Source organism: Mesoplodon mirus, assembly GCF_964341445.2.
Source record: "Mesoplodon mirus genome assembly, chromosome: 8".
Taxonomy (NCBI): Eukaryota; Metazoa; Chordata; class Mammalia; order Artiodactyla; family Ziphiidae; genus Mesoplodon; species Mesoplodon mirus.
Genome location: NC_138984.1, coordinates 30,529,508 through 30,673,686, shown reverse-complemented (window position 1 = coordinate 30,673,686; position 144,179 = coordinate 30,529,508). Strand labels below are relative to the sequence as shown.

Genomic DNA, 144,179 nt, shown 5'->3' with positions numbered 1-144,179 from the left:
TGGCGGTATTCCATGTGCTTCCCTGAGCCTTTTGGGAACTTTGCCAAAGTTGCAGTCTAGAGGGAGTCACACTGTTGAGCCTTGACAACCAGGGCCCCTGACCATCTCCGTGACACAATGAGTGGGAAACCTGCTCCTCTGTCTGGATAGATTCCACTTGGATGGGGTGGAGTCTCAAACCTTCACAAGGTCTTCCCTGGACCCACTAAGGTGCCCAAGGAAGGATAAGGCTCCAGGCGCCCCCTGGTGGAGAATCATTGTATGTACGAATGATATTAGTGATGGAGACTTGCTTCGTGAACATAGTGAAAGCAGAAAAAGGAATCACTGATAAGGGTCTGCTTGGCAAACTCTTACCCTCATGACTTGAACTTGGTTTTTCCCTTCCCAAACTCATGAGTCCAGTTCTATACTAGCTCCTTCTCCAAAGAAAGTAGAACAAGGGCTAGCAGTGGGATCCCTGACCTGGGGATTGACACACCCCTGTTGTGGTCCCAGTTTTGCCTTGAACATATAACCTCAGGCAGATTGTGTGACATCTGGAGGCTCAGTTTCCAAATCTGCAAAAAAAGAAGTTTTGACACGATGATTTCTAAAGTGGTTTCCAGCATTATGTTCTAGGACTCTACATTGTAAATATTAAAAATGAACTATAAAGATGCGCTGCTCATACCATGCAAAAACAAGGCTCATGGCTCAGGTAAGCCCAGAAGAGGTTTCCCAACAGGGCAAGATTGGTCCCTCCCCCCTTGTGTGGACTCCCCTTCTGACCATCAGCCGTCATCCAAGAGAAAGCTGGTCAGAAAAAAAAGGATTGCCCGTGTTTTGTCATGGAAGCATTTTCTCACTTGGTTTCTTATCGCCGGTAGGAAGACGTAATAAATACTAATTAACATAACCTGATGCAGCATCTTTCATCTTGACAAATAGCTCCTCCCCCATCTTTACATAAACAAATTAGAAAAACCAAATGAGGGTATATGGATCTAGGGAGAGCAAAAGAACAGGAGTTACACCCTGCATGGAGGAGACGTCACCTGTGATCGCAGCTATTTCAAATGTAATTACCTCAGTCACCTCCCACTGGGCAGGGACTCTGAAGGTCTGCTCAGCTTCTAGTGCATGACTTGTACTCAATAAATGACAAATGCAATTATGATAATTAATAATTCATATATTAATAATGCAATCCCTTTCCCCACGCTCAGTAATTGCCCGCCAACATGCCATGCATACACAGGAACAGGGGCTGCCAGGCGCCCCGGAATTTCTCTACACTTCCATAAAGCTGTGTCCAAAGGTCACCTTGAAGAGGTGATCACAGCCTCCCGTTAGTCTAACAAAGATGGATGGCTGACCTGCTTCATTTTCTCTCTCTCTCCTCCCCATGGCAAATATTGGAACTGTCTTTGAGAACCAGCCCCGAGAAATAAATGCCATGAAGACACAGCTGACATCTGTCTAGAACCCTCACTGTGCTTCTCAGAGGCCCAGCAGTCAGGATACCTCACTCATCCCTGGCACCTCCTTCCTTATCCAAAATCTGCAAAGAGCTTAAGCAACTGAAATGTCCATCCAGACCCTCCCCCGGCAGGGCCCACCCTGGCAGCAGAGAGCCTTTGAGTCTTGTGGAGCAGCTTATTTGGGGTGAATTCGTGAAGTCGGTTAGGCAAATCCTCATCCCACAGTGAACAGATTGTTCATTTCGGAGGCAGTCATGAAAATCAAAAGCTCAAGCAGGTTATTAATATCCTAGCAAGGCTCCCCAGAAGAGGGCTAATGTTGATCTCTTTATCTCATCTGTGTTTTCTTTTTTCCTGGCATTCTTTGATTTTTCACAATGCAGGTAATTCTACTCTGTTTGATCAGAGCTCACTCAAGTTGTCTAATGAATTTCAATTGCCAGTTTATTTAGGTTTCCAACTGGCCTCTCCTCCCCGGACATTCCAAGCGATTTCCAAACTGGGATTAAAACTCTGTGCTTCAACCTCCCACTCCTCCCCCACTCACCGCCTCCCACCCCCTCTGCCGGCTGTTCCCCACCTCAACCGCCACCGTCCCATTTGCTGTAATATTAAGGCCGTGGTCAGCGGGCAACACAGAGACTGATGTCATCAGACAACTCTCTAATCCTTCTGGAGTCCAGAAATGACTGACCTTTTGTTATAGATAAAATCCACTCCTACACCCTAACTCTGAGGGACCAGAAGGCAAAAGAGTCCTTTAAACTGTTCATCTTGCTTCTTACAAATTGCTTTCTCACATTGTTTTTTTTAGCTTTACTTTTCTTCAGGCTCCAAGTAAAACCAACTAAAATAAAGCTTTTGGTTTCACCTTCAGAGGATAAAGTATACACAGAACTAACTTTCAGAATTAATTTTCTGTGTGTTGATTAGATCACTTTCATCAAGATAATGTTTGATTGGAGAGCTCTGCCAAGCATACCATTGGCAACGCACCACCCTAAATACCTACTTCAAATAAGACCACGATCCCAGTTTCCACATCGCAGGGATGTCGTCTCCCTACTGTCTCCAGTCCTCCTGGCGGAAGTGCTCTGTGTGTGTGTTTGGTACACTTTATGCCTCATAGGGGGCTGAGAATGAAACCCTTGAAAGATCAGGTTTTCTCTCTCCCATGCTTCTGGTTCAGAACCAGTGTCAAAAGTATGTGTATTCATGTTAACACCCTCCCTCCAGGCTGTTAAAAAAAAAAATCTGTGCCTTCAGTTCAGTTCTTTGTTTTTCTGAATTCCAGATTTCTCATTAAATAAAAACATTGTTCATCTGTAGATATACCCATAAAAGAAGTCCAATATCACAAACCCATTATCTTTTGCTATAAATCTGGTCTTCCTCTCATAGTCTTTATACTAACTCAAAGACACCGCCATTGCCTAGTCCAAGGGCTAGGAAACTCTGTAAAGGGCCAGATAATAAATCTTTTAGGCTTTGGAGCCATATGGTCTCTGTCACAACTACTCAATTCCACTGTTGTAGTGTGAAAGCAGCCACAGATAATACAGCAATGAATGGTGTGGCAGTGTTCCAATTAAACTTTATTTACAAAAACAGGTAGTTGTCCAGGTGGGGTCCTAGGGTCATAATTTGTCCACCCTTTTGTCCAGAAACTTGGGAATCACCATCTTTCCTTCTCTCTTTAACCCCATACATCCAATCAATAGATGAGTCTGTCAATTTTACCTCTTAAATATCTCTGAAATCCGCTCTTCTTCACCATCTTTAAGTTCTTACTCCACTTTAAAGATATTGCAACTGAAAATTACAGAAGATGCAAGAAAGACAATGGGGTACAACTGATGTTCAGAGAAAATTGCCCACATATCAAGATTGGAGGATAAATTTATGCTTACTGTGTTTCATCAAATCTAAGATCCCATTGACTGTAAGATGTACATTATTTTATGCATGCCTCTAAGAAAGAAAAAATACAGCCAAAACCATAATCAAAACTTTCTTATCGCTCAGAATTTTTGTATTACACTTCTTGAAAAAATCATTTTAGACATAGAAGACATTGTTCTTCATCAGTTTTGTGCGTGCATTAAATATACATATATATGCAAAATAAATTGGCTAATGCATTCCTAAATTCTGACATGAAGAGTCTGATTTATACATCATTTTCCTTCTAGAGTCATGAAAGTCTGTATCTTTTAGCTCAATAGACCATCAGGGTGATGGTAACACAGCATTTCTTAAAAGAGCGCTCTGTAATTGTTTCCAAGAATTCTCCCCATCCCCTGACACACATTCAACAAATTTTCATGCTGTCCCTTTTTTGATCTTACTAAAAGGTGTCATGGGAATGCTTGCCCACAACAGCCAGTTCTCATGTTCCCTCTTCAAGGAGTCCCTTAGATGCTCTGTGGCTTAAAACATGGAGGATCTGCAGTTGTCTAGTTGTGCCATCAGGAGCAGCAAACTAATATGCTCGTGCTAGCAATGACAGCTACATCCTGAATTTTGCCTGGCAGACAGTGATTAGAAAACAATCCCAATTTCAGAGACGTTAATGTAAAAAAAAAAAGTGCATCCATGAAATATGGTATACGTTTTAAGTTAGAACAAATGTTTATGGCATGTATGTAACATTTTTTATGATTCCCCCGCTTGAACCAGTTTTTTTGATTAACTAGCCAACTACCAGTCATTGTTACTTATAAAATAATGAGTGCTTTTGCTGTACATGCCAAACAGGAATTCAACAAGCTCAGTCTTTGTCGGAGGTGAGAGTTGGAGCTTAAAACGCCTCTTTTTAGATGAGTATATGTCACAAGCAGCGAGGCTGTCTCACTGGCACTAGCTTTGACAATTAGAAAAAAGAAGAAACTAGTTTTTTCCCCAAAATTTCTCCCAAAGGACTTGAATGGTGCTTATTCCCCTACTGACTTGGCTTGAAAAGACTCAACCATAGTGGCAGAAGGAGCACTGAGATTTTTAGAACCAGTTCTTCTAGTCCAAGGATCATACCATGACCTCAAACAAGTGAAGTCTTGTGGGACCCACAAGATACAAAAGGAAAGAGTTGAATTTCACAAGGAAAGCCTTCTGAACCTGAGAGGTTAGAACATTCTTCCAAATTTACCCCAGGAGGGCACATGTGCCCACAGAGGAAAAGCCTCTGGGACCCTCAAGCTTCTATAGGCTAGCTCCCCATCAGACCCTGGGGCTGGCTCCAGCTTCCTCCTAGAATGAGTTGCTAGTTCAGCTACCGTTTACAGCAAGAGTGCCACCTATATAATATTAGAGCAGGGGAGACCTCAGAAAGCCAACCTCATAAAGCTCCAGCTGGGAAGACTGGAGAAAGTGGGCTGGCCCATGGGACCACTCCAGGTCAAGGGCAGAGTGTCTAGATTCGTAAACCAGTGTTTTGCTCCCCACACCTTGGAGCCCTTGGTAGCAAAATCCCTATATTCTTCAGAGAAGCTACCCTGTGAGACCATTTTTTTAGTCATTAAAATAAAATGCTACCCACTTCAAACTCTAGAATAGGAAGTCATCTTTCCCCCATCCTCCTTGAAATGTGGCTGAGAACGGTGCTGGCTAAAATTCCATAAGACCTCTTCTTTTAAGCTTTAAATGGAACTCATTAAAGCACTCGGGGGAAAAGACTACTGTTTATTTTCTTGTGTTTCTAAAATACATTGCTGGGACTTCCCTGGTGGCGCAGTGGTTAAGAATCCGCCTGCCAATGCAGGGGACACAGGTTTGAGCCCTGGGCCGGGAAGATCCCACATGCCGCGGAGCAACTAAGCCGGTGAGCCACAACTACTGAGCCTGCGCTCTAGAGCCCGAGAGCCACAACCACTGAGCCTGCATGCCTAGGGCCCGTGCTCCGCAACAAGAGAAGCCACCGCAATGAGAAGCCTGCGCACCGCAACAAAGACTAACCCCTGTTTGCCGCAACTAGAGAAAGTCCGCGTGCAGCAACAAAGACCGAGCACAGCCATAAATAAATAAATAAATAAACTTTAAAAATAAAATAAAACAAAATACATTGCTGAGGTTTTCAAGAGAAAGACAGCATTGCTGGGAGAAGGAGGCCAGGAGATGGCTGGATAAAGCCACGGAGCTTCCAACTCCATCCCTCAGCGTCAGATGACTCCTGAGAAAACAAACAAAGTGAAGCATGAGCCCATATGATCCTTTTCCTATGTGCCTATGTAATCCTGAGCTGACCCACTGTTGTGTGCCAGGAGAACCCAGAGGTGGAAAGTGATGGGGAAGCCATAGGCATGAGGTAGGCGGGTCACTTTGCTCTGTCTTACTTCAGCTGTAAATTTTCTGGGCTATACGAGCATGACAATTGATTTATTTTTCATTTAATACAGATTTATCCTGTGACGCTTTGAACACTCACTGACTCAGAATGGAGAATTTTCCGTTTAGTAAAGCAAACGCTCAGTAAATATTATTGGATATGAACTTTGTTAATCCACACGTCCCTTGTTTGGAGATAACCATATTTTCTGCTACCCCATTAGACAGATCTCCAACTTCCAGCATTTCAACGTTAATCTGAAACGATAAGTTATGAAGGCTCAGAACCTATTTTCTTTTCAGACAAGACTGACATTATTTTTTTAAAAAATCACATTCTTAAAGTCACCCCAAAGAACAAGTCAGGAATCCCCAGGGAATCTAATCAGACCTATTAGGCTAACTATAAAGACACTACTGCCCCAAGCCCTCAAGAAAAGATCTTAAGGAAGAAGAAATTAAATTGCCACGTCTAATGGATTCCCTGTGTGACTAAATCATTGTATTATTTCTCATGTTTGAGGAGATACACAAATTGCATGGACAGGCCCACTCCCAGCTTCGATACCCCTGCTTTAACAGCTGTTGCCTTGCCCCTGTGTCTAAGGTCAGGTTCATCAGTGATGGAGCCCAGCGGTTCTTACTCAAGTGGGCTGAATGCATGAAAGAGTTTTCTGTTGACATTATTCCAATGCTTTCAGGAGACCCCTCCCCATCGGGTCCCAGAGAAGATTCCGCCTGGCCTCTTCATGATGGGAGGTGGAGACGATTAAAGCCATGGGATAGATGAAAGCTTTTTCATCCGAGAGTCTGAATAGCATAGGATGGTTCGGGTCACTCAGCTGAATTAAATAGGCTCTCCCCCCCTCACAGCTTCCAACCTTCACCTTTATGTTCAACTATTTGCTTCTTCTGGTTCCCCATTTCTTATGCAAACTCCAGAGAGAAAACTAAATTAACCATCTGAAATCCTTTTGGGGAAAGGGTGGCATAAACACAGTCCCTAAAGCATAATAACAAAATAGTGACCTTCCCCTTTTCTTTCCTTGAACTCTCACATTGATCATCCTCATCTTCCAACTGCAACCTCAGTAGCATAATCTAAAGTAGCCCCAAGGCTACGGGTATAATGTTTAGTTCTTTACTCCCAACTCCACTTACTACCTTTTAATATGGTTTATGTGTATATAGATATATTCTTGCTTAGAAATAATTATTTAAAATATATTGAATTATGAAACAAATATAATCATCATACAGTTGCATAATAGTACATATTATGTTCATATGCATAATCTGAATAGTACAGTGCAGAATTTCATTTTTGTTCAAGTGGGTTATAAACAGGGTTAATATATTTTTTAGCTCTATAGTGGGCCTCTTTATCTGAACTCAGACAGGGGCCATTTCCTCTCCTTCTTTATATGAATTCTTTGCCTAGTGAACACTGAAAATAATGCAATGCCTAAAGTTTAAAGTTAGCCCCTCAGGGAGTCCTTTACTCTGATCATTTTTATCAGTTGCTAACAAATTATTTCCATCTCCAACATCAGTTTTAGTTATGGGTTGTTATTTTATTTTGATTTTTTAAGGATTCAGTTTTTTTAAACTTTTTATTGGCGTATAGTTGATTTACAATGTTGTGTTAGTTTCCAGTGTAAAGCAAAGTGAATCAGTTGCACATATACATATATCCACTCTTTTTAAGATTCTTTTCCCACATAGGTCTTTACAGAGTATTGAGTAGAGTTCCCTGTGCTATACAGTAGGTCCTTATTAGTTACCTATTTTATACATAGTAGTGTGTATGTGTCAATCCCAATCTCTCAATTTATCCCTCCCCCACCTTTCCCCTCTGGTGACCATAAGTTTGTTTTCTACATCTGTGACTCTATTTCTGTTTTGTAAGTAAGTTCATTTGCACCATTCTTTTTTAGTTTCTACATATAAGTGATATCGTATGATATTTGTCTTTCTCTTTCTGACTTACCTCGTTCAGTATGACAATCTCGAGGTCCATCTAGGTATGTTTAAATAGGAGCTTCCCCCCAAAACTGTATCTACCTGCTAGAGAAAGAAATCAGAAAACACTACGATTATATTTCAAACTCTTTTTCTATCAAGTTGTCATTTGAAATGCGCAAAGGAAAAAAAAAATGGATGGTTCTGAGTTGAAAGATCAGGAGGTAGGAAGCCCCTCCTCAGCAGAGCAGGGAGGTCTGGCCCGTGTACAGATGCCCGGCTGGTGTGCACGGGCCCTGACCTCAGCCCAGAGCCCACGAACAAGGAGCAGGCACTAAACGCAGAACTTGGAAGGAGAAGGGAAGAGAGAACTTCCAAACTCTCACACATGCACCCGCTCATAAAAAGGAGCCTTAAATAGGATACAAGTGAACTTATTTACAAAACAGAAACAGACTCACAAACGTAGAAAACAAACTTACGGTTACCAAAGGGGAAAGGGGGTGGGGGAGGGATAAATTAGGAGTTTGGGATTAGCAGACACAGACTACTATGTATAAAATAGATGAACAATAAGGTCTTACTGTATAGTACAGGGAACTATATTCAATATCCTGTAATAAACCATAATGGAAAAGAATATAAAAAAGAGTATATATATATAAATATATATATAAAAAACTGAATCACTGCTGTACACCAGAAACTAACACAATATTGTAAATCAACTATATTTCAATTAAAAAAAAAAAGGATTAGAGGGTGGGCAGGAAAAGCTACAGATTCACGTAAGTTAACGAGGACCCAGGCCTCACTCTGACACTGCATGAGCGCTCTGTTCCTACCTGCCTCAATCCGCTCCGGCTGCTGTAACAAAACACCCCAGGCTGGGTAGCTTAAACAACAGACATTTATTTCTTCCCAGTTCTGAAGGCTGGAAGTCCAGGATCAGAGCGCCAGCCCGGCCAGCTGCTGGTGAGAACTGTCTTCCTGGCTTGTGGACGGCCACCTTCTCCCTGTGTCCTCGCGTGGCCTTTCCTCAGCGTGTGAGGGGGAGGGAGGGAGGCTCTCTGGTATCTCTTCTATAAGGGCACGAATCCCACCAGACCAGGGCACCACTCTGAAGGTGTCACACTCATCTAACCCTAAGCACCTCCCAAATGCCATTAATATGTGCTATATTTAGCTGTTTAATACATGTAATTAAATAAATACCATCACACTGGGGGGTTATGGCTTCGACACGGGAATCACGGTGGAGGACACAAACATTCAGTCCAGTCCATTATACAACGACACACCATAAAACAACAAGCCACAGAGCCTCATGCCATTCAATAACAGCCTATTTCTCAAAATCTATGCGGTTCATTGATTTCATCTGGACTCTGTGAATTTGGGATCCGACTGGGGGTCAGCTGACCTGGACTGGATCCCCTGGGGCAGCTCTGTGGCCCACGCTTCTCTCCTCCAGCAGGCTGGCCCGGCCGCGTGCTCGTGGGGCTGGCAGAGGGGTGAGTGAGACAGCAAGCCTTTTCCATCGTCTGGTTGTGTCACATTTGTTACCATCCCATTGACCAAAGCCAGTTCACAGGTCTGAGCCAAGGCAGCCTGGAGGGCACCATAAAGTTACATCCTCAGTGGGGCATAGAAGGGGCAGCCCTGGGGCCAGCCTTTAATCCCCACGCAATAGTTGCGCAGATATCTTACCTCTCTGCAGACATTTCCCTTTCTTCTTCTGAGGAGCATCAGAAAATGTATGTAAGACCCTTTCCAGCATTGTGATTCTGTGACGATCGCCTTAATATAATATTGCATGTATAACTTCATCCTACTGATGAAATAGTTAAGGAGTATATTAACCCCAGTTAAATGGTATTTTAAGCAGTATTTTGACGTATTGGGGGGCAGGGGTGATTTTAAACTTATAGTGTTCAATTACACCAAGACCTCTTGAAAGATTTAGCCAGAGAGTGAGACTGCTCGGGTCCTGTCCCTCTGCTCTTCCATCCCCTGCTAGTCTTTTTCTCTGAAGGGAACTGGAGTTGGTTTAGGTAAAGTGAAGTATCCAATGGGATCTATTTGTAGCAAATTCCAGTTTATGTGAGAAAGATAACACCCCATCCTGAAAAGTTACAAGGTGCAGGGGGAAAAAAAAGGCAAAAAAGCTATTATACAGACATCCTGACAAATTTTTTTTTTTTTTTTTTCAGTACGCAGGCCTCTCACCGTTGTGGCCTCTCCCGTTGCAGAGCACAGGCTCCGGACGCGCAGGCTCAGCAGCCATGGCTCACGGGCCCAGCCGCTCCGCGGCATGTGGGATCCTCCCGGACTGGGGCACGAACCCGTGTCCCCTGCATCAGCAGGCGGACTCTCAACCACTGTGCCACCAGGGAAGCCCCCTGACGAATTTTTTTAAAAAAAGAAAGAAAAAGAAAACCTAGATAGAGATTTAAGCAGAAAATCTAGTACTATGAGCTTGTGAGCTGTCAGGATAATTGAGGACAGGCAACCTCCTAAGTGATAACGAACTAATGTAGAAGAAACATGTTTTTTCAGCACTGGAAACAGGCTGTGGCGAAATATCAAATTTAGGAAGCTCCAGAGGGACAGCGTGAGACACGTGTTCTGGGGGTGATGAAGGCACACCCACCCGACAAAGCCAAGCGCGCTCCTGCCTTCACGTGGCTGCAGTGCCCACCTCCCCAGGGAAGTGGAAGCCTGCAGCAGATTCCAGCTGTGTCACCAGCCCTCCCCTTCTGCAGGGGGGCAGAGTCAGCCCAGAAGGGGCCGCGGGGGCATAAAGCAGGCAAACTCTTGCCCAAGAGCAGCCAAGGGTGTGGAGCGTTGTCTCTGGGGAAGATGTACTTCCCTGCTCCTGCCTGAGTCCCCTGAGGTGACTCCGCTAGACCCTAGGACCTCCACTTCTCCGTCTGCGGGACAGAGCCATTCAACTCAGGCCGGCTGAGGACAGGCTGTTTGGACCAGAAATCACTGCCTGGACATGTCCCCCAGCACCACCCCCGTGTCGGGCGCCGTGCTAGCCCCTCCACACCCACCAGCTGTCAGGATCACATGTCACATTCTGTGAGCACCAGCTCCCTAAGTGCAGACAAACCAGCCCTGCAGGACTCACAGGGCAGAAGCTGAGCCACAGCAAAGAAGATGAAATGTGATCAGCAGACACAGTGTTGGGTGCTTTGTGGGAGGAACTGGTGTCCTGCTGAGTCCTGGTTGCCCCGTCCCCTCCCAACCCTCCTCTGTCAGGACAAGGCGCATGGCCCTGCCATTGACGTATGTGGATGTGGAACTCCACGCTCAGCCCACAGAGTGACTCAGAGACGCCCATGAGCAGAAGCTGTCACACTCATCACCAGCACTCAGTGATCTGGTGAAACCCCTCCCGGAGCTAGTGGTGACCGTGGCTATGCCAACAGAGTAAAGTGCTTAAAAAGAGGGCAGTGAGACACTCAGGAAAGTCTGGGGCGAGGAGGTAAAGCAACCGCTGGAAAATCTCTTTCCACTGAGCTAGGACGTGAAAAACTTGATCAGCTAATGTGTATTCACAATTTGATTCCACACCTGGATTTCTGAGTAAAACTATGAGGAAATGAATGTTTTATCCAAAAGGAACCAAACAAACTGCTTTGATGGTATGTCCCTTCTGTGCCTTTTTTTCTCTTTTTTTGGTCATTTATTTGATTAATAAACAGAGGTGATTCAAAACAATTTTTTTTTTTTTTTTTTTTTTGCGGTATGCGGGCCTCTCACTGTTGTGGCCTCTCCCGTTGCCGAGCACAGGCTCCGGACGCGTAGGCTCAGCGGGCCTAGCCGCTCCGCGGCATGTGGTATCTTCCCGGACCGGGGCACGAACACGCGTCCCCTGCATTGGCACGCGGACTCTCAACCACTGCGCCACCAGGGAAGCCCTCAAAACAATTTTTTAAGTGAAACTTAGAAGGCACCCTTAAGCCATGTCAGAAAATCACCCAACCCTATAGAAAAATACAAACACAGAAAGGAAACAAAATGGAAAAGGAGAGATGCAGGAGCGGCCCTGGCCCAGAAGGTAGCGATGTCTCTGTCTCCCCCAGGGCTGCATCCTCTCCCTTATCTGCCTTCCTCCTCTCAGATCTCACTCAGTCTATCTGCAGACAGACGTGGGACTGGATGCTACAAAATAGGCTACTTTTATACTAAAAGGAATTCAATACAAGTGAAATACGTCAAAGCTGGGGCTTATATATTTTTAGTATGATTCTCTTCAGCCAGGCTTTTAAAAATTCTCTATGTTGGGAGAAGTGTAACCAGTGTATCTTGCAGAAAGAGACAGAAGAAACAAAGCTGGTGTGTGTACACAAAGACAATCCCCGCCCACAATAAAAACCTCACCTTTCACAGGAACCCAAGCTCAAGCTCCACCCTCCTCATCCCCGTGTGCTTTGAGACAACTTGCTTTATGCCGGTTCTCTGGATGGTTTTAGGTGCCAAGGAGGTGGTCCCCACAAACTGCATCTTTCTATGAATCTTTCATAAAAGCACTTTTTTCCCCTTAAGCAGTGGTAATCTGATGTTCATAGAGATTGATGTGAGCCCTGGGTGTCAGCAGAGAATCAGACAGATGGTAATTGTGACAATAAATAATCGTAATGCTTTTCACTCTCTTGACCTCAACAATTCAAGAGTCTCAAAACACAGCAGAAACTTAGAATTATAGGGCAGGAAGAGACCTTGGGAAAGGGCACCTCATTCATCCTTCCAGCTTCTCACCCAGAGCTCAGACTAAACGAGACGCTCTCATTGGCACTTGGCCTCTGACTGCAGTCGGGCGGCTGTGTTCCTGGTGAGAACACCGGTGCAGCCCATGAGTTATGGGACATGCCTCCTCCTTGCCCCAGGGGGGAATCGAAGCTTCCAGACTCAAGGGCAGAGAATGCAATAGCTCCAGAGCCCTCCCAGTGAGATGGGGAAGCTGAAGAGAAGCTGGTGCCCAGGGCTGGCCAAGAGCACCATCCTGGCAAGAAATGGCCGCTCTGGCCACCAGGAAGGAGTGGATGCTGGGGAACTTGGCTATGCCACAAACGATGTTAACACAGACCTACCACACCATGGATGCACATTCTAAATGACTCGCCTCTCGGAGCCCAGGCCAGGACTTTTTATGTGTGGATTCCTCTTCATTTGCTGTTAATCAGAGGCTAAGAGGGACCTTGGCATGAGCTGATAAATAGCCACTCACCTCACCTCTCAACTCCCAGCCGCCATGACAGGGCGCTTAGTGAATGGCAGTGTGTTTGTATTTCCAGATGGGGGTGGAGACAGACAGAGGACTGCAGTTCCCAAATCTTGGTGTCAGGCAGAAAGGATGCAGGGCAAGTGAGGGGAGGAAATGAAACTTTGCTTTCAGTTACCCTCGTCCTCCCATTTCCCATCTTCAAGAACCAGTTTGAGGTGAATGTCTGGCAAATTGGTTGTAAATATCCTTATATTTAATTTTTCCTCATGTCATAGGATTCAAGGCCTCTTGAGAACTCCATCCCCCTTCATGGGTTCCATAATCATAAGTATTCCAGCCAAACCACTCGGAGTTCTCTTGTTTTCTGTCCCGGGATCTCTTCCTTTCCTCAGCGGCCCCATCTCTCCTGAATCTTATGTGTTTCAATTCTCATCTCCCCTGAAAAAGGTCATCTTTGACTAGAAAAGCAGAAACTCTCCTGTACCCATGAAGATCTTTAATCACACCCTTGTTGTTGAGATGCAAATAAAAGAAGTAGTGGTGTTTTCAAGCCCTTCAAGCCTTCTTTGCCGTGTCTAAAAGGAGCAACCTGAATTGAAGGAATTGTAAAACTTGAAAATTTTCTTAATTTTTCCAGTTAAAAAAATATAGTTGTTACGTTATCAGAAAACTCATCTTGAAGCAACAAATGCCCACAAGTAAACAGTGCAGGTGACAAATCATTAAGAAAAAATGAAGCCCTTTTTGTGAGTCTTATTTATGGCTCAGTTATCCTGTCCCAAGTATCCACATAGACATAAATTCAAGCATCACTAAAACAACATAGAATCTAATGTTCAAAATGTTTTAGAAATAAACTCTTCCTCAAAGGCACACATACAGCTACTCTTCTCCCAGCCAGAAGCACAGACCTTCCCGAGAAAATCCAAGCATCATAGCACGACAGTGCTCTGCCATCTGGTGGCCAAAAGTGAAATGACCCTCAATACTCAACCAAAAGACTGAAGATAGTCATGTTCATATAAATCATGAACAACACAGTTTTCTCAAGTCCTCTACCAATGAGCAGAGAAATGGCATTATGAAAAAACAAACCCAGTATTGAAGAATCTTCTCTAAGCCACACAAGCTCTTAACGTTGCTTGTTTGGATGAGCCTTACTGGTCACCACACATGTACAGAAAAACAGCAGTAATTTAAGTCTGCAAACCTCTTTGCTCAGATGTCTACAATGACCAACCATTGTGCCATGCACATGTCTATTGGTAGCCAAGTGGAGGAAACAAGTAGCTCATTCTGATAATACAATTACAAGACGGGGACCTGGTACATTCTGAGAGCCACTCGTGAATGTATATACAGAGCTCTGGTCTGCATGAGCATTTCCCAGAGTCAGGTCTATGAAACACCAGTTCCGGAGACAACTTACAAAACTGGTCAGAGGGCTTCCCTGATGGTGCAGTGGTTAAGAATCCACCTGCCAATGCAGGGGACACAGGTTCGAGCCCTGGTCCGGGAAGATCCCACATGCTGCGGAGCAACTAAGCCCGTGCGCCACAACTACTGAGCCCGCATGCCACAGCTACTGAAGCCCGCGTGCCTAGAGCCCATGCTCTGCAACAAGAGAAGCCACCACAATGAGAAGCCCGTGCACTGCAGCAAAGAGTAGCCCCCAGCTCGCCGCAAACAGAGAAAGCCCGTGTGCAGAAACAAAGACCCAACACAGCAAAAAAAAAAAAAGTAATCAATAAATATCTGATGAATAAGTAAATGAATAAATTATTTAAAAAGGAAGGGGGGTGAAATCAATGTAAGGAACAAAATAAAACTTCAAAGAGGTATTAATTAATATTTTCAGAGAGGAGTATAGTGTCCACCCAACAAGAGTTGGAAGCTATTAGGATAGTGGGGCTGACAAAAATAACCAGGGAGTAAGAAAGAACTTTACAAAGTAAATATGTGGTAGCTGAAATTTAAAAAATTCAATAGAAGGCTTATTAAATTAAGCTGACAAAACCTTCTAAAAAGCTAAACCAAAAGAAAATAAGATGGAAAATGGCAGAGGGGAGGGGGGGGAAAGGAGTGGGCAGGGAGGAAATTAGGGGATAGATCAAGGCAATCTCACATCTAATACAAGTTCCAGAAAATAAGAACAGAGAAAATGGAACACAGCTGAGCAGTAAAGGGAAATCACAGGAAGTCACGTGTGCACCAAGCCAGAGAACCCCAACCAACTGGAGCAGACCACAGAGGGCGGGGACTCTAGGAAACACAGGACTGATGGATTGTGTGATTTGTCTGAGCATTTGGAGAAAGCATTATAAAGTACTTTGTTGGAAAGGTCTGTTGAAGTATTTAGGGAAAAAGTTTATGTAGTGGTAGATCCACAGAAAACTGCAAAACTGAAAAATTAAGATAATGATTGACTCCAGGAAAAGCAAAACATTATACAATGTGTCAACAAAAAATTAATCAGTCGATGCAAGAAAGAAATGGAAAATGTTTTTTTGAATTTTATTTTATTTTTCTGTACAGCATGTTCTTATTAGTTATCCATTTAATACATATTAGTGTATATATGTCATTCCCAATCTCCCAATTCATCACACCACCACCACCCCCGCTCTGCCACTTTCCCCCCTTGGTGTCCATACATTTGTTCTCTACATCTGTGTCTCAATCCTGCCCTGCAAACTGGTTCATCTGTATCATTTTTCTAGGTTCCACATATATGCATTAATATACGATATTTGTTTTTCTCTTTCTGACTTACTTCACTCTGTATGACACTCTCTAGATCCATCCACGTCTCTACAAATGACTCAATTTCGTTCCTTTTTATGGCTGAGTAATATTCCATTGTATATATGGACCACATCTTCTCTATCCATTCATCTCTCTTTCTTTTTTAACATCTTTATTGGAGTATAATTGCTTTACAATGGTGTGCTAGTTTCTGCTTTATAGCAAAGTGAATCAGTTATACATAACTGATTGCATCTCCCTCCCTCCCACCCTCCCTATCCCACCCCTCCAGGCGGTCACAAAGCACCGAGCTGATCTCCCTGTGCTATGCGGCTGCTTCCCACTAGCTATCTACCTTACCTGTGGTAGTGTATATATGTCCATGCCGCTCTTTCACTTTGTCACAGCTTACCCTTCCCCCTCCCCATATCCTCAAGTCCATTCTCAAGTAGGTCTGTGTCTGTATTCCTGTCTTACCCCTATGTTCTTCATGACATTTTTTTTTCTTAAATTCCATATATATGTGTCAGCATACAGTATTTGTCTTTCTCTTTCTGACTTACTTCACTCTGTATGACAGACTCTAGGTCCATCCACCTCATTACAAATAGCTCAATTTCATTTCTTTTTATGGCTGAGTAATATTCCATTGTATATATGTGCCACATCTTCTTTACCCATTCATCCGATGATGGACACTTAGGTTGTTTCCATCTCCGGGCTATTGTAAATAGGGCTGCTATGAACATTTTGGTACATGTCTCTTTTTGAATTATGGTTTTCTCAGGGTATATGCCCAGTAGTGAGATTGCTGGGTCATATGGTAGTTCTATTTTTAGTTTTTTAAGGAACCTCCATACTGTTCTCCATAGTGGCTGCATCAATTTACATTCCTATCAACAGCCCAAGAAGGTTCCCTTTTCTCCACACCCTCCCCAGCATTTGTTGTTTGTACATTTTCTGGTGACGTTCATTCTAACTGGTGTGAGGTGATATACCTCATTGTAGCTTTGATTTGCATTTCTCTAATAATTAGTGATTTTGAGCAGCTTTTCACGTGCTTCTTGGCCATCTGTATGTCTTCTTTGGAGAAATGTCTATTTAGGTCTTCTGCCCATTTTTGGATTGTGTTGTTTGCTTTTTTAATATTGAGCTACATGAGCTGTTTATATATTTTGGAGATTAATCCTTTGTCCATTGATTTGTTTGCAAATATTTTCTCCCATTCTGAGGGTTGTCTTTTCATCTTGTTTGTAGTTTCCTTTGCTTCGCAAAAGCTTTCAAGTTTCATTAGGTCCCATTTATTTATTTTTGTTTTTATTTCCATTACTCTAGGAGGTGGATCAAAAAAATCTTGCTGAGATTTATGTCAAAGAGTGTTCTTCCTATGTTTTCCTCTAAGAGTTTTATAGTGTCCAGTCTTACATTTAGGCCTCTAATCTATTTTGAGTTTATTTTTGTGTATGGTGTTAGGGAGTGTTTTAATTTCATTCTTTTACATGTAGCTGTCCAGTTTTCCCAGCACCACTTATTGAAGAGGCTGTCTTTTCTCCATTGTATATCCTTGCCTCCTTTGTCATAGATGAGTTGACCATAGGTGCATGGGTTTATCTCTGGGCTTTCTATCCTGTTCCATTGATCTATATTTCTGTTTTTGTGCCAGTACCATACTGTCTTGATTACTGTAGCTTTGTAATACAGTCTGAAGTCAGGGAATCTGATTCCTCCAGCTCCGTTTTTGTCCCTCAAGACTGCTTTGGGGGCTTCCCTGGTGGCGCAGTGGTTAAGAATCCACCTGCCAATGCAGGGGACATGTGTTCGAGCCCTGGTCTGGGAAGATCCCACATGCAACGGAGCAACTAAGCCTGTGCACCACAACTACTGAGCCTGCGCTCTAGAGCCTGCGCGCCACAACTACTGAGCCCTCATGCTGCAACTACTGAAGCCCACACGCCTAGAGCCTGTGCTCCACAACAAGAGAAGCCACCGCAATGAGAAGCCTGCGCACCGCAGTGAAGAGTAGCTCCCACTCACCACAACTAGAGAAAGCCCACACGCAGCAATGAAGACTCAATGCAGCCAAAAATAAATAAATTAATTAATTAATAAAAACAAAAAGACTGCTTTGGCTATTCGGGGTCTTTTTTGTCCCCATACAAATTTTAAGATCTTTTTTTCTAGTTCTGTAAAAAATGTCATTGGTAATTTGATAGGGATTGCATTGAATCTAGAGATTGCTTTGAGTAGTATAGTCATTTTCACAATATTGATTCTTCCAATCCAAGAATATGGTCTATCTCTCCATTTGTTTGTATCATCTTTAATTTCTTTCATCAGTATCTTATAGTTTTCTGCATGCAGGTCTTTTATCTCCCTAGGTAGGTTTATTCCTAGATATTTTATTCCTTTTATTGAGTGGTAAATAGGAGTGTTTCCTTAATTTCTCTTTCAGATTTTTCATCATTAGTGTATAGGAATGCAAGAGAGTCCTGTGCATTAATTTTGTATCCTGCAACTTTACCAAATTCGTTGATTAGCTGTAGTAGTTTTCTGGTGGCATCTTTAGGATTCTCTATGTATAGTGTCATATCATGTGCAAACAGTGACAGCTTTACTTCTTCTTTTCCAATTTGGATTCCTTTTATTTCTTTTTCTTCTCTGATTGCCATGGCTAAGACTTCCAAAACTTTGTTGAATAATAGTGGTGAGAGCAGACATCCTTGTCTTGTTCCTGATGTTAAAGGAAATGCTTTCAGTTTTTCACCATTGAGAATGATGTTTGCTGTGGGTTTGTTGTATATGGCCTTTTTTATATTGAGGTAGTTTCCCTCTATGCCCACTTTCTGGAGAGTTTTTTTCATAAATAGGTGTTGGATTTTGTCAAAAGGCTTTTCTTCATCTATTGAGATGATCATATGGTTTTTCTTCTTCAGTTTGTTAATATGGTTTATCACATTCATTGATTTGCATCTATTGAAGAATCCTTGCATCCCTGGGTTAAATCTCACGTGATCATGGTGTCTGATCCTTTTAATATGTTGTTGGATTCTGTTTGCTAGTATTTTGTTGAGGATTTTTGCATCTATATTCATCAGTGCTATTGGTCTGTAGTTTTCTTTTTTTGTAGTATCTTTGTCTGGTTTCGGTAGCAGGGTGATGGTGGCCTCGTAGTATGAGTTTGGGAGTGTTCCTTCCTCTGCAATTTTTTGGAAGAGTTTGAGAAAGATGGATGTTAGCTCTTCTCTAAATGTTTGATAACATTCACCTGTGAAGCCATCTGGTCCTGGACTTTTGTTTTTTGGAAGATTTTTAATCACAGTTTCAAATTCATTACTTGTGATTGTTCTGTTCATATTTTCTATTTCTTCCTGGTTCAGTCTTGGAAGGTTATACCTTGCTAAGATTTTGTCCATTTCTTCCATGTTGTCCATTTTATTGGCATAGAGTTGCTTGTAGTAGTCTCTTAGGATGCTTTGTATTTCTGCAGTGTCTGTTGTAACTTCTTTTTCATTTCTAATTTTATTGAATTGAGTCCTCTCCCTCTTTTTCTTTATGAGTCTGGTTAATGGTTTATCAATTTTGTTTACCTTCTCAAAGAACCAGATTTTAGTTTTATTGATCTTTGCTATTGTTTTCTTTCATTTATTTCTGCTCTGATCTTTATGATTTCTTTCCTTCTGCTAACTTTGGGTTTTGTTTGTTCTTCTTTCTCTAGTTCCTTTAGGTATAAGTTTGGATTGTTTACTTGATATCTTTATTGTTTCTTGAGGTAGGCTTGTATTGCTATAAACTTCCCTCTTAGAACTGCTTTTGCTGCATGCCATAGGTTTTGGATCGCCATGTTTTCGTTGTCATTTGTCTCTAGGTATTTTTTTATTTCCTCTTTGATTTCTCCAGTGATCTCTTGGTTATTTAGTAACGTATTGTTTAGCCTCCATGTGTTTGTGTTTTTTATGTTTTTTTCCCTGTAATTGATTTCAAATCTCATGGCATTGTGGTCAGAAAAGATGCTTGATATGATTTCAATTTTCTTAAATTTACTGAGGCTTGATTTGTGACCCGAGGTGTGATCTATCCTGGAGAATTTTCTGTGTGCACTTGAGAAGAAAGTGTAATCTGCTGTTTTTGGATGGAATGTCCTATCAATATCAATTAAATCTATCTGGTCTATTGTGTCATTTAAAGCTTGTGTTTCCTTATTAATTTTCTGTTTGGATGATCTGTCCATTGGTGTAATTGAGGTGTTAAAGTCCCTCACTATTATTGTGTTACTGTCGGTTTCCTCTTTTAGAGCTGTTAGCAGTTGCTTTATGTATTGAGGTGCTCCTATGTTGGTGCATATATATTTATAATTGTTATATCTTCTTCTTGGATTGGTCCCTTGATCATTATGTAGTGTCCTTCCTTGTCTCTTGTAACATTCTTTATTTTAAAGTCTATCTTATCTGATATGAGTATTGCTACTCCGGATTTCTTTTGATTTCCATTTGTGTGGAATATCTTTTTCCGTCCCCTCCCTTTCAGTCTGTATGTGTCCCTAGGTCTGAAGTGGGTCTCTTGTAGACAGCATATATATGGGTCTTGTTTTTGTATACATTCAGCGAGCCTGTGTCTTTTGGTTGGAGCATTTAATCCATTCACGTTTAAGGTAATTATCGATATGTATGTTCCTATTACATATTTTCTTTATTGTTATGGGTTTGTTTTTGTAGGTCCTTTTCTTCTCTTTGTTTCCCACTTAGAGAAGTTCCTTTAACATTTGTTGTAGAGCTGGTTTCGTTGTTCTGAGTTCTCTTAGCGTTTGCTTGTCTGTAAAGCTTTTGATTTCTTTGTCAATTCTGAATGAGATCCTTGCCAGACAGAGTAATCTTGGTGTTAGGTTCTTCCCTTTCATCACTTTAAATATGTCATGCTACTCCTTTCTGGCTTGTAGAGTTTCTGCTGAGAAATCAGTGTTAGCCTTATGGGAGTTCCCTTGTATGTTATTTGTCATTTTTCCCTTGTTGCTTTCAATAATTTTTCTTTGTCTTTAATTTTTGTCTATTTGATTACTATGTGTCTTGGCATGTTTCTCCTTGGGTTTATCCTGCCTGGCACTCTCTGCACTTCCTGGACTTGGGTAGCTATTTCCTTTCCCATGTTAGGGAAGTTTTCAACTATAATCTCTTCAAATATTTTCTCAGGTCTTTTCTCTCTCTTCTCCTTCTGGGACACCTGTAATGAGAATATTGTTGCATTCAATGTTGTTCCAGAGGTCTCTTAGGCTGCTTTCATTTCTTTTCATTCTTTTTTCTTTATTCTGTTCCGCAGCAGTGGATTCCACCATTCTGTCTTCCAGATGACTTATCCATTCTTCTGCCTCAGTTATTCTGCTATTGATTCCTTCTAGTGTATTTTTCATTTCAGTTATTGTACTGTTCATCTCTATTTGTTCTTTAATTCTTCTTGGTGTTTGTTCTTTAATTCTTCTAGGTCTTTGGTAAACATTTCTTGCATCTTCTCGATCTTTGACTCCATTCTTTTTCCGAGGTCCTGGATCATCTTCATTATCATTAATCTGAATTCTTTTTCTGTAAGGTTGCCTATCTCCACTTCATTTAGTTGTTTTTCTGGGTTTTTTTCTTGTTCCTTCATGTGTACATAGCTCTCTGCCTTTTCATCTTGTCTATCTTTCTCTGAATGTGGTTTTTGTTCCACAGGCTGCAAGATTGTAGTTCTTCTTGCTTCTGCTGTCTGCCCTCTGGAGGATGAGACTATCTAAGAGGTTTGTCAAGAAATGGAAAATTTTATCCGAGCCAAATTATAACCCAGGAAGAGCATCTCAGAATACTCTGAGAATTGTTCCACCCATTAGAAGTCAAGGCATGGGTATATAAGTTTTTTGAGACAGAGAGCTGTGCATCAAATGGTGTATTATTGACAGTTTACACAATCCAGATCTAAGCATCACTGTGGCCCCTTACAAGGTCAAGAAGAAATGTTATCTTTTAAGGAGTTGTCTTGTTGATGCTGGAAGCATGTTGCTCTTTTTGGTTGAGGATGTATTTCTGCCAGTGTAGGAGGTTTGGTCGACGCATAATGCAGAAACACAATGCACAGTGGGGGGAGAGATGGGAGGTCGAAGGGCAGAGAAAAAATGTTTTATGTTTAAATTTTTCCTGTTTTGCCATAAACTATGAATTTTATTTCACACAGGTAACCTAGCAGTAAAGAGACAGGACTGTTAATTTATCCCCCAATGCTGATATCACCATTTTGGAAGAATGGGAGAAAGAAAGGCAGAGTGGAGGGAAGAGTGTGTAAGGAGCTAACTAACTCCTCAACTACCAGGAAGCCAAGAGATGTGTCCAAAATGGATAAGTTCTACACATATTATTTATCCATATGGAGTAAATACAATGGGGGCCTATGGAGAGTGGAGAGAAATGGAGCAGTAAATGAATGTTTTTCTTTATAAGCCTTTTGATACCCACTGACTTTTCAGCTATGTGTCCATATGTCTTTGATTAAATAAAAGAAAAGGAAATAGACTAGAATGAAGGAGATGCATGGGAAGGTATGGCAGATAGTAAGATTTGGGGCCCGGTTTTGCCTTCCTTCTCCTTTCTGATATTTCCAAATTTTCTGTAATAAAAGTGTAATGTGTTTATAATTGAAACATTCCAACAAACACTTTTTAAAAAACATACTTACAAAATTTATGCCAAAGTCATAGTCCCAAAATGTTGATATGCATAGACATTACCTGGGGAGTTACTTAAAATGCAGAAGCCCAGGCTTTACCCTCTGAGATTCTGGACCATTATGGATGTCCTAAATAGACCAGAAGTGCCACATATAGTTCAAAATATAAAGCAGTACCAAGCCAGGAAACTTTTCTTTAATTTCCTAAATTACCCAATCCATAATACATATAGAATGGATAGGAAGTTTAAATAGTGTTTTTCTAGACTGGACGATTTTCTAATCTATGTGTGTTCCTGCAAATGCCTCTGCTTTGCTAGTGCGCTCAGCAGCTGCCAGCTGGGGTACAGAAATTTGCATTTGCAACACTCTCCCCGGTTACGTAAGAAACACTGCTCCGGGACCCCATTCCACATGGGGGCGCTCTCCCAGTTTGGTCCCTGTACCTCAGAGTCCATACGAGATCCAGTTCTTCCTTCCACTCCCAACCTCTAGGACCACTCCATAACCACAGGGGCAAGAGACACACTTGGAGCTTTCCTGGAAAGTACAATTTGTTTGAGAGCAGCAGCAGTAAATTCAACTGAAAAAAAAATTAGCATAGTGAAGCAAGTTCCCTCAGGCAATGGGAGTCCCAGCCTCCACTGGAAGTGTTCAAGCATCACTCATTCTGCTCTACCACCCCCAACCCCTCCTCAGGGGATGACATAGAGAGCTTCCCACAGCCAGGAAATGGCTGGATTTCAAGGTCCCTCATAACCCAAGAGTGGTAGTTACCTACAGTAATTTTGCCTTCCCCCGTACCACCCCCCAAACCCCCACCCCCACCCACCCCCAGGGACACTTAACAATGTTTAGAAACATTTTTCTTTGTTAGAACTGGGGACTGGGGGTGGGGTGCCACTGGCTTCTACTGGGTAGAAGCCAGGACTGCTGTTAAAAATCCTACAATGCACAGGACAGCTCCCTCCACACTCGCCAATAAAGTATTATCTCACCCAAAATGTAAACAGAGCCTAGATTGACAAACCATGTGCTAGAAACTGTGATACAATTATTCAAATGAGGTTAACAGATAAGCTGTCCTCTTCTTTTACCACAATAAAGTTCTATTATCTATTAATACTTGGCTTGATAAAATGTGCTCTATGTGCAGAAATTAGAACCATTTACAGACAGGTGCATCAGTCAACTATTCCCAAATAGGATCCAAACACACACTATTGCCATCTCTCCTTAGCAGGCACAGCTGTAATCTCATAAAAGATGCTTTGCATGATATGCTTTTTTTAAAGTCTTATTTCACAACAGAAGCTGGAGATGGTAAAAAATAAAATCTGTATACAAAGCTAGTGAGAAAAACAATTTGACGAGTGATGTCCAATGCTAAAAATAAAGTAAGAGGTGTTAGTTTACTAGTATTGAGGAGAATATAAGATGCTATAAAGTAAGTTCAAGAATATAAGATGCTATAAAGCATCCGACATTTGTCAGAATGGATGGTACAATTGCGACATCATACCAGAAATAAAGGATCTGGCAATGTCCTAGGGTAAGGTGTTCTGTTATGTTTTATTATCATGTAGATGTGGTTAGGCCAACAGATTAGGAGACAACTGATTGCCACTGAAAAGAATATTTGTTACTCATAGTTCTCAAGAGGAGAGGGAATGGCGTGCCACACAGGGCCACACGAGGAAGCACCAGGGTCAGTTAGGAGGCAGAAGAGGGAAGCATCAACAAGAGTATTGCAGTTTTCATGGAAAGGAATGGGTGAAACAGGGTAAGCAGTCTAGTTTGAATAATTTCATCAGGCTGGGCACAAAGGGTGTCTCTAGCTGTCTGGTACCTGGCCCCAGGTGAATAGGGCAGGTGGATAGTGGTCCAGAGTGTGACAGCCTCAGTGAAGGAGGTGATTGGGGTGTGGGCTCTGGATCAGTTTCTTTCCTCTTGACAAGCACACTGGAGGGCAAGCTGTTTACTATCTCTAGGAATTGGTTAACCCTGGGAGGGGGCAGTCCCTTCAGAGTCATCAAGGCCCCAAATAACAAAGCATCAGAATACAGAAAATAAAAGACATGGTTAATACACAAAGGGAATGTCAGAATGAATAACGAAATATGCAAAACAGTAAGCTTTTACTTGTTAAGTGTGCATGGGTCCATGGGAAGGAGATATATGTCCAAGAAAGGTGAATGAAGCATGAGAGAGAGGTTTCTCTCTCCTCTGTACATCAGGTTTAATTCAAATGGCTAGGTCATATAATGGGTGAACAAAACCAGACATACACCCAAACGCACATCAACTGATGAATGTATAAATAAAATGTGGCATAGTCATACAGTGGAATATTATTCACCAATAAAAGGGAATGAAGTACTGATACATGCTACATCACAGATGAACCTTGAAAATGTCATGCTCCGTTAAAGAAGCCAGACACAAAGGGCCACATATTGTATGACTCTATGTATATGAAATGTCCAGAACAGCCGTTGTAGAGAAAGATTATAGAGACAGAACGTAGATTAGTGGTTGCCAGTGCCTGAGGGGAAGGGGGAAAGAGAAATGATTGCTAATAGGTACAAAGTTTCTTTTGGGGGTGATGAAAAAGTTCTTAAATTAGACAGCAGTAACGGTTGTATGTCTATGAATATACTAAAAAAATTAAACCGTACACTTTAAAAGGGTGAAATTTATGGTATATTAATTATATCCAAATAAAGTTGTTATTAAAATAAATAAATAAACAGACTGTGCAAGTTTCCTCCTAAGACACAGTGATGAATTTATAGTGACTGAGCAAGAAGGCAGGGCTCGGGGCTGGCTGTCAGCCCAGGGGAAGGGCCTGCCCCCAAATCCCTTCCCGACTGCCTGGTGTGGGTAATTGTATTCCACACGTAGCTATTTATAACTTTGAGACTTGAAGGCTTTTGATAGTTGAGAGCCTCCTATTAACATGCAAATAATCCTGGGAGAGTTGTAAAATAGCCATCACTCCCCAAAGTGGAATGCAGTCTTGCAAAAGAAGCTGCTGGCCACCTGCATTCACATGTGTTCGTGTAGGTATTGCAAAAACTGCTGTGAGCTGAGGCTCAGCAGGTGACAGCAGGTAAAAGGACGGAGGGTGTCTCAACCTGGGACAGACAGCGAAGGAGGTGGAGCCTGGGAACATCCCGGGCTTCACAGGGAGGCATGGAGATGAAGGCAGAGAGTGGCAGAGACAAGTCCACACACCCCACGCTGAGAAGACTCTCTTCATTCTCCCTGAGTTGACAGTACGGCCACCCACATCAGGATGGGACTAGGGTACAGACTGGAAAAGACCTCAAGTAGGCTCGGGTGAAAATGGAGCAGGACAGGATGTGAAAGAAATCAGCAGGCACAGCATCACAGGCCAAGAGGCAGGGCAGGGCTCAGCTGGCCTCAGCCAGGTAGGAGAGGATGCTGAGGACCAGGGACGGGACCTTAAGGCAGCAGCACCAGGACAAGTACAATGAGCTTGAATCTCTCCCCATATCAGGCTCTGATTGTGGTTCTCACCTGTTTTCTCAGGTCATCTGAGCAGACGGGTCATGAGAAGAAACATACACAAGTCTACAAGGAAAGGTCCAGCGCCACACAAGCTGGCTAGGGAGAAACAGAGGGAGAGATTCCACTGAAAAACACAAGTAGTGGAATAATAACAGCAGCTAACATGGATTTATTGTGCCCTTAGCCTGTGAGGAGGACACTCTAAGTGCTCTATGATTTATCTCATTTAAACCACAGGACAAGTACAATGAGCTTGAATCTCTCCCCATATCAGGTTCTGACTGTGGTTCGGTTCTGTACAAAGTGAACACCAATGACAGAAGTACCAGGCCAGCCCTCACCAGCCTCAGTAGAAGGATGTGCTCTAAGAAATAGGTTGGTGATTGATAGATTACCTTGACTTCCCTGGGTCAGTAAACATTACTGAAGTTCTACCTGACACAGGCCCTGCAGCACGTGGAGAGATTGACACTTCGTCCCAAAACGGAGTGGGGAGCTAGTTACACCCAGAGTTGGAAAGAAGGCAGAAGATGCGCCTCCTGTGGCCCCTGGCAGAGAAAGGCACCCTCCTTTTAGACTCTGGAGCAGCGTCACTTCAGACAAGAGGGTTGGGGGCGGTGGCATAAACCGTGTCACTGCCTCCTATTTTGTGAGCAGATATTATCTGACAGCCTGGAGAAAAGGTACTTAAGAAGGGGAAGGGAGAAGGCACACACGGAGATGCTGCTGTACCCAGAAGCAGGAAAGCCATCCTGCATCCTGGTCTCAAACTTGAGTGAGCATCAGAATCACCTGGAACAGAAAGGCTCATGCCTTCGTTAAGTCCGGGGTGGAGCCTAACGATCCCCAGACGACACTGATGCAGATGCTGTCCATCCCACAGCCAGATATTATGAACCAGCGCCCTGGATAAACTATCTCACCTGTTTTCTCAGGTCATCTGAGCAGACGGGTCATGAGAAGAAACACACACAAGTCTACAAGGAAAGGTCCAGCGCCACACAAGCTGGCTAGGGAGAAACAGAGGGAGAGATTCCACTGAAAAACACAAGAAGTGGAATAATAACAGCAGCTAACATGGATTTATTGTGCCCTTAGCCTGTGAGGAGGACACTCTAAGTGCTCTATGATTTATCTCATTTAAACCACAGGACAAGCCTACAACGGTGGTGCTATTTGTATCCCCGTATCCCCTGTTTACTTGGAAAGGGAAACCCAAGAACAAGGGTGATAAGCGGATGGCCGGTGCCAAGATTCAGGTCCAGGTCAAGTGGACCCACATCCTTAACCACTGTGCCCTGCTGTTGGCAGAGGAAACAGAAATGACACTGGAAACAGAGATGCTAGAATCTTCTTTCCCTCACGAATCCTCCTGCTAGGCCTTCAGGAAGGCACCTCAACTTTGCAAGCTAGTCTCTTTTGGGAGAGAAGGAGGTGAAAAGGGAAGTGTATTCATTTGGTTGGGATGCCCAGCCAAAGTACCACAAACTGAGTGCCTTAAACAACAGAAACGTACTGTTTCCCAGTTCTGGAGGCTGACAGTCCAAGAGAAAGGTGCCGGCAGGTTTCAATTCTTCTGCTGGCTGCAAGGGAGAATCTGGTCCACGCCTCTTGCTTAGTTTCTGGTGGTTTGCCAGCCATCTTTGGCATTCCTCGGTGGATGGACATATCACCCCATCTTTGCCTTCATGTTCTCACGATGTGTGTGTCTGTCTCCAAATTTCCCGTTTTTGTAAGGACACATTCATACAGGATTAGGGACCTCACCACGTAACTAATTACACCTGCAATGACCTAAATTCCAAATAAGGCCATACTCTGAGGTGCTAAGGGTTAGGACTTCAACATTGAATTTGAGGGGGACATAATTCAACCCATAACAGGAAGCAAAAATCTTCCTGGTATGAACTCCAAATGCCTAGATCCTAAAGATATCAAAAATACTTTGGGAATTCCCTGGCAGTCCAGTGGTTAGGACTCTGTGCTTTCACTGCCGAGGGCCTGGGTTCAATCCCTGGTCGGGGAACTAAGATCCCACAAGCCACAGAGCACGGCCAAAACAAAACTACTTCCCTGGGCAGGGCCAACTCACCATATGTATACACTAAATAAGAAGCCCCACTTTTATCCAAGACTTTAGAAATCATCACCTACAATGTAGAACCAAGTAGGAAAAAAAGAGGAGTCCATTAAGGGAATTTTATAATGAGAATTCTTTTTTTCCTAACACTTGTCTTCAACCTTAATGCTTCTCTTTCAGGTCTATCTACCATCCAATTATAAAGTAGGAATGCAGCAAGTCAGGTGAAAATGGTCTTTGGTACCTGCCACTAACCACTGTGTGAACCTCTCCTCTTTGAACAGCATCTGAATAAAAGCTGTGCTCATTTGAGGACAGCAAGGTTGAATCAGAGAAGATGGATGTGAAGATCTCTCGGAACAAAGGTCTAAGAAGTAAAGCAAAGAGAACTGATGTTCTGTATCAAACTGCCTGGGAAAGACAGCAATCTAGTGATTTCATTATCTGACATTTTCCCACTTCCTTCCACCATGCAGGGTGGGGTGTGCCAGAGGTAGGAAAACGCAGTGTCTGAATCTCACAAGGAGTTCCTGTGACCAGGGATGGTCAGAGCAACTTTTCTTTGGGGACAGAATTCAGCATCCTAACTAATTGGAGAAAGAACAGCAAGGGCATTCTTGAGAATGCCAACTTACATCCAACATCGAATCCAATGTGCCTTCATGTATATCATGATTGTTTAGAGAGGGGATGATGAAGAGACTTGGGGTCCAGCCTTTGCTATAAATACCTCATTCACTCTCTCCTTTATTCACTGTTTGTTGGACTCCGATGATGTGCCAGGTGTTGTGAAAACAGTGAGTTAGAAAGTGAGATTGAACCAGCACCTCCTCTCGTGGCGCTCTTCGACCTTCAACAGTACTTTTCTTCATGTGTTAGTTCCTCAGTCCGACATCTGAAAATTGAGTTTCCCTAAAGAATTCAACTCGGGCTTCCCTGGTGGCGCAGTGGTTGGGAGTCCGCCTGCCGATGCAGGGGACACAGGTTTGTGCCCCGGTCCGGGAAGATCCCACATGCCGCGGAGCAGCTGGGCCCGTGAGCCATGGCCGCCGAGCCTGCGCGTCCGGAGCGTGTGCTCCGCAACGGGAGAGGCCACAACAGTGAGAGGCCCGCGTACCGCAAAAAAAAAAAAAAATTCAACTCAATTCAACAAACATCTACCCAGCACTTAACTTAGCGCCAGATAGTGTATTCAGGGCCAGAAGGTTAGAGAGCAAGGAAAGGAGATGGGATCTAGGGTGAGTTAGGTGGGACCCCGCCTTAAAGAAACGGAAATAAGGCGGGGAAGGCAGACCCAGAAAGGACAGATCAGGGCTCAAATGAGGCACAGGCACCAAGCAAAGGAGGACCAACTCTGAATGCTGAGGGAGAGCAGGAGAAGGCCCCAATGGAGCCATGTGTGTCCTTCACGCTGGGCCTTGAAGGAGGAGACGCCTTCTCTGGTAAAGAACTGGGAGACGACAGCCCAGGCTGAAGGTACAGCATGAGCGAAAGTCCTGGCATGAAAACGCGACGCTGGTGAGAAAGGCACTTAACACACGCAGCACTCCTCGGTCATGTGACTCCCGTCTGCCGCCCTTTCCTCTCGTTCCTGGGGATTCACAAATGCAGTTCAGAAGGGGAGTCAGGAAACAGCTGGGCTCCAAGAGCCAGCAGAGCAAATCAGGTAAGTCAGTACTGGAAACCGAAATACTGACATGCGGCAGGGTGGTGACAGAGAGCTTGTCATCTAAAGGAGACAGCCACTGCTCAGCTGAGCCCAGGAGGAGGAAAGTTAGAGCAGTCAGATCTGGGGACGTTTCAGGGCAGCTAGACATATATATATAGAGACACACATCTCTATGAAAAATATAAGGTATACGTATAAAATGTGTGTATACACTCACACATATATACATGTGTGTATACATATACACACACATATGTACATATATTCTACATATTTATATTTTTCCCCTTAATGTTAAATATCCTTAACAAATGCAGGGCAAATAAAACACATGTGCATCTGTGGGCCAAATTCGGACCCACGGTCCACCTTGCTATAAGTAGAGAGGAAACAGAAGTTCTGAGAGGATAAGAAACTTACAGGGACCAAGACTAGTAGGTGCAGCGACTGGGGTTCAAATCGGGCTGTTGGACCCCAAAGCTGAGCTTGAGGGAGTCCTGGGCAAGGACCAGGCAATCACTCCCATTATGGAGCTGAATGTTCTGGAAGGAAGAAGAAAGGAGGCTGTGAAGGCACACACTGGGAACAGGGTTGGTGATCTAGGAATGCGACAATCTAGCAGAAGAAGTATTTTTTATTTTTTTTATTTTGTTTTCAGAGGAAGATTATCTTTACTATTTTATTATTATTTTTTGTCGTTTTCTTTATTGGAGTATAGTTGCTTTACAATACTGTGTTAGTTTATACTGTACAGCAAAGTGAATCAGCTATACGTATACATATACGATCTCTTTTATGGATTTCCTTCTCATTTAGGTCAGCACAGAGCTTTGATAGAGTTCCCTGTGTTATACAGTAGGTACTCATTAGTTATCTATTTTATACATAGTATCAGTGGTATATATAGGTCAATCCCAATCTCCCAATTCATCTCACACACACCCTTTCCCCCTTGGTATCCATACGTTTGTTCTCTACATCTGTGTCTCTATTTAGCAGAAGAAGTATGTTTTAGATGATTAGGAAAATCAAAACACACATGCACTCACACGTGAATAGTAGTGAGAGGAACTGGCCAGACTGAAAAAGCTTTGGTAGCAAAAGAGAGAGACCAAGGACCAGCAAAAGGAGAAAATACTGGGAGTCATCACAGCTGCTCATATTAGATTCTAACGAGTTAGTATTCAACAGTGGCTTCAAACACTACAGTGAAAACGTATTACCAATTAAAGGAAAACACCAACCTGTCCAAAATCAACCCAAAAATAGAATCGGAATCCTGCACCCTCCATCCCCAGCCCTTCCTTCAAGCCTCAATCTCGTTTGATCAATAATTGTAATAGCATCTTCCAGGCATATTAAAGACCACAGAAGTGAGCTCTGCCCTGCAGGGAGACACAGGTGAATATTTGCATATGTCAGAGTAAAGAGCATTTCCAACAGCCTCCCCTGTTCTCCAGAGACAACCCTGGGACCTCGCAAGTATTGGCAGAATTTTAGCAGACGGTGAAATGACACACACATGTACACTCCCACTGCATGTGTGTGTGTGGTGGATGTGTGTGTGTGTGTGTGTACACGTGAACACACATATCTATGATCTGTTGGGTTGATGATGCTGGCAGTGAAGCAAGGTGGGGAGGAGAGGAAAAAAAAAGTGTGGAGAGAGAGGAAAATGGAGAGATATTTAATCTAAATGTAACCTTTCAATGACATTTCTTCCTGCTGTAGCCATCCAGCTAGTGAATGATGCAGCTATTCTTGGGTTAACACCTTAGGAGAATTTTTTGATTGAAAATGTGGATTCTTTTCAAGAAAATAGGGAAAGCTACATATTTAGATGCATGGTATCAAGCCATTCAGGCCGAAGGCACAGCAGGATAGGCCTTATTGGGTATGAATGTGCCAATGACAGCCTTGTCCTGTCAAGCCTCTGCTGTAATTAATTATACACGCCCTTCGAGATTTCAACAGAAATGAATCTCTGAGGGGCTCTTGGGGAAGATCCACAAAAGCCACAGAGCAGATCTCTTTGACACAGACTGAAAACATTAGGTAGCAAGGGGTTCCCTCGGCTTGATTCATGGGAAATAAAAGGAAAAATAACTTAATTTTGGTATTTGTGACAGGCAAGGTCTAAAAATCTGCAAAGGCTCCACAGGCAACAATCTGGTTTCCTCCTTTTCCATGAATGATGCGCTGGGAAGGCCGAGCCGGAAGAAATAAAAAAACAACAGCCCTTCATTCAAAGTAGTTCCTTGGAAGAGCAAGGTCAGAGGGGTGAGAAGGATGGGAACATGTGACCCAGAGGACACACAAAAGCCAGGGAGGGAGCAGGGTGGGAGGGCAGTCACTGCCCCCCCCCAGCTCTCCCCACCAAAGCCAGGGTCACAGTGTCAAGTTCTCCCCTAAGGTCTCCTTTTGCTCTCAGGAAAAAAAATTTTTTTTCTACTTGACGTCTATTTTTAAAGCTTTTTCCCCCTATAGTGTACATGCTCAGGTCAAAAAGTTCACTCAGGGACTTCCCTGGCAGTCCAGTGGTTGAGATTTCACCTTCCAATGCAGGGGGTGCAGGTTCAATCCCCGGTCAGGGAGCTAAGATCCCACATGGCTCGGGGCCAAAAATCCAAAACATAAAACAGAAGCAATATTGTAACAAATTCAATGAAGACTTTAAAAATGGTCCACATCAAAAAAAAAAATCTTAAAAAAATAAAAGTTCACTCAGTCCACTTTCAAAATGCCTCTGTGGTGCTCCTGTCTGAGCAGCTGACACAGGGGCTGAGGGCAGGGCTTCGAACCTGCCCAAACTTACTTTGCAATAGTACAGAGTAAGAAAGGGCCAAGCGAGGGCCGGGGCCGGGGAGGGAAAAGCACTGACTCCCAGGCAGAGAGAGGCGGGAGTGTCCGAGGCCAGCTGCTACCTCAAGCATTTCAGCATCAAAAGCTGATCCAGCTGGAGTCACGGGAGCTCCATGTAACTAACTTGCATTTTCTCTTTTCTTCCTGGCTAATGGCGTGTGTGTGTGTGTGTGTGTGTGTGTGTGTGTGTGTGTGTGTGAGAGAGAGAGAGAGAGAGAGAGAGAGAGTGAGAGAGAGAGAGAGAGAGAGATCCACTCAAAGTCCTGTCAAGAAACAACCGAGGGACTTCCCTAGTGGTCCAGTGGTTAGGACTCCGTGCTTCCACTACAGGGGGCACAGACAGGTTAACTGAGGGGTGAAACAAAACATTTTCTAGCCAAGAGGAGAATACACATAGATGTGTGTGTGTGTGTGTGTGTGTGTGTGTGTGTGTATGAAATGGATAGTTGTATCCCTCAAACATGTATTTCTCAATTATTTTGTGAAGAAATTGAGAGTAGGAGATAAAACAGAGTGTTAATATTCACTTCTCATTTTTAGCCCGAGGAGCTCATTGGGCCTGAGCAGGCCTCAGTCTATTACTTAGATTGGGCTTGTTATTCGTTTCTCCATTTTTATCTCTAGGTTTTATTGCATATATATTTATTTTCTTTATGAAAATCATCATTTCTATGTACAGCAGAATATCCACGTTTAGTTCTCCCTCAGTTCTCCTCATTCTTTTTTCTGAATATTGAAAAATCTCCTTTTCAGAAAAAAGTTGATTAGACTTGTTTCCTGGGTGAAAAAAATCCATTCTCCAAGTGTAAAATGAATTAGTAGGAAAGGAGCTTTTTGGAAAAAATAGAAGTATTGAATCTAGATTGGCATAACATATATTATACTGCAGTTTACTCTGAAGAGAGAGATGAGATATGGATGACATCATTCTAACAGAAAATCTCTCTGGAAAAATACTTTCCTGCTTCTAAAGAATTTTAACAAACAGTATTTTAGATGTAAGAGTGAATCACATTGTAGGTCAAAAACAATTAAATATCCACAATTTCAATGACTGATTCGAATACAAGAGGACTGAGAAAAGTGTCATTATTTTTTTACTTAAATACAATAAAAGTTCTGCTGGAATTGTACATTAAAAATGGGTGAATCTTATGGCATATAAATTACATGTCAATGTTGTAAATTAAATGTTCGTGTACCCCCCCAAATTCATGTCGAAACCCTATGCTTCTGTGTGGCCTTGGGGAGATAATTAGGATTAGACGAGGCCATGAGGATGAAGTCTTCATGAGTGGGATTAGTGCCCTAATAAGAGTGGGGAGTGAGCTTGCTTCACTCTCTGCTCCCTGCCATGTGAAAATACAAGAAGGTAGCTATCACAACCCAGAAGAATTCAACCACGCTGGCACCCTGATCTCGGAGTTTCAACCTGGGAGAAATAAATCTCTATGGTTTACAGGACATCCCGTTTATGGTACTTTGTTATATAGCAGCCCAAACGGACTAAGACATGCAATAAAGCTGTTACAAATACTATTGAGTTATTTATTCATAACTATTTGCAAAGCACTAACCCATTATTTATAGGTAGGAGACTACCGAGGGTCCACGAAGCTCTATGAGTTATCTAACTTATCCAGAGAAGGGGAGAAAAACAAGCTACAATGAAAAGCCCAGACCTTACTCCTCTTGGCTCAGTCCCCTACCTCACAAGACTTGAGTGTAAAAGGGCCCAATCTATTGCCAGCATTTGCAGTTCTCCAGGACAGGAGGATAATTAAGCCAAGGCCACAGAAGTTTGTAGAAAAAGAGCCAGAAACTAAAGTCCACGGTCTCAACTGCTTCTTTCTCCATGGTAAGTTAACCATTAACTTGAGACCAAACAAGGACTTCGTCTTTTTCTCTGAGGCTTCCCTCTTCTACTGTGACACACCTGCTTCTCCCCACCCCACCTCCTAGCCCACCCTGGAAAGTTTTATCAGACAACAGCCTCCCTGCGGAAGTTCACCTTAACCCAAAGGGTCCATGCTGGGAGATAGGAAAAGAAACAGAATTGGCAGTAACACTCTGAAAGTCTCTTAGGTGCTGTTCAGCATGCCACCATGCTAGCATGCTTTCCTGGTAGCAGATGGATCCACTAAACCTATAGGAAGCCCTCTGAGAGGTGCTTCTCAAACTTGAATCCCCAGCGGATCTAAAATGCAGATTCTGATTCTTTAGGTCTGGGCTGAGCTCTGAGAGTCTGTATTTCTCACAAGATCTCGGGAAATGCTGATGCTGCTTGAGCAGGTACCACACTAAGCAGTGAGTTTTTGAACAGCACTGTTCAAAAGAAACGTAAGGCAAGGCAAAAACGTGAGCCCCACACATAATTTTAAATTTTCTGGTAGCTACATTAAAAAAATAAAAAGAGGGACTTCCCTGGCAGTCCAGTGGTTAAGACTCCATGCTTCCACTGCAGGGGGCCCGGGTTCAATCCCTGGTTGGGGAACTAAGATCTCACATGCCAACGCGGTGCAACCAAAAGAAAAAAAAAAGTAAAAAGAAGCAGATGAAATTAATTTTAATACTACATTTTTTCTTTTTCTTTTCTTTTCTTTTTTTTTTTTTTTTTCGGTACACGGGCCTCTCACTGCTGTGGCCTGTCCTGTTGCAGAGCACAGGCTCTGGACGTGCAGGCTCAGCGGCCATGGCCCACGGGCCTAGCCACTCTGCAGCATGTGGGATCCTCCCGGACTGGGGCACGAACCCATGTCCCCTGCATCAGCAGGCGGACTCTCAACCACTGCGCCACCAGGGAAGCCCAATACTACATTTTTAATACATTTAATACAAATGAACTTATTTACAAAAGAGAAACAGACTCACAGACTTAGAGAACGAACTTATGGTTACCGGGGGAAGGGTTGGGGGGATAGTTAGGGAGTGTGGGATCGACATGTACACACTGCTCTATTTAAAATGGATAACCATAAAGCAGAAACTAATAAAAAAAATTAAAAAAATAAAATGGATAACCAACAAGGACCTACTGCATAGCACAGGGATCTCTGCTCAATGAAACGACCTAAATGGGAAACAATCTAAATGGGAAAAGAATTTGAAAAAGAATAGGTATATGAATATGTATAACTGAATCACTTTGCCGTACACCTGAAACTAACACAACATTGTTAATCAACTGTATTCCAATATAAAATAAAAAGTTAAAAAAATTTTTAATACTACCTTTTTATTTAACCCAATAGTTCAGAATGTCATCATAACTAATATAAGAATTTATTTTTGAGGTGTTTTACATTCTTTTTTTCATATTAAGTATTTGAAATCTGGTATGTATTGTACACTTACAGCACATCTCAATTCCAACAAGCTGTTTTAAGGGCTCAGTAGCCCCATATGACCAGTGGCCACTGTTACAGGACAGCTCTAGGGACCTCCTCACGTGGCCCTGTAATGCCTGGCCAGGCACCCAACAAGCAGCAAATGCTAAGGGGAATTATTCCCATTCTACTCTCTTCTTTCCTGGTGAGAGGTCTGCTAAGAGTTCCTGGCGAATCAGAAAAGGAGACAAGAAATGTCTTGTCTTTTAGGGAGGGGCATGATTCCAAGAGAGGAAGGAAGACATTTGCATTTGGGAGCCTAGCAAGGACGATAGGAAGTTCAGGGTGGCCAGGTGTGGTGGGTGAGAGACAAGGAAGAGGCCCCAGAGCTCCTGAGCTGCTCGCCGGTCCCTGACTCTTGCCCACCCATCACTGACCTGGTGCTGCTTGGGTCCCTGCCCCAGACTCTGAGGTCACAGCCAAACTCACCAACCCTATGACTTGAATTTAGTGCCAAAATCGAAGAGGGCAAGAAAGAAATTAAAGGAGTATAAAATAAAGAGAAAAAGGGAAGTGAGACAAGTGGGAGATAAAAGAATCCCAAGGAAAAGAAAAACTCCTCTAAACACGTAACCTCTATTTACTTTCTCACTTCCTCACTCTTAGTTCCCAGACTACCCACAAAAAGATAAATTTTGGAGACTTTTTTTCCTGCCTTAGCCTAGAAACAGGAGGAGGCTTGAAGCTACAGCATTTAGCTTTTACAAAAGCAGCGTGAGAGTATCCCTCGTGACTTCTACAGAATTGGCTTCTGGAAGTCATAGAACTAGAGGACCATTGACTTCAAACTCCCTTCAAGGCAGGCATTCTTTCAGAAACAAGGACAGCCAGCCAGCCCTTCCATGAGAACTTCCAGAAAGAGTTCACTACCTCCATAAGACATCCTTTTCCATTTTTAAGAAATGTTACAAAATTGTTTCTAGCAAGTGGAAATTTACCTCCATTTAAGGTTCATCCACTCATCCAGGTCCTATTTTCTGGAACTAAGCAAAATGTATGTCATCCTTATCCTTTAAATAATTGAAGACAGATGTTCTGGCGTGCTTGTCCTAGATCTCTTCCTGTTCAAGTCTGCCAACACTTTTATATCAATCTGAGACCAATATATATAATATTATAATTGTCCAGAAAGAGGATTAGTTAAGTAAATTGTAGTCCTTCCATACAATGGATTATTATGCAGCCATTTAAAAATGATGATGGAGATGTAGATTTATTGACATTGAAAGATTTTTACCATATGTTAAATGATTAAAAGGCAGGCTAGAAAACCATATGTATAGTAGGATCCCATTTTAAAAATACATATATAAGTATAGATAAACAGAGAGAAAAGTGTAGGAGAATACACACTAAAATATCACAGAGATTATTTATGGGTGAAGGCGTTATAGTTATTTTCATCTTTTTGCTTAACAGCATTTTCTCATTCTTTTACAGGAACATGTGGTACGTGTATAGTATAGTTAAATAATGTTTTCTGTAAATAAATTGTAACCAGTCTTCATAGCAGATAAGGATCAATGACAAATCATTCATCATTCATTTATTCATTCAATGAATGAATGTCTACTATATGTCAGACACTGTTCTAAGTGCTGGGAGACAACAGTGAACAAGACAGTCAGAAATCCCTGTACTTCTGGAACCTACATTCTAATGAAGAAGACAGATATCAAAAAAGAAATAAGAAAAATATATAGCATATTAGTAGTGACAAGTGGTCTGGAGAAAAAATAAAGCGGGCAAAGCGTAGCAAGTGTACGGGAGGTTGAAATTTTAGGTAAGATTGTCAGGGAAAGCCTCACAGAGAAGGTGTTAATTGAGTGAAGACCAGAAGTAGGTACAAGGATGTGCCAGGTTTAGGTGTGTGTGGAAAGAGAGTCAAGGGAGATTAAGTACAAAGACCCTGAGGCAGGAGCATGGCCCACATTCAGAAACTATCAAAGAGCCCAGCAGGGCTGGAGTGGAGGGAGCTGGGGAGAAGAAGACAAGGTCAGAGAGGAAACAAAGGCCAGATCAGCAGGGCTTCACATGACTCTAAGATGGGCAGCCCACGGAGGTTTCTGAGCACAGGGCTCACATGATCTGACTTATGTTTTATCAGAATCACTCTGGCTGCTGCTGTTGAGAATAGACTGAAGTGGGCAAGACCAAAAGCAGGGTGACCAGGTGGCCACTGGAATCATCCAAGCGAGAGATGACAGTGGCTTGGACCACCATGGTAACCGGGTGGTTACTCAGATTAACCAATTGTTAGTGACCAGAGTATATTTTGAGAATAGAAGCCTCAGGATTTGCTGATGGGCTAGACGTGGGGTACAAAAGACAGAAAGGAGCGCGGAGGATTTGAGGAGGAGCGATTGCAGTGATTGTATTCGAGATGGGGAAGACTGGGGAAGGGGGAGGGGCAGACAGGGTTAGAAGTTAGGAGCTCAGCTTTGAACATTCAATCTGAAAACCTCTTGGACAACCAAGTGGAGGTATCAAGAAGATAAATTTTCTGGAGACAAAAGGAAAGACACTAGATAGAGATATGTTAACAAAACAATTCAACTGAGAAAAAAAAATTCAACTGAGGACATTTTAAAGATCTTACTGGCTTTAGGCACTGATTCATGAATCAGGCAGCATCTAGTCTAGCAGATAGAGAGGAACCCCAAGGAGCTGTGCAAAATGAAAAGCTTTTATAGGCAGAAGGGTGCAAGAACAAGAAAGTTATAATAGGCAAAAATCGGTTCGATTATCACAAGGTTACTTTACCTATTGGCAGGAGCATATCAGGTAGATTATCTAACTGGTGTTGATCAGGGGATTCCCGATTGACTGGTTCAAGGTTCCATTTCTGGGAAAATCAAAACCGTAATTAAGCTAAATCTCGGTTTTGGTAACATGGGGCTTCGCATAAGCAACTCCCTTTGGGGTCTGTTGTTCTTAATAGACGTAAATCAGGAGTTGTCAACAGATGGGACTTAAAGGTATGAGACTGCAGGAGATGACAAGACTGTCAGTGTAGGGAGAAGAGCTGCAAGGTCTAAGCCCTGGTGCACCCGACGTTGTAAGGTCAGGGAGAAGAGGAAGATCCAGAGAGAGACTGAGAAGCAGCTGAGTGGAGAAGGAAAAAAGACGAGAAACTCTAGCATCCGAAAAGCTAACTGAAAGAAGAGATTTAAGATGGAGGCAGTGGTCAACTGTGTCAAGGGCTGCTGCTAGGATAAGTGAAGGGAGGAACGAGGGTGACCTTGGGATTTAGCAACACAGAGGTGTAAGTGACCTTGGCCAGAGCAGTTCTGGTGGGGCAGTCAGGGCAGGAAGCAGTGGTGAAAATCTCATAGGAGTAGGATCAAGAGAGGCTGGGAGGAGAGAAACTGGAGACAGCTTTCTGGGAGCTTTGCTCTAAAGTGAAGAAAAATAGAATCATAACTAGAGATGAGGAATCCAGAGAGGGTTTTTTGTTTTGTTTTTTCTGAGATGTGAAACATAACAGCATGTTTGTCTGTAAGTGGAAATGATCCAGGAGAAACAATACGGAAGAGAAGGGAAAATTACCCGTGCAGGGTTTTGGGTAGATGAATAGGTATGGGATCCAAGCACCAGTGGAAAGCGAAGCCCTTGCTAGAGGCACAGGCTCATCCTCCACGGTACCAAGACAAAAGGAGGAAATGGGAACAGATGCATCTATCAATAAGTAGATAATATTGTAGGAGCGTGTAGGGCTGGCCTCTGATTGATTTAATTTTCTTAGTGAAACAGGAGGCAAAGGATATCTGCTCAAGGTGAGGATGAGGTGTGAGGTGAGGTTGGAGGAAAGAGGAGAAAGTGTGAACCTATCATCTAGGAGAGGGAGAAGAGTAAAGGGATTACGGTACTTGTTTGCTAAGCAGCATTAAAGGTAGGCACACTTGAGTTCAGTGACCATAACATCATGTTTGAGGCCTCCGATTTATAATTCCTTTTTTTTTTTTTTTTTTGCGGTACGCGGGCCTCCCACTGCCGTGGCCCCTCCCATTGCGGAGCACAGGCTCCGGACGCGCAGGCTCAGCGGCCATGGCTCACGGGCCCAGCCACTCCGCGGCATGTGGGATCTTCCAGGACCGGTGCACGAACCCGTGTCCCCTGCATCGGCAGGCAGACTCCCAACCACTGCGCCACCAGGGAAGCCCCTGTATTTCCTTTTTAAAGAATAACTAGGAATCAGTCAATGGAAATATTGACTTCACTACTAAAATCACAGAGCCCTAGACTTTTTGAATGGGAGGCTACTTTAAATACTGTCATTCAACTTCTTTCTTTCATAGAGAAAAACATAGGAGACCAGGGAAGTTAAGATGTTTACTAAACGAGGTCCTTAAACAAGTTAGTGGCAGAACTCAGATCCTTATGGAGGGGAAGAGAATAAATAATTGCGTGGTGTGTCCCCCAAATACAGACTACACATTAATAGCTGAAACGTATATAACACTTTCTTGCTAGAGATGTACAATAATGACACGGGCTACCTGAGAGGGAGTGAAGGTTAAAAGACATCTTTTAAGTATTGTGAAGGATGGTTCATGCATTACAGAGTTCGTCTAAATTACCCTCCCAATTCCAATGTTCTACCCTTCAGATGAAGTGTTCAAGGGTACTGTGCATGAGAAGAAGCATACCAGGGGCAGCGTTAGGACTACTAGGGTAACTAAGGCCCTCAGCTCACTTAACAAGCCTCCTCCCCTAACGTCTTCAATTACAACTTTTGAAATGGCAGAACTGACTGAAGTTCCTGATTTCCCCTGCCTGTGCTATGGTACCTGTGCTTATCCAGCAGGAACTGTCTATAAAACAAGTAGCCAGAGGAAGAGGTAGGAGACCTAAGATGCTTGAATATTAACAGGACAGGTAATTAGTCCTTGAATAATTGATGCACTTAGGCTCCAAGGCTATTATTCTGACAAACATTCCTAATGGTGCTAAAACTAATCCAAAGATTTCCCAGTGCCAAGCAATGAATGGACCACAAGTTTGCTCCAGAGGAAGTGTACAGAAATGATGATTATGTTGCTATTCTAATAAATAGGAATTGCCACAGGAGAGAAGTTGCCTTTAAACAAAATCTGGGGAAGTTTCCTTCAATCTAGTTTGTTCCCTAGCATGTCTGTAGTTTTTAAAATTTTCCACAGCATATTGGAAAAGAATTGGGGGAATGATAAAGACAGTTATAACATGTCCACTGATAATTGCTGCGTGTCAAGCGGGGCTGGCAGATTCGGCCAGAGCCCTGTTAGATTCAGTTTATTATTTATAGCAAAAGAGCAAGGAGCAAAGGTGCCAGCTCCTGTGTCCTCTGTCCCACAGAGGGGGCCAGGTGACTACAACATGGGCGATAGGAAGCTCTATTGCAGAGGAGCCATCACCAAGCCCAGCTAAAGAGTTTAAAGCCTGCAGTTGCACGCTCACAGTAAGGACAAGCCCTCAAACCTCATCAGAGGCTGGGAAGCAGTGAGGCACTGTCTCATGTTGGCTTCCCAGGGAGACTGGGAGGCAAGTGGGAAATGCCTGATAGCATCTTCTCACAAGCCTCTCATGTTCTGAGACAATCACAGGGCCTGCGTGGAGACATGCACAGATCGCCACGGTGCCAGGGCAGAGCCGTCCCCTATACCATGGTGGGCTTAGAGTCTCTTGGGAAGGCTGGTGAAAGAGAGGGAGGAATGACATGCAGAAATCAGTAAAAATAGTCAAAAGAGCTCTGATTAGGAAGCTGAGTCACTGACTAGTCAGCAAGAGAAAGAGGACCTACAGGCAGCATTGGCTCATTGAGGGGGGACCCACTAGGGGCAAGGAGCTGACACACAGCCCATTGGACACAACATAACGGGAGAGTCCAGGGCATCCCCAGCACATGGATCTGAAAACACTACTTCACATCAACAAAATCAAAAGCTATTCAGAACAAAGAATTTTTAAAGGCTAAAGAACTGTTCTGAGAAACATATTATGTTATGTTATATGAATATGCATTTGAAGAGTTTCTGTCATAGATGGTGCTCCCTAATTATTGTGCTCAACAGATTTTGCTAGAATCTGGATCTTCCTAATCCTTCAGACCCTACACAGCTACAACCTGGTGGAATAAGCAGGGAAAAAGTATAATTTAAAAAGAGAGAGAGGGCTTCCCTGGTGGCGCAGTGGTTGGGAGTCCACCCGCCGATGCAGGGGACACGGGTTCGTGCCCCGGTCTGGGAAGATCCCACATGCCGCGGAGCACCTGGGCCCGTGAGCCATGGCCGCTGAGCCTGCGTGTCCGGAGCCTGTGCTCCACAACGGGAGAGGCCACAATAGTGAGAGGCCCGCGTACCTCAAAAAAAAAAAAAAGAGAGTGAGAGATCCAAAACAGTTGTTTGCTTAGCACTCTATACTTCAGAGTAAAGACACTATTTTCAAAACTAAAATGACAGTTGTTAGAATTTTAGTTTTGGGAGGAATCTTTGAGATGATATAATCCGAAGATTTCCAAACATTTAAAACTTTTAGCTCCAGAAGTCACTTTTCAAACAAAAGCCCATGAAAAGGGAAGCGGGCCAGTCCATCTCACTCCACCGTCTTCTAATCCCACCCACTGCTCTGAGGGACCTTGAGGACACTCCCAGAGCAAAGTTGAGAAACCACTAATTTAGCTGAATTCTCCTGGTTTACAGCTAAGAAAACTAAGGTCCAGAAGGGTGAGGTTATTTTTCCGATGTTAAACTTCTAATTTAGAGAAACAGCTTGCACATCTGAGCATTTCTTCACATACAGTGCTGTTTCTAGTCAACTACTCATTTCTAAATTGCTACATAGTTTGATTTACTAATACAAAATTGCACTAGTAAGGATGTGTTCCAAAGCAAAACTGACTTTTAGAATTCTATTGTTCTGAGACTGAAATTATGCTTTTAAAAATCACTTTTGGGAGGGCTTCCCTGGTGGCGCAGTGGTTGAGAGTCCGCCTGCCGATGCAGGGGACATGGGTTCGTGCCTCGGTCTGGGAAGATCCCACATGCCGCGGGGCGGCTGGGCCCGTGAGCCATGGCCGCTGAACCTGTGAGTCCGGAGCCTGTGCTCCGCAACGGGAGAAGCCACAGAGGTGAGAGACCCGCGTACCACAAAAAAAAAAAAAAACACTTTTGGGGCTTCCCTGTTGGTGCAGTGGTTAAGAATCTGCCTGCCAATGCAGGGGACACGGGTTCGAGCCCTGGTCTGGGAAGATCCCACATGCCGCGGAGCAACTAAGCCCGTGCACCACAACTACCTGAGCCTGCGCTCTAGAGTCCGCGAGCCACAACTACTGAGCCCACGTGCCATAACTACTGAAACCCGCGCGCCTAGAGCCCATGCTCCACAAGAGAAGACACCGCAATGAGAAGTCCGCGCACTGCAACGAAGAGTAGCCCCCGCCCGCCGCAACTAGAGAAAGCCTGCGCACAGCAACAAAGACCCAGTGCAGCCAAAAATAAATAAATTAAATAAATAAATTTTTAAAAAAATAAAAAATAATAAAATTACCTTTAAAAAAAAATCACTTTTGTTCCCCTACTGGACTAGTTCCATGGCATCAAGAATAGCTTCCATTCTTAGTAATTTAAGCATTATTTTATCAGAAATTTAAGAATATGTGACTTTAATGTTTCATTGCATTATCTACCAATATTTTAATTTACTCTTAGACCCAAAACACTTTCCAAAGGAGAGCATCTCCAATCTGGTAATTTATGTCAACAAGAAAATATGATGAATTAATATAAATCAGATTTACTGCCAACTTTTCATGAATAAATTTATTTTGTTAAGTAGCTTATTAATTAAATAGGAGTATGATAAGATAAATGATAATAATACAAATAAATTATAGCCCCAAGTTTCTTGTTATTTTCAGAGAGAAATGTTGTAGGTTATAGCCATGAACAGGAAAACATGTTATACTTTCAATACCAAAATTCAAAAATAATTTTGGCATAGCTGCTCCATCAGTATATGAAAATTAAATAAATAAAAAAGATGCTGGAACACATTCTTTTTTAAATTTATTTATTTATCTTATTTATTTATTTTTGGCTGCATTGGGTCTTTGTTGCTGCGCACGGGCTTTCTCAAATTGCGGCGAGCGGGGGCTACTCTTCGTTGTGGAGCAGGGGCTCTAGGCACACAGGCTTCAGTAGTTGTGGCACACAGGCTCAGATATCCTTGATTGTGGTGCATGGGCTTAGTTGCTCCATGGCATGTGGGATCTTCCCGGACCAGGGCTCGAACCAGTGTCCCCTGCATTGGCAGGCGGATTCTTAACCACTGCACCACCAGGGAAGCCCCTGGCACACATTCTTAATGATTAATATTCTGCACATATTTTGAGTGAGACAAGACATGAATCAATGAATGCTGACAATCTAGCATATGCTGTGACAAATGAGTGTCATAGACAAGATCAGCAACTTTGAATATCAAGATATATTGGAAGATTCCTTGTCTCCTCTCTACCCAAAGAAACCAGATGTATTATTTGGCTTCTGCTAAGCATCACAATGAACAACAGTTTATTGAGGTGCTGCTGTATGCACTGGGCCACCATCCCAAAACAATAAGGATTTTTAAAAGACAGCTATCCTAATGTAGCTTGTTCTTCTTGAGCAGACATAGGACATAGAAAGATAAATAAGTCAAGGAAACATATTTGCATCAAACTATTACTACAGGTAATGAGTGTTGCCGAGGAAAAGTAACTAAGGATTTCTCTGGAGGGGGAAGTCTTCTTGAGGGTAGGATGGCTTGAAGGAAGGTAGCTCTTAGATAAGCAAAGGGCAGGTCTTCACAGTATGCACTACCACAGGTCTAGACAGGACTATGAGTATATGCACTCAAGTGTGTATAGATAAGTTTGGCTGGAAGAGAGGAGCTGTGAAGGGAAGCACATATGTTGTTGATGATCACGCAATGAAATGTGGTTCATACAGGTTAGAAGAGACAAGAGGTGGAGCCTTGAAAACCAAACTATGTTGGGACCTTCCAACAGGGGAATGGAAGGAGATTGAATGAAGGACGTTCCCACTGGAAATCATAAATTGCTCTTGGCCAATTTGGGAGTGTCGTGGGAAGGTCAGTCTGGCAGGAGCGTATGTAAAGGATGGGTTTGAGGAAGGAGAGATTAGCAGCAAGGATACCAGTCAGAAAACTAATGTGCTGGTTCAGTCACCAAGTGATGAAAAGCTGGGAGGCTGGGAGAAATCAAGATGACTGAAGATTCTAGTGTGGGTGACTAGGAGTCTTTATACTTGCTGAATGAATGATTGAACAAGGGAGCAAGGGCAGAAACTCAGAGTGAAAGCTGGTTTAAAAGGGATAGATGGTAAGTTTGGATTTAGACAAACCAAATTTATGGTGATGACTGAATACGGAGGTGGAGGTCCTCAGGAAGCAGCAGGAGATGTGAGACTAATCAGAGCGATCAGAGCTGTAGACATAGGTTTGGAATTAATCTCCAGGGAGGTCAACGTTTAAGCCATGGCAGTAGAAGGATCCTACACTGGGAGCTCATGTACAGAGAAGAACAACAGAGAAGGCTGAAGAATGAGGTTGAGACATGTTCAAACTTAGGGAGAAGAAAGAGGAGTTGGAAGTAACAAAGAACCCAGAAAAGACATAATCTGAGAATTAAATGGAGAAACAGGACAATGAAACGTCGTCAATGCTGACTGGATCAGAGAGGTTAAGGAGAAGGACAGCAAAGATCATCCATAGCCTTGGAAAGAATAGCTTCAGGAAAATAACAAGGTGAAAGCTAAATTGCAATGGATTAAGGAGTAAAGGTGGCAAAAGCAAGTGTGATGCTTAGCAGTAGAAAGAAATGACAGCCGTTGAAGGGAAAAGAAAGTAAGGGAAAGATCTTAGTCTTAAAGAAATACCTGTGGTACAGAGCATAAGTACTGCAGGGCACCATGCTTGACCTCTATGGACTGCGGAGGTGATATATGGTTTGGCTCTTTAAATTTGATTTCTACTTTTTAGTTTGGCAGTTGACATGCACATCTTTTGATAAAGGATCCTCTACTAATTCTTTATACTTGTAATTTATTTTCTTAAATACTTTTTAACCCAATGTATATTCTACAAGTAAGGATACAATGATATATTTTGTTCCATTACATGACGCTTTGTACTATATAAGGTTAAATGTAGAATTTATAAAAGTTATAAAGCAAAAGACAAATATATTTTAGTTTACAGGGTTTCAGTAACTGAATACATGCTAGAATATTTTGGAACTTGAGTAAAAGTAACTCTATTTGTTGGTTAACCATGTCCTCTTGTATTACAAAAATCAGCACTCCTTTATCAGACCCTTTATCTTCAGACACTTCTTACCCAAGCTTCGTGCCTACCTTCATCCTACTTCTCCACAGCTAACTTTTGTTCTTTTGCTCATTTTCTTTCCACTTTCCCCTAGACACCTATGTTGATTGTATCTTCAGTCTTTTCCTCTAGTCATAAAATGAGCATAACTAAAATAACAAAGTGCTTACTTATTAGTATGTGCCAGGGACTACTGTACATGCTCTCCATGGGTTGTATCATGTAATCCTCCCAATGCATTTTACGGATGACGAAACTGAAGCAGGGAGAGGTTAAATGACTTACCCAAGATCACATAGTTTGTAAAAAAAAACGAAGCCAAGATTAGAAAACAAAGGAAGTCTTACTCCAAAGTCCATAGCCTTAACCAATTGCTACATTGTTTCTCACCAGATCCTGTCTCTTCAAATCTGCATTCCTTCCAGTCATGAACTTCTTCAGAGTACTAACTTCATTCAGTAATATTTTCCTGTGATTATGGGCAACCCACATCGTGCCAGGGGCTGGGGGTTCAGGCGCTAAGAGCATGGACGCTGGAGCGCCCTGTCCAGGTGAGGTGAACAAAAAGTCATTAGAATGGAGTGTGAGGGGTGAATGCACGTTCACAGGCCCTCACAGGCCAGCGGCAGGGGAGGGGCTGATTTTCCTCAACACCATCACCCCTAGGCAAGTCAGCCTAGCCTTTACTAGATAAGAGACTGGAAAAATTATTGAAGCTCTTTTCAGGTCTGTAAGTAAAATATAACAGATTACGTAGTGTTCTCCAAAATCTGTCCTTATCTTTCTTCTTCATCACTTATAGCTGGCTTCAACAATCAACTGTATGTCCATAGCTTCTGCATCTGCAACTTCAGCTTGGGCCTCTCTTCTGAGCCCTAACTATAATCAGTTGTCCATGCCAATGGGATGCCCCTGCTTCCAACTCAAACCTTAAGTATTTAAAACCCATTGAGAACCAAACCAAACCAACCCACTGACTCTCTGAAACCGTTGCGTGTTGAGAGTGGTGCTGTCCACACCTGCCACCAGCACCACCATTCTTCCAGAAATCCAGGGAAGAAGCCTCTTTTTATTCTTCCTCCTCCTCCTCCCTTGGTCCTGACATCTAGTCAGTATGTTTCCAAGTTTTTTTCAATTCCTCCTTCCTTTGCATTTTTTTTTTTACTGCCACACCAGTTTCAACTTCACTAGCAAGCCTAACCATTGCAGTAGCAGCATCCTAACTCACCTCTCTACCATGAACCCCTGTCTCTTAAATGAGGCCAGATTAGTCTTCCTGAATCACAGCTGACCATCTCTCCCTGTCCCACTGCCTAGTCTGTCCTTCCATGCTCATTATGCTCTCACCCCCATTAACTTCTCCTCACCCCTCTCCTTCATACATCTTATACATGTCAAGTTAAACCGCTCCCTATTTTCAAACAAACCATGAGGCATCCTGACTGTGTATGCAGCTTCCTCCATCTGGAATACTTTATTTTTGGATGTCCAAATACTGCTCATCCTTGAATGCTCTGATCAGATGTAAAATTTTCTCCTCCCTTTGGTTGGAAATGATCTCTTTCTGACATGAACTTACACAGCATTCTATCGCACTTCTAAGCACTTGACGATTTATACCTTGTTTGTGTAGTTGTGCATCTTCTCTCTTCTACGTGGCAGTCTTGGAGTGCAGAATCCCGTTGTGATTCATTCTTATACGAATATATACTGTTCTTAACACAAAGTGCTAAAAAATATAAACAAGTGAATTTAAAAAAAATGAATGGAAGGGCAAAAAAGACAAAAGATGGAATGACAGAAGATTGGAAAGATGGAAGAATAGAGGCAGTAATACAGCATACTACCATGGGCTAGAATGACATTTCAGAATTCTAAGCAGTAGGCATCTTTCCATCACAGGGATTTAAAGTAGGAAAAATAACTGACTATAGTCACATGTTAGAGAAGAATTTTCCAAGAAGCCAGTTATGTGAAACAAAGTAGTACCACCTTAATGTTCAGATGCACACATTGCTGAAAGCTAGAAATTAATGCAAATAAGTAGGTTTTTTTAACAATACAGCGTTTTTTTTTAAGAATTGTTGTTTTGGGGCTTCCCTGGTGGCGCAGTGGTTGACAGTCCGCCTGCCGATGCAGGGGACATGGATTCATGCCCCGGTCTGGGAAGATCCCACATGCCGCGGAGCAGCTAGGCCCGTGAGCCATGGCCGCTGAGCCTGCGCGTCCGGAGCCTGTGCTCCGCAACGGGAGAGGCCACAACAGTGAGAGGCCCACGTACCACAAAAAAAAAAAAAAAAAAAAAAAAAAAGAATTGTTGTTTTTGGGGGGGGGGTTTAAATTAATTTTTATTGGAGTATAGTTGCTTTACAATGTTGTGTTAGTTTCTGCTGTAGAGCAAAGTCAATCGGTTATACATATACATATATCCCCTTTTTTGGATTTCCTTCCCATTAGGCCACCAAAGAGCGCTGAGTTCCCCGTGCTGTACAGTAGGTTCCCATTAGTTATCTATTTTATACATATTAGTGTATATATGTCAATCCCAATCTCTCAATTCATCCCACCCCTCCTTCCCCCCTTGGTATCCTTATGTTTGTTCTCTACGTCTGTGTCTCTATTTCTGCTTTGCAAATAAGTTCATCTGTATCATTTTTCTAGATTCCACATATAAGCAATATTATACGATATTTGTTTTTCTCTTTCTGATGTACTTCACTCTGTATGAGTCTCTAGGTCCATCCACATCTCTGCAGATGGCACAATTTCGTTCCTTTTTATGGCTGAGTAATATTCCATTGTATATATGTACATCTTCTTTACCCATTCCTCTGTTGATGGACATTCAGGTTGCTTCCATGTCCTGGCTATTGTAAATAGTGCTGCAATGAACATTGGGGTGCATGTATCTTTTTTTTTTTTTTTTTTTTTTTTTTTTTGCTGTACGCAGGCCTCTCACTGCTGTGGCCTCTCCCGTCGCGGAGCACAGGCTCCGGACACACAGGCTCCGCGGCCATGGCTCGCGGGCCCAGCCGCTCCGCGGCATGTGGGATCCTCTGGGATCGGGGCACGAACCCGCGTCCCCTGCATCGGCAGGCGGACTCTCAACCACTGCGCCACCAGGGAAGCCCCATGTATCTTTTTGAATTATGGTTTTCTCCAGGTATATGCCCAGCAGTGGGATTGCTGGGTCATATGGTGGTTCTATTTTTAGTTTTTTAAGGAACCTCCATACTGTTCTCCATAGTGGCTGTATCAATTTACATTCCCACCAACAGTGCAAGAGGGTTCCCTTTTCTCCACACCCTCTCCCGCATTGATTGTTTGCAGATTTTTTGATGATGGCCATTCTGACTGGTGTGAGGTGATACCTCATTGTAGTTAATAAGGGAGATGAAAGAGCAAGGAGCTAGAGATACACTAATGAAGGAGTTAAGAAAACATATTCTCTTCTAAACTTGAATTTTTGCTTGTACCTGGCAATCCACAGGCTCTCAGCACCACCCCTTTAAACACTGCCTAACTCAAACATTTCACTAATAAGCTTATCTCCTTAAGGCTATTTTAAAAAAAATCATATCAAGAACTCAGCACAATCTCAAAAGTTTCTGCATTTACACAGATATTTAGAAAAGCATCCTTAAAGAAAAGGAGTTTTAAATCAACTACTACATAACTGAAGAAATGGACAGATCAATTTCAAGCATTATTCTTCATACCCTGTCAATTTCAAAGGCAGAGAAACGGATGAATGAAGTTCTGTCAGTGCTGGCCATTTCACTAGCACTGTGGTCATCTGCTTCTAGCTGCAGAACGTTAATTTCTTTTAGAGAAGCAAAGTACAATTTTGGAATGTATCTTAAACATGCCTGGATTAGACAGAAATCAAGGAAAAAGTCCAAATGTCCCACAAAAATTAAAAATCATAAATCTCTACACGAGGAATGTGTGATTAGAAGATTACTAATTTTTCTTTGTGAATTTTTTCCTAGCCTCTATTTGTACCACAAAATCCCTCAGCACAGGAAATGAAAAGTTCCAATCCACATATTAAAAAAAATTCAATTCCAAGGAAATACAAGGCACTTGGCAATGCCTTAAGCAGCGGTCCCCAACCTTTTTGGCACCAGGGACCTGTACCCGTCTGTGGCCCAGGGGTTGGGGACCCTTGCCTTAAAGGAAGAGTGTTTCTTCCAGTTTTTTCTTTGTTCTTATGAACAAACAAAATTCATGAAAATGAATAGAGAAAGGGCTCCTGATTAAATGAAATAGAAATTGGCTTGTAAGACCTCCATTATAGCATATAACAATTTCCAATGCAACTTCTAGTTGGATTTCAAGGTTGGATACCACATTAAAGTCATCTTGAGTAGCATTTAATTGATCCATGGTTATTACACAAATATTAATCATTGTTAGTCTAACCATTGTTAGTCTAACCATGAAGTACCATGAATATAGCCCCCTGGGGCTCTTGACAAAATATAAGGTATATATTAAAAAAAAAAAAAAAAAATATATATATATATATACTCTATTTAAATAACAAAGGGGAAAAATACCTACCCTGGATTAGCAGCTTCCATCAATATCCAAGCAAAAGAAATTAAACCAAAAGCAAGGCTACTTCACAGCAAGATTTATTAATACATCCAAAAGAAAGAAAGAAAAATCATTTTGTCACACTATATACAGATAATACATACAGTGTTTTATACACATATTACATCAGTTTTTACACAAGAAAAATATACATAAAAATGTAAACTTTTGTATACAAAAACCCTTAAACAAATTAAACAAGGACCAGATAACAAAAGGAGACCAATCCATTATTATTTCATCAAATTTTTAAAACGGTAATACAGTACATTCATTGAGATATATATGGAAAACGTGAGCCATCTCTTCTTGTTTAAAGGGAAATTACAAACCGAAAGCCCATCATCTCCCAAAATGTGGTCTCCCCCAGCAACAGCACACCCAATGCTGTAGATATGCCTTTGCTCAGGCCTGGGGCCTCTTCCCAAAATCTGCCAGTCTCCTCATCTAGCTCCTATAGTCTGTGCAGAAACAAGTGGCTCCTAGCTTTTGTGCATATAACTAAGCTTCCAGCCACTATTTACACAAATACAGAGAAGATTCTCAGTTTGTAAGTTCCCTTTAAGCAGCTTTTTTTTTTTTGTATATATTTTTAATGTATGGCCTTAAAACATACTTGTGTGCCAAGGTGAAGGAGAACACTGAAAAAGAAGGGCTTTGAGAACGGCTAGTCCTTGCTACCGTGCAGTTACTTTGTTAGAAGAGATTTCAAAACTGTGCAACCTGTCATTTTACTGGTTTCCAATAAGCTACCTCACCTTTGATTTCCCACTGCAACTTGGTTTCAATCTGTACTTCAGTACTCTGGTTAGTACCATACAATTGCCAAGAGGCTTGTTAAAGGCTGCTTCTGATATCAAGTTTCAGCTAAGCTACTCTGTGAAATCCCTCAAACCCCAACCTCTACTTGAGTCTTCAGGGGTACTCTTACTCCACCTGTTTTTTGTTAACATCTTAAGATTTAGGATTGTCCATCTACAAACTCCTCTCTCTGTAAGGTCTTGAAATGGAGTCTGCTGCCAACTCCTCACAAAATAAAATATGTAACAGTTTTCTCTTAATATTCTTTCGTTCAGTGTATCAAATTGATATACTAATGAAAAATACCTGAAGCTGTGGGGAGTAGGAATTAAATCTAGGTCAAGTGCATGCAGACTTGGAGTTCTTTAAAAAAAAAAAAAAAAAGTCTGGGAAGACCTCTAACTAAATAAATGCAAAACCTACTTAAGACAACTGCATGAGAGAGCTGCCTTCTCTCAAAGCTGAATTTTGAACAAGGCTGAATAACTATTAGGTGATATATTTCCCTGCAGCTAGAGAGTAGTTAACTTCCCCCAGGCAAAATGATCTTAATGATCGTTATTTATTAATGAAAGGAAGAGGCAAATTGGTGAATTAAGTTGATCTAGGAGATGGTGGATGACATACAGTAATGGAAATGTTAGGATTGCTTTATAACTGAAATAAACAGGCTAGTTTGTGGTACATCTCCATTTCAGAGAGAGGAAAATGCATAAGGTTCCCCAGGTGAATCTCCAGCTCTCTTCCTCTCACATGACAGATGGCATTTTTAAAATGACAGTCTCCCTTTCAGTTAAAAAAAATAAAAATAACAATAAAAGGAAAAGGAAGATAAATAAATAATGTGTGGACGTCTTTAGATGAGACTTTTAAATGCTCTTTAAATAACTTTTGATAATGTATTTTAAATCATTACATACAACTGCCACTGCAGTGACAATATTCCAGTAGGGGCAGCATTTTGCTAAATGTAAAAGATTGCCATTTAAAACTCATACATATACATATGTATATACAGTATATCAACACTATTTATATACATATATATCTAGAGAGCAACATTTCATTGCCTTTGAACATCTATATATCCACTCCCACAATATATACTAGAGACATACTGTGTGAGTATATATGAAAGTATATGTACACATGCTCCAACATGTATATATACACTTTTGTCTGTGTGTGCATAAAAGCTTTAAAGGCACAATATATAGGGATGCAAGTTTTCTAGAGAGCTGCAGCAAAGTTAAAACAGAATGTCATCAATGTGAGAAAAGTCAAAAGGAAATATAGCAGAGCTCATTACACAAGAATTCATTAAAGCAGTTTCACCATGAATAAAATGAATTATAGAATTTAAGAGGCTTAGGTTATAGAATTCAAGAGGCTTTCCATTAAAATGAAAATGATAAATTTATGATTAAAACACAAAGTAAACCAAACTTTTGAAAGGACAAATTAATGACAATAAATGACAAAATAAACCTAACACTAATGTCAATCATAAAATCATAATTATGTTCTTTTCCAATTTAAGTAAAACGTCCCAAAATTATCTACGTAAAACTTTCAAAGTAGTCTTGTTTGAATGTTGGTTTTTGGGTTTATTGGTTGTTTCTTTTGAGACAAAGATGATGCCCAATTCTCAAAATTACTATAAAAAGTTATTATATACAAAATTTGTATCTTCTGGGAAATTTCAGAGACAAAGATATTTAAAAGAAACGAGTGAAATATTAATGAAATATGGCTAAGCCAAATGATTCTGGCTAGAAAGGACATTAATAAAGGGAAAAAAACACAACGAAGTGTGATTTTTAAATGGTGAGAGATTGACTTAGAAGGTAATGAAGATGAAGAATAGTGAGGCTGGCAAGTAAGTACTGTTCTAAGAGGAACTCATAAACAAGACTATAATCCTAAGGACTTCCATCTTTGTATGCTCTGACGATTACCCTAGACTGTCACCTCTTCTTGCTTATAGAATAATCCAGAATTTTCCATAGACGTATAATCTTGCTTAACAAAGGCTGTTTATCTATTATACACACACTTTTTTTTAGGGAAATATATGTATATATATATTTATCTATACACACACATATACATACGTGTATATATAGATTTATACAAATGTATAAATAAACATAATACTTCTCAATCTTTCCACTGACAAGGCAAGTTCACATTCAGCAAAGTGCCACCACATCCCATATACACATCTCTGTACAGATATACACAAAAGGGTCTATTTTCACCCTTCAATCAGGGGGAATTTATTCTAGCAAATCCCATAGTAACTGAAGGGAGAAATGGCACCAATACAACCTCCCTTCTTTCATTTGCATGCATATGTACAAGAAATATGCAGATTTTAAAAACCTATAAAGCAAGAGTGAATGAAACTGGGAGATGCTGCAAAAAATACAACTGTAAAAAGAACAACATACAAAGCTTTCCCAGGTCTTGAGTTATCTAAGATGAATGAGGCTTCAAAGGTAACTACAAATTCAGATGGATTATTAGAAGTTGTTTTGACATGTTTCAAAGTATATGATTTTTTAATATTAAAAATAAATGTGATTGGAGCATTTAATAACAACTCTAGCTTTGACTATTTTAGACCACCAGATACTTCAGTAATGAATGTATAGCAAAAAGACAAAACTCAAAATATAGGAATGTATTTTTTTTAAATTCCAGATAAATCAGGTAAAAAGTCAAGGGTAGCATAACTTTTCATATAGCCAAAATATGGGGGTTGGGGGGCATGCTAACTTCATAAATAACAACACAACTGAGTAACATTTTTTTTTTTAATTTTGGAAATAACTGAAATCAACCCAGCTTTTTGAAATGTGCATGGTGAAATGATCCCACCAACTCTTTAAACAAAGCAGCCCCTTAAAAAATGGCATTCTTGGGCTTCCCTGGTGGCGCAGTGGTTGAGAGTCCGCCTGCCGATGCAGGGGACACGGGTTCGTGCCCCGGTCCGGGAAGATCCCACATGCCGCAGAGCGGCTGGGCCCGTGAGCCACAACTACTGAGCCTGCGCTCCGCAACGGGAGAGGCCGCAGCAGTGAGAGGCCCGCGTACCGCAAAAAAAAAAAAAAAAAAAAAAAGGCATTCTTTATAAAAGGCCTATACTTTTCTTAATTTCACCAAGAAAAGGTGATCAATAATATCTTATAACTCAGAAGATGAAGAAATCTATTATTAACATAAAAAAGGTTCAGCTGATCTCTGGTCCCATCACCCCAATAGATAAACACAGCTCATGTCCAGGTCTGTTTCTCTCTTATTTTTACTCTCAAAAGTGAGAGGCTGGTCTTTAGAACCTGCTGTTTCTTGAGTCATTTTAAAAACATAGCATAAGTTAATCAAAAGGTTAAAATAAAATGCACATGATATCAGAGCTAGCCTTTTAACATAACATAATCAAGAATTTGGTGTATTTATACAACAGAGACGATGAGAAAGTAACTCCAATACCCTCAACTAAATAAACCATATTTCTACCATACATTGTTACCTTTTTCTCTTTTTACCTAAGCACACATTCATCTCTCTCACACACGTGCCCCCAATGTATATTTTTGCATGTGTGTAAAAGCACAGACATGTACATGCACACAAGTACTTTAATTCTATTTTTAAGTCACAGTGGGAATTCCTTAGTGAGGAGGGATAAAAAGTTCCTGAATAAGACACTGAGAACATCTAGATTTATTATTTTCTCTATTTTACTTCCCAACTTAACTGTAATTAAAGAATAAATCCATAGGAAATAAAAGAGGTTTTAAAAACTTAGTTTACAAATTCCAGCTACAGTAGTTGGGAGCTTTACTTGATCTATGTATTTCTATTTACCCTGTAACTAAGCTTCTAGCCATCGTAAGTGTAAACCACAGATCATTTACTAAAGAGACATCATTCTCAACAGTTCTATGAGCAGAAATAAATGGTCTAAAGGTGTTCTATGTTTTGAGGCCCCAGGATATCCTTTTATTTTATATATCTGCAAGGTAGCAAAGGATAGCTATACACCTTGACACGGCAGAGATCCAGTGTAAAAAGGTGCTTCACTAGTTTGTTTTGTAAAAAAAAAAAAAAAAAAAAAAAAAAAGCTCATATATAATTTTTTAGCTATTAAACACATAGGCAACATAATTCATTACACTCAATACAGCTTTAGTATAAAACTTATAATTTATGAGGTGATGTTAATAGTATAAATTAATATACCTTTTCTCTTAAAATCTACAATAAGTATTCTGAAAGCTCATTGGGGAAGGAAATTTTTAAATAAAAGTTTTAAAGCTGTGCGTGGTGGGAAAGGATTCTGTATGCTGAGGCTGAGATGAGAGCCTGAAGGAGAAGGAAAAGCGTCCCATGCAAGACACCGTGGGCTACGAACCAAATGTTTTCTCTTTCTTGCGCTCTCTTCAATGATGAGTCACCTTTAGCTTCTTTTAAAACTATTTTCTTATTTTAAAAACTGCCCTAATTTCCACAAGGAATCCCTGAGACATACTCAACACTATACAGTGAAAAGAACTATCACTGTTGAGAGGAACTGATTCAACCCTTCAGAGCAGATGAAGACACCGTCACAAGCACCAAACCTCCCATCCCTTCCACACTCCTCGGCTTGAGCCAACTGTACCTCAACAACGCAGGGTGGAGTCATTTCAGGGCAAATCAGTCTATTCCCCAAGTAAAAGCAAGGGTGGCATTTAGCTGCATTAGAGCCTTCTGCACGGCATGTTGAAAATTTTTCCAAGGGTAACTTTGGGTGCATATAGAGCTTACTTCAGTGGTCCCCAGCTTAAAAAACAAACAAAAACAAAAACCAAGTGAAAGAAGAGGATTCTATTACTCTTAGGCCAGGAGCAGTACAGAGAGAGAGAGAGAGAGAGAGAGAGGTGTGTGTGTGTGTGTGTGTGTGTGTGTGTGTGTGTGTGTGTGTGTGTGTGTGTGTGTGTGTGTGTGTGTGTGTGTGTGTGTGTGTGTGTGTGTTCGTGTTCGGTGCCGGGGGTGGGCTGTGCAATCAGGCAGAAGGGGAAACAGAAGGAAAGCTGTGCTGCCCTCCATTGCTAAGAGTGAGACAGGTTTTCTCTAATAAGACTGTTTTTGGACTGAACTTCAGATCACCAAAACCCTGCCACTCAAAAGTAGCCAAACATCCCCAAGATTTGGGAACCTGGGGTAAAAAAGAGTCATTCCAAGTTTGCTCTCTCTTTTTCTCTCCGAAATGCCATGTTTCTTTTTATTTGCTCTGTATCACAGTGCAGAGAGGAAAGCTAACAAAAAATCAGAGCTGGAGTGAAAAGAGAATTTTTCCTATTTAGAAATAAGGTTAAGTTTGACCCACAATTTTCGCATTAATGACACCGGTCATTAGGAGAGACATAATTATTCATTTACGTTTTATGTTTTCTTTCCTAACTCACTGGTTAGGAAAGAAGAAAATGCTGAACGGAGATCCAACTATGCCCTTCACTGATACCTTATTACACATCTTTTGAAAGGTGGCATTTAAAAAATGCTGCTTTAATCTACTGAACATGGATTTTGGGTCACTCCAGAATATGATATTGGAAAGCTTTATAAAGTTCAGAATATTAAGAAGTCATTACATTGTTTTACTTTTCTATAGAATGCCCATGAAAAGTCAGTTGTTTTCAATGTATTGAGAGGAAAAAAAAAAAATCTATGTTCTATTACATATATATTCCCACACCCCCACACCCCATCCTCAAGAAATATATTTCTTGTCAGGAAAAAATCCTTGGAGCGATGTAGGTGTCTGTGATGAAAGATCTGGTATGACTACATTTTCTTCCAGGGAATCCTTTAAATTGCCTCATTAAACTGCGGAGTTCTGTTGACCATTTAAAAGACCACTGTATTATTCTATATATACCAGATTAAAAACAGAATTTAATAGAATGTTAAAAGAAGGCTAAAAAGAAAAAGGATGAAGAAACTGGAAATGAGAAACCTAAACAAAATTTAAAGGAATTTCTAACCCTATAAAACTTGAACTGGTTCGCTTGGTGGTGTTAACATCCTCGTCTTCTTGAAATACCATCCACAGCAATCTTTTGAACTAACGGGAAGAAAAGGCAACGTGCCCCACACAAGCACTGCCGATGAAGCTACCACCCATCACCACCACTCCCACCATGCAGGCGCACAGGAAGGACTGCAGGCAGGTATCAGTGAATTCACAGGATGGGCGTGACCTACATAGGCTCAAATTCTAGTGCCCAATGATAAAAGCCCAATGGTAAAGGTCAATAGAAATATAAATCTCTTCATGTAAGAAGCAAATTGTACAGCTAGGGCATCTGCATGTATCACGGACACTGTTTCCTTCCAAATCAAAGAACTGTCTTTGCCTCTGTGGATTATGGTCACTGACTGAGAATGAGCTCTGATAAGGAAAAGCTTTAGTGTTAGTCACAGAAAGTCATGATTCTTAACTTGCGGTTGAGAGGTTGGGCTTATTTAAGAAATAAATCTTATAAATAACTATTTGGCAAAGATAAAGTATTAGCTTTCGTTAGCCTTAAACCGCTCAAGACAATAACTACAATTTTAAGGAAAAGAAAAAAAATTTTTTCCAACTTTATCTCCATACCTACTATTTGCTTCTCATTAAATTATACTCTTTTCATGGAAGGACACTAGACACGCCATACTGCCCGCCAACATGAAATTGCTCAGGAAGTCATTTATGAAGCAGTTCTATCTCACATGGTAGGTTACTAGAGAAAATAATCCTTTGCCATATAAGCTATGCGACGATAATTAGAAAATTTTTCCATTGCATAGTCTGTCACTTGGTGGGTTAAATGTAATTGCTATTTACTATTGCGAATTGTTAACTACATAACCTACCCAGATGTGCAAATTGCTAAGCCATTTGTACAGAAGAAAAACAATGTCTTAAGTACTTTAATTAAAATAATACTAACAATTACGCAGAGGGTGTAAAGGAGAAAAACACATCTTTCCTTCGGATGCTACAGATCACAGCCAGTGAATAGTATACATTAGAATGGAATTCAGATTCTCAGAGCACAGAATGTATCCATTAACTGCAGCAACTCTGTAAATTAAATCACATTAACACAATCTAACTGGCCTGTATAAATGGTCCCAAAGTACTGCAGAAATAGAGTGAACCTTCTTTGCCACTATTCCTCATGAGTTTAACACTAGAATGAAAGCTAGTGTCCACCTAATTAGATAGAACCTTATATAAAATTTGTTTTTGATTCCAGTATTGCCTTATTACAGAATAAGTGCTATTTTAAAAGACACTGATTTTCATATTTCTGGAGTAAAAGACACTTCATTCCTTTCTTTACATATGAATAGCGAACCTACTACTAATAGACTAGAATTGCTCCATTAGCTAAAAGAACAACATAACAGATATCTCTGGGTTCACAGATGTTCTTCTCTCTTCCAAAAAGGGACTCACAAGAAACAGCTAGAGCAAACAAATCGCAAGCTCGGATATTTGTTTTGAAGTAGACGAAACGAGAAGAAAAATTTGTTTTTTTGCTAACTCCTCAAACCTACACTGGTACTTTCTACGGGTGCCCTTTCTTCAGCTATCATCGTGGGCATCTACACAAAAATGAATTTACTCAAAGTTTTTGGTGTGAAGCTGTAACTGGCAACATTCCTGATCATTTCATGCCTCCTTAGCAGAAAGCAGAAAAGGGCTTAAAAATGCACAGAAAACAGAAAATTGCAAACAATAAAATGTGCAACTTACTGCAAACTCAGTTTTGATAACTGAAGAATTTTAAGCAGCTACCACAAGGGACAAATAGCCAGAAAAATTCAGATCAACGTCCCATGACTTGCCCTTCACTGTCAAAGAAAGGCTGATGAGAAAGTCAATGCGTATGTACCACTTTAACCTCAATAAAAAAGAAAGTCAATGGGCTGCTCTGCTACAACCTTTAATTAGTACACAATGGAGACGGAATCGAATCACTGGGAATGGACAGTTATCTCGCGATAATTATAATGGGATGTGAAGAGTTTAGCAAACTAAATGACACTTTTGAGCAGAGGTAACTACTCATAATCATTTCATTACAGTACATTAAAATTAAAAAGCTTACTAACATAGGTTCACAGGTGAAAAATATTCAAATTATCTCTTCTCACCCTTCAGAATAGAAATTTACGGTGCTACCAAATATAATTTTGCTTTGTGACATAATTTTATAATTTAGAAATTTCTCAATCTGCAAAAAAGGCAAAGCTATTAAAAAATAAATCTTCCAATCAATTATCATGATTAAAAAAAAAACTAAATATATTACAAACATATTTTTGGCCCACAAAAAGAAACTTCAATAAATACAAAATAGGGCATATAATGATTTCATACAGTCATGTGACATTTCCCCTCCATAATCTCAGGCACGTTTTATCTGCATAATGCCTGCTGATTACCATCATTCCTTTAAAAAGCAGAGAAAGAAAAGCTTTCAAAAGAAGGGACTGGTTAGAATTAGCATGGCATAAAGAGAATACATATAGGAAGTAGGAAAATACATCCAAATCTTTACCTATTGAAAAGGAATTAAGATCAAATATTCCCTGACAAATGAATTATTATATCACATCATTAATAGATATGTTCTCTCTACTCATCTTAAAATATATATATGTAAATTAGACTAGACTCAGGTATAAATAGCCAATGGTATCTCAAGGGACAGTGAAACTTCTCAGCAAAAGCAGAGTACAGATGCCTTTAAAATCTAGTTCCACCCTTGGGCGAGGGGATCGGGGGTCGGGGAGAAGGCAGGTAAAAAGAAACCTCACATATTCATTTCATAGTCACCAACTTACTAAACTATCCAATATGATTTTTAACCCTAAAGTTCTGGTACTTAAAAAAAAAAATTTCCCCAAACTTAAACCTAAATACTTAAATTATTTTAAAAGTACCAAAGGGTGGGTAAAATTTATGTCTAATTTCCATATTCTGCTTTGAAAGAAACTTTAAAATGTGTATCCTTCAGATATTACACATCACTTCACAACTGGTACATTGATTCTACAAGTGTCTTCAACATTTTACAAATCTTACCAAAGAATCACTACTGTAAACATGAAAAATTCAAAAGCAAAAGATGGATCAAGGAGTTCACAGATCCCATCTTTCCAAACCTATCTGACCTATCCTGCTTTTCACATCAAAATATTTTAATTACATCTTGCGAATATATTCCATGGAAGAGGGATTTAGAAACAAATGCATGTCTAAAAAGGCAATATAACCAACCACCAGACCTCAGAATCGCAGCAACCCTGCAGTCCCTCCAGGCAAGCTTTTCACGACATCTGCAGGGCACTGACATGAATTCAGCTTTTTGTGTTCTGGGCTAACTTAGCAGAAAAGGGTTGTGCTATTCACGCCACCAGACCACCACCCTTCTCCATTCAGGAAAGTCAGTTAACTCAGTGGGAAAGAATGACCAACCTTATCAGGGTTGTGAGATGTGGGAAAGGAGAAGAGCCTTCTACTCATTAGGAAAGAAAAAAAATAATAATAACAATGGGACAGCTGCTTCCTGCCCTGCACAAAAACACACGCGTGGGTGCACACATACACACAGGCAGTTAAAAGACTAATTTTTTTCTTTTTAATTAAACATGATCACAATTAGGAATGGAATCCTGGCCTCATGTGATGTTTAGCAGTTGGTGCTAAGTCAGAGCCTTGATCTGCCTCTACACACCACTTGCCGTCTCTTACACAGGAACTCAATGAATAGGCTCATTCCATTTAGAACCGCCTATGTAAAGACCTGGTATTAGAATGGAAAGCATTGATCTGAATACTAGGAAATAGTAAAGGGCACTGGTAATCTGAGGTATCTTTCACTTCTAGGACTTGCTGCTAAAAGTCGATTCTATCCAGTCACTGTGCTGAGCCACTAAGGAAACCATGGGGGGAGAGTGGACCTGCCAGGAGGGAATGAGCACCAGTGCGAAGGAGCACATGTGAACACTGAAGCGAGGTCCACCGTGGGGTAACTTGCTTAACTGGAAAAGGGAGTTCTCCTCTAGTCCCCATCTGTTATTTTTAAAATCTTCTTTAGGAAAAGGGGAGAGGGGTGATAAAGAGGAAAACAAGATAGAAAACACCAGGTTCCCCACCTGCCTGCAAGCACACAGATACGCTCAGTTAGGGGAGGTAAAGGGGGAAGATGCATTATTGGTACTTGTAGCTGTGGCACCTGTCACTGTGAAGCCTGTGGGAGGCGCTATTGAGCTGTGGCTGGGCTGCAGGTCCTTGGGGATGCCACTGTGAGAACTCAGCTGGTGGCCGAAGGCTGCGCTGAACTGAGGGAGTTGCTGCTTGGGAGAGGTGGAGGCCAGCAGCTCAGCAGAAGGCCCCATGCCACTGAAGCTGGTCTGCGGTAACCCCGGAAGCACGCTGGAGCTGCTGGGGGTCACGGTGGCGAAGGCAGGCTGTGTGGTCTCTGAGTTCGAAGTGGTGGGTGGCGTGGAGAGGGAAGTGGAAAGAAGATGTCCATCTGCGCCGAGAAGGTTGCTAAATGGAGAGGGATCTCCGAGGCTGACGGGGAGATTGCCCCAGTGAGTTCTGGGGTTGACGACTCCTCCAAGTGGCACCTCGAGCTGGGCTGGGAGCAAGTGCTGCGCCATGATGGGCATCTCTGCTGAAAAGGTAGCTGCCATATTATCACCAGAGTAGGATGTCGTGTGGGGAGAGGTGATATGGTCGCTGTAGGGAGACGGCACGTGCTCACTATCATAATGGCTTCCGTGGGGGGAGGAGTGTGAATGATCACTGCTGTATTGCTGTCGTGAGGTGATTAGGTCATCTGCCTTGCTCAGCAGCTGGGCAGGATGTGGCCTCTGGGAGGCATGGCTGCCGTCATGAAGTCCATGAAACTGTCCTGGGAAGGCTCTCTCCCCAAGTGCACTCTGGCTGATCAGAGTGGCAGAAGTAAGGCCAACGCTGGCTGGGGCAGAGAACTGCCCCTGGATCTGCCCTGCCAGGGGTGTAGGTGGGTTAGACAAGGTAGCAGAACGGAGCAGGTTCTCATCCAGCTCGAGACTAGAAAAATTGTCGTGTACTATACGCCCATTCAGCAGCTCCCCCAGGTCCGTGTTTACCTCTCGGCCCAAGGACTGAATTCCTGAAGCTCCAGTCCCTGTGGAGAACACCCCTATTCCTCTGTCTGACAACTCCTGGACGGGCACACCATCTGACTGGGTGAGCACCCCAATGGTACTCAGGCACTCAAGAGAAGTCACGGCCTGCAAGGCCCGCTCAAGCTCCTCGGCCTCTTCGGTGGTGGGGAGGAGGTCCCCGTTCTTGCCTGAGTAAACGAGAGCCATTAACAGTCAGCAGAGCTTTCACCGCCCCAGACCCCAAAAATCACACAGCGGAACTATTTGTAACAATATTCTATTAAGGATCAGATGGAAAGGAAGAAGTGAAATATTCAGCTGCAGGACAGGTGTGAGGGGTCGAGCTGTCCCGGAACCTGAATCACATCTTCAGTTCGTTTACAGCACTATCAAAAACCATCTGAGCGAAGTGTTTGGTGCTTAGGAGTCTAAGCATTACCAATTTAAAACCCGTGGTGACTATCTGCTTTCACGTATGTTTTTACCCGAAGTTATATCAATGTCATTAAAACGGAAAACATATCGATCACTTCAGATCTGAGACAAAAGGTTGGGCGGGAAGAGCCGCCTTTGTTCCTCGACTCTTGGGCTCTTCCAGCTGGAAGGGCGGCTGTGAAGCCTAGAACACAGAACTCACGTGCATGTCTCAGTGCAACACCAAGCACTCAGCTCACTTCACAGGTCACCTTTTGAAATGCTTCTGCGTTACTCTCTACCCTTCCCCTCTCATCCTTCTCCCATTTCTAAGTGATTTTCACAAAATGGAAGTCACGGGCCTCACTGATTTCATTTCCAATATAAAAAATCCATTGTTAGGAACTTGACTAATCACCCCCCAAATATCCAGTTTTTAAGGGTGAAAGAAACCTTCTAAGAGTATAAAAGATTTCCCCTGAAAGCACTAGAGAATTGGCGGTATTAAGTCAACTTTGTTCTGGGAAAGTGCACTTCAACTGAAGTACATGGTGGGGTATTAAAATGAGGACAAGTTCTGAAAGGTTTCAATAAACTCAAATATAAAATGTCTTTGTTCAAAAATAAACAAAGGTAGGTGCCTTCTCTGGCGGTCCAGTGGTCAGGGCTTAGGGCTTTCACTGCCGTGGGCCCACGTTCAATCCCTGGTCGGGGAACTAAGATCCCTGCGCGCTGCGCGGTGAGGCCAAAGATAATAAATAAGTAAAGGAACAAAGTTATAAACCTAGCTCTCAAACCTATTGATCCACTAAGGCTAGGGTATCAGTTTAAAAACTGTACATGCCTCACCTTCTAAAAAGAGTAAAACAGCTTTAGTGCTTTACCTTTCCTGTCTCTGGTGAAAGACGTTACACGTGAGGAGGGATACTCCAAACATATCTCAAAAAAGTTACCTCCCCCTTTAAAAAACTCATTTTAAAAACCAGTTTTCTCCAATCAAAACATTGACCATACCTTCAAAAAAATCAAAATCTTGTAAGTCATCAGGTAGCCGCGGCAGGACGTCTGAAAAGTCCTCCTGGTTCAATTCCAAGTCATGTGGAATGTCAGTGATCTCATTGGCAATGTCATCCGGCAGCTCATCAGCACTCAGCTCTGGCGTGGACGGGCTCCTGGGGAAGACGACACGATTGGCCCCGCCCCCCCCACTTGACCTCCACATCAGTGTCCCCAAGACAAGTCTGTCGATGCAAAAACGGAAAATCCTAACTCAAAATTTCTCCCTTCCTACTTTAAGAGAAGGAAATCGGAAACCAAAACGACAAAACTCGCCGTATGCAGTTACACACTTCTGCAACGCTTACCCATGTATTAAGAGAAGACAACCATTTGGAGATACTATTTTTACTGCAAATTAGAATGAATGACAATTTGGTGCACTAGTAAAATGAATTACAATTAGGTATATCAAGTGTGTCTTAGTACTTTATAGTAGAATTTAAAATCTGGTCAAAATAATAATTAAAAAAAAAAAAAAAAAGAAACAGGGCTTCCCTGGTGGAGTGCTGGTTAAAAACCCGCCTGTGCCAATGCAGGGGACACGCGCTCGAGCCCTGGTCCAGGAAGATGCCACACGCCGCAGGGCAACTAAGCCTAGGCGCCACAGCTACTGAGCCTGCGCTCTAGAGCCCGTGCTCCGCAACAAGAGAAGCCACCGCAATAAGAAGCCCGTGAACCGCGACAAAGAGTAGCCCCCACTCGCCACAACTAGAGAAAGCCCGCGTGCAGCAACAAAGACCCAACGCAGCCAAAATAAATAAATAAATAAATGAATGAATGAATGAATAAATAAATAAATTTAAAAAAATGAAACAGGTAAAACTGGGATGTTTAGCTGAAACAGAAGCCTCATTCATCTGGTCAAAATGCTTATTACCCCTGACAAAATTAATAATGCATCAGATTTCTGATGGAATATTTCTGTTGGAGCATATATGGAATTTCTGTTGAAATAGAAAAATCTGAGAGTAGTCAAGTAAATTCCCAGTATCAGCATTTGCTCTCTTGGTTATCAAAAGCTTTACTTCAGATCTAACCCCATCAGATATTTTGTAAAAAATCATATTGAAAACTACAAAGTCTAGGCTTATATACCAAATGGTTCCTTCAGCCTACTTCCAACACTAGAAAAGTAAATGAAGCCAGATGTTCTGAGAACAATCAGCACACGTAAAGCAGATGTAAACTCTGGCGCCATCACTGACCGGATGTGAGAGGCCTCCACTGGCAGTGAGACGCTGGTGGGCATGCTGAGGTTCCCCTGAGGAACTGCAGGGGGAATGGGTTTTTGGGGTCGACGAGGTCCACGCCTTCTCTTCTTCTTGTGTTTTTTGGTAAGTGCAGGAGGCTTGGTTTTTTTCCTGGGTTTCCTCTGCTGCTGGTGCTGAACTTTACGGGAGCTATCTCCTCTCAAGAAATTATCCTTTGGAATGAACAAATGGGTATTTTTAAACTGAGATTATTTGGGAAAAACCAAACAGCTATCTGAAAAAAATACTTATTATCTCTTAAAATTCTATATAGTGCCTGAAACTATGTATAACGATAATTAAATGAATAAGAAATTCATCTTAAAATGTAATTCAAATCAATTCAATATATACATAGAGCTCATCCCACACTTACAGGCATTGTCATAGGTGCTGTAGTATAAAAAATTGAATAAAATTTGATTTGTGCTCTCAAAGAACTTAGTCTCCCATGGGAAAAACATGACTACAGGATACATAAATACAGTAGAAAAAATTGGGCAATAATGATATAAACACCTTCTAAGGGTACACAAAAGGAAAATCCTTTATTTGTAGCTATGTGAGATTAAAGAATAAACAGGATTTTAAGTTGTTGGGATAAGGGGGAAGATCATTCTAAGCTAAAGGAAATGGCACAAACGGACAAAAAGGACAGCAAATACTTGGGTATGACTATCGCTCGGGAAATGATGGAGGACAAAGTATAAAAGTAACGTGTAAAGAAGTCTGGAACCAGATCCTGTATGACTCTGAATACTGTTAAGGGTTTTAAACTTTATTTTATAGGCAACGGGGAATGATTTTTGATGACAGGAGTACATGTTTTAAAAGGATTAACTATCCTGGTAGCAACGTAAAGGGATAAAGAGAAGAGGCAAGTGAGTGGAGGAAATGGTTCCAATCAGAGGGCTATTTCAACAAGTATTACAAGACTGATCAATAGCTCAGGGCAAAGTGAGCCGGACAGGAAAAGCGAGGGTCTGTTGAGAGGGAATTCTCAAGATGTGACCGATCCTTGGATGTGGTGAGGATGAGGGGAATATAAAATTCTTAAACGTGTCCAGGATTCCTAGTTGAGGTGATTGTTAGGGGGTAATGCCGTTAGTTGGGATACAGAACACAGCAGAATAAACAGCATCAGGAAAAAAGTTAAGGAATTCAGCTGGGCTCAGATAGAGTTTGAGATGTGAAGACGTCCAGGGAGGCAGGAGAAAACCGTATCTGGTGCACAGGAAGGAAGACAGGGATGGAGATGGAGACCTGGAAATCGTGACACAGTAAAAGTCCTTCAAATAATTTATAGGGACCAGGGAGACATGGTAAAGAGAGAAGACAATGGGCACATAGCTTTATAAAACTGTTGCAATTAAGTGAGGAGGCAAAGGAAGAAGAACCAGGAAGGAATAAGAAACCTGCACTACAACTAGCTTTCTTCAGCTAGTGCCCTTAAATCTGAAGACCCAGATGCACACTGCACTCTCTCTACAATCGGAAAGCATTTTACAATGACGGCATATTATTCCTGCCGTCAGCCAGGTGATGGTCATTACAGTTGGTGCTGCCTACATGTTCAAAGTTGGTCGTAGCTCTTTGTACTGTCATTGTTTGGATGAAGGTATGTGCACTGTTGGTTTTACATGCCGAGGAAAAACTGCTGTGTATGCAGAAAGGCACAAAAAGCGGCACTGGGTAAACCTGTTACTGGTGAAGCAAATATTCATTATTGAAGAACTGACCACAATCCCCCCCACCCACCTTTTTATTGCAAAGCAACAACCAAAGGAAAAAGGAAAATAATCCACAAAGTGGACAAAGCTGTGTTATAGTAGATGTATGTAGAAAATACTGCCTTTCACACACCAAGGATTAGCTGAAACCAGGAGTGCTATAGAAGATAAAAATATCTATGTCTATCTAAGACTAAAAAAGCTATTTTGGTAAGTATAAAATAAAAATTTTAAGTGATAAGGAATGCACTGTGCAACATTTTTTCCTTCTTGGTGGTATATAAAAGAATCGTGGTTTTTACGATTGATGTCACCTTTGAGTTGATGAACTCAGTAATAACTCTTATAATCAAATACATAAAAAGATCTGAAGACTAATAATTATCACTAGCATCAAACAAACTCAAAGCAAGAAAGAATAAAATTAAGCATAAATTCAGGAAATCTAAAAGATGTTTAATCCCAGACAAATACTTGAATCCAAACACCATTACAGACTCAAAATTCACAAATTTAGAAAGCAACAAAGAAGAGGCTGCTTCCCAGCCTCTGTAATTCCTTTTGGTTCAACACTTGATGTCTACTTTTTTTTATGCCCACTATGTAACTGAATAAATAGTGAATAAGCAGCTACCAGGACCCACCAGGTGCTGGTATCCATTCCAGGATTTCCCTCTAGGACCAGTGTGAATCTTGAGCAGGAGGGAGGAAGAGAGCTCTAGCCAAGAATATACAAATCCTACTGGTTCTGCTTCTAGGCTTCTGTCTTACTCTCTTAGGCTTATGCTGTGTAGCCAGGCAACATGTTTGGTAATGTGCCAGCTCCTCCACACAGAAGCGCCCATGACTGAGACCCTGCCTGGCTCTTGGTATTCCCTTACTTAGCTCCTCCAGAGAACACCTGTGTCCTAGAGGCTTTCCTAAAGCCAACTGTTCATTTACCTACACTACCTACAAACACTGTTCACTCCCAGCATTCTCACTGTCCCATTCTACTTCTATGCAGGACAATGCATTTAGTAACTTACCATCTGTTGTATGGTCTCATACCTGTTGAATACCATGTTCTGTCTGCCAGCCTGGACCTCGGGCAGCTCTAGCCTCTTCTACCAATGGCTGTCCTATCAAGTGGCTGAGTCTAGTTCAGAATCTCACCCCTCTCCCCCACAAGCCATGGGCCTGACCGATAATTTATTCAACCATTACTTATGGAGCATCTCTGTTCCAAGCACTGGGGATATAGTAGCATTGAACAAAAAATGTTCCTGGCTTTGTGAAGTTCACATTCTAGTAGGGGGATCCAGACAATAAACAAACTAATTAATAAATAATGTTAGGCAAATATAAATGTTAGGAAGAAAAATAAGGTAGAGTACGAGGATAAAAAGCAGCAGGGTAGAGGGGAGGCAGAAATGAACTGACACTTGATCAGAAACCTGAATGAAATGAAGGAGTGAGACATGGAGAATCTGGGGAAAGAACACTCCAGGAAAAGAGAAAAACAAGCAGAAAGTCCCTGAGGTGGGAGCATACTTAGAGTGTTTAAGAAAGAGCAAGACCCAATGTTGCTGGAGCTGTGGAAGTGAGGAGAGGGTATAAGACGAAGCTGGAGAGGTTGCCAGGGCCAGATCAGGAGGTGCCTCACAGGCATGGTAAGAATTTCGGGTTGGATTCTAGATGCGATGGGAAGCCACTGGAAAGTTTTGATCAGGGAACTAAAATGATGAGATGTATATTCTAAAAGGCCTGCTCTAAAGGCTACATACTGAATGATTCCATTTAGAAGACATTCTGGAAAATGTAAAATCATACGGACAGAAACAGATCAGTGGGGATAGAAAAGGGCTGACTACAAAGGGCAGGACTAGAGCCTTTTGGGGGGTGATGGAATGAATCTGTGTCTTGATTATGTATCTGTATGCATGTCAAAATTCATAGTACTGTACACGAAAAAGAGTGAACTTTACTATATGTAAATTCAAAGACAGTGGGACCCACATGCATAGTCTACCCTGGCTGATATGTGAGCAACACATCCGGGCACAGGCGGCATGGCAGGAAGAAGGGAGACTACTTAGGAGACTATTACAATAATGTAGGCAAAGATGATGGTCGCCAAGGCTAAAATGGTAGCAGCGAAGTTGGTAAAATGTGTGTGAATTCAAGATATAGTCTGAAAGCAGAGCCATGAGATTTGCACAGTTTTTATCACCCAGTGTTAGTCTCTCACTGGGGGACTGATAGAATACAAGTGTTTGCTCTACTCTTATGTAATTTTTAACTTAAAAATAGCTCAGGCTTCCCTGGTGGCGCAGTGGTTGAGAATCTGCCTGCTAATGCAGGGGACACGGGTTCGAGCCCTGGTCTGGGAGGATCCCACATGCCGCGGAGCAACTAGGCCCGTGAGCCACAACTACTGAGACTGCGCGTCTGGAGCCTGTGCTCCGCAACAAGAGAGGCCGCGATAGTGAGAGGCCCGCGCACCGCGATGAAGAGTGGCCCCTGCTTGCCACAACTAGAGAAGGCCCTCGCACAGAAACGAAGACCCAACACAGCAAAAAAAAAAAAAAAAAAAAAAAAGCTCAAACTAGGGCTTCCCTGGTGGCGCAGTGGTTGGGAGTCCGCCTGCCGATGGGGGGGACGGGACACGGGTTCGTACCTCGGTCCGGGAGGATCCCACATGCCACGGAGCGGCTGGGCCCGTGAGCCATGGAGCCTGTGCTCCACAACGGGAGAGGCCACAACGGTGAGAGGCCCTCGTACCGCAAAAAAAAAAAAAAACCAAAAACTCAAAGTAGTGTCAGATTCTACAACTGCCTTCAAAGAGAAAGCCATCTGTATCGTACTGTAGAAACTTTGCATTGAAAATAACTTTTAAAACCCTGATTAATATTATTTTATACTGTATTTTTATTTTACATTATTATATAAAATATATATTATTTTATGAATTTATAAGCAGCTCATGCAGCTCAATAACAAAAAAACAAACAACCCAATCCAAAAATGGGCAGAAGACCTAAATAGACATTTCTCCACAGAAGATATATAGACTGCCAACAAACACATAAAAGGATGCTCAACATCTTTACTCATTAGAGAAATGCAAATCAAAACTACAATGAGATATCATCTCACACCAGTCAGAATGGCCATCATCAAAAAATCTAGAAACAATAAATGCTGGAGAGGGTGTGGAAAAAAGGGAACACTCTTGCACTGCTGGTGGGAATGTGAATTGGTACAGCCACTATGGAGAACAGTATGAAGGTTCCTTAAAAAACTACAAATAGAACTACCATATGACCCAGCAATCTCACTACTGGGCATATACCCTGAGAAAACCATAATTCAAAAAGAGACATGTACCAAAATGTTCATAGCAGCCCTATTTACAATAGCCCGGAGATGGAAACAACCTAAGTGTCCATCATCGGATGAGTGGGTAAAGAAGATGTGGCACATATATACAATGGACTATTACTCAGCCATAAAAAGAAATGAAATTGAGCTATTTGTAATGAGGTGGATGGACCTAGAGTCTGTCATACAGAGTAAGTCAGAAAGAGAAAGACAAATACTGTATGCTGACACATATATATGGAATTTAAGAAAAAAAAATGTCATGAAGAACATAGGGGTAAGACAGGAATAAAGACACAGACCTACTAGAGAATGGACTTGAGGATATGGGGAGGGGGAAGGGTAAGCTGTGACAAAGTGAAAGAGCGGCATGGACATATATACACTACCAAACGTAAGGTAGATAGCTAGTGGGAAGCAGCCGCATAGCACAGGGAGATCAGCTTGGTGCTTTGTGACCACCTGGAGGGGTGGGATAGGGAGGGTGGGAGGGAGACACAAAAGGGAGGGGATATGGGAACATATGTATATGTATAACTGATTAAATCTGTTATAAAGCAAAAAAATTTAAAAATTAAAAAATTTAAAAAAATATATATATATATTATTTTATGACTAATCTTATTATACTAATTCAACCTTCTGTTTGCCTGGCTGAATCTACCTAAGTAGGAATGTTTAACCAGCTGAAAAGTATAAACTGCTTTCAATTTCTTTAGAAGCATTCACATAAAAACTGTTATACTAATCATCAACTCACTAAATCAATAAAGCAGATCCTAAAGTACAGCCTCCCTATTTAACAATATTTTCCTAGTCTTATTAGAAGTATGATGGAATGGTATAACTTTAAAACCAACATTTACAACCAGGATCATTTACTTCAGTGGTTTGAAAGCTACAGTGCCCGTATTACCAAGGGTCTGTGAAATCATCAATGAAGGTCCACAGAAGGGGTTCAAAAAACATACGGAAGTCATCATTTAACCGTGATAAAACCTCAATAAGCTAACAAAAATGTCTATATTTTAAATGTTTTAAAATTAAAATGGGAAAGTAATTATTCACTATTTGTATACGTAGTTTAGTATACAACTTTTCAAAATATATGGTCCATAAAGGAAATCTAGAAAATAAAACAGGTTCTTAGAGAAGAAGCCGGTTAACTTCATACACGGCAACTGAGGTCTAGAAAGGATTACTCATTAGTCCATGTTACACATACAGCTAGTGGCAAAGCCAGGACCACAGTGTTACACTACTAAGTCCTGTCCAATGGCCACTTGGTTACCCTGACGCATCCCTGCAAACTAAAATATGCTCATAGCAGGTAAGAGCTGTCTTTTTTTTTTTTTTTTTTTTCGGTATGCGGGCCTCTCACTGTTGTGGCCTCCCCCGTTGCGGAGCACAGGCTCCGGATGCGCAGGCCCAGCGGCCATGGCTCACGGGCCCAGCCGCTCCGCGGCATATGGGATCCTCCCAGACCGGGGCACGAACCCGTATCCCCTGCATCGGCAGGCGGACTCCCAACCACTGCGCCACCAGGGAGGCCCAAGAGCTGTCTTATTCAACTTTTTAATACATAGGTACCTAGCACAATACCTTGCAAATAGCAGAACAACTCAGTAAGTGTCTGATGGGTGAAATGCATTTATTTGAAGTGATTATATAATTCAGGTAGTTCACTAATTCAGACTTTCCTCTCCAAATTATTCTGAATTAATTAGGGCTTACGCTACCACATTAACTAAAGCAATAATTAAGTCCAATGGAATTATAATAAGGGTTGGCTTTTGGCTGAAATTTCATCAAATATCCAAGACATTCGCAGAATTATATATAAGAAAAGCAAAATCCTAGAGAAATGGAGCAAAGAAAGATCTTGGGAAATCTGCCTATGTATAAGAAAATGTATCTTGAGGAGAAGAGAAGTATAGACTAGCTATAGATAATAAACAAAAGTGACCACATCTAACTAACTACTACTTTCTAGAACAGTGTTTTTTTTTCAGTGAGGGTATAAAATTAATTCAATAGGTTATGACCAGCATTTTTTTTTTTTAGTGAAATAGAAGAGACTACAAAATATGAGGTACTAAAAGAGTATTGTTTCACAAAACTTGTTTCAGTGATTTACATACATATAGTTTGTACTAAGTCATAAAATATTTCCTACTCTGGACAGCTATCAAAACTTTGAAAGCCTCAAGCTATTATATATAGGATGGATAAACAAGTTCCTACTGTACAGCACAGGGAACTGCATTCAATATCCTGTGAAAACTATAATGAAAAGGAGTATGCATATACATATATGTATAACTGAGTCACTTTGTTGTACAGAAGAAATTAACACAACATTGTAAATCAACCATACTTCAATACAATTTAAAATATATATATATATAAACTTTGAAAGCCTCTGTTGCAGAAAATAAAATTTGAACTTACCATTTTTTTGGCATGTTCTTCACACAGAGGTGTCTGGTGTGTAATGTCAAAAACGGGCACAGAGCACTGCTGTCCATCTGCAAACTTGGCTGTGCAACTTGAGAAGAGTTGCTGAGAGCGGTTCAAAAGGATATCTGGGTTTTTTTTTTAAGTTAGGAATAAGATACACTGAAACCATTTAATTTTTCGAGTTCTACATAAAATTTTTCTTCCCTAACTTGTGCTTAGTAAGTATAAATTTTATTATCTATAAAAGCTAAAGAACCAACCCAACTACTAAGAATAGAAAAATGATAATAGTTGAACTTCTCATCTTTATTTCTCAGAATATACTTCTGAAGGAGTCTATTTTGCTAATGAGCTTCTAACATGAGTCTCCCATTGTGATTTATGGCCATTGTGATTTCTGTTATTTGGAGAAGCAGGGTCATTTCCTTCCTAACACATTGACTCCTAAAAGTTCCACTATGATGATTAAAAACAAACAAACAAAAAACTTTATTTTAAGGAAAATTTCTGCCTAAGATACTCATCAAGAATAAATATTTAAAGATATAATTACAAAAAACTTGACTATCCAAATTTGAATTTTTCATTTCACACTTCCCACACCAAACTCAAACTTATAACTTATGAAAAATTACTTTTAAATCAAAACTGTACTGTTAAAATTGGAACATCAGCTTCTTATCATCATCATTTTTAAGCATCTATACTTTTAGCCAGCCACTAACTACATTTCCATAGATTTACTTTTTATCTATTAAGGAAATACCTTTCATTTTTCCTTTATGCTTTTACAGTTAAGGCTATTTATAAAGCCTTTACTGCGTAGAAACTACTGCTGAAAAAGCTGTGAAAATACAACACCAAGAACAGAAAGGAAGGCAAAAATCAGACAGATAGCAAAGAAAAGTAATTGCAATTATATAAATTTTTAAAATGCTACTCAACTTCAAATGTTTAATAAAAGTGAAAGTAATAAGGTTTCATAACCAGTCTGAAGCTCCTTAACATAGGTTTTCCTTGAGTATATCCTGTCTTAAGATATATTCTTAAGATATATTCTTTCCTAGTCAGTGATGTTTGTTATCTTTCATCTCAAATCAGCACCATGTTCTATAAAAATAGCAAATTAATCCCATAGCAAAAAGTGTACTGTAAAACTGCATAACTTTCGTGGAAGACTAAAAACAGTTTTTGAATAATGGGATTTGACTTTCCCATCAATGAGTGTCATGGTTGCCTCATACAAACTACTAGAACCACTGGAAGGACCAGAATCCTATTAACAAAATTTATTTAAGTGACAGCCACTGGAAAAACCTACTACTTGCTGTCAACTTTGCTCATTTTGATATGATTCTTGAATACAGAGTCACAATGATATAAGCAGGAAAAAAGTATTCAGAGGACACCAAGAACATCAGAAGTAATATAAAAATTATTTTCAATTATTACAGTTATGATTTCAAAAGCCATTCATCACTTGGCCTGAGAATGAAATATATCACCCAATGAATTAGTACTTTTCAATGCACACTTGATTTAGTTAAGAGGATACGTTGGAAACAATGTCTGGTGAATGGAAGGGCTTTGTTGGTGCACTGTTCACCCTTCACGGTCCCACTGCATGCTGCTGGCTCCACCTCCTTCAACTTGGTCCGGCTTATGCTAAGGAACAAAAACCACAAAACTGATTTTTAAAAATGGTTTAAGAATCCAGGGCAATTATTTAAATAATGTTACTACTCTGTAACACCCACATTTTTAACTACCTTCATTCATTATTTAAATGCAAATATGGGGGCTTCCCTGGTGGCGCAGTGGATAAGAATCCGCCTGCCAATGCAGGGGACACGGGTTAGAGCCCTGGTCTGGGAAGATCCCACGTGCCGCAGAGCAACTAAGCCTGTGGGCCACAACAACTGAGCCTGCGAGCCACACTATTGAGCCCCCGTGCCACAACTACTGAAGCCCGTGTGCCTAGAGCCCGTGCTCCACAACAAGAGAAGCCACCGCAGTGAGAAGCCCACGCACCGCAACAAAGAGTAGCCCCCACTTGACACAACTAGAGAAAGCCCACACGCAGCAATGAAGACCCAACACAGCCATAAATAAATAAATAAATTTATTTTTAAAAATGCAAATATGGGCTCCCCTGGTGGCACAGTGGTTGAGAGTCCGCCTGCCGATGCAGGGGACACAGGTTCGTGCCCCAGTCCAGGAAGATCCCTCATGCCGCAGAGCGGCTGGGCCCGTGAGCCATGGCCACTGAGCCTGCGCGTCCAGAGCCTGTGCTCCACAACGGGAGAGGCCACAACAGTGAGAGGCCCGCGTAACGCAAAAAAAAGAATCTGCCTGCCAATGCAGGGGACTTGGGTTCGATTCCTGGTCTGGGAAGATCCCACATGCCGCAGAACAACTAAGCCCGTGTGCCACAACTACTGAGCCTGAGCTCTGGCGCCCGCAGCCACAACTACTGAGCCGGCATGCTGCAACTACTGAAGCCCAAGTGCCTAGAGCCCGTGCTCCGCAACGAGAGAAGCCACAACGATAAGAAGCCCACACACCACAACGAAGAGTAACCTCCGCTCCCTGCAACTAGAAAAAGCCCGCGCACAGCAACGTAGCCAAAAATCAATAAATTTATAAATAAATAAAATATTTAACAGCGGGACTTCCTTGGCGGTCCAGTGGTTAAGACTCCACGCTTCCACTGTAGGGGGCACGGGTTCGATTCCAGGGAACTAAGATCCTGCATGCCGTGCAGCACAGCCAAAAAATTTTTCAAGAGGGCTTCCCTGGTGGCGCAGTGGTTGAGAGTCCACCTGCCGATGCAGGGGACACGGGTTCGTGCCCCGGTCCGGGAAGACCCCACATGCCTCCGAGCGGCTGGGCCCGTGAGCCATGGCCGCTGAGCCTGCACGTCCAGAGCCTGTGCTCCGCAACGGGAGAGGCCACAACAGTGAGAGGCCCGCATATCGCAAAAAAAAAAAAAAAAAAAAAAAATTTAAAGAAATAAAATTTAAAAACAAAATAAATTAAATAAAATAAAAATAAAATATTTAATAGCAACCTTTTAAATGTCTTTTGTGGAACTAGGTCTTTGAGAACAAAAAATATTAAACACAGTGGACATTATTCAACTGACAGCTGATTTCTGCAAACCTAAAATATATGTAATGTAAAGCAGCTAGCTACTAATCACCAAGGAATGATTATGGCACACTGTCATATGATTGAGACATAACCAAATGACATCACATAAATCTGAGAACTATAATCAAGTTCATCTTGGTGTTTGTTTGTAATACTTAGTTATCATGAAATTTTCTTAAAAACATCACTAAGGGTGGTTTGGGAGATGTTCTGAAAAGGAAGCAGTCCTTTTGCCAGTTAAAAATCATAGGTATGGGCTTCCCGGGTGGCGCAGTGTTTGAGAGTCTGCCTGCCGATGCAGGAGACACGGGTTCATGCCCCGGTCCAGGAAGATCCCACATGCCACGGAGCGGCTGGGTCCATGAGCCATGGCCGCTGAGCCTGTGCGTCTGGAGCCTGTGCTCCGCAACGGGAGAGGCCACAACAGTGAGAGGCCCACATACTGCAAAAACAAAAAACAAAAAACAAAAAAACAGAAAAATAAACACCTTATGTTTAAAAAAAAAAAAAAAAATCATAGGTAGGGCTTCCCTGGTGGCGCAGTGGTTGAGAGTCCGCCTGCCGATGCAGAGAACGAGGGTTCGTGCCCCGGCCCAGGAAGATCCCATATGCCGCGGAGCGGCTGGGCCCGTGAGCCATGGCCGCTGAGCCTGCGCGTCCGGAGCCTGTGCTCCGCAACGGGAGAGGCCACAACAGTGAGAGGCCCACGTACCACAAAAAAAAAAAAATCATAGGTAAATACAGTTTCCACACAAATAGCAAATTGTCCCAAGCTCACAGTATAGTCTCTTTCATCTTTGACAGGGTCATAATAATATACGAGACCCGATATATACAATGGTCTACATCTAGATTGTTTCATGCTGGACAAAGCTCAAATTTCTACTGAAATTATACTCTTGAAAGCATTATATAATATAAATGTTAAATACCATTATTTTAAAACCTATGTCAGACTGAGTGAGTTCTTTCAATAAACAGAGAATAGACCTTCACTTGTTCAATTCTATTCATTCATTCATCAACCCTGGAGATTAAAAACAAAATATACCTTGTTCCTGCCCTCATAGAAACCACTGTCTAGCATGACGGACAGACATTAATGTAAGTATAAATTCTACAGTGAAGCAGAGTACAGAGCACAACAGCATATATATCAGGGGGACCCAACACAGTCAGTGGAATCTGGGAATGTTTCTCTGAGAAAGGCAAGTCTCTGAGTAAGTAAGAAGTAAGCTAAGAACTAAAGATGTTCTATGACAGACACTACCTCCATTACAGGGGACTGGGAGCTCTTAAGAGTGAGGGGAGCTTTTTTCGTCTTGGCCGCCGACATGCCATCCAGACTAAGGAAGACCCGGAAACTTAGGGGCCACGTGAGCCATGGCCATGGCCTCATCGGCAAACACCGGAAGCACCCGGGAGGCCGCGGTAATGCTGGTGGCATGCATCACCACAGGATCAACTTTGACAAACATCACCCAGGATACTTTGGGAAAGCTGGTATGAGGCATTACCACTTAAAGAGGAACCAGAGCTTCTGCCCAACTGTCAACCTTGATAAATTGTGGACCTTGGTCAGTGAGCAGACACGGGTAAACGCTGCCAAGAACAAGACTGGAGCTGCTCCTATCATTGACGTGGTGCGATCGGGTTACTACAAAGTTCTGGGGAAGGGAAAGCTCCCAAAGCAGCCTGCCATCGTGAAGGCCAAATTCTTCAGCAGAAGAGCTGAGGAGAAGATTAAGGGTGTCGGTGGGGCTTGTGTCCTGGTAGCTTGAAGCCACATGGTGGGAGATTCATTAAATGATAACAAGTGCTTTTCAAAAAAAAAAAAAAGAGTGAGGGGAAATACTGCAGGCTGCAACCACTATGGAGGTATATTAGATATACATACACAGTTTCAAACAACTTAAATATGCCAAGAAGCAGAAAAATCTTAAGGGCATAGTATTTTTTGAGATACTCAACTGAAAAACCGGGTTTTTTTTTTTACAGCAAATATAATGAAAACCAAATTAAACAAAATGAAATTTCAAAAATTATATAGCTATGTAAGGAATATGATCAATAGCTACAAAGCAAAGGTTAATTTTTAGTTTTCTGCTTGTTTTAAACTCTTTTTTCCTCAAATGACTCATGCATGATCACTATAGAAAAATTAAAATACACAGACTACAATTTTTTTTTAACTTTATCATAATCCCACCACTAGAGGTAACCGCTGGTAACATTTAGGTATATAAACCCCGAAACGTTTTATCTATATAATGTTTATTTGTGCATGTGCGCACGTGCACACACACACAGAAAAAGACTAGAAGGAGATAGAATCAAAATGTTCACAGTGCTTGGTCTGTTTTGTGAATGGTGATATTATGGTGATTTTCTGCCTTTTTCTATATTTTGCAAATTTTCACAATAAGCAAGTATCTTCTTATAAACAGAAGGGATTCCCCTCCCCCAAAGAAATCCAATGTAATAAAACATTTTGAATACATGATATATGGGATTATGTAGATATTAACAGAAAATACAATGGAAAGAAAATTTTAAAATAATATAAGTAAAAAACATACAATACCACTTTTGTGGTTTAAAAAAAACTAAATATTACTTTTAAATAACACAAAATTTCTAAGCATTGTATTTTTTTAAAGACAGGTAACATTCTCAAATCCTCTACTGAATAAATTCTAATCAAACTCCAGCAAAATTATAGTAATACTTTAATTTGACTGTCACCTCATGGCAGGATTTTTTGCCATCATAGAACTTTGAGCAACAAAACCAAAATACAATGCTTAAATATTTCAAGATAATATGCTCACCACTCATTGTGTCTCGACTATCCTCTCAAAAATTAGAGAAAACAGACTGAGGTGAGTTCTTAGAAAGAGGTGGTAGTGTGAGGCTCTGACCTGGTCCGACTGCATGCAGCTCTCTGTAGCTCCTGGATCAACTGGCCAGTACTTTCTGGCTCTCTACTGGCCGCCTGCAGCAAAGCTCTCCTAAACGTGTGCCGGCATTTCTTTTGACGGGATTCTGCCCGCTCCAGGCGGCAGAGGTGCTTATATTTCTGCTGAAAGTAAGTGCAAAGTTGGGTCACCCTGGAGCTCCTAGTCTCTGTATCATCATCATCCGACCTAGAGAGTGCAGGGAGAGAAGCAGAAAACTTGATTACACGTTAGGCTCATTTGAAAAAGGGGAAAAGCCGATGAGGAAGGGGGGGGGGGCGGGATGCACAGGGCTGAAACTTGTGGCATGTGAGCACACGTTCAACAAAATTAGAGGAAGAGAATTTCAGTAGAGCAGCTGAAAATAAGTACAGTGTTTTAACAGTAAGTGAGCAGTAGAGACAATCCAGTGCTCTAAGAAGCTTAACCTTCTTAGCTTGTCATAATTAGACACTCAACACATCAGTGTCTTCCAAATTTTAAGTGACTAGGGATTTGGGGGAGGAAAAAAATTTCTTTACCTCTACTTACTAAAAAGTATGAGTAAATGACACGACGGTTATGAGGAAACACTCAGCATAATTTCATAAACAATAGGTCATACCAGAGATAGAGCAGTGAATTCCAGTGGGGCAATGAATACTATCTAAGAGCTGCTCTTTCAGATGTACTGGTTGTTAACTACCCTTTTTTTGCTAAGCACTTAAAAGAATTTTGATTATAGGGATCACAATCATTCTACAGTATTTTTTTAAACTACAGGAGATATGCTAAACAACATTTCATATAACAGGGAATTACACAGAGGCTTTTCTATCATTATGCTAATGTTGATTGACTGGTGGCCCCTGCTGGAGCACTACACTGAAAAGGATGCTGAGGGCACATTTAGGCTCAACAAGAAAGAGAGCTGTGGTTAGTTAGCAATGTCTACCACCAGGGAGGTTAAAAAGGTCACCTTTCTATAGAATAAATGTGATCTCATTATTTTTTACTGTTAGGAATAATGCACACAAGACTTGAAAACTGACCTGTGTTATTTTACCTTCCTTCTCTTATATCATAACATAAACAAACAGCACACATATGACACTACAGACGATATATTTATTATCTTACTAATATTCTTTTTTTTTTTTTTTTTTTTTTTGTGGTACGCGGGCCTCTCACCACTGTGGTCCCTCCCGTTGCGGAGCACAGGATCCGGACGCGCAGGCTCAGCGGCCATGGCTCACAGGCCCAGCTGCTCCGCGGCATGTGGGATCTTCCCAGACCGGGGCACGAACCCGTGTCCCCTGCATCGGCTAGCGGACTCCCAACCACTGCGCCACCAGGGAAGCCCTCTTACTAATATTCTGTAAATCCTTTCTTGGTTTCTCTTCTTGAGTGGTATTACCTGTTTTTTCTTCAGAATAGCCCATCACAGGCTACTCTGTAAACTTCTGTTTAGTATACGTCTTAAGAGTCATGTGCTCTTCAGTATAGTTTCTACTACAGATACACCAATTGAAGGATCTCACTTCAACCTTTTCACCTATTAGACATTCAACATTTACTCTATGTCTATCATGCTTTGTGAAAAAGCTAGGAGCTTTTAAAAATTTCAGTTTCCCAAGACCTACCCTAGATCTACTGAACCAGAATTTCCATGGGATGGGACACACGAATCTCTATTTTTTTTTTTTTTTTTTTTTTTGCGGTACCCGGGCCTCTCACTGTTGTGGCCTCTCCCGTTGCGGAGCATAGGCTCCGGACACGCAGGCTCAGCAGCCATGGCCCATGGGCCCAGCCGCTCCACGGCATGTGGGATCTTCCCGGACCAGGGCACGAACCTGTGTCCCCTGCATCGGCAGGCGGACTCTCAACCACTGCGCCACCAGGGAAGCCCACGAATCTCTATTTTAATTGTTCCCCAAAGTCCCACAGCAGGTCTCCATTTGGGAATTGTAGTAGAGCCAGTACATGCTGTTAGTATCTTTAATGTGAGGTAGAGAACAAGAAACATAGAAGTACAGATAAAATGCTTTTAAAGTTCCCTAGAAAGACTGCTGGATGAAAGGCTTTTTGTAGAGGAGATGACAACAGAACTGAACCTTGAAAAAAGGGTAGAATTTGAAGATGAGCAAAGAAAGGTACCTCATAAGGATAAAGCAATATAAGCCAAGATACAGAGATGGACAGGATGGGGAACAGCAAGGACTGAGTAGCTTGGTTTGGCTAAGGCGTGGGGAATGCAGGGGAGTGCTGGTAGGTTAGGTAGACTTTCTAAAGCTAAAGGCCAGACTAAAGAGTTCAACCTTTGTTCCACAGGCAGTGAAGAACCTTGTAGATTATTAAGAAAATAGCTAACAATAACAGAGCTATGCATGAGAAAGATTACACTGTCAGCAGATAGAAATGGAGGAAGAGACAGAAGAGAACAGTGAGGAAATTATGATAAAACTCCAGGTAAGAAATAACAAGGACCCTACACCAGGGGGGCAGCAGCAGGACTGGAGAATATGAGAGGTAATCTGCATGTATAAGAGACTCTGGGGACTTCCCTGGTGGTCCGGTGGTTAAGAATCTGCCTTCCAATGCAAGGGACGCGGGTTCGATCCCTGGTCGGGGAACTAAGATCTCAGATGCTGTGGGGCAACTAAGCACATGCGCCACAGCTACTGAGCCAGCGTATTCTGGACCCCGCATGTTCCGGACCCCGCACAGTGCAACTAGAGAAGCCCACGTGCTACAACAAAAGATCCCATGTGCCACAACTAAGATCCCGTGTGCCACAATGAAGACCCGAAGTAACCAAATAATTGAAAAAAGAAAAAAGAGAGAGACAGACTTTGTCAACTGGGCAAGGAAGATGGAAGGGACAATAATCACCCAGCTGTTTCCATTGGCAAAGAGCAGGAAACAGGAGCAAGAGCAGATTTGGGGTAGGAAATAAATTCCATTTTAGACCTAGGTAATTTAAAGTACAGATGAGGGGCTTCCCTGGTGGCGCAGAGGTTAAGAATCCGCCTGCCAATGCAGGGGACATGGGTTCAAGCCCTGGTCTGGGAAGATCCCACATGCCATGGAGCAGCTAAGCCCGTGCACCACAACTACTGAGCCTGCGCTCTAGAGCCCGCAAGCCACAACTACTGAGCCCGCGTGCCACAACTACTTAGCTCGCACGCCTAGAGCCCGTGCTCCACAACAAGAGAAGCCAACACAATGAGAAACCCGTGCACCGCAACGAAGAGTAGCTCCCACTTGCTGCAACTAGAGAAAGCCTGGGCAGAGCAACAAAGACCCAACACAGCCATAAATAAATAAATAAATTTATTTTTTTTAAAAAGTACAGATAAGGCAACATAGGGAGTGGTGGAAAAACAGTTGGAAATTATAAACTTGGGCACGTTTAGAGAAGAGATACAGATTTCGGAGTCAACGGCTAACAACTGGGAGTGACTAAAAGTAAAAGGCCACAGAGATAATAGAAAGAACACAACACATAAGGGCCATTATCACAAAAGAATTTGGTAACTGGGTATGAAGGATAAGAAAGTCAATAGTGACTTTGAATCTGTATAACTAAGAGAATGGAAGTGCCATAACAGAAAGATGAAAGAAAAGAAACAGTAAGTCTTAAGGGGAAAATAAAGCTAGGGTGGAAAAGTCAACTGCCAACATTGTTATTTAAAAAGACTCTTATTACTGCAGAGAAAATGCAGATGAGTGTTTCTCAAGTTAACCATGGAAAGATTCACCTGGATGTTGCACGTTACATCATGATAAAAGTTTTCAAAGCTTATTCATAACTTCCAAAATTATCTTGCTGTGGTCCAGTAACAAGCAGTTTGCAGACTAGCACAGATCCACAGACCATCCTTGGCACTGTCCTAAACTAGAAAATCTTCAAGATGCCTCCCACTTCTAAGATGCTAGACATAAATATTTCAAATCTGGTTGCTGAGGAAGAGTAGCAAATTAGGAAGAGAAAGGCCAGCTCCCATAATATACCAGCAGTGACAAGGGCTGGTACCTACAGCATTTCTCGATATGTGTTAAGTTTCCTTCTTTCTTTAACTTTTCTCATCTGGGTGAAATGGAGACATAGCTGGCTCACCTAACTCCCATGGTCAAGAGAAAGAAATGATACATGTGAAATCCCAATATAAGTACAGGTATTATTATTAAGATGCTACTAATAGCTCCAAATAAATACAGAGCAGTAAATTCCAAACCTGATTTTGTAAAACTTCAGGCTTGTCTGTAATCTCAAGGCATGACATGAAATTTTCCAAATAAAAGTCACTTTATTTTACTTTATTAAAACAACAAAAGAGCGAAAACTTCCCACGAAGAAAAGATTGATGACCAGATGGCTTCACTGGTGACTTATACAAAATGTTTAAAGAATTAGGGGACTTCCCTGGTGGTCCAGTGGTTAAGACTCTGAGCTTCCAATGCAGGGGCCATGGATTCAATCCCTGGTCGGGGAGCTAAGATCCCGCATGCCACGCATATAAATAAATAAATATTAAGAAAAGAAGGCATAGTCAGAGCTGAGGAAAAAAAATAAGGCATAGACAGTTACACCTCAATAAAAAATAAATTTTTTAAGTGACAGCAAAATAAAAACTTTTTCAGACTTTCAAAAGCTGAAAGAATTTATCACTGGAACACCTGCACTACAAGATATATTAAAGGAAACCTCTCATACAGAAGAAAATGACATCAGATGGCAATCTGGAACTACTCAAAGAATAAAGAGCTCTCTAGAAATTGTAAAAACGTGGGGGATTATAACATGGGTAGAAGTAAAATGTATGACAACTATAGCACAAAGGATGGGAAAGGAGAAATAGAAGTACACTGTCATATGGTTCTTATACATGAAGTGGTATAACACTTAAAGATACACTAAGGCAATCAAGTATGTATACTGTAAACCCTAAAACAACCACTATAAAAATAAAACAGAGGAATGCAGCTAATAAGCCTGTATACTGTAAACCCTAAAGCAACCACTATAAAAATAAAACAGAGGAATGCAGCTAATAAGCCAAGAAAGGAGATAAAATGAAATCATAAAAAATAATCAAAAAAGAAAAACAGAGGGAAAAGGACAAGAACAAATAGGACAAATAGAAAACAAACAAAAGATGTTAGACTTAAATCCAATAATATCAATAATCACATTAGGGCTTCCCTGGTGGCGCAGTGGTTGAGAGTCCGCCTGCCGCTGCAGGGGACACGGGTTCGTGCCCCGGTCCGGGAAGATCCCACATGCCGTGGAGCGGCTGGGCCCGTAAGCCATGGCCGCTGAGCCTGCGTGTCCGGAGCCTGTGCTCCGCAACGGGAGAGGCCACAGCAGTGAGAGGCCCGCGTACCAAAAAAAAAAAAAAAAAAAAAAAAAAAAATCACATTAAATTTAAATGGTCTAAATACCCCAAATAAAAAGTAGAGATTGTCAGAGTACATAAAAAAGCAAGACCTAACTATATGCGGCCAACAAGAAACCCACTTCAAATATAAAGACTAAAATAGGTTAAAAGTAAAAGGACTGAAAAAGATACCAAGTTAGCAGTAACCAAAAGAAAGCTGGAGTGGCTATACTAACATCACATAAGGTAAGATCTCAGAGCAAACACTATGACTGGGATAAAGAGCATCATTTTATAAAAATAAAAGGATCACTTCATCAAGAGAACAGAACAAGCTTGAATGTTTATGTATCAAATAACAGAACTACAAAATGTGTGAAGGAAAAAGTGAAAGAGCTCATACAAATCAATAGCAAAAAGGCAAAACATCCAATTTTGCCAAAGAAGATATACAGATGGCTAATAGGTATATAAAAAGATGCTCACCATAGTTAATCATCATTAGAATGCAAATCAAAACCACAATAAGATATCACCTCACACCTGTTGGAATGGCTACTACCAAAAAGAAATAAGTGTTGGTGAGGATGTGGAGAAAAGGGAATCCTTGTACACTGTTGGTGGGAATGTAAATTGGAGCAGTCACAATGGGAAACAGTATGGAGGGTCCTCAAAAAATTAAAAATAGGACAGAATTACCATATGATCCAGCAATCTCACTTCTGGGTAAACATAACCAAAGGAAATGAAATCACTGTCTCAAAGAGATATCAGCACCCCCAGGTTCACTGCATCATTATTCACAATAGCTAAGATGTGGAAGCAGCATAAGTGCCCACACACAGATGAATGGATAAAGAAATTGTATGATATGTATAGAATGGAATATTATTCAGCCACTAAAAAAAATGAAATGTTGCCATTTATGACATCATGGATGGACATCAGGGCATTATGCTAAATGAAATAAGTCAGAAATAGAAACAAATACCATATGTTCTTTCTTATATGTGGAATCTTTAACAAAACAAAACAGGGACTTCCCTGGTGGTCCAGTGGGTAAGACTCTGCGCTCCCAATGCAGGGGGCCCAGGTTCGATCCCTGGTCAGGGAATTAGATCCCGCATTCATGGTGCAACTAAGAAGCCCGCATGCTGTAACTAAGATCCTGCATGCCAAAACTAAGACCCAGTGCAGCCAAAATAAACAAACAAAACAAAACAAACAAAAACCCCCATCAAGCTCATAGATACAGAGACTTAATTGGTGGTTGCCAGAGACAGGGGTAATGAGTAAGAATAATAGGTGAACTGTGTTTTGGGGGATTTTGTTTTATTTGTTTTTTAGTTTCAATAAATTTTTTAAAATTTATTTATTTTAATTTATTTATTTTTGGCTGCATTGGGTCTTCATTGCTGTGCACGGGCTTCCTCTAGTTGTGGAGAACGGAGGCTACTCATCGTTGCAGTGCACAGGCTTCTCATTGAGGTGGCTTCTCTTGTTACGGAGCACAGGCTCTAGGTGCACGGGCTTCAGTGGTTGTGGCACGCAGGCTCAGTAGTTGTGGCTCACGGGCTCTAGAGCGCAGGCTCAGTAGTTGTGGCACACGGGCTTAGTTGCTCTGTGGCATATAGGATCTTCCCAGACCAGGGCTTGAACCCATGTCCCCTGCATTGGCAGGCAGATTCTTAACCACTGCACCACCAGGGAAGCCCAGTTTCAATAAACTGAATAATAAAAAAGATCCTGCTTAGTCTCTCATAGTAGAAATAAGACAGCAAAAGAAACTTTGTGAACAATGATACCAAGAGTCTTATTCAGGGGCTGATGGTCGTCCTGCTCTCCATCAACATTGCCTCACCCCATCTTCCACACCCAAGCATACATATGTTGTTTTTATTGGCTACAAAGCAAATGTGATAACATTAAGGGATAGTTTAAAAATAAAGAATGTAATTTTCAAAAAAAAAAAAAAAGTGAGAGAACTAAAAGGAGAAATAATCAAATCCACAAATAGAGACTTCAACACCCCTTTCCAGTAACTGACAGAACAAAATGAAAGAAAATCACCAAAGATAAAAAGAAAGAAAATTAAAGAAGACCTGAACATCACTATCAACCAATTTGACTTCATTGACATTTACAGAACACTGTAATCTAAATGTGGTCTCTGAACACAGTATAATTAAATTAGAAACCAATTCCTGATAAATCCCCAAATATGTGGAAACTAAATATCGCTTCTAAATAACCCATAGATCAAAGAAGACATCAAAAGGGGTATTAGAGGGAATTCTCCGGTGGTCCAGTGGTTAGGACTCTACTCTCTCACTGCCAAGGGCCTGGGTTCAATCCCTATTCAGGGAACTAAGATCCCACAAGCCACGCAGCGTGGCCAAAACAGAAAAAGGCTGTGGGGGGGTGGTAATTAGAAAATATTATGAATTGAATAAAAATGAAAACATGTCGTATCAAAATTTGTGGGATGCAGCTAAAACCAGCATTTAGAGGGAAATGTATAGCACCAAGCATCTATGTTAGAAAAAAAGAGGGACTTCCCTGGTGATGCAGTGGTTAAGAATCTGCCTGCCAATGCAGGGGACATGGGTTCGATCCCCGGTCTAGGAAGATCCCACATGCTGTGGAGTAACTAAGCCCAAGAGCCACAACTGAGCCTATGTGCCGCAACTACTGAAGCCCACGCACTGCAACTACTGAAGTCCATGCGCCCAGAGCCCGTGCTCCGCAACAAGAGAAGCTACTATAATGAGAAGTCCACGCACCACAACTAAGAGTAGCCCCCACTCGCCACAACTAGAGAAAACCCTCACACAGCAACCAAGACCCAACGCAGCCAAAAATAAAATTAAAATTAAAAAAAAGAAAACAAGAAATATCTCAGATTTAACTGATTTAAGCTATTACCTTAAAGACATCAAAAAAATTAAAGCCAAACAAAAGAAAACAAAGAGCAGAAAGCAATGAAATAAAAAACAAGAAATTAAAAAAAAATCAATGAAACCAAAAGCTTTCTTCAAAAAGATTAAAATCTATTTGAAGCTATTTTTTTATATTTATTAATTTATTTTTTGGCTGTGTTGGGTCTTTGTTGCTGTGCGTGGGTTTTCTCTAGCTGTGGCGAGTGGGGGCTACTCTTCATTGCCGTGCGCGGGCTTCTCATTGCTGTGGCTTCTCTTGTTGCGGAGCACAGGCTCTAGGCACTCGGCTTCAGTAGTTATGGTTCAGCGGGCTCTAGAGCACAGGCTCAGTAGTTATGGTTCACGGGCTTAGTTGCTCCGTGGCATGTGGGATATTCACAGACCAGGGTTTGAACCCATGTCCCCTGCATTGGCAGGCGGATTCTTAACCACTGCGCCACCAGGGAAATCCCTATTTGAAGCTATTTTAATTAAAACTTTGAAGTTATTTGCACAAGGACAAACAGGCCAATGGAAGAGATTAGAAAATGCACAGAAAGACACATATATGTCAAGGCTTCCAATGCAATGAAAAATAAGTGTTCAATAAATAGTGTTGCTTAAATAGAGAAGCCATATGGAAAAAAAAAATCCTTGGCCCTAACTCACATCATATATAAAATATACAAAAATAAATTCCAGAAAGATTGTCAGTGAAACAATAAAGCTTCTAGAAGATAACATGAGAAAATAGCTTCATGATCCTGGGGTAAGCAGTGATTTCTTAAACAGGTCACAAATTAACCATAAAGGAAAAAACTAATAAACTGTACCCATTGAAATTAAGAACTTTATTCTATCAAAGACATCATTAGTAATGTGAAAAGGGAAGCAGTTACTGGCAGTACTTACTGTTCCTTAATACTACATTTAAGATACCAACTTATTTCTGCTACTGAGAGACCTAAGTAAAATCCTGAGAGCTCCACTTTGGCATATGCATCTACAACTAAACTAAGTAACCAAGGAACCTCTGCCAAAACAAGGCCAAATTTTATCCCAGCGGCCATGGCTCACGGGCCTAGCCGCTCCACGGCATGTGGGATCCTCGCGGACCGGGGCACGAACCCGTGTCCCCTGCATCGGCAGGCGGAATCTCAACCACTGAGCCACCAGGGAAGCCCCCCAAATTTATTTAAGTACAATTTTGATTTAGGAAGAAAGCTCATGAAAAGGTTCTTCGGGGGGAATGTAGCGATCAGGCCACTGTGCCTTTTTTTCCCCAAAAACAATGAACTCACTGAGCAATTTCAAATGGCAAAACCTTGAGAAATTTCACATGGCAAAAACTTCTTGAAGATATAATGGACAGGCTAGGTAGGGCCAATTTTCTACAGCTCTCCATTTTCTATTACACTGAAGCACAACAAGAAGCTGGAATAAAGTAGTTCTATAGGTAGTCTAAGAAAAAAGGACAGAGGTTCCTGGCAGATGCAGATGTGCAGTTGCAGGCATAGAAGGGATGGTAAACCAACGCAATCCCAGTTTCACCCAAGGAGAAGAATGTAGTGCCCCATGCCTGAAGCATAATACTAGTTCAACAAGAATATGCTGAACAAGTGAATAAACAAATGAGTGAAGAGGAATAGATTAAAGGGACAGCTGGGCAGGAAGTAAGGAAAATTGCTTGTAAAAAGGAGAAATATATACTGAAGGAAAAGAAGAACCAGGAAAGCAGAGTATCATGGTAAGTCAAAGAAGAAGCAAGTTAGCCAAACTGGTCAAGAAAGTAAAATGTTACAGAGATGAAGACAAAGATGATGGTCACAAGTCTATAACAGCAAAAGAAATATTCTGAGAACTGCACTAGAAGGCAGAAATGGAATATACATTGCTCCTAATCAAGGGCAAATACTCCCAATAATGTTCAGGTAATTTTCAGAATTAAAATAGGATTCTTACCTATCATTTATCATTTCCCATGAACCAGGTATTGTGCCGAGCATTTATTTATGTTACCTATTTATAGCATTTGGAAAATTAACCCAAAATATCCCAAGTCAAGCTAAGCTGATTTGAATATCAACCTTAGGAAGCATGGTTGATATTATCTATAATTTAGAAAGCTTAAGCTCAATTGTACTTCTATCTGAAAACAAGAAATGCTAATGGTGAGGAAACAGTCTTAAATGACATATAAAATGGAATCTCAGAGAGAGAAAAAATATATATACCATTTTCCAATACTAACTAGGAGACAGGGGAGACAGGGACAACTCTACGGGATATAAAGCCCAAGAGTGGAAATGGAGGTATCAGGCTGTTATAGCTTAATGACACTGACCATTAATAAATCCAGCTAACTCTCCTTGCTCTAATTCCATGTCCAAATAAGCTTCTGACTATAATTTGCTTCCCATATAGTTTTGCTTAGTGAACATCTGTACCACTTAATGATGATACTTCCTACTAAAAACTGTCACTTTGGCTTATACATTAGCCTCTAGTGAATCAGCTCCCTAAGCCTAATCATTTCTGGGTGTACTAACAAATCACATTTTTAAGCCTACAAATTCAGCAGCCGGACCTTAGAATGTATATGCATACTATGATACTGTGAAATTCTAGGGGTCGGCCTGGGTGCAGATAGTCTCCCCTCTGTCTTGCTAACACCTATTCAAACCACAGTACTTAAACGAAAATAATAATTAGCTGAGTCTGTGAGTCATCTTTCAGCCCCACAGAGAAGGATCTACCTCAGTCCTGTCACACCGCACCAAGTATACCTATGATGTTGAGGCAATCCCCTGAAAGAGAACTAGTCTTCTTCTTACCACCGAAGGGGCTGGGCATTAACCTACAGCTTTCTGATAAGGTAGATATCGAGAACCTCTAACGAGATTATTTCAAAAAAATATTTTAACACAGAAATATTCAGCGCATTAGAAATATCAGAGAATGGATAGGGATTTCCCTGGTGGCACAGTGGTTAAGAGTCCGCCTGCCAATGCAGGGGACACAGGTTCGAGCCCTGGTCTGGGAAGATCCCACATGCCGTGGAGGAACTAAGCCCGTGTGCCAGAAATACTGAGCCTGTGCTCTAGAGCCCACGAGCCACAACTACTGAAGCCCTCACGCCACAACTACTGAAGCCCGTGCTCTGCAACAAGAGCCACCGCAATGCGAAGCCCACGCACCGCAAAGAAGAGTAGCCCTCAATTGCCGCAACTAGAGAAAGTCCACACACAGCAAAGAAGACCCAACGCAGCCATAAATAAATAAATTTATCTTAAAAAATAAAATGAAATTAGCATATATAGGAAAAATCAATCTACTACAGTGGAAATTTAAGAATAAAAAGAAAAAGGAAGACTCACATGTGTCTTTCATATCTGAGGGTCTCTCGGATGGACCAGGCAACCTGGTATGGCGAGGCCTGCTCTGAGTCCTCCAGTTCTTCTCCACTCTCTTCAGACCAGTCCAACCCTAGGATGGAGGAGGGGATGTTGCAAGTTAGAAAAAATTAACATTTATTTAAAATTTAGATAAAAAGCTACCTGAAATACATAACCCGACACCTATAGCAAGTACTATCATAGTGTGAATAAATCCCTCCTGATGAGTTTCAGCCCTGTTCTGGCAAAGGTATTAATAATGAATGTATGATATGCACTCGCATTTAAAATAATGACAGTACAACAAAAAGGCTATATTCCATGGATGAACTTCTTTCGTCAGATGCTTCACAAATGGAGTAGAAACAACACAAAGCAAAGAGAGAGTTCAAGTCAAAAAAAGGGGTAGAATTTCTTCAGTATCAAAACGTTATAAACTAAAATAATGTCGAAAAACATAAAACATATTCAAGACGACAGGAAAAGAAGCCTAATGCATGTTCAGGCAAGAAAAAGTCAAAAGGTGCCAGTGGACTCATGCTATACATCAACAAAGAAGGGGCCTAGAATATATTGTGAAAGGCAGGCACACTCCATCTCCTTTTCCCAACAACATCTCTGGAGGAAAGGACACCATCCACTAGGCAGGGCCATTCCCAGGCTCTTGCCCCCTACCGGAAGAGGGAAGGGCAGGATGGCAATGTTCTATTTCTAGTATCACTTGGGGTTTCTTTCAGTTCTTTTAAACAAGAGCTGTCACATTTTGAGCTCCATTTGGAAAACAAGGTTAGAGGGAAAAGTAGAGAAATACAGTAAAATAATGCTTATTTATTTTGTTAAATCCTATTATTTTTAATGACTGGATAATTGTTAGCTTCCAACATACAGGTTTTGCCTTTTTTTTTTTTCTTTTTTCTTTTTTTTTTTTGGCCACACAGCAGAGTATGCGCGATCCTAGTTCCCCGACTAGGGATCGAACCTGTGCCCCCTGCAGTGGAAGCACAGCATCTTAACCAACTGACCGCTAGGGAAGTCCCAAAGGTTTTGCCTTTTTAATTTTGTATCTTGAAGAAGTCTTAAATACTGATGTTGCATAGCCTAAAATACAACAGTGTGTGGACTACATAACCTTAATAAACTCATACCACTATGAAACTTTAATTAGATACCTTGATGACTAGTATTCTATGTCTTCCTTCTTGAGACCCTCAAAAAATCAAAAGACCATCTTCATTAGGCACAGTTAGTTAAAAAGGACCTCACAGATTTCTTCCATAATTTAAATGAGTTTACATGTGCCAAATTGGGAAATTAAGATAAGGTTAATTGAAATGCAAATTATAAATGCTTAAAATTAAATATTGCCATTGGCATAAAGTAACGCCAAATCTAGTTCCAAGATGACTATTCAAAATGTCAGGTCATCTTAAAAAGTAAGTTACTTTCTTTAACTAAAATAATTAGTAGTTTGTTAAAGAGTAAATCAAAAAAATAAAAAACAAGTAAGTGACCACATCATCACCTTCAGGATGTTGAAAGGTGAGATCTTTCAAACAGAAAGTGACACTCAAGGCACCTTTAAAAATTAGAACATGAGGGCTTCCCTGGTGGCGCAGTGGTTGAGAGTCCGCCTGCCGATGCAGGGGACATGGGTTCGTGCCCCGGTCCGGGAGGATCCCACATGCCATGGAGTGGCTGGGCCCGTGAGCCATGGCCACTGAGTCTGCACATCCGGAGCCTGTGCTCCGCAACGGGAGAGGCCACAACAGTGAGAGGCCCGTGTACCGCAAAAAAAAAAAATTAGAACATGAGTTGTTATCTTTTATATTATCTGTAGAAGTCATAATAATGTCTACTAAGATACCCATGCTTTCTCTGAAAAAGTCAAGATCTAAGTCATAAGAAGTAAGATGGAAGTGTTTCTCCTGTTGTAAAATTAACTGTCCAATAAAGCAAACCTTTGATCTTGGCTTCATTATCACTAGTTTCAACGTAACTAATTGAGATAACCAGCCCAAACAGGACTGTAGAAGCCAATTAAATACTGCGTTTTTCTTTAAGTATTCTTTGCTGACATGAATGCAGAGTACACTTGGTTATAATAGTGCACTGTAATTTCTGGTTTCTCCAAAATAAACTGTTTTAAAAATTTGGGTCCCTCATATGCTTGAATTTTTAAAAAATAAAAAGACAATACTTTTCTATGAGTTTTAGTTCTGTTCAAAATGACTGAAAGTCAGCCCTCAACAAAACATAAAATTTCATAATTTCAAAAGCTAAAATATTATCAGCATCTAGAAATAAACAGAAATATAAATAAAAATTTAGCAGATGATATGGGTAAAAGGTAGAAAAAAGGCAAACATTTGGAAAGAAAAGTTAGATCTCTGCCTCAAAACTAATGCCTAATGAGTTCCAAACAGATGACTAAAATAATAAAAGGGCTAAAAGAAAATATAAGTGAACATATTTATATACTCTTGGAATGAAGAGAGCCTAAACAAGAGGAGAAAGAAAACCTGATTCAAAAGGAAGAAATCTTTAAAAAGAGAGAGAGAATACATAAAAAAATGTAAACTCTAAATTCCAAAACCTTTATAATAGATACTAAAAGCAAGTAACAAATGGGAGTGAGGAGAGGTTTTGCAACAAACATTAAATATGTATAAAAAGCTCTTACACCTATCAATAAGAAAGAGGAATGCTTAAATAAAAATGGATGAAAAAACTGACAAGATAAAATAGGAAATACATATGTCCAAAAAAAGCAGTATGAACCAATATTCAAAACTACATTACTAATCTAAAAGATCAGTCCTTACTCAAAGTATGGCTCACAGATCCCCAGGGGTCCCTGAAACCCTTTTTAGGGAGATGTTTAGGTCAACACAATCTTCAAAACAATACTAAAATGTTATTTGCCTTTTCTACCCTGTTGACATTTGCACTGATGGTAAAAACAACAAAAAAAAAACCCATGGTGGGTGAAACTGCTGATGCCTTAGTGTGAATCAAGGCAGGGGCATAAAACTGTACTAGTTGTCAATATATATTCCATACCATGACCTGCAATTAAATGAAAACAAGTATACAAAAAACAATTTAAGACCATCCTTGATAAAGCACTCATTTATTAAAGACTGTTTATTTGATTAAATCTTGATTCTTGTGTATATGTCTTTATGATGCTTTTTGTGATAAAATGTGAGGTATATATAAAGCACCTCTACTGCATCCGAAGAAAGTACAGCAGCTGTCTTTAGGAAAAGCACTTTGTAGGACTCAGTTGTGACCTGAACTAGCTGCTTTTCCCTCATTCAACACCAATTTTATTTGAAAGAGTGACTGACAGACAAACTATTGGCTATCTGGCAGTCATTTTTTCTAAAATGAACACAGTGAAACCATCACCCCAAGGAAAACAATAAACAGTATTTATTGCCAATGGTAACATTCAAATGTTCACTTGAAAGCTCAGTTTTGGGGGAAAACTTGAATTTATCACTGACAGTATGACAAATACCTAAGAGTTGGACTTCTCCGAAAAGACTGGTGTTAATGAAAGCAATCTAAAATTTTTGTATAATGAAATGTGTCAACATTTGGGATATCTGTGTAACTCAGTAGAGCAGTATCTTCCAAATGACCAACACACGATGTTACAACATCACGCATGGGTAAAATATTCATTCAAAAATCAATGGAGGGCTTCCCTGGTGGTGCAGTGGTCGAGAGTCCGCCTGCCGATGCAGGGGACACGGGTTCGTGCCCCGGTCCGGGAAGATCCCACATGCCGCGGAGTGGCTGGGCCCGTGAGCCATGGCTGCTGAGCCTGCGCGTCCAGAGCCTGTGCTCCGCAACGGGAGAGGCCACAACAAGTGAGAGGCCCGCGTACCGCAAAAAAAAAAAAAAAAAAAAAAAAAATCAATGGATTTTAATGTAACAGTATGCAAAGTTCCTAGATATGGTTTCATATTCCACGTTGAAACTAATTTTTAAGAAACTACCACTTGTCAAGTTTTGGTGTAGAACCAATTATAAACATCTACAATTATTTGGAAAAAACTATTAAAATATCCCTCCCTTTTCCAGCTACAAATGTGTAAGGCCATATTTTTATCTCCTAACCAGAAAAAAAAAAACCCCACATATCAGGACACGTTGAATGCAGAAGCACATATCTAGCACGTCAGACATTAAGATTTGCTAAACGACGTCAAACAATGCTGCTCTTGCCATTGTATTTGTTTTTGTTTTGGAAAAGTTATTTTTCATAAAAAGAACATGTTAACATGCAGTAAATTTATTGTTATTTAAAAATGGATTAGTATTTTTTTTAACTTCTCAGTTTTAACTTCTAATTCAGTAAATATCAGTAAATATAACTCACATATACAAAATCTCTACCATGTCCTCGATAATTTTTTTTTTTTTTTTTTTTTTTTTTGCGTTTCGCGGGCCTCTCACTGCTGTGGCCTCTCCCGTTGCAGAGCACAGGCTCCAGACGCACAGGCTCAGCGGCCATGGCTCACGGGCCCAGCTGCTCCGCAGCATGTGGGATCTTCCCGGACCGGGGCACGAACCCGCGTCCCCTGCATCGGCAGGCGGACTCTCAACCACTGAGCCACCAGGGAAGCCCTCGATAATTTTTGAGAGTGCAAATAAAGTGATTCTAAGGCCAAACACTTGAGAAACACTTATCTAAGGTATGCAAATTAAAGCAAACTTTCTATTAAATTTGCAAAGGCAAAATAATAATAATAATATCTAATATCCAGGGCTATAAAGATGTAGAGAAACTGTCATTCTCATACACTGCTGAAAGAAAAGTAAACTGACAAAATAATTTGAAGGAAAATTTGGCAATACATATCAAAAACCTTTTTAAAAAGTGCAAAAGCTTGGGATCAGCAATTCCGCTTCCAGGAATCTATTTGAAGGAAAAATTAAAGATGTGACGGCAATTATTTTACTGAGAGGGCTATACAGCTACAACACTTTACACTTTAATAAACTGGAAATGATTTAAACTCAAGAAAGAATTCAGCTGTGACAAACTGTGTATGAAAAATTACTAACGTGATAATACATTACAAAACATTTTTAAATAGGTTACAATACTGTACATACAGCAGGAACTTACTTTTATATATCTAAAAGAATATGCCAAGATATTAACAAATAGGTATTAATAAGGCTTGGGGTGTTTTAATTTATTACTTTTGCTTATCTATATTTTTAAGTTATATTATTTTTTTTAATTACCAAAAGTCATACATGGTTTAATAACAAATGAAATAATATGAAGCTATAGAAGAAGAAATATCACTCCCTTCTCCCAAAAACACATCCTGTCCAATTCCATCCCCCGCCATGGTAGCCAATGTTAACAGACTGATAGTGTACATCCATTCACACTTTAACTATGCTCATACCAGAGAGGCATACATCTATCCATATGATTGATCAATAGATATATTGGTGTCCCTTGTTTGTTCACTTTGCTTATTTTTACAAAAATGGGACAGTACAATACCTCTTGGTATTTTTCTACTTGTTAATGTATCATGAGCACATCCAGGTAAAAGATGGAGATTTCATTCATTCTTTTTTTTTTGCGGTACACGGGCCTCTCACTGTTGTGGCCTCTCCCATGGTGGAGCACAGGCTCCGGACGCGCAGGCTCAGCGGCCATGGCTCACGGGCCCAGCCGTTCCGCAGCATGTGGGATCTTCCCGGACCGGGGCAAGAACCCGCATCCCCTGCATCGGCAGGCGGACTCTCGACCACTGCGCCACTAGGGAAGCCCCCATTCATTCTTTTTAATAGCTGCATAATACTTCATAAAATGTATATGTACCAGAATTTACTCAATTCTGAATTTCCTATAGGTTATAAAGGTTGTTTTCAGATTTTTAATACTATAAGCAATACTGTAAGCAATGCTGTAGTAAACATCCTGGAACACATATCCTTACATTCTGATATTTTTTTTATCCATAGATAGAGTCCCAAAAGTGAGCTTGCTGGCTATACATATACTTTTAATTAGTATATATTGTTGCATTACTCACCAGCAGAGTATGAGATCCCATATCCTCATCAACAACAGATATACTTTTTGCCAATATGATGGTAACTCATTGTTACTTTAATTTGCGTTTCCTCGTCTGTTACGAGGATTGAGGTTTTCATTTGTTTATTGACCATTTATATTTCTTCTTCCTCTATTCCCATCCTTTTCCCATTTTTCTATTGCTGTCATATGTCATGCAAATAATTTTTCCTAAAGTTAGAATCACAACTCACAACACATTCAAGAATAAATTCCAAGTGAATCAAAGGCTTAAATGATCAAAAATAAAACAAAACAAACTATTAATAGAAAATACAGAATAACTGTACAAACTTGCTGTCAGAGAGATTTTCTTGAGTAAGACAGAAAACTCAGAAGCAACAAAGGAAAGACAGACATTTGACTACATTAAAGTTTTATCTGTAACTTTTTGCTTTTCAATCGTGAACAGGTATTACTTTAAGAATTTTTTTTTTTTCAGAAAACCGTCAGCAGATATTTACAATGCAATCTTATTCCAAAGTCCTGTGATAAGACATGTGGAGAACTTCATTAGACACACAGGGACTGAGCTCAGAGGCACAAAACCAAACACAACTGCTTTTAATATTGCGACTACTACTGCTAGAAGCTGTAACTGGAATTCTAAATTCCCAGCTCCTATTTCTTCTGTGTTCTGTTCACCAGTCACTGTCCTCTCCAGTAGCATATTTACTTTAAAGCGGTCTACCTAAATATGAATCTTTAATTGACCACTCTGTCCAAGTATTCTTTTACTCCTATTACATATGAGAAGGTTATGAAAATAAAACCTTGTGCAATAGGCACATTTTGTTACATTACACGCATATGATATGGTAAAATAGACGGTAACTCACCTAAATGGGGAAACAGATCAGTGTCCAGCTGATGTTTTTGGGTGCACAGTTTCACCAGTCTCTGCAGTCGACTTATACAAGAGAAGTGTGGAGAGAAGGCTGTGGCTTTCATGAGGACCCGGTCAGTCCTGGGCGGGTCCACGACGGGAGCCCTACTAGATGGCAGGAGGGGCAGAGGCCTCTTGTGAGACAACTGCCTGGCTTGTGCTATAGTGTGTGGAGTGGGGGCCACTCCCTGCATTGGTAGGCTGGTGTTCTGAGGTTGAGGTGACTTGCAGACTAGACCCTGCGGTGGCGCTGGAGGTTTTAAAGTGGATAAAGGTGACAGGTGGGAGTGCTGCTGCGGAGGCTGCTGCTGAGAAGGTGCAGGAGGGGGACTAAAGTGCTCTTGTCGAACTTTTAAAATCTCTGTCTCTCTCTGGCGCTGCCGATTCTGGGCCAACTTGCTCTGCAACTTCTTTCTCACAGTTGCCCCTTTCTTTAGGTCATCATCTTCCTCGTTGAAAGCAAATGGGTCTTCCAACTCAGTTTCCAGGTAGTGGAGAGGGACCCTTGCCCCCGGTGGAGAGAGGGACATTCCATCCAGTCCATTGGGCATCTTCAAGGCCAACGTGGGCACCGTCAGGCTAAAGGCCATGGTATCCATCTGGTGCCTGACCTTTACCTCATCTATAGGATCATTCTTTTTCTTCCTCTCTTTTTTCGGGATAAAGCCAAGTACCTGCAAGTGGCTGTTGCAGTACCTTTAAAAATACACACATATACAGGAAAATGTTCATGATACGTACTAAGAAAAGGAGAATATAAAACTATGTATCATAAAATGTGAATCCTAATATGTTCAAAATGCATGACTACAATAACTCTTTGGCATTCGTGGATGTGATTTATACAACTTCCACTACCCTCAAGCAATCCTCAAAGTCTGTGCAATTTTGCTAAAGCAAATATATGAATTGCACGTGTGAAGAGGCTGCCAGACAGAAGCAAGTCATTCAAATAGTGAGTGGCCCTGGATAACCAACCACCCAGCTATTGCTTCTCACACCGCTTTGTTATTCTCTATTCATAGCATACAAAGTAGCTCATCAGGACTCTAAAGGATCACTTAAAATTCTTTTATGGAGAAAAAAAATATATATGTCCCAATGCCATTCAAGTATTGGAGGTTCACAAAGATCTTATGACATAACACTTCAGAATGTTAAATGTCAAAGAAATGATACAAATGAACATATTTACAAAACAGAAACCGACTCACAGACTTAGAGAATGAACTTATGGTTATGGGGGGAGGGGGGAAGGATGGAGGGAAGGGATAGTCAGGGAGTGTGGGATCCACATGTACACACTGCTATATTTAAAAAGGATAACCAACAAGGACCTACTGTATAGCACAGGGCACTCTGCTCAGTGTTATGCGGCAGCCTGGATGGGAGGGGAGTCTGGGGGAGAATGGATACATGTATATGTATGGCTGAGTCACTTTGCTGTGCACCTGAAACTATCACAATATTGTTAATTGGCTATGCTCCAATATAAAATAAAAAGTTAAAAAAAAAAAAATGTCAAATGTCTACTGTGTGTGTTCTACACACACACACACACACACACACACACACACACACAAAGAGAAAGAGAGAGGAGAAAATAAAATAAAACTAGTTAGTGCGATAATTGATTCAATGAGTTTCTCAATAGCCAGCCACGTGTTAAGTACATGGATTATCTCCTCTAGCTAGTTTCTACCTGCAGTAGGTACTAAAATAATGCCCTTTATACAGATGAGGAAACTAAATTTTATACAAATTAAATAACTTGTCCAAAACCACCTATCTGGAATGTGACAGAGCTGAGACAAACTAAAACTCAAAGCTCATATAGCACAGGAAACAATATTTAATATCCTGTGATAAACTATAATGGAAAAGAATATGAAGAAGAATGTATATATATGTATAACTGAATCACTGTGCTATACAGCAGAAATTAACACAACATTGAAAATCAACTATACTTCAATTAAAAAAATAGAAAAAAGTCAATGCTCACGAAGACTCAATAAGTCTTCAACAATAAGCAGGTTACTTCTGTAATACTAATGCTATTTTTAAAATACTATGAAAAGACATAATCCTTCTACATAATGAGAAAGCAAAATGCATGTTATTCCAATAAATTTCACTGAAATCCTGTGAAGGCTTCTAACCAGTAGAAAAGTAGTATTTCCTAAACTGGTATACCTCATGCAGTTCCAAGGTATGTTAACAAGTATGTCATAAAAACAGTATTCCATGCTTAAATAAATTTGGAAAATGCTGGCTTAAACAGAATTAGACAACGATTTCATCATTTGTTTCTGCTTTAAAAAAACCTCTCAAAGCATTTTGTATGATAATGTGCATTATACACCAAGGGTAGAAATCTACCCATATAGCATTGCTTCCCAAACGTATTTAAAATGGCACCTATTTTATTGCAGCATATTTATGATATCTCCATAGAACACAGTTTGGGGAAAAAGGCAAAAAAGTAAATAATGTCAATCCCCAAACTCAATGGGCTGCAACAAAAAACTGTTTTAATGATTGTTAAAAACACAGATTCACCAAAAATCAGGACACATGGTTTTGTTGGTTTGTCTTAAAAATAAATCTATCAGAGGCACTCTTTAATTTTAAATAGAACTATTAAGAAACAGCTTTCTGGACAGTGAAGAGACGTTACACTGTGTTTGTGTGTGCGTGTGTGTGCACACGCACGCGCATGTGCCTAGCAGGTTTGAGCTAGGTCTCTTACACACCTTAAACAGAACAGGTTCATAAAGCTGCAGCCAACAAGGAAAAGGGTTTCAGGGATAACTGTACTAAGCTTCCCAACAAAGAGTTAATGGTTTTTGTTGTTTTCTACTCATTTTCAAATTAATAAAAGGGTTAGTACTATTAGTGGGGAGAAGTGAAGTGGTTTGTTTTTTGTTTTTTTTGCGGTACGCGGGCCTCTCACTGTTGTGGCCTCTCCCGTTGCGGAGCACAGGCTCCGGACGCGCAGGCTCAGAGGCCATGGCTCACGGGCCCAGCCGCTCCGCGGCATGTGGGATCTTCCCGGACCGGGGCACGAACCCGTGTCCCCTGCATCGGCAGGTGGACTCCCAACCACTGCGCCACCACGGAAGCCCTGAAGTGGGTTTTTTAAATTTAGAAATCAAACTCTTCTGCTCATTTACATGGGCAGCCTGGACTGGTACATGAGGCTACTATGTGCTACATGACCTCATCCAGCAGAGGCGAATCCGCGTGTACAGTCCCCCGTCAACCCCACCCTCAACTCCCACTCCAGCCACTGTCACACTAGCACAACATTTAGCCTGAACTCAAAAACTCTGCCTCTTCTAAAAGGGAAAATTCTTCATAACTAGAATTAGGACAGCTTACTTAGTTAGGAACAGCATTTAAAATAATGCAAATATGAATTTCCAGTCTAAAAGAATACAGGGGACTGACGGCAAATGGGTTCTTTTGGAGGGATGAAAATGTAACATTAGACTGTGTTGATAGTTGCACACTCCTGTAAATACACTAACAAATACTGAATTGTACACTTCAAATGGGCGACTTGTATGGTATGTGAATTATATCTTAAGTTGTTTTAGAAAAGAATAAATATAGGAAACAAGAAAATTTCTTGGTAAGTACATACCATTAAATAAATATATATATAAAATTATACCGAACTTAAATTTAAAATACTATATAAAATAACCAACTTAATATACCCATTTATCTCTAAGCTATCAAGGCTACAGTAATGGGCCTTAGCTTCCCACTGTATATTAGAAAATGGGCTTTTCAATTATACCAGTACTTCTACCGAACATAACACTATTCTATCCAAAAGACGGAATCCCATAAGTTAGCACTTATAATACACACCAGGTAAGTTACACACCAGATATTATTAAGGAGCTTCCTCTAGCTGACTACCAACCAGATAATTCTGTCAATTAAAAGTCCTTGGGAATTTGTTTTCTAAAACTATACATAAAACCATGTCAAATCCCTAAGTGTCCAAGGAGTAACTGCCTTAACAATGATAAAAGCTTATTTTCAAAAGAATATTAATCTTTTCTACATTGTATCATATAGTACAGTTATAACTATTATATTTATACATAGGTTTAAACATATTATTACATGAATTCAACCTGGGTTTCTTGAGGTAAAATATTACTTCCTACTAATGTCTACTTTAATCTGTTTTCAATCAACCCTACAACAAGAAAAGTATTCATAGCATTTGTGTTCATGTGATTTTGGACCAATTCTGAAAAAATGTATAACAGCATTTATTAAGCCTAGCTTCTCTTGACACAGCAACACAAAAGTCCTTTCCCTTCTTGTTCTAAAAAAAGAAAATGACTTCAAATATAAAGGTGAAGATGTATGCTTCAGAGAATTAATATTTTGGAGAAATTCAGAGTGACTCTCACTTTACTTCTTGCTGTTAGCTATTAAGATAACACTTGCTTCGACTGAAATAAAAAAAATCCGAGGTTGACAAAAATTGCAACTGTGTGTGATAAACTAAATTTAAAACAAAATTATAGAAATGTGGTTATAATGGATCTTGAAGTAAAAAAAGTTAATCCAAGTCCATCCATTCGTCAAGTTAGAAAAGGGCAGCAGTAAGACATTATTTTCAGTCAGCTAAAGCCAACTGGACAGACATGCTGAGCCTAATACCTTGGTGCCTTTCTCACCTGAGATTAAAATTTTATTCCTTTCCTCACTAAACAGCTGTTTCTAACTTTCAGGTATTGTAATCTGAAGCCTGCAGTGCTCATTAGAAATTCTACGAGAGTATTCCCAAATCACCACATTATACTGTACTCATTTTGGTGGGCTATTTATCAACACAAATTATTTATTTCACCCTAAAAGTTTAAAAGTTGCTCACCATGACATATAAAATACATGATTCCTTTTCAACCAATTTATGTAGGTGACATTCGCTTATATATAGGAACAAAAACAAAGGTTGTATATGTGTTTTTTAAAGACAGAAGTAAAAAGTTCAAATTTCTACCTAAAGATAACAAGTATTTGAAACTTTTAGGAAAATAAGCATGCATCTCTCTGTAATATCCTAAAATGATCAGCATGGTTTCTGGAGAACTGAGAAAAAAAACATGAAAAAAAGAGATTACATGTGAAATCATATAAATTTTCCTAAGAATATGAAAGATGAATAATCAGCATAAGACTCCTTTAAAAACACCTCCACATTTTATTTCTTTAACTCAGAAAAATATAAATTCATAATCCTAGTCAAAAAGCCTACTTTACTATGAAAATACAGTTTCTAAATTATAGTAAATATAGTCTATATGCAACCCTTTTTCACCAAAAGAAGTCTGAGAGGAAGTAAATCTGAATGATTCAAGTAATCATTCTTTTGAATAATTCTTTTTCAATAAGTACATACCATTTGCTACCTTTCAAACAAAGATTTAAAAACTCTAAAATTATTATCATTAATTATAACACCTAAGTAGTTCCTAGGCTGATGAAATTCTAAGTAGAGAAATCAGGAAATACTTTCTAAGGCTGCAAACCAAACACATCAGTGCCAAGACTTCAAGCAAAAAAAAATTTTTTGTAATAATCCTAGAAAGTCTATTAAGTAAAAAAGAAGAAAACAGACATACTTTTCAAATAATTCCCCAGTTACTACTCCATTTCTTAAAAACTGCTATCACTCATCTTTAGAACCATTCTAAAGTTTACTTAGATTACCCCCAGAACTCAACATTTAAGTTCATCATATCAAAACACAAACAAACAAAAAAGCCCAACTTCCAAGCCTACTAATTAATAATCAAAGATTGCTTCCCACTGTCAGCACTTACCTGCGGTCCTCTGATTTAGGGATGGGGTTGGTGCAGCGCTGGCTATTATACTTGGCCACATATTCACATTGCTTGAAGGGGGCAGTCTTGTCCTCCAGAACGTGTCTGATACAGAAAGCGTAGCCGTTGAGTCGCCGCTGCTTGCACAGTTTGGGGCTATATGAGCACAAGGGCTTATTGTCAACCTCAGAGAAGTGTATATGTTTCCCTTCATACATCACGTGACTCTATTCCTTGTGAACATCAGCTAAAAGACCACCACAAAAAAAGAAACCCAAATGATAAATCAGAGAGTATAATGCAGATTTAAGTTGAGAATTTCACTGAGGGACTTCTGCCCCACAGCCATACCTGATTTTAAATCTTCTGCACCATAGCAATGTTAAGAGAACCCCAAGGATACCACAGTTGGGAATGCTGCAGAATCAAGATGAAGCAGATTGTCTACAAAAATATCAAAAGGCCTAGTTAACAAAGAGAAATAAGCAAAGCTTGCTCATCTGGGAAGTAAAATACTAGGATATCACCCTTCCTAACAGGATGGATTCTTCATTGTAATCCAACATCCCAATGTTGAATTCAAATAATAAGACACATTATAAAATATTAAGTTGCCCTACCACTCCAAATTGAACTAAATAATTTTTGCTTTGGTTAAGTTTTGTAAATAACTCAAAGCAGCAGGGCTCTTCCACCAAACTAATGTCATAAGGTGGCAAGTCACTTTTTTCACTACTGATGGTTGCATGCTATGCCTATTTTCAGAACCCAGATCTCTTTAAAATAACAATGGAATGAGCTCATAAACCCAACACTTCCCCCAGAACGTCTACATTTTTTGATATGTTGGCAAAATATTTAGCAGTTTATAACAAATGTTTCTATAAACTACAAAAAAAGAGCAAATTCCTGTTTTAAAAAGTCATTTTCCCTAACATTCCCCCCTACCTATCCCATCCAGACTGTAAATTTCTTGAGTCCAAAGACTCTTCACCACATTTCCACCATTCAGTTGAGTTCTCTTCAGAACACTGTGCTATAGTATAATTATCATGGCTTATGAGTCTTTGGAGGTTTAAGAAAACGGAAGGAAGCAATCACACAATAGTCACTATCTCTCTACACACAAAAGGTCCAGCAGTAACATTTATGTACCATAACACCATATAGTCTGCAATGAAACTGAACAACTAATCTGTCACATCAGGACATAGGGGGCTGCTGTGGTCTAACTCAGGGATCCCCAACCCCCAGGCCTTGGACCCGTGAGGGAACCCACGGCCCAGCAGGTGGGCAGCCGGGGAGCGAGTGAAGCTGCATCTGCCACTCCCCATCACTCCCCATCGCCCACATTACCACCTGAACTATCACCCCCACCACCCCGCCGGTCTGTAGAAAAACTCTCTTCCACGAAACTGGTCCCTGGTGCCAAAAAGCTTGGGGACCACTGGTCTAACCCACCCTCCCCACACTCCAGAAGTCACCCAGACAGCTGATGAACAGCTTAGATACCAGCTACAGAGAAACTCAAGAAACACTCTCTCATTTCCAAAACTAAATATGAAACTCCTTATACCAGTGAATGACAAGATACATAAATCCTTGAAGAGTCAGAAGATATGTCTACTCAAGTCTGATTATCTGCCAAGGTAACTACAGTATTCACCTTGAGCAAATCATTTAACCTCAGTTTTCTCATCTGTAAAATAGGGATAATATTAGTAGCTATGTTATCAGGTTGCTCTAAGGATCCGATGATACAAAGCACGCAACACGCGAAGTACTACGCCTTGTATAAGTTAAACACTGAACAAATAGAAGTTATTACTCATAAATGTTCTTATTATTACACATTTTACCTGCTGATGATAAAGGTAGAGAATTTGTATTACCTTTGAGAAGCATTACACTTACTTTAGCAGAAAAAAAAAAATCTGAAACATTAGCCTGGTTAATAAAAATCACATTTATTACTGAGTAAACCTAATCATACATCAATGTAAAACAAAAATAAGAGCTTTCCCTTTTCACTTTATCAGGAGGCAAGGAAGAAAAGTTGGACTAAAAATTTAAATTTAGCTGCCCCGAAGGTCTGGATGTTCAGGACAGGAAATTATTTCAGAGCAAACCCATGCTGTTTCATTTTTACACCCTCTCTTTGGCCTGCTCATCCACCTGGCAAACATAAATCTTTCATGAATTAGTCCAAGTAAATCTACATGAACTTCAGGAAATAAATAGGCTGGAAATAAGTGACTGAAAAAAGTAACTGCCATTATGAAAAAAGTAGCCTATAAATGTATGAGAATATTTTATTAATCATATGAAGGGTTAACGTTCACTTTTTTACTGACATATTCTATCTAGGTGGCATTATATCTATCAAGATTGATGATTCCCTCTTTCTTTCCAATGTTTATGCATCTTTTTTTTTCCTATTTGCATTGGCTAGAACTACTGGAACAATGTTAATAATAGCAACCACTGGTACTCCTAACTTTAAATGAGAACTGCTTTGAGTCAATGGCAGCAATAATGTTGACTTCTGTGTTATGTTAAGGAAGTATAAAGAAATGCCTACTTTATTAAAAGTTGTTTCTTTTTTTAAAAAAACTCAGAATTGCGCTTCCCTGGTGGCGCAGTGGTTGAGAGTCCGCCTGCCGATGCAGGGAACACGGGTTCGTGCCCTGGTCCGGGAAGATCCCACATGCCGCGGGGTGGCTGGGCCCGTGAGCCATGGCCGCTGAGCCTGCGCGTCCGGAGCCTGTGCTCCGCAACGGGAGAGGCCACAACAGTGAGAGGCCCGCGTAGCGCAAAAAAATAAAAATAAAATAAATAAATAAATAAATAAAAAATAAAAAACTCAGAATTGATGGTTAATTTTTACTGAATTCTTTCCCAGCTTCTAGGGAAATGATCATTTTTCTCTTTTGTACTTTTAAAAATATGTACTAAAAATAGTTAGTATTTAGTATTTCCTGATACTGCACTCTTCTTACACTCCTGGGATGAAAGCAACTTGGTCACGATGCACTATTCTTCTAATGTATGGCTGATTTACATTTGCTAACATTGAGGATTTCTGATTTTTGTATTTTGAGAATGTCTAGAGTTTTTTTGTGTGCTTTGGCAGAATTAGGTGTTAATATTTTAAAAAACAATTTCTAAAATCTATGTTCCTGAACAGTTAAAAAGCATTGTAGTTATAATGTTACTTAGAAAGTTGCCTGGGCCTCCTAGTGTTTTGTGCAGATCAGGTTTTCAAGTTTATCTGCATACAATTTAGCAATGTGACCTCTTACGTTTAAATTTCTAAATATCTGTGACTCATTCTCATATTCTGTGTATGTCCATACACATACGTGATATTTGTGCTTTCTCCTTTTGTTCATGATTGGGTTCAACAGGAGTTTATCTGTTTAAAATTTTAACAATATCCTCCCCCCAAAAACAAAAAACAAAACAAAAACCTCTTAGATTTATCAGCACCTACATGTATTTTATAATTCATCAATTTCTGCTTTTTTTTTTTTTTTTTTTTGCGGTATGTGGGCCTCTCACTGTTGTGGCCTCTCCCGTTGCGGAGCACAGGCTCCGGACGTGCAGGCTCAGCGGCCATGGTTCACGGGCCCAGCCACTCCGCGGCATGTGGGATCCTCCCGGACCGGGGCACGAACCCGTGTCACCTGCATCGGCAGGTGGACTCTCAACCACTGTGCCACCAGGGAAGCCCAATTTCTGCTTTTATATTTGTTCATTCTTTCTGCTTTCTTTCCATTTATTTTATTATTCTGTTAACTTCTTGGGCTGAAGAAAAGAAGTTTCATTCTTTTCTTGCTTAGTAATTTGTTTACATCTATGAATTTTCCTGAGTACTGTTTTAATCATACCGCATAGGTACTAATACACAGAATTCTGATTATCAATACTTTCTTGTTGATTTCGATTTTTTTTTCCTCCTTTGACCCAAGAGTTATTTAATTTTTTCAGATGGTAGAGTTTTATGCTTCCCTTTGTTTTAGTGCTAGTTAAGAATAAGGAGCATTGGGAATTCCCTGGTGGTCCAGTGGTTAGGATTCCGGGCTTCCACTGCCAGGGGCCCAGGTCCAATCCCTGGTCAGGGAATTAAGATCCCACAAAAAAAAAAAAAAAGAATAAGGAGCATACTGGTGTATGAGTGATTCTCTGGGCCCAGCAAAGGAACCAAGTTTCCAGAGCTCTGAAGACAAGGGGTAACACCCCAAAATATGGACTTATTTTCCACTCCACCTTCATTGGCCTAGCAGCTGCCAAGAACAAAGGCTGCATCTCCAGATACCTAGCAAACAAACGCAGTACTGCTTCATGAATTGATTGCTTCTCTGAGGTGCCCACAAGTGTATTTGGGGAGGAGCTTCACGAATAAGTCGAGGAACGGCTGTCTTATGAGACTGGAGAGATTCCACAAAAAGATGGATGTCATGAAGGAGGCAATGGTTCAGGCAGAGAACAGCTGCTGAGATTACAAGGAAGCTGGAGAAACAGAAGAAACACTTGAAGAAGGAAAAGAGAAAGAGCTGGCTGCAACTGCCCTCACATCCTGAGAAAACAGCAGCAGTGTAGAGGAGTGTGAGGAAGGGCAAAGGTGCTGAGACCTTGCTGAGAGCCCAGAGAGCTGAATGCAGCACACACCCATCCCCTGGGCAAGTGTGTTGTCCTCAGCTGCCTCCCAGGAGTGTAAGACCCCAGATGTAGAAAAGCAAAAGCCCCAGTAGGCTCCTCAGGAGAATGGAATGGAAGACCCATCTCTTCCTCCAAACCCAAGAAAAAGAAATCAAGGAGAAGCTGGTGAGCAGTGATCTTGAAGAGACAGCTAGCAGTGGAAGTCTTCCCAAGAGGAAGAAATCGTTCCCCAAAGAGGAACCAGTTAGTGACCCTGAAGTCAGAAACGAGAGTGCCCCCAAGAAAAAGAGGAAATTCTCTTCCAAGGAGCAGCCACTCAGCAGTGGACCTTTAGAGTCTGCTGGCAGCAAGAATAGCAGCTCTAAGGAAAAGTTCTAAAAGCTATCCCAGGAAGATCAGAATGGACACTTCCCTGGTGGGGCATAACCCACGGAGATATTTCTCAACCCATCCCCTATATCCTAATAAAAACAAATTCACGGGCTTCCCTGGTGGCACAGTGGTTAAGAATCCGCCTGCCAATGCAGGGGACACGGGTTCGAGCCCTGGTCTGGGAGGATCCCACATGCCGCAGAGCAACTGGGCCCGTGAGCCACAACTACTGAGCCTGTGCATCTGGAGCCTGTGCTCCGCAACGAGAGAGGCCGCGATAGTGAGAGGCCCGTGCACCGTGATGAAGAGTGGCTCCCGCTCGCCGCAACTAGAGAAAGCCCTCGCACAGAAACGAAGACCCAACACAGCCGAAAATAAATAAATAAATAAATAAATTTAATAAGATTGACTATGTAGATTATAAAAAAAAGTTTAAAAAAAAAAAAAAACAAATTCACAAGGAAAAAAGAAAAAGAAGGAGCATAATCTGCATGTATCTCTGATTTGGGATTTGACTGAGTTTTTATTTGGGGACTAACAGATATTCCTGGGAAAGAGTATTCGTTGTTTCCAGGGTATGTTGTTAGTTTATCATATATCATGCTATTAACATTCACTATGTTATTACTTATTTCGTTTGCTTTCTCTATCTACCAAGAGCTGGAAGAGGTGAATCAAAATCTCCTACTATCATCTTATTTGTTTCTCCTTGTATTTATTTTATAAATTTTAAAGCTGTATTATTTGATACAGAGATTCATGACCACTAGACTGCCACTCTTTATCATTAGGAAATGTAACTCAATTGATGCTTTTTGTCTTGAATTCAACCTTGTCTGACACTAATACCTGGACTCCATTTTTTTGGATGTGAACTTGCTAGTTAAGTCTTTGCCCATCATTTTACTCTCAGGTTTTCTGAGGCACTGTTTTATTTTTTATTATTTTTTTAATTTTTTTGCGGTACACGGGCCTCTCACTGTTGTGGCCTCTCCCGTTGCGGAGCACAGGCTCTGGACGTGCAGGCTCAGCAGCCATGGCTCACGGGCCCAGTCGCTCCGCGGCATGTGGGATCTTCCCAGACTGGGGCACGAACCCGTGTCCCCTGCATCGGCAGGCGAACTCTCAACCACTGTGCCACCAGGGAAGCCCTGAGGCACTGTTTTAGATCACAGGTCAGCAAACACTGGCTTATAAGACAAATTTGGCCCATTGCCTGTTTTTGTAAATAAAGTTTTATTGGAAGGCTGTCCTGTTCATTCATTTACATGTTGTATATGACTGCTTCCATGCTGTAACAGTAGAACAAATAGTTGCACCACAAAGCCTAAAATATTTACTAAATTATTATTTGTTGGTCCCTTTTTTAGATGCATCTCTTAACAGGTTTGACTTTTTTGCTCCAATCTGAGTCATTTTCTTTTAATAAATGAGTTCATCCAATTAATAATTTTGCATTTACTTACATGACAAATGTTTCATCTTAATTTTATTACCTTATTTTTTGTATTGTTTTTAGCTTTCAATTCTATCTTTTTATTACATATGTCATTATATAGTCTATTTTCTTGGAAGATTTATAGTCTGTCTCCTTTAAATAACATTTCTTTACTCCAAACTAAGAAAATTAGTATATTTAGCATTATTGTGATTAATCTCATGTTATGAATGTGAAAATTTTCCATTTTTGTTAACTACCTACCCATTCCAACTCAGTATTTCTTCCTTAGATTATTATTTCTACATTGCTATTGCTTATGACGTTTTAATGTTTGTCCTACATTTAAAATTATTCGATGCTAATCACTAATCTTTTAACTTTGTTTTCAGTTCATCTCTTGATTCAATAGTTTATAAAATAGTTACCTCCCTTTTCCACATTCCCCACCAAGGACTGACTTATGGAAAATAAGCCATGGTTTTTGTTTAAAAATATATGTCAACTGAAATTATACTTAAACTATAGCTTGCCTGGACATAAGTCTTGGATCATATATATATATTTTTTTGTCTATTGACTTTATGTAATTTTTTCCATGTCTCCTAGAATGTAAAAGCCTGAGGCCAGCCTCTTTTATAGGAGGTTTGATTCCCCCCACACACACTTTAACCTAACAATAAAAGTCTTTATGGGAATTCCCTGGCGATCCAGTGGTTAGGACTCAGCACTCTGACTGCCGGGGCCAGGGTTCAATGCCTGGTCGGGGAATTAAGATCCCGTAAGTCACGTGGTGTGGCCAAAAATTTTAAAAATTAAAAAAAAAAAAGTCTCATATTTAAATACTAGAAGCCATTCTAGAATTTCGTCTTTTATTGTGGGAAACTCTTCCTTAGTATCTTGAAATTTTTTTCCTACTTCATTTATTCTATTGTATTCTTCAGGGGTACCAATTATTGGTATGCTAGATTTACTGTCTTCCACATCTGTCTCTGTCTCTAGTCTTTATTTTTACTTTTTCCATTTTGGATTGCTCAAATTTCTCAAGCTCACCTCCATTATCATCAGCTATAGTGTATATGTGCTGCTTTGAAAGTGACCTTCATTTCTACAATGACTATATTTTCCTCTTTTATTTCATACCTTGGCTCCATGAGCTCCATGAGATAAATAAATATCTTATTTATTTCTTGAGCTTTTGTATCTTTAAACTCCTGTTTCAGAGGAGCCATGTCTCCCCCCCAACTCTGCACACCACCTCCCAGCATAAGGAACTATTTATTCATAATTTTCACTTTCTCTGTTCTTTCTGAAAACGATCATCTCCAACACTCCTCCCTTAAGGCTTGACTCAATGTTGGATTAGTCTCCCCAACTCGCAGGGGCCCACACAGCATAGATTAGGGGATGATAATTTAGGCTTTATTTCTGTTCAGTTGACCAGATCAGCAGCTATATGGCTGCATGCTGCCAGTTTCTCCTCTACCCTCAACTTCTTGCAAAAATAGTACAACTCTATGGTTTGTTATTCAACCCCACCTCTCCTGCCACTCAGGGAGCACAATGTATATACCAACTTTGACATTCCTAGTAAGAGGATCACTAGTTTTGTCCTCATGGTGTATCACCTACTTAGGAGGAAGCTGCTCCCCCAACTTTGCTTGAGTTCTACAGAGGAAATCATCCTCTCCTTGCATCCTCTCTTGCCCTGGTTCCATTCCCACTGCACTTAAATAGCACTAATTCATATATTCTGATTACAAGGTTTTTTTTAATTATCAAAGATTGAGTTTTTCTTCTGTTTCTCATTCTCCTTATTCTTTTTAGTTGGTTTAGAGAACAGAGATCTCAGTATTCTGACATCATTAACCAGAAGTATCTTTTAAAATTCTGTATAGTAAAATGTATCAAAATAAAATCAAAATCATAAAACAAATTATCTAATTTTTACAACAAACATATTCCTTATGTTATTTTCTATCTATTTTAAAGAATCAACATGTTATTAAAGAAGTTACTAAACTTGATTCATTTTCACTATGTCAAATCCATGTGATTCTAGCTTTAAAGACAAGTATTTATTTATTAAACACTGATGACAAGTCCATCATTTTTGGAGAAGCTATAGAAGATATTAATAGTAAAAGACATAATTTTTTCCCTGAAAAGATTATTATCTATGCAACGAGATGCACTCAAAAGAAAGGAAGTGAATAACTGGAGGACTTCACCCAGAGCTCTGAGCACCCAGGCGCCTCTCATCTCACTAAGCCCAAGGACAGGCCCTCTGTCCAGAGCAATGGATGTCTTCCTCTTTGTGCCCCCTCCTCCAGCCAGCCCTAGCCTCTGAACACAGCTCAGTTGTCACCACATGCAGATTCCCAAAGGCTGAGTTAGTTACATGCTCCTCCGAGGTACTCTGTGCATTTCCCTGTTTTAACCCTTATCACATTCTACTTTAATTGCCTGTTCTTCTGTTGTCTTCCCTCTTAGGAAATAAGCTCCTAGAGGGATAAACAGTTTTCTGTTCATCATTATATCCCAGAGCTTAGCATAGTGCCCAGAAGTTAATAGCTGCTCAATAAGTACATGCTGCCTACATAAATAGCTTCTGTGTAGTACCTCAATTCTAGGTTGTCTACCCAAAACAGGTTACTAGATTCACCCACCAATCATTAAGTAATTTTTTAAAATCACTAAATTGGTACTTCAGACAGTCTACACAATAATTTCTAATAGCCATAGCCATATACCAAGAGGAAGTATAATTTAGAAGCTTTAAATTTTTTGAATATTGCAGTACATCTGAGGTAACTCCAACGTTTCATCAAATAGATTCACATAATTTGCTACCCAATGTCTATCTGGCAAATAATGTTTTTTAAAACAATGCAAGAATGAATTAAAATCTACCTATTCAACTTCCTCCTAACTCTATTCATTAATCTATCCAACTGCCCTCTTTCAGCATTTGCCACAAGGTGCCAAAGCTCTTGCTAATGACCTCTATGCCATTACAAATAGGTGTTTAATTGCGGTATCTTATAAACAACTTCTCTTCAACCTTAGTTTTTTTTACATCTACCTGTGATTATTTTTTTCTATTAATATTTCTTTGATTTTTAACATTTTAAAGTCCTACTAAAAGCCAACTTTCCATCTCCTTTTTGAACAATAACCTACCTGTTCTCCATTTTCAAATCCCTCTTTTAAAAGCCCAATTCAGGGACTTTCCTGGTGGCGCAGTAGTTAAGAATCCGCCTGCCAATGTAGGGGACACAGGTTCGATCCCTGGTCCAGGAAGATCCCACATGCCACGGAGCAGCTAAGCCCGTGTGCCACAACTACTGAGCCTGCGCTCTAGAGCCCGAGAGCCACAACCACTGAAGCCCACACGCCCTAGAGCAACTACCGAGCCCGAGTGCCTAGAGCACCTGCTTGGCAACAAGGGAAGCCACTGCAGTGAGAAGCCTGTGCACCACAACAAAGAGTATCGCTGCTCGCCGCAACTAGAGAAAGCTTGCACATAGCAACAAAGACCCAATGCAGCCAAAAATATATTAAATTAATTTAAAAAAATTTTTAAAGCCCCATTTAATCTTTATACTTATATTTTCAATTCCCTAATGTATTCAAACTCACTTTATATACCATAAAAGGAAAGAATGTTGGGGGACGATGGCCCTCTGCTTTGAAATCTAACTTCCTTCTTAATGAATATTATTTAATATCAAAACCACTTTGTCTATAGGGACTTCCCTGGCAGTCCAGTGGTTAAGACTCTGCACTCCCAATGCAGGGGGCATTGGTTCGACCCCTGGTCGGAGAACTAAGATCCTGCATGCCGCACGGCATGGCCAAAAAAAAAATCACTTTGTCTATAAACTGGAAACAACTATTCATCTGGTCTTCTCTACATTAACAGGTTTTTCCTTTTAAATTAATGAAGAAATCATCACAAAAGCACTAAGGTAGATCTCAGGGGAAGAAAAAAAAAAACTATATATTTTTCAGTTTTTACGTCTAGCCTCCCACCACTGAAGTTCTTTACCCCTACTCCACCAAAGGTGAAGTTCACATGGCCTTCACTCATTGACATTTATTGTAAGATAAAATAAGAGATGAAACATATAATGTATAAAGTCCACATGATCTTAATCAAATGTCTTACAGACCCTAATATTTAAATACAATCCCACTGACTAATCCATTTAGAACTATACCTAAGCTCTACCTTTTTTTTTTTTTTTTTTTCGCGGTACACAGGCCTCTCACCCTTGTGGTCCCCGCCGCTGCGGAGCACAGGCTCCAGACGCGCAGGCCCAGCGGCCATGGCTCAGGGGCCCAGCCGCTCCGTGGCACATGGGATCCTCCCGGACCGGGGCACGAACCCGCGTCCCCTGCATTGGCAGGCGGACCCTCAACCACTGCGCCACCAGGAAAGCCCCTAAGCTCTACCTTTTAATACACGATGAATATCACTAAAAAACAAAATCCTAACCAGACTAAATTTATCACAGCTATAGTACATACTATATTCAGCTGTGGAAATAACTTGTTTAGAATTAGAATACAAACAGATCTATGTTCCCTTAAAGAAGAGAATTAAGATAATTAAGCACTTAAGAGCAGCAGTAGAATATACACCCTTATTAATTATTACCAAAAAAACAAAAATTATTACTGAGAATAGACTCACAGAAAGAATATTTTCACAGCAAACATATACATATACTGAAATTCAAGAGAAGGAAATATGGGTAGGTGTAAAAACAAACAAACAAAAATCCTTCTTGATATTACATGCTGAGTTTAATGAAAAATAAATTCCTTTCCACAGTTTCTTTCTTCTTGCAAATACGGAGGAATAAGACGTTAGCAGGGAGAAAAGTAAGAAAGATAAGCTTTTTTTTTTCTTTCTTAAGTCCCTGTTTATATTTCTTTTTTTTTTAACATCTTTATTGGAGTATAATTGCTTTACAATGGTGTGTTAGTTTCTGCTTTATAACAAAGTGAATCAGTTATACATATACATATGTTCCCACATCTCTTCCCTCTTACAGAAACAAAAGACCTGTATGCAGAAAATTATAAGACACTAATGAAAGAAATTAAAGATGATACAAATAGATGGAGAGATATACCATGCTCTTGGATTGGAAGAATCAACATTGTGAAAATGACTCTACTACCCAAAGCAATCTACAGATTCAATGCAATCCCTATCAAACTACCACTGGCATTTTTTACAGAACTAGAACAAAAAATTTCACAATTTGTATGGAAACACAAAAGACCCCAAATAGCCAAAGCAATCTTGAGAACGAAAAATGGAGTTGGAGGAATCAGGCTCCCTGACTTCAGACTATACTACAAAGCTACAGTAATCAAGACAGTATGGTACTGGCACAAAAACAGAAATATAGATCAATGGAACAGGATAGAAAGCCCAGAGATAAACCCACACACATATGGTCACCTTATCTTTGATAAAGGAGGCAAAAATATACAGTGGAGAAAAGACAGCCTCTTCAGTAAGTGGTGCTGGGAAAACTGGACAGCTACATGTAAAAGTATGAAATTAGAACACTCCCTAACACCATACACAAAAATAAACTCAAAATGGATTAAAGACCTAAATGTAAGGCCAGACACTATCAAACTCTTAGAGGAAAACATAGGCAGAACACTCTATGACATAAATCACAGCAAGATCCTTTTTGACCCACCTCCTAGAGAAATGGAAATAAAACCAAAAATAAACAAATGGGACCTAATGAAACTTCAAAGCTTTTGCACAGCAAAGGAAACCATAAACAAGACCAAAAGACAACCCTCAGAATGGGAGAAAATATTTGCAAATGAAGCAACTGACAAAGGATTAATCTCCAAAATTTACAAGCAGCTCATGCAGCTCAATAACAACAACAAAAAAAACCCAATCCAAAAATGGGCAGAAGACCTAAATAGACATTTCTCCAAAGATAAGCTTTTAACAAAAGCAACCTACAGCCCTTTCGGTCTTCCAACAGCAACCATAAACCAATTTGCAAAAATTTGAACATTATTCTCTTTGGGACTGCCACTGTATCACCTCCATGTGGAATCTCTGCATGTCATTACTGTTCTTTTGAGTCTCGAGTTTCAGAAGCACGTTCATTTCACTGCCACAGCATTTTCCCCTAATTGCCATCTGTAATTTTATATTCTACCCCCTTTTAAGAGCCTGGACCTACAACATACCTTACAATTTTTTCTAATCCAACATGAACCTAAATTCTCAGAATGTTAGTTTTCTAATATATTTAATACAAACGAAAAGAATTTTTACTTATCCCAGATCATATAAAGTCTTAAAAAGCGTGTCCCCCTACTTTAAGCTTTTTTTTAAATGAATTTTAATTCAACTTCATGGAGTATAAAAATGCGATGCTAAACAGATTATTATTATTGATTTTTTTGAAAACCAACAATATCCCACATATCAATGGGAAAAGTAGTAAAATTAGACTCAGAAATGATAAAAATCTATCAACTGATGTGATTCAAAGAGAAAGATCAGTGAGAAAAACTGCCTATCACCCAAAATATAAACAATATTCAACATGAAGTTCAAACTAGAATATTTAAAAATAAATTGCTTATTGAATGTCTATTATGTGCCAAACACTGTGCTCAAACAGCATTGTACAAATAAGTTTGCACTGTGAATTTTAATTAAAATGGCCTTTATGCTAGTCGAGTTCTTTACCTAATTTATTAGAAAGGTAAGGATAGCTCATGCAGCAGTTGAGAGCACTTACTGGCTTTAGTGGGTATCAGAGATGGTGCTTCAATCTGGCTCTACTAATTACTGGGTGTTTGACCTTGGGCAAGTTATTTAGGTTTCAGTTTTCTCAGCTGCAAAGAAAGGATTACAATAGTATGTACCTCATTGAGTCACTTAGGAGAATTAAATTAGGTATTTCATGTGCATGGTACCTAGCACATACTAATCACTTAATGTTAAGTACTATTAGAAGCAGTAAGTAGTAGTTTATTGGTATTATTTTAATCAAAGATCTGCAGGGCTGAAATGCAGTCTCCAGCTGCTGCTGGTTTTCTGAATGGTACAACATATTCTCGGTTAAGTCAAGCCCTCCCACCTTCTTGAGCCTAGGCTAACAGAATCCACTGAGAACTGTTTTCTATAATCCATATTAAAAATATCTTCTATTCTACAGAACATCTATATTCCTGGTGTTCTGGTGTTCTTAGGATGACAATATTAGCAGAATGAGCAGTGTTTGATTGGGTTACAGCATTTATTAGCTCCAGTTAACAATCCTTTACAACAAATGCTTTCTGAGTTTCTATCCATGCCACAGTCACTCTCAATTGTTACAGAAACCCTATACTGCAGGACAAGAAGAAAGAAAAATTAAGTTGTCGTTATAGTCCTCAAAGTTCTTTTGTTCTAAGAATCTGAAACCAATGGCCTCTTTGTTGCTAAATTCCAGGTCCACCTTTCCATCCTTATCTCACTTGACCTCTCTGTGGCACCTGACACTTTCTCTTTCTTGAAAACTCTCTTTCTGGCCTCTCAGTCATAGCTTCTCTTGACCCCAGACTTAAATGTCAATGTTCCCCAAGATGCTCTTAATCTTGTTTTATAGGGATCCAAGATGAAATGCCTACATGGGCCACAGGGGTGGGCCATGGCCGGACTTTGGCAAACTTTGCTTATCTAAAGGCAGCAGACTCAAACCAGTTCCAACAAGTTGTCGCGATTAAAACACACAGGCGCACGTGGACCCAAAGTTTCCAGATCTTCCAACTTTTCAAAGACAAAAATCCAAATTTTCCCACAAAATCTTTTCCATGTCAGCAGCTCATTTAAACTGTTGAAATACAAGATGCGTGACCTTGAGCAAGTTATTTTACAAATCTGTTTCCTCATCTATCACGTGTCAGTGATAAACTCACACACAAAGAGTGAATGTCAGACAAAACATTTTTACAGGCTTTCATTTTAATGTCTGCTCTACATCTACCCCAAGATTAGATTATCCCAGGTTTCAAGCAAAAGTATAAAACTGTGAATATGCACAAATGCATTTTACTGGAGAAGGGGCCAGAAAGTTCATCAGATTCCCCAAAAAGACTAAGAACCACTGACTAAACCAAATTTTTCTAATTCTACAACTTCAGCTGTTATCTATACGAGGATGGTTCCCAAATCTGCATCCGGTCAACCTATGAAGGCCACTTTTACCTCCGTAACAGCCTCTCCACTGACTTCTCTCCATCTCCACTGCCACCTCGTTAGTCCAAGCCTTCAATCTCAGCAGCTGTCTCACTTGCCCTCCTTTGTTCCACTTTTTGTACGATTCAAATCTTCTAAAATGCAAATAATTTATTTGGCCAAAGGCCTACATAAATGTAAAATGAATCCAAATCTCTTGGCCTAAGTACAAACTCCTTAGGACCTGGTCAGGCTGACCACTCCCTCTCCCATTATAGATTCTTACTCCCCCAGTTCCTACAATTTGCAATACAGAATACTCCTTTGTCCTTAGGCATTTATTAGTACTTGCAGGTCCCACCTCCTGGAATGCCTTTCTAACTCCTCCCATTCGCTCAGGGCAGAAATCCCCCCCTGGAAAATGCTAACTGCTTGCCCCTAAGCCAGAATAAGTAGGTTTCCTTCCTCCAGGCTAAACTATCCCTCACCATTCAAAGGTCAGCTTTATTTTTCTTCTCCACTAGACTATAAACTCCTCAAGGGCAGACAATGTGTCTTTTTATTACAAGGCCCAGGGCTACCACTAAAGAAGCTAATCTGTTAAATGAATGAAACAGCACTGGCTTCAGCAAATCCTACCATCACCTCAGATAAACATCCTACCCTCCCAAGGTGAGCCTACCAAAGCCACAGACTACTCAGCCCTTCAAAGCCATGCAACACACACAGCTGCAGGCAGATAACTTCAAGAGTTTAAAAGGAGCTAGAAGTAAACCCACCTTCTTTGCCCACTGGTGTACTTACCACCCCTTTACATTTACCAACTCAGAGTTCAACGACAGAGATGAGGCTAACATCAAGCTACTGAAACTTTCTATGAATATACTGCTGATTTTTTACTGGCACAAAAATATTTATTTGCCCCATGAAAGTAATTATTATATTGTATCTGTACTCAAATACTTATTAGTATTAATATATGCTGAGTCAAGCACTCATTCACATTGAAAACTTCACATCGAGAATATTAAAAAATCTTTAAAGGAAAATATTATATAAAGGTCACGCACCAGGCACCACTCTAAAGGCTTTATGTGCAATTCCTCATTTAATCATCACAGCAACCCTATGAAAAAGGTGTTATCACCCCCTTTCACAGATGAATAAACTGAGACTTAATGAGAGTAAGTAATTTATCCAAGTTACATAGGTAGGATTCAAAGCCAATTTATCTCCACAGCTCAAGCTTTTAAGCCATACAAAACTATACAACATTGTTAAATGGAAGATCCTGAAATTATGTGGTATGCACATACAATCACAAAATACGGAAAAACACACACACACACACACAACAAAATGTAAACAATGGTTATGTCCTGAATGGGATGAATATGAGCAAATATTACCTTTAGTCAGAAAAAAAGCAAACAAACAAGAGAAATAGTATATATACTATTCTGCTAACAGAAAAGTAGAGTGGGCTAGGGAAATTAAGAGCCAAGCCCATGGGCTATCTCATCTAATCTTTACAACAACAAAAAAGTTATTTTCATTCTATAGATAAAGACTGAGGAACCTGCCCAGCGGAGGAACTGGGATCAGAACACAAGGCCCAGCCCAAATACGGCTGACTGCAGGATACTATGCTACAAATAAAATGCAACCAAAAAGCTGTCTTAAAACCAAGTCACATTCTGGGAAAGAATGAGAACCAAGTAGCCTGGCATCTTAAGTGCAAGGAGGGGAAAGAAGGGAGACCTAAGGTTTTCATTTTAAGCTGATCAAAAGTAACTCTGCAAGTGTCCCCAAAAAGCCAGGACCAGCCATTACAGTCGGGGTTCTGGAACAAACTCATACCTAAAGGAAGTGGGGAGGAGACTCCACTGCTGTTTGTTTTGCAAAGCACAGAGTCGCATTAGCATAAGTTAAATGGACTTGGATGGGACACCATTGTATATGCAGTGGAGTATCTCCTTTGGGGACAATTTGCTGCCTCCACCCCAGTCTCACCAATTCATCCATTGTTTACAAGTTACCAGGTGTGTGTGGGGAGACACGGAGTGCTACCTGTCTCAGAATATTGCTGTTAACTGTATTCACATACAAATACCTCTCATTATCAATAACTACTGTTCCAAAGCTGGATAGTGAGAGCTACTAATCCTGGGGAAACATTTCAGGTAAGAATGAATGGATCAGCATTTTTTTTTTTTGAAATGACATGTTTAATTTTGGGTGCTCTGACTTGGAATTTTTTAAATCCATCTAAACTATAATTTCATTTCTCTAAAAATAGTACTAACATTACTCACTGAGAAAAATGGTTGGGGTAGGGTATACAAATTTCCTTACACAATCTTTTGGAGGAAAGAAAACGATTACTTCAGACTTATAAATGAAAATTGAACATTTGCTTTTGAAACTAAATATTTAATAGTGAAAAAGTATATTACCTTAGCAACTTAAAATTCATTCAATATTTGCCTTGAAAGTCTTTTCTTAGTTTCACATACAATGTATTTGAAACCCACCATTCCTTCAAAAATAAAGTAGCCCACGGGGTGATTAGATTAGGAAAAATGTGTAGGCCGGGGGAGTTCAAAACTTTTGGGATTTGTTCATATACAGATTTTGAAAGTCTGGGAATATGACGCCAACAATGTACCTTAAAATATCAAATTATGAGGCAAAGAGATTTTTTGACACCTTAAGATGTCCTAAGAGACTCACAGACTGATTTCTTCCATCCAATATGCTCCAAAAATAAGAACAAGCTATAACAGAAGTAATAATTTTGGGTACACAGTATATGAAAACATCGAAATCAATAAGCAATTTCAATTAATCAATAAAGTTAAACAACCATTAAATGTAATTTGCATTTTTGAAGGAAATCCATACAATCTCAAATTATCAAGCCTTTCTTAAGTAAAATACTAAATGGCTGGATGGCTGTCATTGTGGAGAAACAGAAGGAGTTTTATTTTAGGCAGACAAAAGGAAAAGAAGACACACTTACTAAGAATCACAGAAGGAATCTCACTTCCACGCCTAACAGAAGTCAGCACTGACCAAGTCCTGGGTTACCCCTTGCCCTCTGCAAGTACCACCTTGTCCCTGCGTTAACAGTGCTCTGGGGGGGGGGGGGGCGGGAGGGATTAGCGGTCAGAATGTGGAACACCTCTGCCAGCCAACTCCCCTGCTACCAGGCAGGACACACATACCTACACACAACCTCCTGTCCTAGGTCTGCTAAAAAAAAAAAAAAGCTGGGAAGAAAAGAGAATGAAAGAGGAAAAATCACCTCTCCAAACATGCCCACGCTGGGGGCTGGGAGTGGGGGGCAGGGCACATTAACATTTCGATTTCCACACTAAAGAACACCAGGAGGTTAAGTGTAGCCACAGGAAACATCCCATCCCCGAAAACTAGGAAATCTAGATTTGGAAATTTAAGTTTTCGATTTTTTTTCTTTTTTTTTTTTAACTTTCAAAACTCACGGCACCAAAATATAGCTAAAATTGGATCCGTTTAAACATAGAGAAAAAAAAAACACAAACCCATACCCAAACCACACCGTGTCAGCTATGTTCAGTTCCCTGAGGACCCTTCCACAGACCCTTCTGAGTTGTGGCAATAACAGTTTCCTTAAAATGCCCATTTTTCTATTTCTAGGGTCGAACCTAAGAGTATCACAGAAATCCAAATAGCTGTTATCAGAATAAATAAACGACTGATCCTTAAACTGCAGACTTTGTTTCAGAAGCTGCCCTGCCCACCTCCACTCCCTCCTCATTCTTAATGCTTCCCAGCAGGGTCCGTCCTGAGAACCTGGGTCTCCCTCCTGGGTCCCGTCCCCGCGCTTGTTTTCCCGGACGTTGACCAAATGGGACAGGAAACTCCTCCATCTGGGGGCTGCTCGAGACATCCAGCCCCCTCTCACTGACAGGCTCCTCACCGCTCCCTACCTCTTTCCCTCAGCAAGGCTGTCCAGAAAAGGGGGCTCGAGACCCAAAGGAGCCCGGGATGGGAGGAGGGTGGGTGCTCAATCTGAACATAACACCCCCGGTTTCCGGGGTGAGGGCTAAAAAAGCGATTAGGAAAGCCTGCCCCGTAGAAATACCACCTGAATTTACCTCCTCCCTTCCCACTGCAACAAGCCCAGTCACTAACTAATAAGCTAAGACAAATCCCTGGAAAACTTTTGCAAACGGGCCGAGAGGGCCCTCTCCCCTGCCGGGGGGCTCCCGGGGAAGGGGCTGGAGTCTGCAGCCCTGGAAGGGCTCGCCGGGGAGCGGGCGAGGGGTGCAGGGGCGGAGTACCTTCCACGGACAGGAACTGGCAAAGAGTTTCAAAATAGCCGAGTGCTCTCCCCCACGCCCTCGGGGGTCGCGAGCGCTAGGACCGGGGCTCCCCGAAAGGAGACCAGCCCCCAATTCGGGCCTAAAAGGAAACTTTCCGGGCCGTGGCTGCACCTGACTCTTCACCACCCCTTCACCCCACCCCACGCCCGCCAGGCCGCCCGCCCCGCCCCGGCCTGGCCGCCCGGAGCGCAGAAGAGGGGGAGAAATAAATTCAACTATTACCGGAATCGGGGGTGGGGGGCGTCGGCGAGACAGCGGGGGAAGGGGGGCGGCTGGGCGCCCATTCCCCGCTCCTAGGCCCTGACGCCCCGGTCCCGGCCGCCCGGGCCTGCCGCCCCGCGGGGGACCCTTCCTGGACCCCGCGCAAGATTCGGCCCAGCAGCGCCGCCGTCCCGCCCGGAGGCCCCGGGGGACCCGAAGGGGCGCGGGGAGGCCCCGGGTGCGGGGGCAGGGCGCGGCCGCTGCGGCGCCCGCCGGCCCGAGGCCTAACCGGCGCCCCCCACCCCCACCCCGGCCAGCGCAGGCCGCGCAGCTTGCCCCGCTCCGGCCCCGGTTGCACCCCCGCCCGGCGGCCCGCCGTCGTCAACCGTGGGCGCCCCCCACGCCCCCGAGTCCCCAGCCCCCGCCACCCCGGCGCCGGCCCCTCTCACCCTTTCATTCTCTGCCCGGGGCCTGGCGCGGGGCGGCGAATCCCCGGCCTCACGTAAGCGCGCTCGCCGCCCGCCCTGCCTGCGCGGCCCAGCCCGCCGCCCTACGGGAGCCCGGGGATGTGGGCCGGGCCTGGGGCCGCCTCTGCTTACCTTTCAGCTGCTTTTTTTTTTTTCTCCTTCCCCCCTTTTCCCTCCGCTGGTCTGACAGATCAGAGTGAGAGGCGCTGGCAATGGACTAGGAAGCTCGGCCGCCGCTGCTACTGCTCCCCCCTGGGCTCCGGCGAGAGCCTTTCCCTGTCAAGCAAGAGGGGTGAGGATCATATTTTTATTTTGGAAACTAAAAAGTGCTCCCAGGGTCGGTGATTATTAAGGGGAAATCCCTGAATATACTCTCCAGCCAAGAAGGCAGGGCTGCCGGAGCTGCACAAGAAGAGGCAGCAGCCTCCTACAGCACCACTACAGGCACTGCGAGGACATAACACCAGAGAGCAGCTCCTCTGCCCTCCGAAACGACAACTTTCCTACCATCTTGGAGGCAGAGGAAAGGGGGGCCGGGGGGAAAAGTGCACCCGCTCCCGGTAAAGTACAAGTTTCGACTTCTCATCTCTGGAAAAAAGTCCACACCGGCCGTCTACACCGGCGCCTGGGGGAAAAAGCGGGGAAGAAACTGGGGGTGCTTGAGACACGTTTGCATTTGCACCGGGGGGAAAAATGTTTCTGCATCTTCTGATGGCAAGAAATCTTTACAAGACACAGGTTTTCCGGTGATTATTGTTTTCTATTTTCTGTTTAATTTTTTCCATGTTCGTGAGAGTGGTGTTTGAATTTTTTTTCAGGCCAATAATGATTTTTTTTTCCGTTACAGTTCTAAGTTCTGGGTCTGGTGGTCAGTTTATAAATTTGGACTTCAAGAGACTTCCTAGCCACTTTATTTGTCTACTTATTTATACGTTTTTGTATTGATATACAGAGAGATTTATATGTTTCTTCATGTATAAAAATTTGTGTTATATATTCCCCTCCAAACTGAGATTGCTGGAAGACAGTTGTAAAGGGATGTCTTTTGTCTCCTTTTCTCAAAGCAATGTAAATAAAACCTATTGACTGTCCAGAAGGGCAAGATACAGCTGTTGATTTTTCACAGTGCAAATTAAGGCGGAGATCACTGGAGGCATAAATACAACTTAAGTATAACTGACCACCTTTATAGAAATAATCCTGATGCTGTTATGGTCTGCCCATGAAGAAATGTTACTGTAAAACTGAAAACAGATTTTAAAGACAGCTTTAGATTTTCTCTAAGTACAATTGCTTATTTAGAATTATGGACAGGCATTTAATTTTTATTTTAATTTAGATCCTTTAAGGTTTAGATCTTTGGTGCATTACACATGTTGCTGTCCACTTTTCTGTGTCACAGAATTGAGAAATGTGTCTATTGTTAGAGTTGAAAGGTTCAGAATTTCTAATGTGCTGCCAAACTGTGTGAAGTGCTTTTAATATATTGCAATGGATGTCATGAATCTACTTTTTTCCAGTAAGCAAAGCTTAGTAGATAGATGGGAACAAAGTCACACAGTGCAGAGCTAACACAGAGGTGAGAGAGAAAAGGGTGCTGCCCACTTGCAACAATTCCCATAGAACTCTTACTGGAGAAGAACAAATTGCAGAGATATTTTGCTGTTTTAATGGAGAAAGGGAAGAATACTAGAAAATGAACAAAAGGTCTTTTTGTATGTTTTACGGGGAATGATGAATTGAATCTTGTACGAAGAGTTATTTTTCTGACGCAGGTTGGCTGACATAGTGGGAATGAATTTGTAATAGTGCCTTTCATCAGTAGAATATTTATTTATTTTTAATTGGGGTATAGTTACTTTACAATGTTGTGTTTCTGCTGTACAGTGAAGTGAATCAGCTATGTGTATACATATATCCCCTCTTTTGGCTTTCCTTCCCATTTAGGTCACCACAGAGCACTGAGTAGAGTTCCCTGTGCTATACAGCAGGTTCTCATTAGTTATCTATTTTATACATATTAGTGTATATATGTCAATCCCAATCTCCCAGTTCATCACCCCCACCCCTTACCCCTTTGGTGTCCATACGTTTGTTCTCTATGTCTGTGTCTCTATTTCTGCCTTGCAAACAGGTTCGTCTGTACCATTTTTCTAGATTCCACATGTATGCGTTAATATACGATATTTGTTTTCCTCTTTCGACTTACTTCACTCTGTATGACAGTCTCTAGGTCCATCCAGGTCTCTATAAATGACCCAACTTAGTTCCTTTTTATAGCTGAGTAATATTCCATTGTATGTATGTACCACATCTTCTTTATCCATTCATCTGTCGATGGACTCAGTAGAATATTTAATTTCTTTCATTTAAAATTTATTACAAAGCATTTAGAAATAACTGATGACTCACTTTAAAATGTTTTTTGAGCTTCCAAATTTAGAAATTCCCATAATGCTAAAATGAGTTCAGATAATGCATGTAACAGATATTTATTATTTTCATGCTGACCCCCATCTTTATCATCTATATTTGAATACAGTACCTGAATAGTCTTGGTTTTCTTTTGCAGTTTTTTTCCCTTACTCTTTGCTAGAAAAATCTAAAGTAATTAAAGTAAAATTAACTGATTCTTATCGTCTCAGAAACCTCAGTTATGTAGTTGTGTTCTATTTAGTTATTTTTTTTTAACGTTTGGAAATCAAACACTTCGGTCACAACAAGGAAATCCGTTCCCTTAATGAAGAAATCTAGTGGACTTGAAAAACGTGTTTTTGAGCAACTTGTTTCTTATATGTGACATGACATGACTTTGTAGATATGCTTTGAATTTTTCAAGAAATTAAGATGTGTTTGCTTTAAGCTGACTGCACCCTTTTATGCAATCCCTCTTGTGACCACCAAGCTTGTTTGCGTGATGTCCATCTGGGGATAGGGATGTGGTGCATAATCTTAGCATTTCAATGTCTTTCTCTTTATAAAGCTTGACTTGTACAGGGCTGTGATCCATGATGTTTATCCACCAGCTGAGCTAAATAGCCCAGACTTGGGGAATTACAGCCCCACCAAGGAGAAATCCTGCTACGTTTGTAACATTGGTGAATTTGATTGGTCAGTGTTTATTTCGGTTGATAATTGAACTCATTTCCGGTGTTGTCTCTAATTCCTAGAAACTACAGGTGCTGACAAAACTACTGACATAATTAACCTTAAATAAGCGTATTTTGCCCAATAAAATTCCCAATACTGTACTCAAATTTGGCTAACATTGAGCTCCTAATACATCTTGGTAACCTTGCTGGACACTTTTATGTATGCGCTCTGGTTTAATTCCCCCAAGGGCTCCAAAAAGTATTATTTTTCTTTCCCTTCTCCCCTCCTCCTCCTCCTTTCCACTTCTTTCTTCTTTTAAATACAGTTGGGATAATTGTCTTCAATTACAAGGAATGTAGACGTTCTTGGCCCTAAGGCTTTCAATAAGATTCCAAATCCTTTCACTCGATAGTTTCTGAGGTGCCTTCCACAGCTCTATACGCTATATCTGGAAATGCTAAGTTTCTGCCATTTACTCTTTGCCAAAAACATACTGAGTAGCCAGCAGCTGGAGCCCCTTCATTCACTAGTGGCAACCAGCGGCTTATTTCACCTTCATGAAGTCTAGTACCTAAGTCTATCCATTGTTTTGAGACAAATGTATATTAGTCAATTGAAATGCACTGTGTTTAAGAGAGATTTCCTTCCTGATCCTGAAAGGGAACAGTACATGTAATGCACTAGCATAATTAGAAATGTTACCTATGTTGTAGAGTTATGGTATTTTCTAAAAGACCTAGTCGGTGGATGAAGTGACCTGGAGCCATGAATGCCAAAGTTTTACCTATGTGATACTTAGAGCAGTAGTGTCTTTTATTTATTCTGTTATTATGCCTTAATTTCACCAGTAGCTTGTTTTGGCCTTTAGTTGAAATAGGAGACACTTGCTTTAATATTTTTACTATTATAAACTTTAATTGCTCTGCCTTTTGGTATTAATGATTTTAATTTTGTAAAAATTGATCACCTTATTGTGAACACTATGGTGAAGAAAATACCACCTAGGGAATCCCCTGGTGGTCCAATGGTTAGGACTCAGCACTCTCACTGTCAAGGGCCCAGGTTCAATCCCTGCTCCGGGAACTAAGATCCCACAAGCCACGGGGTGTGGCCAAAAGAAAAGAAAAGAAAATACAACCTATATTCTTAAAGGAGCTCATTCACAGATTGTGTGGATTTAAAGGGAAAGATTTATGTATGTTTAATATATTAGATGTTTTTAAGCAATAAAGCTATGCTTTTATTGGCGAATGTTTTGCTGACAGAATCACCAAGTGTTTAAAAAGACACTGACAGCAGACATGGTTATACAAATTTAGTGGGGGGGGGGTTGGAAGAGTAGGGGTGTGATTTTTTTTTTTTTTAATTTATTTATTTATTTATTTTTGGCTGAGTTGGGTCTTCGTTGCTGTGTGCAGGCTTTCTCTAGCTGCGTTGAGCGGGAGCTACTCTTTGCTGCGGTGCGCAGGCTTCTCACTGCGGTGGCCTCTCCCGTTGCGGAGCACCGGCTCTAGGCGTGCGGGCTTCAGTAGTTGAGGCTCGCAGGCTCTAGAATGCAGGCTCAGTAGTTGTGGCGCACGGGCTTAGTTGCTCCGCAGCATGCGGGATCTTCCCGGTCCAGGGATTGAACCCGTGTCCCCTGCATTGGCAGGCAGATTCCCAACCACTACGCCACCAGGGAAGCCCTAGGGGTGTGATTATAAACCTTCCCTAATCACAGAAATGTTTTTTCTAACATTTCTAAAGGCAAACTCTGAAGTGATACCAAGAGGTCCCTAGTAGTTTGAAAACTTCCAAGGAGGTGAAAAGAAGTGTGTGTACAGAGCCTAAAAGTTTTCAAAAATCATACTATTATGATGGCCATAAATGTAAATTTTTTTCACTTTAAGCATTTCTGTTTTGGAAACATTTGTTGGTAATGTTTCTATCTAAAACAAAGATTTTAGTTTTATTGTGGTTACTATGCCCTGAAGAAAATGTTTCTGAGATAAGCATTTTATTTGGGAGACATCCACATCATAGCTTTAAGTTACTCGAATATGAAATTTCTATAATATAGATGCAACTATAGTCAAAACACACATGATCAGGTAATCTCCAAGTTCTGACACCTACCCAGCGGCACTGAGACCTGTGGACTACTACCTAATGCCAAGCCAGAAACCAAGAAAGCATATATATATATTTTTAAATCCCCATAAGGGGCAAAAGATATCCTCCAAAAACCAGATGGTCACTGGCAACAGCAGGGGCAAGACATGTCCCTGGTGCCATTTCCCTGCCTTCTCATCACGCTGCAGGCAGAGGATGTGCCATCACCTTGGCCATAGCATTCTTGGACCGTTTTATTGACTCCTTACCTTACACTGAGGAAAACACCTCTCCAACTGAAGTCTTTTTTTAAGTAATGTTTAGTAAAAACACCCCAAAGCAGTATTAAAGATTGGATTTGGGCAGAATTATAAGTGTTAGTCAACTTTTTCTATAATTCATAATGAGAAAACTGTGTCCCAGAGGTGGTGGTTAGCTAAAACATTGTAGTAAAGAAGAGAAATCCATGGAGTCCTCAGAATAATAGGCAGAGATCAACACAAAGGTGACTGTGCATTTCTGCTACGTTCCTGGTTAAGCAAGCTTTGTAGACCCGCTGGGAACTTAACCACTATTTCCATGGGAAAATAAATCCCAGGTTCCAAATAACTAATTCACAGTGATATTCTGGAACACAGCCCATTAATAAGTTTGGACTTCCTGTACTATAATAACTTTGCCATATATTTGTTACAGGCTGCCAGAATTCAATAGTAAGGGTGGGGAAAAGGGGGAAATCCTCTCATTCAGTTAAGGTAAGGAATAACTATTTAACACAATTTAAACAGCTTGATGTAAATTCAGGTAAGGAAGATTATCAAAGATATAATATGGTGAGGCCAGTTGTAGTACACCAGGAAGAGGAAAAGACCTCAGTCAAAAATAAAAATTGTACTGTTTACCTTAACTGTGTACACTGGTGTTTCTGTTTTATACATACCTGAGTGCTGTATGGTCTTACAGTAGGTATTTGCATTTTGTTTTATTCTTAAGGAAAACCAGAAGGAGAAAGAAATGAGGGCACAGAAGTAGGTAAGATTCTACTAAAAATGACCCAACCTAGCCTCCTCCTCTTAGGCTGATGCTGTTTTTGCCCCACAGAGCAAGCCACGGCCATTCTTGTCGTGATGCCTCTGTTCTCAGCTCTGCCAGGTAAATCCCGCTCTGCTCTGAGGACTTGTTCAAAATCTTGTTCCTGAAGCCTTCTGGTGCCAACCTGAGTGTACAGTGACCTTGAGTTGAGTTGTCTAGGATTTTTTCCCCACATGCGTTCCTTCTGTGCAGGAGGAGCTGTAATGGTTTAAGAGCTTAATCTCCAGTCTAGGCCATCTGGTTTAGAAACTTGGCTCCACCATTTTCCTTGGTAGTGTGACCCTGGGCAAGCTACTTAACCTCTAAGGAATAAGAACAGTACCTACCTCGTTGCATTGTTTGAGGATTACAGGGCATAGTGCATGTAAGGCACAAGGCGGGTCTTAGTGCCCTGTAAAGCTTAGCTGCTCTCTGGTTGCTTGCCAATAAACACCTTACAGGCAGCACATCCCAAGGTCAGGGAGTCCTGCTTTGTTTGTGTTGTGTTTTGTTTTTAAACACTACCAAGACAGTGGACTTAGCAGCACTAGTCACAAGTTTAATTACTTCAATACAGAAAAAGATAGAAGACTATGATTATGCCATACCAAATACCTACAAAAACAATCAATTTTTTTCCAGATATTTTTGAATACCCAGATAGTTGACAGTAGCAAAGATTTTTAAGTTTAGCTGAGATTTGGGTGTCCTTCATATTCAATCAAGGTCTTAAAGAATATAAAATGAGGACTTCCCTGGTGGCGCAGTGGTTAAGAATCTGCCTGCCAATGCAGGAGACACGGGTTCGAGCCCTGGTCCGGGCAGATCCCACATGCCGCAGAGCAACTAAGCCTGTGTGCCACAACTACTGAAGCCCACACGCCTGGAGCTGTGCTCCACAACAAAGAAAAGCCACCGCAAGGAGAAGCCCACACCACAACAAAGAGTAGCCCCTGCTCACCACAACTAGAGAAAGCCCATGTGCATCAAGACCCAATGCAGCCACAACTAAATAAATAAATATTTTTAAAAAGTCACCCCACAAAGGGAATAGTAGGTGTTTGACACATTTAATGTTTCCAATGAACTGTTTGATAGAGCAGGTACTAGTTTATTGTTTTAAAATGCACAGTGTTAAGTAGTAGACAAAGTGTGGGGTTTAGATCTGAAAACCATGTGTGAATTCCAGAGCTAATATTTATTTACTAACTGTACAAACTAAGGCAGTTTCCCTAGACCCTCAAACCTCAGTGCCCTCATTCTCAACGCAATTGCTTGAATAAGATGATTTATAGAACCATATGTAGTATACTATATGACATATAACAGCCACTCCACAACTGTCCATTTCCATTTTTTGTTGCTGAATTCATAGATAGTGCCTAGAATTAAGGCAGGACTTTAATTAGAAAACTATAAAAAGGGGTCATGCTGTAGAAGCAATTTCTCAAGTACTGAAGAACAAATATCAAATTAATTAGAACCCTATTTACATATTTACTACTTTTTTGCATGATTTGTGAGGTTTCTCTTTCTGGTTAGTTACTAGTGCTCTTGAGGAAATGATTAATTATTTTTAAAAAATATGATCAAACTGTATATTTTCACAGTAAGAACAGGCTCAGCCAACACAAAACCACAAGCATTTATTCACTCAGCCATGTGCCAGACAGCTATGCATTTCCCTGGCACTTGGCTCTAATAGAAAATGATTATGGGGTCTTCTTATTCAGGGTACTGGGTGATACAGTGGTGAGAGACCTCAACTCAACTCTGTGGCATAGAGTCTTTACAAGAGGGAACTTAAATCAGATTGGCAGCTTATGACCTACTAAGAAGAGTAGAGTGATATAGAATAGAAAATATCCAAAGTCATCACAGTCGAAGTATTATTTCACAAAAAATTTCAGTTATAGATACATATATGTATATTTTTATGGTGGGTTAAGGACAAAAAGTTGAAGAGATACTGCTATATCTTATGAGGCTGACGTTCGTAGCGTCCTGCAGTGGTTAAGTAGTGAGCAAGACAGGCGGTCTGTGTCCTCATTGGCTTTACAGTCTAGGTACAGGATAAGGGTCTGAATTGCCCTGGTTGAACACTATAAGGAAGGTGAGGCCTGAGAGGAACTTGGAGACCACTGCGCTTAAAAATATTTTAAGTTGGGCTTCCCTGGGGCGCAGTGGTTGAGAGTCCACCTGCCGATGCAGGGGACGCGGGTTCGTGCCCCGGTCCGGGAAGATCCCACATGCCACGGAGCGGCTGGGCCCGTGAGCCATGGCCACTGAGCCTGCATGTCCGGAGCCTGTGCTCCGCAACAGGAGAGGCCACAACAGTGAGAGGCCTGCGTACCGCAAAATATATATATATATATATATTTTTTTTTTTTTTAAGGTTTTTTTTTTCCGACTCCCAGCCAAACTGGACGCATCTGTGGTAAATCTGCTGGCTGATGAGAACATTTGACCCTGGATAGGTTATCTCATCAAAATACAGCCTGTCCATGCAGTTTAGCTTGCTGTACCTCAAAGACACGAAGGAGTGGTTGTATGGTCAGAAGAATGAAAGAGAACCTGGAAACACTAGGTCTTCTTTGCTGGTAAAAATAAACTGAACAGGCTAGTGATTCAAGTCAATGAAGGAAGTAGATCAGCTGAACATTAAATTGTTTACCTACAAGTCAAAGATAACTTGCATCTCCAATGAAGTATTTATGACTAAAAGGAAGTGTTTTTTCACACAGCAGGTTCTGACCATATAGAACTTAATTCAAAAGATAGAATTTGTTGCAAAGGTTAACTCCCGAGTTGGTTAACCTTCTCAGTTAGCAGGGTATTTATTGAGTGCTCAGTGGGCATGGTACTCGGTTAGGCTCTGCAGGGAAGTAAAAGAAAATATAATACACACTTGTGCACAGGGAGTTTACGATCTACTTGCAAGGTAAATGACATCTGGGAAGCCCTTGGAGAACAATCAAGGGCTCAGTAGGGAACAAAAGGGGCAGAGTAAGAGAAGCCTGCCATGGGTTATTGTGGGAGATCCGGCCCTGACTCAGTAGCCGAGGGACCCCTGGCTGCTCTCAGAACTGTGACCTCTCCCACTCTTAAAACCAATGAGAGTATGTGTATAGATTCAAGAAGATCTGTGGACGTCTCTAGCACAGTCCTGGCACATAGGAGATACTAGATCAGTGTTTGTTGAATTTAAATGGAGAGAATTTTTATTTACCTGGACTGAGAAAATGGCATTTGGTAAAGCAGGAGTGAGCATGTCTCAACAGAAGGTGTGTGCGGAAAAATGAAGGAAAAGACAGCAGTAGGGTAGGGCCCAGTTAAGAGGACTTCGAGAGCCAAGCTGAAAAGTTCAAACAGATGTAACAGGCAAGATCTTCTGGACTTCTCTGGTGGTCCAGTAGTTATGACTCCATGTTCCCAATGCAGGGGGCCCGGGTTTGATCCCTGGTCAGGGAACTAGATCCCACATGCTGCAACTAATTTCCTGCATGCCGCAACTAAAGATCCCGCATGCTGCAACTAAAAAAGATCCCGCGTGCCGCAACTAAAGATCCCGCATGCTGCAACTAAAAAAGGTCCCACGTGCCGCAACTAAGACCCAGCACAGCCAAACAAACAAACAAACAAATAAATAAATGTTTTTTTTAAAAAGATCTGCTATTTAATTATTCAAGGAGTACCTGTGAATCATTTATAGTGTGCTAGGCACTGTGGTTAGGATATTAGGAAAACAGCAGTCCCTGCCCTCAAGTGTCTTACGTGTGGCAAGAAAGGAAAGAATTATTGTTTGGGGGATGTTTTATTTTTATACAGATCCTACTTTTAAAAATATAAACTGTGGGGCTTCCCTGGTGGCACAGTGGTTGAGAGTCCACCTGCCAATGCAGGGGACACGGGTTCATACCCCGGTCTGAGAGGATCCCACATGCCGTGGAGCGGCTGGGCCCATGAGCCATGGCCGCTGAGCCTTCACGTCCGGAGCCTGTGCTCCGCAAGGGAGAGGCCACAACAGTGAGAGACCCGCGTACCGCAAAAAAAATAAAAAAAATAATAAACTGTGAAGGCTAGGGTTTTTTTTGTTTTGTTTTTATTTATTTATTTGGCTGTGTGGGTCTTAGTTGCAGCATGCGGTATCTAGTTCCTTGACCAGGGATCGAACCCAGGCCCCCTGCATTGGGAGCGTGGAGTCTTAACCACTGGACAGCCAGGGAAATCCCAAGGCTAGGGGTTTTGTCCTTTTTTTTTTTTTTTCCTCTTGAGCTATTTTGTTGACTTAGCATCTAGAAGAGTGCCTAGCACAAACTATGCACCATAAATATTTGAATTAATGAATATTTGAGGTTTTGAATTTTTAAGCAGTACAATCTCTTTGAGATTATTAGATAATTAAGATATGGCTTCTGGATAGGTTAAATGAGGAAGGTTCTAAGGAAGCAAGTATGGACTTTCTGTTGTCAATCTCAATACAGGTCCAAGATGATTAGTAAAATATCTGTACAATTTAAATTATGTCAATAACCTTTGAGCATTATATTCCATTTGACCATGTTATAGTCCAGCTAAAAATATCTGGGATTGGTGTTAAGTATTCTTGGCATATTTCTGTTGTACATTCTTTTTTTTTTTTTTTCCTTTGAAGTACGCGGGCCTCTCACTGCTGTGCCCTCTCCCTTGCGGAGCACAGTCTCCGGACGCACAGGTTCAGCGGCCATGGCTCACGGGCCCAGCTGCTCCGTGGCATGTGGGATCCTCCCAGACCGGGGCATGAACCCGGGTCCCCTGCATCGGCAGGCAGACTCTCAACCACTGCGCCACCAGGGAAGCCCTCTTTTTTTTTTTTTGACCACACCATGCGGCTTGCAGGATCTTAGTTCCCTGACCAGGGATCGAACCCACGTCTTGGCAGTGAAAGCTCAGAGTCCTAAGCACTGGACCGCCAAGGAATTCCCCAATTGTTGTACATTCTTCATTGGTAAAAACACTTAAAATGTATGCTCTATTTTTGTTTATGTACTTATTTTCTGTATACTGTACTTTTAAATGACTAATGTCACTTAATATTGAACACTTGACAGGTTAATAAATACAATATAAGAGAATCACCCGAAGTAAAAGGTAAGCATACAAGAGGGAAAAAGTATGGCTTTCATTAAAGCCTTTTGTGTGGAAACGCTCAAGCATATTTGAGCAAATGTCTTGGAGTATTCCCTTCCCCCATTTTGTAGGACGTGATCAATTATACCATCTGCTCCTCCAGGTAACTTGGCAGCTGCTAATTAACTAACATTGTTCCCTGAGTTTTGCTGTCACCATAGATGGTTCCAGAACATGAGAACCAAAGATTTGTCAGAATAGCTTTCATACTACAAGTTTCCTTTAAATTATAGACGGGGGGAAAAAAATCAATATTGACCAACTGGGAGGAATTAAATAAATATTTACATAGTCATAAATCATTTCAGTTTTCTCAGAGCTTATTACCATGATGTTTTATGTATCTAAATGTTTTAGGTGTGCACAGCAAGAGCGGTTAAGTAATTTAATACCAACAGAATTTATACTTCAAATGGGGAAAGAGTGGATCATCTCGGTTTGTGGTAAGATACACAGATGCTTCCTGTTGCTCCGTCCAGAATGATGTTACATTAACCTCAGAGGAGGCCGTTAAGCCAGCCTTGAGCTAGATGGTAGGCACTATGTTTCTCTCTATGGAGGAAGGAGGGAAGAATTACGTTAACTAAAATGTATGAGCAGCAAAGTCAGAGTACTTCATGCAATAATCACTGATGCAGTGATAAATTATCACTCAATCTCTATAGCATGTGTCCAGTTCTCTAAAATGAAGCTAAGAAAAAGATTATAGGGAAAGGAGACACATGATTCCATTCTTAGAAAACTGATGTAAATACTCCATGCAGGTCATTTGCCCTTTTTTTTCTCTACTGGAAGGGCATTTCTATCTTGTCTGAATCAAACTGTTCAAACAGTGTTTTTTGCTTCCCTCCCTCTGTCTTGACTTGAATTCAGGAAACTTCTGAAATGTTCATTTTTTTAAGCTGTTGTAAGGATTTTGTGTATTTATAGTTTTACATGCCAATTCCTTAATTTGAAATAATAGTAAAAAGCAAACATCAAAGCAACAACCACAAAAGCCTCCACAATATACTAAGTTGTCTAATTTTTCATTTTTGGATTGCATCCATTAACAGTATTTGTTTTTATTCACCTATACTGTTGCATCAAAGCCATTACAATGTTGAAGCATACTGAGTCTTCCAAAACACAATAACTCTTCCAAAATTTAGCCATCTTAAAGGAAACTAGAAAAGACAAACAGTAAGCAACACAACTGTTACTATTTCAGCTAAGAATCTTAAAGCATACTACAAATGCTTTTCGTGTTATCTAATAACTGGAAAAACATTCTAGAAGTGAATTGCTTAAGACTACATAGAGTCGCCTGATTCTACAGAGGAATAACTTTGGGTATGTTCTGTTGTAATTTTTGTTGTTGTTAACTAAATTACAGACTTTATTCTGATTTTGCAGGTCTACCACTAACGTCCTTTTTCTGCTTCAGATACTCAGTCTGTTCTTGTCTTTCATGACCTCTACCCTTTTGAAGAGTACCAGTCAGTTATTATTATTTTTTAAACATCTTTATTAGAGTATAACTGCTTTACAATGGTGTGGCAGTCAGTTATTTTGTAGAATGTCTCTCAGTCTGGGTTTCTTTGATATTTCCTCATGATTAGATGAGGGAATGTATTTTTGGCAAGAAAATCTCAGACGTCATATGTCCTTTTCAGGGCATCCTATCAGGGAGCACATGATGTTGACCTGTGTTACGACTGGTTGTGTAGTTTTGTGCTGCTGCTGTGACACGTCCCCACAGACCTGGCACCATAGAACAACACCCAGCTTCTTATATCACAGTTTCTGCAGCTTAGAGGGCCAAGCTGAGTGTGGCTGGGCTCCCCGCTCAGGGTCTCCCAAGGCCAACATCGAGGTGTCAGCTGGGCTGTGTTCTCAGCTGGAGCTTGTGGTCCTCTTCCAGCTCATTCATGTTGTTGGCAGAATTCAGTATGGACTGTTTTCTTGCGGGTTGGCAGCAGGAATCACTCTCAGTTCCTAGAAGCCATTCTCAAATTCTCACTGGTGGCTTCTCCATTTACAAGGGCAGCAGGAGAATTTCCCTTCCCTACAGTCCCTCTCATGCTTTGAATCTCTGACTTCTAGACCCAGATTTAAAAGGCTCATATGATTAGGTCAGGCCCAAACCCATACTCCCCCCCTTTTTTTTTTTTTTTTTTTTTTACTGCAGTACGCGGGCCTCTCACTATTGTGGCCTCTCCCGTTGCGGAGCACAGGCTCCGGACGCGCAGGCTCAGCGGCCATGGCTCACGGACCCACCCGCTCCGCGGCATGTGGGATCTTCCCGGACCGGGGCACGAACCCGTGTCCCCTGCATTGGCAGGCGGACTCTCAACCACTGCGCCACCAGGGAAGCCCCCATACTCCCTTTTTTAAAGTCAAGTGTGTCACATAATATAACCTAGTCACGGATTAAAATCCATCGTATTCACAGCCTGGATGGTTATGAAAGGGAGGGAGTGGACATCTTAGAATTATGCCTACCACGCTAGTGCTATTAGCCCGATTACTTGGTTTGGCTGGTGTCTTCCGGTTTCTCCGCTGTAACGTTACTATTTTGCCATTTGTAATTAAAAGATACCTTGGGGGAGATACTTTGAACTATGCGAACATTTTATTTCTCCTCAAACCTTCCTACACTAATTTTTTTTTTTTTTTTTTTTTTTTTCTGTACGCGGGCCTCTCACTGTTGGGGCCCCTCCCGTTGCGGAGCACAGGCTCCGGACGCGCAGACTCAGCGGCCATGGCTCACGGGCCCAGCCGCTCCGCGGCACGTGGGATCTTCCCGGACCGGGGCACGAACCCGTGTTCCCTGCATTGGCAGGCGGACTCTCAACCACTGCGCCACCAGGGAAGCCCTCCTACACTAATTTTAACATTCATCAGTGGAACTGTCCATTCTCCTCCATTTATTTATTTATTTATTTCATTGTGGATGTGTGGATATATTTTTTATTTGGGGAATTAGAATCCAACACTATCATTATTTTGTTCTAATTGTTCCAGCTTTGGCCATTGGGAGCTCTTTCAGGTTAGCTCCTGTGCCCTTTCCACATGCTCTCATCCATTTTCAGCACTTCTTTACTTTCTAACAACATAAGACACTCTAGATTCACCTTGTATTTTTTCCTGCTCCAGCCCCAGAATAAATCACTTTTCCACGGATAACTCCAGTTTTAATCCAAGAGAACTAGAAGTACATTTCAGTTTGTACTGGCTACAAATTGGTGTCTCCACAGGTTAGGTGCAGATTAATGAATGTATTCGTTTCGACTTGCTGTTCTAACAAAGTACCACAAATTTAGTGGCTTAAAACAATATAGGTTTATTATCTTACAGTTCTGCAGGTCAGAAATCCAAAACGGTTTTACTGGGCTAATATCAAGGTGTCAGCAGGGCTACGTTCCTTCTGGAGGCTCTAGGGGAGAATCTGTTTCCTTGCCTTTTCCAGCTTCTAGAAGCTTCTACCTGCTTTCGTTGACTCCTGATTCCTTCTTATGTCTTTATTTATTTATTTTTTGGCTGCACCTCGTGGCTTGTGGGATCTTAGCTCCCCGATCAGGGACTGAACCCCGGTCCTAGGCAGCAAGAGTGTGGAGCCCTAACCAGTGGACCACCAGGGAATTCCCCTTCCTATGTCTTTAAAGCCAGCAACATAGTGTCTTTTAACCTCCTCTGACTCTTGTCCTGCCTTGCTCTTATTAGGATCTTTCTGCTTACATTGTGCCCACCCAGATAATCCAGAATAATCTCCCTATCTCAAGACCCTTAATTCAGTCACATCTACAAAATCCCTTTTGCATGTAAGGTAACATTCACAGCTTAGGGGATTAGAACATGGACATATTTGGGGGCCATTATTCGGCCTACCACATGAATATATTTGGACTAATGGGACCATCAGTCCACATAAATCAGGCAAAAGGAAAATATCCCTTTAATAACAGGTCCCTTTTTACTTTTTCTTCTTAGCCGAGTAGGTCCCTTTTTTAAAAATTGCAGTATATTTGCACATTTGTCTAAATCCTTTGTAAAAGTAATATCATTAATCCTCCATTGGTAGGACATTGGTTTTGATTTGTCCTCCAGAAGCAGTGAATAACTCCTGTTCATCATGTCTCTCCTCCTCCTTCACTGTTTGTCACCAACAGCACAGATTTTACAGGATCACACCCAGTTGTAAAAGCAATTATTATAATTTACCATGATACATTACTCTGCTGTCCAAAGAGCTCGGTTTCTATAACCTGTGTGCACATTATTGGCTGGAAATTACATTGCCAGAGATAAATTTTAAAAATTAAATGTTCTGGGCTTCCCTGGTGGCACAGTGGTTAAGAATCCGCCTGCCAATGCAAGGGACACGAGTTCGAGCCCTGGCCCGGGAAGATCCCACATGCCGCGGAGCAACTAAACCCATGTGCCACAACTACCGAGCCCACATGCCACAACTACTGAAGCCCGCGCGCCTTGAGCCCATGCTCCACAACAAGAGAAGCCACCGCAGTGAGAAGCGCATGCACCGCAACAAAGAGTAGTCCCCGCTCGCTGCAACTAGAGAAAGCCCATGCAGCAACAAAGACCCAACACAGCCAAAAATAAAAACAAATTAATTAATTAATTTTTAAAAAACCAACAAAAAAAAAGGAAAGCCATTTAATGCTTTCTATTCTGGTACTAAACTGTAGATTGGTTGCATACTAAATCACAGGCTTCTAGGTATACTTTTTCATTCTTTCTTTTTAAAGGATGAAATATCAACAACTTATTAAGCACTTATTTCTGCCCAGTGCTTTACACATAATACGTTATTTAGTCAACTCTATGAGGCAGGTGTTACTATCATCATCACCCCCATATCAATAGGTAACAGTAATAGAGATGACATGGCTGCTAAGCAGTAGAACCAGGACTTAAATCTAGGGAACCAATTCCAGAGCTTTCTCCTCTAACACACAAATCAGTGAGCACAGTATCACATAGTGTTGTCACCCACTTAAAAAAAAAATTTGGATATAATGATTGTTACAAATCCTGCTCGTAACTGGATCATCTTCCCCAACTTTGGCATATAGCTGAAAAACTATAATCTCAATAGACTGTGATACATACAGTAAACAGAAACTTTAGAAACAGCCTAAATGCTGCACAGACTTAGTAAGTCTAAGTCCTATTGAATGCACATACAACAACTAGAGTCCAGGACATTTCAGACTCAAGTTCATCATTACCACTGTTGAAATCATCTCTTTAATTTGATGGCATTACTCAGGGAGAATGTAGCTCCTAGCACAGTTATTCAGAATAAGGTAGAACTATACACTAGTATCTATTTTACCATTGGCAGTTACTTTCCCATATTTAAGTTGGACTGCTATCAATTTAGGTATTTGCTATGATTTGAATGTTTGTGTCTCTTTAAAATTCATATGTTGAAATCCTAAATGCCTAAGGTGATGGTATTAGGAGGTGGTGCCTTTTGGAGGTGCTTAAGTCATGAGGATGGAACTTTCATGAATGGGATTAGTCCCTTCCATGTTGAGGACACAGCGAGAGATGGTAGTCTGCTACCATCTGTTCCAGACCCTGGAAGAGGGTTTTCACCAGAACTTGACCCCAGCCTCCAGAACTGTGAGAAATAAATTTCTGTTGTTTATAAGCTACCCAGTCTGTTGTATTTTGTTATAGCAGCCCAAACAGATTAAAACAGTATTATTTCTCCAGTTCTTGGAAAAATCCTGGACGGAAACTTGGGCAAAGAAATTTTTGCTGCCTCATGATAGATTTTTTTTTTTTTTTTTTTTTTTGCACACGGGCTTAGTTGCTTTGGGGCATGTGGGATCTTCGCGGACCAGGGCTCGAACCCGTGTCCCCTGCATTGGCAGGTGGACTCTTAACCACTGTGCCACCAGGGAAGCCCTTGTATAGATTCTTAACAATATATTCTGTTTACATCTAGTCAGAAAGAATGCTTTTCATGTTTACTTTATACATTTGAGTACTTACACATTTCATTCATAGAAACGTGTAAATTTTTCTATTCCAGAACACCTGAATCAAAAATATTTTCATGTTGAAGTTTGTAGATATTTCCCAACCTAGTTTTTTTTTTAATTAATTAATTTATTTATTTTTGGCTGTGTTGGGTCTTTGTTTCTGTGCGAGGGCTTTCTCTAGTTGCGGCAAGCGGGGGCCACTCTTCATCGCGGTGCACGGGCCTCTCACTGTCGCGGCCTCTCTTGTTGCGGAGCACAGGCTCCAGACGCGCAGGCTCAGTAGTTGTGGCTCATGGGCCTAGTTGCTCCGCGGCATGTGGGATCTTCCCAGACCAGAGCTCGAACCCTGGTTATTATTATTATTATTATTATTATTATTAGTTATTGTCTATCAATAACTTTAAAGAAATAGAAGATAGTGTCCTGAAGGACCAATAAAAATTACACAGCATGAAGAAAGGGCTACTAGTCAATAAATGGATTATTTTTCTACATCTCTGTATTTTCCAAATTTATAGAGAGGCAGTTACTCAACATTTGACAAACTAGCTGATTTCAGACTTTTTGCTCTGGATCTTTTGATTTATTAGTTTGCCTGAGATCAAATTTCAACTCCCTTAAACTATATCATGAACAGGTTCTCCTAAAGAAGATACAGATATTTATTATTTAGGGATAAGACAAAGTTTTGTTTTTTTAAGAGAGGACCATAGTTTTAGCTTTGGAAAATTTATGCATGGCCTTGAAAACTTTATTAATTTATTCATAAAATATTTACAGTGAGCCTACTTAAGGAAACTGTACTAGGACTTATACAGATGGTCACATACTACAAGGGGTTGAGAAATTATTGTCTCTGATAGTTTCTGGTGCAATAAAGCACATGTATGCTTTTAGTAACCAAAAAGATACCAGATCTCAATTTCCTATTGGGCCCATAGTTCTTTCCCTGGTCCCTGGATGGGTAACCCTCCATTATGTGTTTTCAATGATACATATGAAAAATGTATACATTCATATTTGTGCCTCTAAATCCATAGGTGGTAGATAAAGTAGGTGGTACCTAATATCCCCATTTTACAGATGAAAAAATATATATCAAAGAGCCAGTCATTTAAATCAGTAACTGAACTGCTATGACCCAGGGCCTATTTGCTTTAGTTTCCCTGTTTCTACTCCTAGTTAAATAACAGAAATGATATGAGAAAAGAACCACCTAGATGGTAAAGCACTAAGATGACTTTCTAGTACTTTTGCAAGCAAAATTTTAAATGTATAAAGAGGATGGCTTACTGCTCTAGTAAAATGCTCCCTCCTCCAAACAAATGATATCTTTGGAGGAGAAGCTTTTTCTCTTCAAATAAAAATGTGCTGCTCTTTGATCCCATGATGTCATTTCAAGGAATGTGTCCTAATGGATGTATTTAGAAAAGTATGCAAATGTTTAGGTATAAGGATATTTATTACTACATTATCTATAATAGAAAAAAATATCTAGGAAAGCCCTAAATATCCCATCAATAGGGAAGCAGTATAGCATAGTGGTTAAGAATCACCTGGATTCAAATCCCATCTCCATAATTTACTATGTGATCGTGGACAACTTATCTCACTGTGCTGTTATTTTACCCATCTGTAAAGTGAAGCTAGTAACAAAATTTACTCCACTGGGTTGTGACAGTATTTAGAGCAGTACCTAATCCATAGTATATGCTCAATACATTTTAGTTATCATTATTGATAGGGAATTGGGATACATTTTTGTAGAGGCACACGATGGAATACTAGGCAGCTTTTTAGAAAAGACAGCTTTATGCACTACTTAACCAGAAGGCTGTCTGTTGCTGACTCATTGTCTCCCTCCCTCCAATGCCCCCAAAAATATGTAGCGAGAGAGGGGCTAACTTTGGTGCATATATGTTGAAGAACAGAGAGTAAATTTTGGGGGGCTCTGGTGGAAAAGAGTAAATTTCGAGGGTTTGCGGGGGGAAGGAAGGTGAGAGGCTTTGGGGCAACATGGAGGGTGAGGAGAGAAAAGACCAGCCAACTTTTCTTTTTTTAAGCAAAGAAAACTTATGTTTATTAAAGTGTTTGTTAGGTGACACACACTTTGCTGCCAATTTGTCATGAGTAAATAATTCCATTTAGTCCTCAGAGTAACCCTAAGGGGTGGGTGTTCTTGCTGGTTGACCACAAAATCATAGAGGTGAAGTGCGTTGGTTAAGCCACACATGGGGCTTGACCAGGATCTGTGAAACTCCAAACCTGTATTAGTTCATGACTTCGAGATACTTTTCTCAACTCGATGCTCTTCACTTAAATGTCCTCTCTAGGTGAGGAGGCACATCCATCAGTGCCTCCAAATAAAGCATAAGTTCTTTCATGAAGCAAACCACATTGTCTGGCATCTACAAACCTTTATGGCACCATTTTGTCAGAGCCGCTGTCTTCTCAGATCTCGGCGTCCTTGCTCGCTGTGCTCCTTCTGTCCACTGGGCTTACTCCTACTCAACCCACAAGACTCCTCACAGTAAGCACTTCCTCTTGGAAGCCTTCCCTGATAGCTCTTGACACCCTCCCTGTCAGGGCTGTCATGAAGGTGCCTTCTCTGCTGTTCCCAGAGCAACTTGTTCTTGTCCTGTCACAGCACTTGCACACAGATGCAATCATCAGTGACTTGTCTGTCTTTGCCACTGATGACCGGGTCTATCTCCAGCACCTGCACAGTCCTCAACCCATAATAGTTGCTCAATTAACATACAGGAACTGGGGATGGATATTATCCCTAGTTATCATTCTTCTTGAGCTTTTTTTTTTTTTTTTGAAGTATAGTTGATTTACAATATTGTGTTAGTTTCAGGTGTACAACAAAGTGATTTGGTTATACATATATATTATGTATATATCTACATTCTTTTTTTATTCTTTTCGATTATAGTTTATTACAAGATACTGAATATAGTTCCCTGTGCTATCCAGTAAGTCTTTGCGGTTTATCTGTTGTATATATGGTAGTGTGCATCTGTTAATCCCCTACTCCCAATTTATCCGTTCCCTCCCCACTCCCCTTTGGTAACTATGTTTGTTTTCTTTGTCTGTGAGTCTGTTTCTGTTTCGTAAATAAGTTCATTTGTACTGTTTTTTAGATTCCACATATCAGTGATATCATATATTTGTCTTTCTCTGTCTCACTTTA

General features: G+C 40.9%; 2 protein-coding genes across 3 annotated transcripts; one reads left to right on the top strand and one right to left on the bottom strand.

The window, feature by feature from the left end:
- Nucleotides 1–56,614: 56,614 nt before the first annotated feature.
- Nucleotides 56,615–127,831, bottom strand: INO80D (INO80 complex subunit D). 2 transcript variants are annotated; one of them, XM_082631511.1, is made up of 11 exons: nt 123,546–127,831; nt 104,184–104,276; nt 103,833–104,079; nt 97,928–98,670; nt 90,956–91,064; nt 79,265–79,489; nt 74,746–74,855; nt 73,182–73,315; nt 65,593–65,810; nt 64,343–64,500; nt 56,615–63,102 (listed from the first exon to the last, which is right to left on the bottom strand). In XM_082631511.1, exons 3-11 carry the CDS (start codon nt 104,048–104,050, stop codon nt 61,937–61,939), a joined length of 3,081 nt encoding a protein of 1,026 aa, XP_082487637.1. In that variant the 5' UTR covers nt 104,051–104,079; nt 104,184–104,276; nt 123,546–127,831; the 3' UTR covers nt 56,615–61,936. The 2 variants fall into 2 exon arrangements, with proteins under 2 accessions (XP_082487637.1, XP_082487638.1); XM_082631512.1 differs by having other exon boundaries at nt 103,833–103,988.
- On the top strand, nt 77,657–78,197 carry LOC309809658 (large ribosomal subunit protein uL15-like). Its single transcript, XM_082630974.1, has one exon. The coding sequence runs from the start codon at nt 77,678–77,680 to the stop codon at nt 78,122–78,124; it is 447 nt and encodes a 148-aa protein (XP_082487100.1). The 5' UTR covers nt 77,657–77,677; the 3' UTR covers nt 78,125–78,197.
- Nucleotides 127,832–144,179: the final 16,348 nt, after the last annotated feature.

Coding starts and splice junctions, on each gene's coding strand:
- LOC309809658 (XM_082630974.1), top strand. CDS start 77,678: ATGCCATCCAGACTAAGGAAGACCCGGAAACTTAGGGGCCACGTGAGC.
- INO80D (XM_082631511.1), bottom strand. CDS start 104,050: ATGTATGAAGGGAAACATATACACTTCTCTGAGGTTGACAATAAGCCC. Junction 74,856..79,264: donor GCTGCATGCAGTCGGACCAG/GTCAGAGCCTCA, acceptor TTTGTTCCTTAG/CATAAGCCGGACCAAGTTGA. Junction 65,811..73,181: donor AAGAACATGCCAAAAAAATG/GTAAGTTCAAAT, acceptor TTCATTCCAAAG/GATAATTTCTTGAGAGGAGA.